General features: G+C 45.5%; 3 protein-coding genes across 4 annotated transcripts in view; 1 reads left to right on the forward strand and 2 right to left on the reverse strand.

Moving 5' to 3' along the window:
- The window catches only part of rps5 (ribosomal protein S5), a 13,747-nt gene extending 12,378 nt beyond the window's left edge, over nucleotides 1-1,369 (forward strand). Inside the window, exon 6 of the mRNA XM_063048149.1 lies at nucleotides 1,252-1,369. Within this exon, the coding sequence (XP_062904219.1) occupies nucleotides 1,252-1,320 (69 nt within the window). The 3' untranslated portion in view covers nucleotides 1,321-1,369. The remainder of the gene's footprint in view (nucleotides 1-1,251) is intronic.
- Nucleotides 1,370-32,848: 31,479 nt separating this feature from the next.
- LOC134346660 (RING finger protein 225-like) lies at nucleotides 32,849-58,832 on the reverse strand. The gene is made up of 2 exons (XM_063048150.1): nucleotides 58,461-58,832; nucleotides 32,849-36,777 (listed from the first exon to the last, which is right to left on the reverse strand). The coding sequence occupies exons 1-2, from the start codon at nucleotides 58,489-58,491 to the stop codon at nucleotides 36,128-36,130; spliced, it is 681 nt and encodes a 226-aa protein (XP_062904220.1). The 5' UTR covers nucleotides 58,492-58,832; the 3' UTR covers nucleotides 32,849-36,127.
- A 6,627-nt stretch (nucleotides 58,833-65,459) lies between these two features.
- nrm (nurim) lies at nucleotides 65,460-101,907 on the reverse strand. Of its 2 annotated transcripts, none has more exons than XM_063047450.1 (4): nucleotides 101,712-101,907; nucleotides 93,729-93,931; nucleotides 90,914-91,090; nucleotides 65,460-65,916 (listed from the first exon to the last, which is right to left on the reverse strand). In XM_063047450.1, exons 1-4 carry the CDS (start codon nucleotides 101,872-101,874, stop codon nucleotides 65,662-65,664), a joined length of 798 nt encoding a protein of 265 aa, XP_062903520.1. In that variant the 5' UTR covers nucleotides 101,875-101,907; the 3' UTR covers nucleotides 65,460-65,661. The 2 variants fall into 2 exon arrangements, with proteins under 2 accessions (XP_062903520.1, XP_062903518.1); XM_063047448.1 differs by lacking the exon at nucleotides 65,460-65,916 and adding an exon at nucleotides 83,969-86,334.
- Nucleotides 101,908-144,179: the final 42,272 nt, after the last annotated feature.

Below are 144,179 nucleotides of genomic sequence, written 5' to 3' on the forward strand. Positions count from 1 at the left end.
ACCACAGTGAAAGGCCTTGTTGACCCAGTAGAAGATCTTGCCTAAATCATCAGTGTTTGTTGAATGAGTTGCTGTGTCATTCTGAGTTTGTCGGGTTGAGGTTGTTTCCTGCCATAGTATTGAAAACTGCAATTCATTAGGCTTGGTGCATTTCTTCCTGTAACACAATGTGCGAAAGATACCGTAACAGTCAGTAAAAGGAGCCAGCTTGTTTGTTCAGGGAGGTAAGGAGGCTGGAAATAAATTATCCCTGGAGCCCTTCTAGCTTTTAAAAGGGGACTTTTGAACTTGAAGATGAGAGAGGTTGCTAGTGTGGGGTGAGGAAAGTTGGAGCAGAGTGGGACCAGTTTGCCACTGAGTGTGTCAATGTCTAAAGCCCAATTCCTTCTGTGGGCTCAAGACTTCAGAGTATGCGGGTGCAGAGCAAACTCGTTAATGTAAGATACACCAGGGTCCTTTGTATAATGCTTTCCAGGGTGGTCTGGATTCCTTCCCCTAGAAATCTGACTGGGCGGTAGCACAGATCTTTTGTTAAGGTTGTCATGTGTCCGGGCCTTGAGTATTTGATCTCTGCTCAAGTCCTTTCTGCAGCCCTAGGGGTATGTTTTTCCATGGCTGTTTGAGCAGGTGGGCTCTGCAGCCCTGAGGGGTTACTGCTTTGTCACGACTGGTAGGTAAACTAAACTAACTACAGGTGTTAAAAGATCCCCTGCTGCTCTCCAAGAGCAGCAGCCAGTTTATTTGTACCCTGTATAGCACCCCTCCTGTTTTATCTTGGAAAAACAGATCACCTACGCTTGTTTGCTAGTTGCAGTTTGTAACTGATGAGCTGCTTAATTTTGCATTTATGTAAGTGGGAAGTTGAGTGAGAGAAGGCCGCTCTGAAGTCCTGCCCTGATCTTTCCTGGTGGCAGGAGCTAGAGCTGATTAAAAACAGGAAATTTAAGGCTGTTTGGTTTCGGGCAAGTGTGTTGCCATTGGAAATGGTGACATCCTCGTTTCAACTCCACGAGTACTTGGTTTCCTTGCTGCCTTTAGCCTCCCACTGCTCAATCCTCCCCTTTCCTAGTTCCTTCCCTCACCCTATAAAATGTGAGTCCTCCTTGGTCCCCAGGCAGTGCAGATGACCTGAGAGTGCGGCCACAGCTCCTTAAGGAAGGGATGTTAGTAGAGTTGTGCAGAGACGGCATTAATAGGGTGCGTGGGCTGGGTCCGGGCGTGTGCTGATGTCATTTCTCTCGCCTTCCACAGGGCTCTTCGAACTCGTATGCCATTAAGAAGAAGGATGAGCTGGAACGTGTGGCGAAGTCCAACCGTTAATTTCGTCATGTCAGTTTTCATTGTCTAATAAAAGCACCCGAATGATAAATTTGTCTTCATCTCTGATAACATTGTGATGCAGCTTTTTGAGTAATGTGCTAAAACATGAACTTGGTTGTCTTTCAATGTGTAATGCCACCACAGCTAAACTGGTCTTTTACTGGCTCATGCACGCAACCCCTTGATGTGGAGCCAGTTCATTCTGTGAATGTCTCCTCTTTAAGGCAGCAGGTTGGAAATGTGGGTCTTGTATTTGCATAATAACTAGGCTGTCATCTAACTGCTTACAACAGTGACAAAGTCACTTTGATTATATAGAGTACAGCAGAGAGCTTTCAACCTAGGATGTTTGTGTTGAATATGTACACTTGGCAGTGCACTCCAGACACGTTCCCTGCACACCTTTGAACTTGGACCTTAAAGCTGTCCTTTAAATCAGCGGTCCCCAACCACCGGGCCGCAAAGCATGCGCTACCGGGCCGCGAGGAAGCGATATGATTTGGTCAGCTGCACCTTTCCTCATTCCCCGTCACGGCCACTGATCAGCCATTACGCATGCGAGGTCATGACCTGCGTGTCATCAGTGTCAGGGCGGGAAGGTGATCAACTCTTCGAGCTTGCAAATGACGACGGGCTGAAAAGTATGTTTGACATAACATGTCTTGGCATTTTGGATCAAAGTCAAGGCTAAATATCTTGAGATAGCCACGAAAGCACTGAAAACGTTGCTCCCATTTCCAACATTTTTCTGCTAAGCGGAGTTTTCTGCAATGAATGCAACGAAAACTAAACTGCGGAATGGACTGGACATAAGGAACCCCCCTTCGAGTATCGCTGTCTCCCGTCACCCCTCGATGGGACGGGCTCGTTGCGGGGAAACAAGCCCAGGGCTCCCACTGATTCAGCGATATTGGTGTGTTGCAATGATTTTATATATTCAATAGGGGGAAAATATGTGCTGTGCGTTCAATATCCAAATATTACTTAAAATGTTATGATGCTATTGACTTATAAGTGACCTATATAACCATATAACAATTACAGCATGGAAACAGGCCATCTCGGCCCTTCTCGTCCGTGCCGAATGCTACTCTCACCTAGTCCCGCCGACCTGCACTCAGCCCATAACCCTCCAGTCCTTTCCTGTCCATATACCTATCCAATTTTTCTTTAAATGATCATATCGAACCTGCTTCTGCCTCTCCTACTGGAAGTTCGTTCAACACTTCAAGCTCCCCTGATAATTGACTTATTATTATATCCATGCGAGGAAAATATGCGGTGTGTTTAATATTAAATTCGTTAGATAAACCCTTTTAGAAACAAAATTGAGTGTATTACCCACTTATCACCTATATTCCGGTAGTGATTAACCCCCCCCCCCCACCCTCCAGAACAGAATCGCTAAAAAGGATTTGCTTGGGGGTGGGGGGGGGGAATCGGCAAGGTCACGATGCGCATTGGTGCCCGCGCAAGGCTTCATGGTCATTGTAGTCTTTTGGGAAAACGACGCATTTGACTGCTACTCTTGTTCGTTGGTAACCCTACCCCCCACCCCCGGTCGGCCGGTCCGCAAGAATATTGTCAATATTAAACCGGTCCGCAGTGCAAAAAAGGTTGGGGACCCCTGCTTTAAATGTCTCAACCCTGGGTGGCTGGGTGGCGGGGTGGCGGGGTGGGGGGGGGGGCTGCTGCTTCTATCCACCTTATCTATTTTATAAACCTGTGATGCTCTGGACAAAGCAATCTATTCTTGTAGTTAATACTCTCTGATTCAGGCAACGTCCTGGTGATCCACTTATGCACCCTGACCGCATCCTTCCTATCATGGAAAATCAGAGCTGCACAGAATACTCCCAGGTGAAATTTTATACAGCTACAATATGACGACTCTTCAATGCCAGACTGATGAAGGTAGTGATTTAGTGTAATACTTTACGGTGCAGAGGTTGGGAGATTGAGATTCAATTTCTGCCACTGCAAGGTGTTTTACCTTCTCCTGGTGCTCTGGTTTCCACATCCCAAAGGCTATAAATTCGGGCAACATACATCAAAGTTGCTGGTGAACGCAGCAGGCCAGGCAGCATCTCTAGGAAGAGGTGCAGTCGACGTTTCAGGCCGAGACTCTTCGTCAGGACTAACTGAAGGAAGAGTGGGTAAGAGATTTGAATTAGGGACTTCTCTAACTTCCGCTAAGGCCCCACCTCCCCCTCGTACCCCATCTGTTACTCATTTTTATGCACACATTCTTTCTCTCACTCTCCTTTTTCTCCCTCTGTCCCTCTGAATATACCTCTTGCCCATCCTCTGGGTCACCCCCCCTTGTCTTTCTTCCTGGACCTCCTGTCCCATGATCCTCTCGTATCCCCGTTTGCCTATCACCTGTCCAGCTCTCGGCTCTATCCCTCCCCCTCCTGTCTTCTATCATTTTGCATCTCCCCCTCCCCCTCCAGCTTTCAAATCCCTTACTCACTCTTCCTTCAGTTAGTCCTGACGAAGGGTCTCGGCCTGAAACGTCGACTGCACCTCTTCCTATAGATGCTGCTTGGCCTGCTGCGTTCACCAGCAACTTTGATGTATGTTGCTTGAATTTACAGCATCTGCAGAATTCCTGTTGTTTGCTATAACTTCGGGCTAGTATTGGCCATGCTGTGTTGGCACCTGAAGCGTGGTGACCTCAGCACATCCTCCGACTGCTCGTTGTTCGTGCAAATGATGCATTTTGTTGTATGTTTCAATGTACATGTGACAAAGCTAATCTTTACCATCCTACTTTTGTGGATACTTATAGGGAGCTCCTGGCTTGGACCCCCAGATCCTCCTCTATATTGCTGTTGTTAACTGTATACTTGCTGTGGTTTGATCGCCCAAAGTTCACGACCCACACTTGACCTGTAACTAATCTATATGTAGGAAATGTGAAGTTAATTTTGACAACAGCAAGAGACCATAAACCATGCGATGATTTTTAAATGGTTATAGAATAAATATTGGCTGGGATACAAAAGGAGGCACGTCTGCCTGCGCCGCTCCCTCACTGAGTTTCAGCCTGGACTTTTGACCTAACGACTACAGAGATTTGAACCTACCCCTTTGTTTCAGTAATCTTTATGTAGAACTCTGTACTCAGCCCTTCCCCACAGATCCTTTGCAGTCCTTAGACTGGATGACCAAGTTTCAGACCAAATTTTGACTTTCACAAACTTGATCTTCCAGCAGTTTGTCCTTGGAGACAGCCTGTAGATCTCTCTGACCCACACCTTCCTCCTGAGCTGAAGCCTCTACAGTCATGGCAATCTGAAGAGGGGTGTTGTTCAATTGAATGCTACCTTCACTGGATACAGCAGTTGTGTCCAGTGCAATGGTTTAATGAGTATCTAATACCCCTAAGTGGGAAGCTATACAGATGAGATCGAGCAATTGAGTGGGACTAATCTAGGTTAGTCACTGGTGAGAGTTGATGCAATGGTCTAATGATCACAGTACGTTATAGTACCAGAGCACAAATTCTCCCACTTGCATATAGGCCAGTTTTTGAATCCATTCCCTCTGTTCACTCACAATTGGTCAGCAGGGATGTGAACTGGATGTAATTCTCGAGTTGCACTCAAACCAGGGATTTATGATAAATGAAGTAACCTGTGCTTCTACCGACTGAATACTGAACAGCCTAGATAGTGCAGACATGGAGTGGATGTTTCTAATAGAATTACAATAAGAAATATAAAATATAAGTAAATAGTCCAAAGAGAGCGAAATAGGGGGGTAGTATTCAAGGACCATTCAGGAATTTGATGGCAGAGGGGAAGAAGCTGTTCCTAAAATGTTGACTCTGTCTTCAGACTCCTGATGCAAGCAATGACAGGGGTGCATGTCCTGGATGGGAAATGATTAGAGGGAGAGGGAAGACACATGTTTCTATGCCTATAAATGATGATAATGGGGGGATTTCAGGAGAGGTGGTGCTGCTTGGGTTCAATGTTGAATACGCTGTTAAAGGAAAGGATGTGTGGGAATAGCTGCAAAAACTCCGGTCAATTGTTTACAAATCACTGATAGTTGCTTCTAGTGCTGAGTTATTCTGTAAAATGCAGTTTATCCAGAATTCAAAAAGCAAAGCATTAAGGTGCTTCCTGAAGTCTCTACAGGGCACACCCAGTTTGATCTATCAGGTTTTGTTTATAGTTTACCATGTGATCTTGAAGTTTTGGCCTCTGAGATTGACTGACCTTTCCATTGGCACACATTCCTCGATAGTGTTGCTCCATAGTGCAGTGCTGACGTCCTGCCAGATCAGTGTTGCTCATTCCAAAGTGTAGCAAAGAAGTGTGAAACAATGCGAGGAGGTTCTTGTTTTTACTGGTGAGATTTCTTTTTCCATGAGTGACCTGTGAAAGGGCAGTGGAAACGTGTGGTAACTTGTGGAAGACTGGATGACTACTTGGGTCTGAACTGGGACCTGATAGAGGAGGACAAAATAATAGAGACACGGATAGAGTGGGCAGTGAGAAATCTTCCCACCGAGAGAACGGAGAAGCAAGAAGGTTAGAGGATCTCTGCCTGAGTTCCCTCCCCACCGTCAAGCAACCCAATTTGTACATGCACATTGCACCACTGTCACTTAAGGCAGCGATGGAGGTCCTCCAGCTGTGACAGTGTATTGGGTCAGTAGCTCCCTCTCAGTTTTCTCTACTGTCAGTCGTGCCAGTCCCTTGTGGAGACTCAGGAATACTGCCACACCCTCATGTAGAAGGATTCTTCATTGCTGTTTCCGTAACAATTTTGCTTTACCAATCAAAACCTGAGGGACTGGTGGACCACTCTGGCTTCTACCTGTTGACCTGTTTGACATAGGTGACTCCCCAAGTATAAAGGCCTTACTCCGACCAACATAGCTCTCTGTGTCATTGAGGCACACAAGCCTCCCAACCCAATGACAAAGCTGTGGTCTTGGAGGACATGCTAAGCTTGACCCATTGGCAGGTCGGCCCATCTCTCGTGTGAGGAAAGAGCACGTGGAACATAGAATAGTTCAGGACATGGACAGGTCCTTCAGTCCATATCACTCCGTCTGTTGTATCTGCCCCCATCACCACACCTGTCACCCACCACTCTGCAAAAAAAAGACTTGCTCACACACCTTTGAACTCACCCTTTTTTATCTTAAATGCTTGCCTCCAGGGAAGAAGATGTCGACTGTCTACTCCCCCTATACCTCTCATTATCAGGCCCCCCCTCAGCCTCCTCTGAGTATGGGACAAGGGGCTCTTACTGTCTGATTCCAACGTCAAACAGGAACTGTGACATTGAGGTCAGGCACAGTGAAGAAAATTGCCTCAAGGACTGTGTCTTGGGGACAAGTTCCACAGAAAGAATTGCACTTCCTCTTAAAAAATTAGTGATCATCTGACCGAGACAATTAAGATGGGGTGGAAAACAAAAAACAATTTCATAAAGTAGATTTTTGAACTACTTCCTCTATGGTGAAGTTGGGAAATATCCAGGAAAAAAAGGATATACTCTTACGTCAGAGCAGGGCTGCATATGTTCCAGAGTGTTTACAAGTAGTGGAAATTTCCCTTCCCATTAGCAGAAAATTATTGCAACTGAAAATTATCTCAGTGATACACATTTTGAAACAATACAAAAGGAAGCCATTTGGCCCATCAATCCATGCTGGCTGTCAGAGCTTTCCCCATTGGTCCTATTCCCTCATTTGCTTCCCTGACACTTGTCCTCTCACATGTCCACCAATTCCTGGCTTTCTGGCCTTACCACCCCCCCCCCCCACCTCACTCAGGGATGGCCAGGTCACCCCTCAGCCAGCACATCTTTGCAAGAGAAACCACACGGACTCTCTCCGGCACCTGCAGCCAGAATTGAACTGGGGTCTCTGGAGCTTCCACCTCAACAACTCTCAGACTCTTAGGCAGTGGCAGGGGTCCATGTTAGAATCATGGACTCACACATTGCAGTAATAGCCCCTTCGGCCCACTTGCTTTATGCTGACCACGATGCTAATCTAAACTGTTCCCATTGGCCTAGGTTTTGTCCAATCCCTCTAAAGTTCCAAGAACCCCTTGTTTACTGGTATTGGTGCATGGCATAAAAAGGTTGGGAACCCCTGCTCTAAGCTTTTCCCATTATGTACCTGTCCAAGTGTCTTTTGAATGTTGTCCGTATGCCTGCCTCGACCACCACCTCTAGAAATTCATTCCAGATATGGGCCATCCTCATTTGCCCAAAAATTACCCCTTATTTCCTACCATTTCTATTCCTATTCTCTCTAGCTCTGGGTCTGCACTGTGCTATCTTTTCTGTTTTATATTCTAACCATGGGGGGAAAATGACTGCTTGCATTCATTCTCTCTATGCCCCTCATGATTTTATACCCCTCTGTAAGATCACCCCCTCAGTCTCCCACTCTCAAATGAATAAAGTCCCAGCCTGCCCAACCTATCTCTATAACTCATTCTCTCAAGACCTGGCAACATCCTTATAAGTCTGTTCTGCCCTCTTTCCAACTTTAATGGCATCTTTCCTACAGCAAGGTTTATTTTGGTAGGTTCAATTTGAAGACAAAACATAATATAAGTGGTAAGACTCTTGGCAGTGTGGAGGATCAGAGAGATCTTGGGGTCCTTGTCCATCACCATCATCATCAGGTGCCGTGCCCAGTTTGAGCTTTGACTGCTATGGGCCCACACACTCTTGTTTCGGGTCAAGTGGATCGATTCATTGGTATTCATTTCCAGTTCTCTGGCTGCTGTCTCCATCATCATTTGTCTTTGTCTTCCTCTTGCTTTCTTCCCTTCAATCTTTCCCTTAATTACCGTGCATTCTAACTCTTTCCAAATCACATGTCCAATGAAGTTACATTGCCTTTTCATGATCTCATACATTATTTCTCTTTCTGTGTTTGCTCTGTTCACGACATCCTCATTAGATATTCGTTCCGTCCATGATATTCTTTGCATCCTCCTCAAAAACCGAATCTCTGCTGCTACAATTCGTTTCCTCATGTTACTAGATATTGTCCAACATTCTGAGCCATATAACATAACTAGAAAAATGTAACATTTCAGTACTCTAAGGCGGGTTGTCATGCCTAGTTAGTGTTGGTCAGTATATTATTCATTCTTGTAAAGGTGTCTTTTGCCATCCCTATTCTTTTGATGTCCAAGTCGCACCTGCCATCTGATGTCACCCAGCTTCCTAAGTAGCAGAAGTTCTGTACTTGTTTTATGTCTTCCCCCGTTTATTCTCAGCCTGCAGATAGGATTCTCCTTTTTGGATATCACCATACAGTCTGTCTTTCTGCAATTGATAGATAGACCCAGTTTTGTAGTTCTTCCTCCGTACTTGCAATTAACACAGTGTCATCTGCATATCTGAAATTATTGATGTTTTCACCGCCAACTTTGATTCCATAGGACACTCAAAGCTGCTGTGCAGGTTGACAGTGTTATTAAGAATGTGTATGGTGTGTTGGCAGCCATCAACTGTGGGATTGAGTTCAAGAGCCGTGAAGTAATGTTACAGCAATATAAGACTTTAATTAGACCCCACTTGGAGCACTGTGTTCCGTTCTGGTCGCCTCACTACAGGAAGGATGTAGATACAATAGAGAGAGTGCAAAGAAGATTTACAAGGATGTTACCTGGATTGGAGGGCGTATCTTATGAGAATAAATTGAGTGAACTTGGCCTCTTCTTGGAGTGACGGAGGATGAGAGGTGACCTGATCGAGGTGCATAAGATGATGAGGGGCATTGATTGTGTGGGTAGCCAGAGGTTTTTACCCAGGGCTGAAATGGCTAACACAAGGGGGCATAGTTTTAAGGTGCTTGGAAATAGGTACCGAGGGGATGCCAGAGGTAAGTTTTTCACACAGAGAGTGGTGAGTGTGTGGAATGCACTGCTGGTGGCTGTGGTGGATCCAGATACGATAGGTCTTTTAAGAGCCTCTTAGGTAGGTACGTAGAGCTTAGGAAAATAGAGGGCTATGCACTAGTGAAATTCTAGGCAGGCAGTCTCTACAGTAGGTTACATGGTCGGCACAACATTGTGGGCCAAAGGACCTGTAATGTGCTGTAAATTTCTATGTTGTATGTTCTCTGTTCAAAACTGAACATAATATTCCAAATGCAGCCTCATTAACATCTTGTACAATTGCAACATATTATCCCAGCTTGCCTTGACCGATGAAGGCCAGCATGCCAAAAGCCTTCTTCACCACCCTCTCTACCTGTGGTGCCACTTTCAAGGAACCATATACGGTTACTCCTAGATCCCCCTCTCGATGCAGTATGTGGAGATGCACCGTAGATGAGCCGTGCTGAATGCATTGCCGAATGGGATGAATGCCTTTTCAAACCTATAACAACATACAATGACCCGTCAGGTCTCTCTGTAAAAGATGCTGGTCAGGCCGCATTTGGAACTCTTCCTGCAGTTCTGGTCGCTCTGATTTAATATCAGCCTCAGATTTAATATCACCGGCATATGTTGTGAGATTTGTTAACTTTACGGAAGCAGTACAATGATAAATAGAGAGGAAAAAAACTGAGTTAGATTAAGTATATTAAGTCTATTAAATAGTTAAGTTAAAGTAAATAGTGTAAAATAAATAAAAAAGAAGTGAGGTAGTGTTCATGGGTTCAATGTCCTTTAATTATCGTTAAATTGGAGAAGGTGCAAACAGATTTATGAGGATGTTACTAGGACTGGAAAACTTGGGTCATAAGGAGAAACTGAGTGGGCTGGGATTCTTTTTTCCTTGGAGCATAGGAGGCTGACGGTTGACCTTATAAAGGTGCATAAAATCACGAGGGCCATAAGTAAGGTGAATGGCCACACTTTTGCCCCCCCCCCCCCGGGGTAAGTAAGTCCCAAAACTAGAGGCATAGGTTTAAGGTGAGAAGGGAAAGAGCTGAGGGGCAACTTTTTCACACAGAGTTGAAGCTGAAGTTTAATGTGTCTTTTCACAATACATGAATATGGCCAAACACAACAATGTTACTCTGGGCCAAGGTACTAAACATAATACCAACAGTCATACACAGCACAAGGCACATATAGCAGATATAAGATAGAAAGCTGTTGTAAGGGATCAGAAAAATACAGTTACTCAAGTCCAAGACTCTGAGTCCATGAAAGCTGCAGAGATGTGCGGTTGACCACAATACAGTTTGCCTTCTGCCAAGGGAGTGGTGGGTGCATGGAACGAGCTGCCAGAGGCAGGTACAATTATGCCAACTGCAGGGCACTTGAGCAAGGTTTTGAAAGGAAGGGTTTAGAGAGGGACGTGGGCCAAACACAGGCAAATGGGATGAGCTTAGATGGACAAAGAAGGGCCTGTTTAATGTGGTACGGCTCCCTGGACACTGATCCCATTAACTCTCCCCCCCCCCACCCACACATTTCTCTGTCTCCACACAATTTATTCTCTCTCATGCATGCCCATCAGCTTTTTAAAAACATTCCTTCTGCTAAAATTAATCTACCAACCAACATATTTATTTTTGGAGGGACCTGGGATCCTGGGGAAATCTCCACACCAGCAGTGGCAGAGCCGGGATTGAACCTGGGTCTCCTGGAGCAGCAAGGCAGCAGAACCAACCTCCTGTGCCACCTGTTCCTGCGTAGCCAGGTGATCACTGGCTGAGGTCATCGGCCCACTGGGTCTCAGACCCTCGAAGCAAAGCTCTTGCTGTGAAGGAGAAGGAATTGCATTCACATAGTGCCCTCCACATCCCTTTCAGATGCCCCAAGGTGGGCAATCACTCTGGGAAACTGTGCAATGTAATAAAGATGAGATAATCTGCTTTAGTAGTGTAGAATGGCAGGTAAAGGCTGTCTGAGGAATCATTTTGGGCTCCACAGTGTCCCTGAAGTAGTGGCCATCGGAAATTCTACATTCATCTGAGAGACCCAGTTTAATGTCACACCCAGAAACTTTTCTTCTGACCGTGCGAGTTTGCTGTGGTTCAACGCTGAGCTTTGTCTCTGCCCAAGGCTTGAAACTTGGAGGCTATTCACTCAAACTGAAAAGGTGACAGACTGATGTTCTAAACCAGAACCTCTTTGAGAGCACGTGCACAACTTTTAATTACTTATTTTATTTCATTTAGAGCTTCTGGTCCAACAAGCTGCGCTGATCAACAACCCACCTATTTAACCCCAGCCTAACCAGGGGACAACTCACAATGACCAATTAACCTACTAACCAGTACATCTCTGGAAACTGGAGCATTCAGAAGAAATGCACGCGGTCACTGGGAGAACATGCATACTCCTTACAGAGGACACCATAACACCATAAGACACAGGAGCAGAATTTGGCCATTTGGCCCATCGAGTCTGCTCCGCCATTTAATCATGGCTGATCCTTTTTTCCCCTCCTCAGCCCAACTCCTTGGCCTTCTCCCCGTAACCTTTGATGCCTTGTCCGATCAAGAACCTATCAAGCTCTGCCTTAAATACACCCAACGACCTGGTCTCCACAGCTGCCTGTGCTAATAAATTCCACAAATTCACCGTCCTCTGGATAAAGAAATTTCTCCGCATCTCTGTTTTAAATGGATGCCCCTCTATCTTGAGGCTGTGCCCTCTTGTCCTAGACTCTCTCACCATGGGAAACATCCTTTCCACATCTACTCTGTCTAGGCCTTTCAATATTCAATGAGATCCACCCCCACATCCTTCTAAATTCCAGCAAGGACAGACCCAGAGCCATGCAATGTTTCTCGTTTGATTCCCAGAATCATCCTTGTGAACCTCCTGTGCACCCTCTCCAATGCCAGCACATCTTTTCATGGATGAGGAGCCCCAAACTGTTCACAATACTCAAGATGAGGCCTCACCATTGCCTTATAAAGCCTCAGCATCACATCCCATCCCTGCTCTTATATTCTTGACCTCTTGAAATGAATGCTAACATTGCATTTGGCTTCCTCCACCAAATCACCCTGCAAGTTAACCATTAGGGTGTTCTGCACAAGGATTCCCAATTCCCTTTGCATATCAGATTTTTGGATTTTCTTCCCGTTTAGAAAATAGTCCGCACATTTATTTCTACTACCAAAGTGCATGACCATACATTTTCCAACACTGTATTCCATTTGCCACTTTCTTGCCCATTCTCCTAATCTGTCTAATTCCTTCCGCAGCCTACCTGTTTCCTCAACACTACCTGCCCCTCCACCAATCTTTGTATTATTTTCAAGCTTGGCAACAAAGCCATCTATTCCATCATCAAAATTATTTGCATACAGCATACTAGTCACTGGCAACCAAGCAGAAAAGGATCCGGAATTCCAGAATTTGACACTGAACTCCGATGTCCTGAGCTGTAATAGTGTCACGTTAATCGTGACACTACCATGGCGCCCTATGTTCTAAAAAAATTCTCTGGCATGCCAAGGTAATCTTGAGCAGAGATGGTCATTAATTATGAACTAGCGACAGTAAATATGCAGTTGATCAAGGAAAAAGGGTGAGTTCTGTTGCTTACTTACATGCAACCGTTGGTTTACTACTGATGGAGGCACGACAGCGACAGATTGAAACAAATCATGGTGGGGGGCGCAGATTTTGTTCAAATAGAAAAAACTGTTTCAGATCAGTGGTACATAGAACACGACAGCAAGTACGGACCCCTCGGCCCACAGTGTCGTGCCAACCTCTTAATCTACTCCAAGATCAATCTACTCCTTCCCTGCTACGTACCCCTCCAAGTCCTTTTCTTAAAAGCTCCTAGTGCATCTGCCTGTACCACCACCTCTGGCAGAACGTTCCATGCAGCCACCAGTCTGTGTAAAGAATGTCCCTCTGACATCCTCCCTATACTTTCCTCCTTAACTTTATATCCCCTGGTATTATTCCCCTGGTAATATTCATCTTTTAACATGGAGAAGTATCAACAATTCTGAATAGTATTATTATTTTGCCTTAAAAATAACATATATGAATAATTTGTCAGTTAAAATAATTATGAATCTTTTTATTATGGGTTTTGTTTAAAATATTGAGGCCGGTGCTACCTGCCGTGTGCCATATGTGTCATGGTCCGGTCCGTGAAGTCTGCATTCCGGTTCACGGTCTGGTCCATTGACCCCTGTTCCAGGTTTTCCTGTTTGCCCCATTTCTGCTGAGCGCTCTAATTGAGCCACATGATTCTAGTTTAGGCAGACTCATAAGTACCTCCAGAGACCGGGGCTTGGTTGTGGGATTGTTCCTGTCTGAATCCCTTCCCTTCCTTCTGTTGCCTCGCCTCGCCCCGCCCTGCCTGAAGCCTTGCCTCGCCTGTGACCCTCGCTTGCGCCCTGTCAGTCCCCCTTGGAGCAACCTGCTGATGGAAGGTTAGTGAAGCCATTTGTGATAGGCCTGGTTGGAGGACCACTGCTTCATGGAGCCTTGTTGCCACTTGTTGGAGCAGTCTTTGCGGTATGGATTCGGCTGTTTCCTGGACCAGATGAGTGGCTGCCAGCCACTCCAAGCTAGGTAGGGATCCGGCTCTTTCCGTAGCCAGCTGAGGTTGCTGGCTGTAACTGCGACTCGGAGCTTCCCCGGAGCAGAGATGGAACTGTCTGTTGTTCTTTGGTGTTTGTCTCTTCTTGTCCTCGCCTCTGTGGGGTAAGTCAGGCCATTCTGCCATTGCCCTGCAGGTGGATCTGTCTTGTCTTGTTCTCGCCTCCATGGGGTAAGCCAGGACGTTTTACCGTTGCCCTGCGGAGGGTCCTGTCTTGTCTTGTCCTCGCCTCTGTTGGGTAAGTCTGGCCGTTCTGCCGTTACCTGACGGAAGGACCTGTCCCACTTTGGTGTGGAGATGAAGTTGAGTCCCAGCTTGTCAAAAGATAAGTCCCGGCTCTATGTTGATGTTCGGTTCCCAGTCTGTCTCTGAGCTCCAAGAACCCAAGCCTCGAAGATCCTGCAGCCAAGCTCCCAGAACCCAAGCTTTGAGGATCCCAAGCCAAGCTCGAAAACCCAAGACCCCAGCCTGCAGCCAAGCTCAAGAACCCAAGACCCCAGCCTGCAGCCAAGCTCAAGAACCCAAGACCCCAGCCTGCAGCCAAGCTCAAGAACCCAAGACCCCAGCCTGCAGCCAAGCTCAAGAACCCAAGACCCCAGCCTGCAGCCAAGCTCAAGAACCCAAGACCCCAGCCTGCAGCCAAGCTCAAGAACCCAAGACCCCAGCCTGCAGCCAAGCTCAAGAACCCAAGACCCCAGCCTGCAGCCAAGCTCAAGAACCCAAGACCCCAGCCTGCAGCCAAGCTCAAGAACCCAAGACCCCAGCCTGCAGCCAAGCTCAAGAACCCAAGACCCCAGCCTGCAGCCAAGCTCAAGAACCCAAGACCCCAGCCTGCAGCCAAGCTCAAGAACCCAAGACCCCAGCCTGCAGCCAAGCTCAAGAACCCAAGACCCCAGCCTGCAGCCAAGCTCAAGAACCCAAGACCCCAGCCTGCAGCCAAGCTCAAGACCCAAGACCCCAGCCTGCAGCCAAGCTCAAGACCCAAGATCCCATCCCTCAGCCAAGCTCAAGACCCAAGACCCCAGCCTCAAGCCCCAAGAGCAAAGACCGCAGCCTGTCTCCAAGCTCAGGCCTCTAGACCCCAGCCTTGTCCTGTCCTGAAGCCATGTCATGTCCTTGCCTGTTTCTGGGTCCTTGTCCAGTCTCGGGCTCGGAGTCCAAGCCTTGTCTCCTAGTCCTGGTCCCGCTTTCCCTAGCCCAAGTCTGCGTTCTTGTCCCCGCTACTGGTCTGAATCCTGTCACGTCCCTACTCCAGTTGAGTCCTGTTCCTTGTACTTCAGTGTCGGTGTCTTGCATTTGGGTCCGTTCCCAGCACCCCTTTGTGACAATAAGTTTGTCACCTCTGGCCCTCATGCTGGGCACTTCCCGCTGCCCGTACCTATCCATCTAGGTGGAAGGCCTCCTAACCAAAACTTGCCAAAAAACATCAAGATCTCGCTTGGCTGACAGTGAGAAGGGCCCCCCCTCCCATCCTCCTCTTGCTCCCAAAGCACCCTGGCCTCTGTGGATAATGTGTATACCAAGATGGTCTGGATGAGGATGCAAAGATCCTTTGTCAAGATTAATCCCCAGCACCTGCCGGCTACTCCAAGGTGTGCACAGACACAGACACACACACACACACACACACACACACACACACACACACACACACACTTAGATCACCTGGATGATACAAACTCCTATCTCAGGATGCTGTTTGTTAAGTACAGCTCAGTGTTTAACACCATCTGTCCCACAATCCTGACTGATAAGTTACAGAACCTGGGCCTCTGTACCTCCCTCTGCAATTGGATCCTCAACTTCTAACCGGAAGACCACAATATGGGCGGACTGGTGACAACATCTCCTCCTCGCTGATGATCAACACTGGCGCACCTCAGGAGTGTCTGTTAGCCCACTGCTCTACTCTATACCCATGACTGTGTGGCTAGGCATAGCTCAAACACCATCCATAAATTTGCTGATGATACAACCATTGTTGGTAGAATCTCAGGTGGTGACGAGAGGGTGTACAGGAGCGAGATATGCCAACTAGTGGAGTGGTGTCACAGCAATAGCCTGGCACTCAACGTCAGTAAGACGAAAGAGCTGATTGTGGACTTCAGGAAGGGTAAGACGAAAGAACACATACCAATCCTCATAGAGGGATCAGAAATAGAGAGAGTGAGCAGTTTCAAGTTCCTGATGTCAAGATCTCTGAGGACCTAACCTGGTCCCAACATATTAATGCAGCTATAAAGAAGACAAGACAACAGCTATATCTTATCAGTACTTTGAAGAGATTTGGTTTGTCAAAAACTTCTGTCGATGTACTATGGAGAGCATTCTGACAGGCTGCATCACTGTCTGGTATGGGGGGTGGGGGGCTACTGCATAGGACTGAAAGAAGCTACAGAAAATTGCCAGGCTCCATCTTGGGTATCAGCTTCTGCAGTACCCAAGATATCTTCAAGGAGCGGTGCCTTAAGAAGGCGGCATTAATTATTGAGGACCCCCATCACCCAGGGCATACCCTCTTCTCATTGTTACCGTCAGGAAGGAGGTACAGAAGCATGAAGGCACACACTCAGTGATTCAGGAACAACCTTTTCTCCTCTGCTATCCGATTCCTAAATGGATATTGAACCCATGAAGACTGCCTCACTATTTTTTTATATATATCTTATTTATGTTTTTGCATATATTGATTTGAATTGCTGCTGTAAGTTAACAAATTTCATGATGCATGCTGGTGATAATGAACCTGATTCTGATGCACTGCCTGTTTCCAGACTAACGACTCACTGATATTAACTATCCTCTTCCCCATAGCTTCTGTCGCTCTACTTGGCTGAGAAGGAATGTGGCTCGTTCGGTTTAGGATAGAGTAGAGGTGAATGGCAATCGTGGTTTGAAACGGGTCTTGTTGCATACCAGTGCAACTGGAGCATGATTGGATCTGCCATTGTGCTGGTCCAGCCCTGCCCTACATCACCCTGGTCTGTAGGTGTTCACAGGAAATGGAAAACTACTGGCTCCCGAGCCAGCAGGATCCAGCCCGCATACAGAGCCCTGGCAGAGTGGCAGCGAGCTGCGTCGTAACACGCCGCAAAATGCTGGGGGAGCTCAGCAGGTCAGGCAGCGTCGATGGAAATGAATAAACAGTCACCAGGACTTCCTGATGAAGGGTCTTGGCCCGAGGCGCCAATTGTTTATTCCTTTCCACAGGTGCCCTCTGGACCCTTGAGCTCCTCCAGCATTTTGTCTGGATTTCCTGCATCTGTTTATGTGGAGGTTCGAGTCAGGAGATACTGTTCCTAGTCGCGTCTTGTAGTTGTGGGTAGAGAAGTGGCGGATGGAGTTTAAAGTGAGATGTTACATTAAATTTAAGGGGTCAGTATACAGTTAATGACAGGAAACATAGGACCTGAGTCGTAGGGAAAGGTCAAGTACATTAGGACTTCATTCTCCAGAGTGTAGAGGGGAGATTTGATGGAGGTAGACGTAATTGTGAGGGGTATAGATAGGGTAAGTGCAAGCAGGCTTTTTGCTCTGAGGTTAGATGGGACTAGAACTCGAAGTCCCAAGTGTAGGGTGAGAGGTGACATACTTAAGGGAAACCTGAGGGAGATCTTCTTCATTTGGAGTGTGCTGCAGGTGTGGAATGAGCTGCCAGCAGAAGTGGTGGGCGTGGGTCTGATTGTGATAGTTTGGATAAGTGCATGGATGGGAGGGCCGTGGTTCAGGTGCGGGTCAGTGGGACTAGGCAGAACGACAGTTTGGCACAGAGAGATGGGCCGAAGGGCCTCTTTCTGTGCTGTAGTTCTCTATGAGTCTGTCACCCTTAGGAGCACTGATGTAGGGAGGGGCCCTGGGGTCCAAGTCCACACCCCCCCCCGTGAAAGTGGCCATGCAGGTGGATACAGACTGTGTGGCTTGCTGGCCTTCATTACCCATGGCGTAGAGTACAAGAGTCAGCAAGCAATGTTGCTGCTGTGTTGGACTTTGATTAGGTTGCACTTGGAGAATGTGTTACCCCACTACAGGAAGGATGTTAAGACTTTGGAGAACGTGAAGGGGAGGTTCACCAACATGCTGGTGGCTTCGAGGAACTTGAAGGAGAGGTTAGACCATCCCGGATTCTTTTCTCTGGAGTGTTGGAGGTGCAGGGGAGATGTGAGGACATTTAGAAAGCTTCTTTACAAGAGAGGGTAAACAGCCAGAATCTTTTCCGAGGGAAAATGTTGAAAACTGGAGGGCCCTGAAGGTGGGAGGGATGTTCAAAGGAGATGAGCGGGCCATTTTTCATACATAGTGATGGGTTCTTGGCATGGGCTGCTAGGGGTGAGGGTGGAAGTAGATAACATATGTTAGTGGTGTTCATAGTAAGCTGAATTAGACAGACACAGAAACACGCAGAGAATAGAGGGATATGAATCATGTAGTTGAAGGAATTATTTTAATGCGACCTTACACTTGGCTCAGTCTCCATAAACTCAGCCTGTTCCCATACTGTACTGGTCTAGGTTGCAAGAGGTCAGGAATCGGGTAACAAGTAACTTAAAGTTTATCACAAGGAGGGAGTGGGGGTGTGGAAGAAAATGAGAGAACAAAGAGAGAGAGAGATAGAGGGGAAGAGGGAGGGAGAGAGGGCGAGGGAAAGGGGAGAGGGTGAGAGGGAGGGAGAGAGAGTGTGGAGGAGAAAGAGAGAGAGAGACATTGGATAACAACACTGAGGGATGTGAGATAGTTTGTTGAAGGGAGTGAATGTTACTGAGTCAGTGTTCCAGTTAGTTCCCTGAGGCAGGGAAAACCTGTCTGCTCACGGATCTTCCGAATTTCCCAAGAGGTCACAGAACTCCCGACTTCCACGCTGACAGGTTTTGCGGATAAACTCCCAGTGCGTCTCAATCCTGGCTTCTGGGCCCTTGACAATCGGTGAGAAAATGCTGGGAGTTGCAGCTGGGAACGCCATCGGTGTTGAGTGGGACACGGGTTTTAATGAGCGCAAAGTTGCCTTGAGTTTAGATGTAAATACGGACCTGAGGCTGACTCTGTAGAGTGAGTGATAGGGAGGCAGGATAGACAGCACGGACCGGATGGGCCAAAGAACCTCTCTCTTTCGCTCTCTATCTCTATCTATCTATGCCTTTGGGGGAATGTCAGAGGTGCTCACAGAGAATGGTGAGTGCGTGGAACGTGCTGCCAGGAGTGGTGGTACATGAGGGACATTTAAGAGACTCTTAGAGAAGCACATGGGTAAAAGAAAAATGGACGGCTATGTGGGAGGGAAGGGTTAGATTGATATTGGAGCAGGTTAAAGGGTCAGCACAACATCTTGGGCTGAAGGGCCTGTACTCTGTTGTACTGTTCTATCTCCCCTAAACCAGATGTGCACTCTGTCTACACCTCATATAATCCTATCCCCCAGCTCTCATCCTCTTTTGCTCTCGAAGAGTCTCCACTGGACACTCCTTTCAGCAGTAGGTGTGGAGACAGAATTGCACTAAGTACTCTGGGTGTGGTTTCATGATGGATATTTATAAATCTATAAGACATTGTGACTCTTAAACACAAGTCCTTTTACTGAAAGACCAACATACCATTTTCCTGCAGCGCCTGATCGTTAATATTTAATGACTGTTGTACAAGGGCACTCCTTTAAGCATCAGCATTTCCTAATCTCACTAGTAAAACGAAATCCAGCGATTTCCCCCTCATTTGCTTGGCCCCGGTAGTTGCTCCCGGTGTAACGGTAACGGGGACGAGCTTGATGGGAGATGGGCTGGTCCCCAGATCGGTGTGTAGACTCTCAAGAGCAGTGCTGCGATTTTCCACGCTCCCGTACTGCTCTGCGGAGTCCTTCAGCCACCCAGGGGAAGAATCAAGCTGTCATTGATACTAGCACCGTGACTCGCTCCGTGACTTCAAAAGCATGAATAGAATCCAGTCGGACGACTAACTGTTCATTTTCTCCTCGTCCTGCACAACAGCTCCTGGCGTTTCCCAGCACACTGTGTTATTCCAGTCACAGCTTGCGATGACTTGACAGAACAGACCCAGGACAAGCTGTCTGAACCAGCCTAACCGAATGGTCTATTTACACCAACACAACATTCATTATCTGTAAACGCAAAAACTATTGTACGGTTATGTTGAATGCAGGTAATTGGTAAGCATTAGGAATAATCCACAGAATGCTGGCTTTAGAAAGGGAAGGAGTGGGCAAGTTATCCCCTCTTCCCTCCACCTCCTTTCAATAAGATCACAGTCAATTATTTAGCTCACTGCACTGACCTTAGCCCCACACTCATTATTTCCCTCAACACCTCAAAAGCCTCCTGTCCTCTGTCTTCAGTGTACTCAGTCACTGATCCCCCCCATAGCTGTCTTCAGTGCAGACTCAGTAGAAGTGTTCCCGTGCAGGTCTGGAACGGAGCTTGAAAAACCCAGCCTCCGTAAAAGAGAGGTACCGTCTAGCGGAGCGGTTATTGTCAGAGTGGTCTTAGTCAGAGCCGTAAGGCTTTGGCTCAACAGGCTTTGTCGAGAACAGGCGGTGGGGGGGGGGGTGAGGTAAGTAGGTAGGTCTGCAGAGCCAGCGTTCTGTTCTGGGTGTCAGATGTGGGATTTCCAAGAGACTCCCAGCCTCCTCGATGGCCACATCTGCTCCAGGTGCATCGAGATGCAGCTCCGTGTCAGGGAACTGGAGCTGCAGCTCGATGACCTTCAACTTGTTAGGGAAGGTGAGGAGGTAATAGATGGGAGGTAGTCACCCCAAGGCTACAGGAGACAGACAAATGGGTGACTATCAGGAGAGGGAAGGGAAAATATCAGACAGTGGAGAGCACCCCTGTGGCCATTCCACTCGACAATAAGTACTCCATTTTGAGTACTGTTGGGTGGAGGGGGGACATCCTACCTGGGGGAAGAAATAGCAACCACGCCTCTGGCACTGAATCCGGCCCCGTGGCTCAGAAGGGTAGGGAACAGAAGACGAGGGCAGCGGTAACAAGGGATTCTATAGTTAGGGAGATGGATAGACAATTCTGTGGACCTGAAAAAGAAACATGGATGCCCACGGGTTTCGTTTGTGATGTTTCTGAATGTGTCCATAATATTCTGAAAAGGGAGGGTAGCTGCCAGAAGTCGTGGTACATACTGGTACCAATGACAGAGGTACAAAAAGGGAGGAGGTCCTGAAAACAGAATACAGAGAGTTATGAAGGAAGTTGAGAAGCAGGACCTCAAGGTAGTAATCTCGGGATTGCTGCCTGTGCCATGTGACAGTGAGCATAGGAATAGAATGAGGTGGCAGATAAATGTGTGAAGAATTGGAGCAGGGGGCTGGGATTCAGGTTTCTGGATCATTGGGACCTCTTCTGGGGCAGGTGTAACCTGTGCAAAAGGGAGGGGTTGCACTTGAATCCGATGGGGACCAATATCCTTGTGGGCAGGTTTACTAGAGCTGTTGGGAGTGGTTTAAACTAATGTGGCAGGGGGTTGGGAACCAAGATGATAGAGCTGAGGATAAGCCAGCAGATTTACAAGTAGATGATGGTTGTAACTTGAATGTAAGGAAGGATGATGATTGGGTACAAATGCAGACAGCAAAGAGTTAAATTGTACCACAGAGGCAAAATTCAAAAGGGTGAAGAATGCAGGACTGCAGGTGCTATATTTAAATGCATGTAGTATACAGAGTAAGGTGGACAAACTCGTGGCACAATTAGAGATTGGTTGGTATGACATGGGCATCACTGAGTTGTGGCTGAAAGAAGGTCATAATTGGGAGCTTAATATCAAAGGATATACTTTATATTAAAAGGACAGGTAGGAAGGCATAGGCGGTGGTGTGGCTCTGTTGGTAAGAGATGGAATTATATCTTTAGAAAGAGGTGACAATGTAAATCTTTATGGGTGGAGTTAAGAAACTGAAGGGTAAAAAAAACATTATGGGAATTATATATAGGCCTCCAAATAGTATCAAAGATGTGGGGTTGAGGTTGCAAAGGGAGCTGGAAAGGGTATGTGATAAGAGTAATGTCACAATTGTAATGGGAGACTTCAATACGGAAGGGCATTGGGAAAATCAGGTTGGTGTCGGATCGCAAGAGAGGGAATTTGTTGAATGCCTACAAGTTGGCTTTTTAGAGCAGCTTGTGCTTGAGCCTCTACAGAGAAAGGTTACTTTAGATTCGGTGTTCTGTATTACTCCAGAAGTTATGAGGGAGATTTTAAGGTAAAGGAAGCCTTAGGAGGCAGTGATTGTAATATGATTGAATTCGTACTACAATTTGGGATGGAGAAGCATAAGTCACATGTATCAGTATCGGCAATGGAATAAAGGGAATTCAAGAGGTCTGAGAGAGGAGCTTGCTTAGGTAGATTGGAGGGGGATACTGGCAGGGATGATGGCAGAGCTGAGGTGGCTGAAGTTTCCGGGAATAGTTTAGAAGGCTCAGGATAGCTATGTCCCACAGAGGAAGAAGTTCTCAAACAGCAGGTGTAGGCAGCCGTGGCTGACAAGTGAAGTCAAGAACTGCATAAAAGCCAAGGAAAGGGCATATGTTACAAAAGTGAGTGGGAAGTTGGATGATTGGAAAGCTTTTAAAATCCAACAAAAGGTGACTAAAAAGCCATAAAAAGGGAGAAGATGGAGTATGAGGGCAAACTTACCAATAGTATAAAGCAGGATACTAAAAGTTTTTTCAGTTATGTAAAGAGTAAAAGGGAGGGAGGTGAGAGTTGGTATTGGACCACTGGAAAATGATGCTGGTGAGGTATTAATGGGGGACAAAGAAATGGCAGATGAACTTAATGAGTACTTTGCATCTGTCTTCACTGTGGAAGACACTAGCAGTGTGCCAGAGGTCTGTGAGTGTCAGGGAGCAGGAGTGAGTGCCATTGCTATTGCAAAGGAAAAAGTGCTAGGCAAAGTGAAAGGTCTTAAGGTCACCTGGACCAGATGGACTAAATCCCAGAGCTCAGAACTAAGTTGCTGAAGAGGTAGCAGATGCATTGGTTTTGATCTTTCAAGAATCACTTGATTCTGGCATGGTTCCTGAGGACAGGAAGGTTGCAAATGTCACTCCACTCTTTAAGAAGGGAGGAAGGCAAAAGGAAGGGAATTATAGGCCAACAACAGGAATTCTGCAGATGCTGGAAATTCAAGCAACACACATCAAAGTTGCTGGTGAACGCAGCAGGCCAGGCAGCATCTCTAGGAAGAGGCGCAGTCGACGTTTCAGGCTGAGACCCTTCGTCAGGAATTATAGGCCAGTTAGCCCAACCTCAGTGGTTGGGAAAGTGTTGAAGTCTATTACTAAGGCTGAGGTTTCAGGGTACTTGGAAACTAATGATAAAATAATTCAAGACAGCATGGTTTCTGTCAAGGGAAATCCTGCCTGACAAATCTGTTAAGAGTTCTTTGAGGAAGCAACAAGCAGAATGAACAAAGGAGAGACAGTGGATGTCACTTACTTGGATTTTCAGAAGGCTTTTGATAAGGTGTCACGTATGTGGCTGATAAACAAGATAAAATCCGATGGCATTACAGGATAGATACTGGCATGGACAGAGGAATGGCTGACAGGCAGGAGGCAGTGAGTGGGAATAAAAGGGACCTTTTCTGGTTGGCTGCTAGTGGTGATGCTCAGGGGTCAGTATTGGGACTGCTACTTCTCACATTGTTTGTTAGTGATTTAGATAATGGAATTGATGGCTTTATTGCAAAGTTTGCGGAAGATACAAAGATAGGAGGAGGGGTAAGTTGTGCTGAGGAAGCAATGAAGAGCAGACTCAATAGGCTGAATGGCCTAATTCTGCTTCGATGTCTTATGGGTGACAGATTCACCTCCTTCTGGGTGAAGATTAAGCACAAGAGATTCTGCAGATGCTGGAATTCCAGAGCAACACACGTGAAATTATGGAGGCACAGGCAGCATCTATGGAGGGAAATAAACAGTCGACATTTCTGACTGAGACAATTCGCCAGGACCTTGATGAATTGATGAAATGTGGACCATTTATTTCCCTCCATAGAAGCTGCCTGACCACAAGACACAGGAGCAGAATTAGGCCATTCAGCCCATCGAGTCTGTTTCACGACTTCATCATGGCTGATCACAAATCCCACTCAACCCAATGCACTTGCTTTCTCGCCACATCCTTTGCCACCCTGACTGATCAGGAAACAATCAACCTCTGCCTTAAATAACCCCATGGACTTGGCCGCCACCGCAGTCTGTGGCTGAGCATTCCACGGGTTCACTACTCTCTGGTTAAAAAAATTCCTCCTTACCTCTGTTCTAGAAGGTCTCCCCTCAATCTTGACGCTGTGCCCCCACATAGGAAACATCCTCTCCACATCCACCCTATCTAGTCCTTTCAACATTCGGTAGGTTTCAATGAGAACCCCACACATTCTTCTAAAATTCAGTGCGTACAGGCCCAAAGCGCCAAATACTCCTCACATGTTAACCCCTTCATTCCTGGAATCATCCTTGTGAAATCCCTCTGGACTCTCTGCAATGACAAGACAGCCTTTCTGAGATATGGGGCCCAAAGCTGTTAACAATACTGCAAGTGCAGCCTGAGTAGTGTCTTATAAAACCTCAGCATTATCTCCTTTCTTTTGTATTTGATTCCACTTAAAATAAATGCCAACATTGTATTTGCCTTCTTTACCACTGACTCAACCTGTAAATTAACCTTCTGGGAGTCTTGAACGAGAACTCCTAAGTACCTCTGCACCTCTGATGTTTGAACCTTCTCCACAATTTAGATAATAGTCTGCACCATTTTTCCTTTGACCAAAATGCGTTATCATACATTTCCCAACACTCCATTCCATCTGCCACATTTTTGCCTATTCTTCCAATTGTTGCAATTGCATTGCTTCCTCAGCACTACCTACCCCTCCACCTATCTTCGTATCATCCGCAAACTTTGCCACAAAGCTATCAATTCCATTATCCAAATCACTGACAAACAGTGTGAAAAGTAGCAGTCCCGATACTGACCCCTGAGGAACACAAATCATCATCACCATGGCTTGGCTTCGCGAATGAAGATTTAGGAAGGGGGCTGCCCACGTCTTCTGCAGGCTCGCTGGTGGCTGATGAGACCAGTATGGGGCAGACAGGCTGGGCTGCAACGGCTGCAAGGGAAATATCGGGGAGGGTGGTCGTGGACGTAAGCACGTCCTTTGGCCTGCACAATGGTTTTTTTTAGGTGGGAGGCAGTGTGCACAGTACTGGCCCCACCCTTTACACCTGGGGTTCATCTACCATAGCCTAGCAAGCTGGGACGGTGACAGCGAGGTCCTCGGGTCGTAGGAGTTATGTCGGAGTGTCCTTCTCCGAGGTGGATGGCCTGACAAGGCTGACGAGCCCCACCTGCCCGGGTTTGGATTCAGAGCTGTCCTTCTCTTAGGCTGGCTGCCAACCAAGGCTAACGAGCCCAGCCTACCCATCCAGTTATACTGCCCGACACTTGGTCGCACCATGATGTAGCAAGCTCGGTGAAACGGGGGGCACCAGCGAGAAGGTGTTGCTACTGTCGCAGTAATGTAGGAGAGGCCATTTGCAGTGGCCGCCTGCCTAGCAGGCCAGACAGTGACCATGTGGCGATCACTACACTGGGAAAGGAGAGGCGATGTATTGTGCGTTCACTTTCCCTGGGTGAGCGGGACATCAGGCCCAGACCTCACCCGCCCCCCCAACTACTAGAAACACAACTAGTCAACCAGAAAAGGCCCCTTTTATTCCCACTCACTGCCTCCTGCCTGTCAGCCATTCCTCTATCTATGCCAGTACCTTTCCTGTAATGCCATGGGATTTTGTCTTGTTAAGCAGCTTCATGTGTGGCACCTTATCAAATGCCTTCTGAAATTCCAAGTAAATGATATGTCCACCCTGCTTATTACTTACATGAAGAACTCTCAAAGATTTGTCAAGCAAGAAACTGGCTGACTTTGACTTATTTTATCATTACAGTATTCTCCAAGTACTGTACCCCGAAACCTCATCCTTAATAATAGACTCCAATACTTTACAGCCACCGAGTTTAGGCAAACTGGCCTATAATTTCCTTTAACCAACACACATCAAAGTTGCTGGTGAACGCAGCAGGCCAGGCAGCATCTATAGGAAGAGGTGCAGTTGACGTTTCAGGCCAAGACCCTTTGCCTTCCTTCCTTCTTAAAGAGTGGAGTGACATTTGCAATCCTCCAGTCCTCCGGGACCATGCCAGAATCAAGTGATTCTTGAAAGATCATGACCAATTCATCCATTATCTCTTCAGCAACCCCTCTCAGGACTCTGGGATGTAGTCCATCTGGCCCAGGTGACTTATCCACTTTAAAGTATTTGCATTTTCCTAGCACTTTTTCCTTTCTAATAGCAATGGCACTCACTCCTGCTCACTGACACTCACAGACCTCTGGTACACTGCGAGTGTCTTCCACAGTGAAGACAGGTGTAAAGTACCCATTAAGTTCATCTGTCATTTCTTTGTCCCCCATTACTACCTCACCAGCATCAGTTTCCGGTGGTTCAAAATCTACTCTCACCTCCCTTTTACTCTCTAAATATAACTGAAAAAGAAACTTTGAGTATCCTGCCTTATTATTGGCTAGTTTGCCCTCATATTTTATCTTTCCCCTTTCTATAGCATTTTTAGTTGCCTTTTGTTGGTTTTTAAAAGCATCCCAATTATCCAACTTCCCACTCACTTTTGCAACCATATATGCCCTTTCCTTGGCTTTTATGCAGTCCTTAACTTCCCTTGTCAGCCACAGTTGCCCACCCCTACCATTTGAGAACTTCTTCTTCTGTGGGACATATCAATTCTGTGCCTTTTGAACTATTCCTAGAAACCTCCGCCATCTCTGTTCTGCCGTCCTGTATCCCCACCAGTATCCTCCTCCAATCCACCTGGGAAAGCTCCTCTCTCATGCCTCTGGAATTCCCTTTATTTGACTGCGATACAGATGCATGTGACTTCTGCTTCTGCTGTGCTCGTCCAGATTTCGTGTGCGTGCGACAGGTGAAGACGTTTCTTTTTGTCTCAGTCTGAACCCTTCTTCTTGTCCATGATCCCAGGACAACAAAGCATAGGACAGTAGAGAACAAGAACAAGGCCTGCAACCCACACCACGAAAGAAGGTGGGAGCTGATAGGTGAAAGACATAAAGGGCTGAAGAAGAAGGAATCTAATTGGAGAGGACAGTGGACCTTGGAAGACAAAGAGAAATGTAGGGAACCAGACGGGAGTAAGAGAGGAGCCAGAATAGAAAAAGAGAGAAGAGGGAAGGGGAAGAAATTATTGGAAGGTAGAGAAATTCAATGTTCGTCTTTTCATCGGACTGATGGCTGAGCCTTTAATTTGAAACTGGTGTCCATGTCCAATACGGCCCTCTGAAGGTGCCACTGGGACTTTCTTCAGAGCGCTGTAGGTACAGTATTTGCTTTTAACGGCTGGCATTTTATGCCACTGCAACCTGACTGTTTCACTGAAGCATTTCCTCAGACTGGTCTACTTGAGACTCCAGTCTATAGATGATAAGAGGTTTTGATAGAGTGGACAGCCAACACCCTTTTCTCAGTGCAACAATGGCTAATACGAGGGGGTTGATTTTTAAGGTGAGTGAAGAAAAGTATGGACGGGGTGGTGAGAGGTAGGTTTTTTTTACACAGAGAGTGGTAGGTGCATGCAAAGCACAGCCAGGGGAAGGTTTAAACTAATTTGGCAGGGGATTAGGAACTGGAGTGATAGTGCAGTGTGTATTGAGGCTGTCAGGAAGGTCAGGCATATGACAGGGCAAAATTAGAGTCAGTGGGATGAGTTGCAGTGCAACACGGGGGCAAATTCGAAACTGGTGATGAATGGAGGGCTGAATGTGTTTGAATGCACGCGGTATACCGAACAAGGTAGATGACCTTGTAGTGCAGTTACAGATTGGCAGGTATGATGGTGTGGGCATCACTGAGTCACGGCTGAAAGAAGATCATAGATGGTAACTTAACATCCAAGGATACACATTGTATAAAAAGGACAGGCAGGTAGGCAGAGAGGGTAGGGATGTCTCTGTTGGTAAAAAATGAAATCAAATTCCTAGAAAGAGGTGACAGAGGATTGGAAGATGTAAAATCATTGTGAGTAGAGGTAAAAAACTGTAAGGGTTAAAAGACCCTATTGAGAGTTATATACAGGCCCCTGAACAATAACCAAGATGTGGTATACAAATTACAATGGGAGATAGAAAAGGCGTGTAGAAAGGGGCAATATTACAACAGTCATGGGGGATTTCAATATTCAGGTAGATTGGGAAAGTTAGGTTGGTGCTGGATCCCAAGTGAGAGAATTGTAGAAAGACTTCAAGGTGGCTTTTTAGAACACTAGAGAAAAGGTAATTCTGGATTGGGTGTGTGTCATGAGCCAGATTTGATCAGGGAACCTTTAGGAGGCAGTGATCATAATGTGATAGAATTCACCTTTGTGAGGGAGAGGATAAAGTCAGATGTATCAGTATGACAGTGAAGTAAAGGGAATTACAGAGGCATGAGAGAGGAGCTGGCCAAAGTTGATTAGAATTGGACACTAGTAGCTATGAAGACAACAGCAATGGATGAAGTTTCTGGGAGCAATTTGGAAGGAGCAGAAAAGATACATCCCAAAGATGAACAAGTATTCTAAAGAGAGGTTAAGGCAAAGGTGGCTGAGAAGGGAAGTCAAAGACAGCATAAAAGTAGAAATGAGGACAAATGAGCAAAAAATAAGTGGGAAGTTAGGATAACAAGCAGAATAGGCAAAGGAGAATCAGTTGATGTTCTGCACTTGGATTTTCAGAAAGTGCTTGACAAGGTGCTGTACATGAGGCTGCTTAAAAAGATAGCTCATGATATTACTGGAAGTAAACAAGCATGGATAGAGAATTGGCTGATTGGCAGGAGGCAACTCAGCAATTCGGGAACAGCTTCTTCCCCTCTGCCATTCGTTTCCTAAATGGACATTAGACCCATGAACACTACCTCACTTTTTAAATATGTATTACTTCTGTTTTTGCATGATTTTTAATCTATTCAATATACGTATACTTTTATTTATTTATTTATTATTTCTCCCATATTATGTATTGCATTGAGCTGCTGCTGCTAAGTTAACAAATTTCACGACACACGCTGGTGATAATAAACCTGATTTTGGTTGATTCTGAATGAAGGGGGCCTTTTCTGGTTGGCTGCCGGTGACTAGTAGTGTTCTGCACGGGAGGTTGTTGGGACTGCTTCTTTTCACGTTGCATGTCAATGATTTGGAAGACAGAATTGATGGCTTTGAGGCCGAGTTTGTGGATGAAACGAAGATAGATGGAGGGGCAGGTAATGTTGAGGAAGCAGAGAGGCTGCAGAAAGACTGAGACAGGTTAGGAGAGTGGGCATAGAAGTGGCAGATGGAATAGGATGTCAGGAAGTGTATGGTCATGCACTTTGGTAGAAAGAATAAAGGTAGAGACTATTTTCTAAAAGGGGAGAAAATTCAAAAATCAGAGGTTCAGAGAAACTTGGGAGTCCTTGTGCAGGATACCCTGAACGTTAACTTGTAGGTGGTAAGGTAGGCAAGTACATTAATTTCAAGAGGACTAGAATATAAGAGCAAGGAGATAATGTTGAAATTTTATAAGGCATTGGTCAGACAGCACTTGAAGTAGTTTGAGTAGTTTTAGGCCCTTTAAGAAAAGATGAGCCTGCGTTGGAGAGGGTCCAGAGGAGTTTCATGAGAATGATTCTCAGAATGAAAGGGTTAATGTATCAGGAACAATTGATGACTCTGGGCGTGTACCCAGTGGAGTTTAGAAGAATGGCGGGGGGCGCGGTGGGGGGGTCCTCACTGAAACCTGTTGAATATTGAAAGACCTAGATACAGCGGATGTGTAGAAGATTTTCCAAAAGTGGGAGAATTTATAACCAGAGGGCACAGCCTCAGAATAAAGGGACGTCCATTTGGAACAGAAATGTGGAGCCAGAGGGAAGTAAATCAGTGGAATTCATTGCCACAGATGGCTGTGGAGGCCAAGTCATTAAAGATGGGGTTAATAAGGGCATCAAAGGTTAGGGGGAGAAGGCAGGAGAATGGAGTTCGGAGGGTTAATAAATTAGCCATGATGGAAGGGTGGAGTAGAATCGATGGATGAGAAGGTCTATTCTGATCCTATGTCAGTATGGGTGGTGATAGAGGCAGATACAATACATTTAGGGCACTTAAGAGACTCCCACATGGGCACTTGGGTGAAGTCAATGGAGGGCTATGTGAGAGGGAAGCGTTAGATTGATCTTGGATTAGGTTAAATATTGTGGGCCGAAGGGCCTATACTGTGCTGAGCTGTCTGTTCCATCTTCTTGTCCCGGTCTCGTGCTGAGTAGTTATAGAACTGCGGGCAGCCATTTAGCATGGAAACACGCCTCTGGCCCAGCCTGTTCAAGATTCCCATCTAAGCTGGTCCCAGTTGCCCATATCCCTCTCTAAAACCTTTCCCACCCATTAACATGATCAAGTGCCTTTGTAAATGTTGTATATTTAACCATCTCCTCTGACAGCTCATTCCATATATAGACCACCCTCTGGCAAAGGCGTTCTCACTCAGGTTGCTATTAAATCTTTCCTTCTCTCACCTTAATCTAGTTCTTGATCCCTCCCCCCCCCCCGGTAAAAAGACTGACTGCATTCACCCCATCTATGCCTCTTGTAATTATATACTCCCCTACATAGGGGAGTATATAGGACTCCTCCTTCTCCTACTCTGCACTGAGTAAAGTCCTGGTCTGCCAGACCTCTCTCCGCTTCCCGGCAACGTCCTTGTAAATCTCTGCGGCGCTCTCTCTGCTGGCTCTCGGCCATCTTTTGAAGTCGCTCCTTTATATCAAGGACATCAAGCAGACGGAGTGTAAATGTTTGTCCTGAAACCCTAAGCCCTCACATGACTAAGCCAAGCCAGGCTGCCAAAAAATATTTCCGTAAGGACCCCCTTCCTCTCAAGGACTTCTGTCAAACTGTGGCGGACTTACGTACTGTAAGGAGAGACTGGGCAAGCTAGGGCTGCCTTCGCTGGAGCGGCCGAGACCTGACGGAAGTTTATAAAACTATGGGAGGCAGGGACAGAGGAGAGATGTTTAAGAAGATCTTAGGAAAGGCGCATGAATATGAAGACAGTGGAGGGATCTGGATGGTGTGTAGGCAGAAGGGATTCGGTCTCAGAAGCTTAATTATTCCGACAGAAGATCGCAGATGGAAGGGCTTGTTCCTGTGCTCGGTTCAATTCCCCATGTGGGTTAAGGGCCAAATGCTGGCAAAAGGGAATAGGTTGATGGGCTAGTACAACATGGGCCGAAGGGCCTGCTCCTGTGCTGTGTTCATTCCCCTTGTAGGATATGGGCCAAATGCTGGCAAAAGGGAGTAGGTTGATGGGCTAGTACAAAGTGGGCCGAATGCCCCGTTTTCCTGCAGTACTGTTCTACGTTCTATGTGGATAATCAACAGTCCTTTACTAATCCCAAACACGAGAATTAAACCATGTTTTTTTTATGCATTTACTTCAGACTTACCTCATATTCCTCCCCACCCCCTCAGGTTGTTGAAACGCCTGAAAAACCTAACGTTACCCCACCACCCAGGACATGCCCTCTTCGCATCACTACCATCGGTGAGGCGGTACAGTACACTCAATGTTTTTGGGACAGCTTCGTCCCCCTCCACCATCAGATTTCTGAACAGTTACAAAACATTTCATGATAATAAACCTGATTCTGATTCACCCTCACAACTCGCACTTAGGCTATGTTAATTTTGCCGCGTAGGTAATGTGTAATTCATGTTCAGTTTATCTTAACCTCCACCAAGAGGGCCACCACCTTGTCGTAGGGTTTGGAGGCTTGCGTGCCTCGATGACCTGGAGATCTATGTCGGCTGGAGTCAGGGCTTTCTGCTTTGAGCCTTGGTAGGGTCACCCATGCCAAACAGGTGAAAGGGTAGAGGCCAGACTAAGAATGGTCCACCGATCCTCTGGGTTCAGGGGTTCATCCCAGGGCTAGCAACCCCGCCCGGTCAAACAAAATTGTTACAGACACAGCAATGAAGAATCCTTCTACATCTGGGTGCGACGGTATTCCTGAGTCTCCACAAGGGACAGTAGTGAAAACCGGGAGGAAGCTACTGTCACAGTGAAGGAAGCCCTGAACACTGCCAGAGACAGAGGTCTATCGTTTCTGCCCTAAACACCAGCGGTGTGATAGGCAGTAAGTAAGTTACTTTAACTTATGATTAACACATGAGTGATGTACTGTGTAAAAAAAGTAAGTTTTCATGACGTTTGTACCCAGGATATGTATGCTGTGCGTGTGACAATAACCTTGAACTTGAACGCTTCCCTCAAACTGAATGGGCTAGCTAGCGCAACTTTAGGAATGTTTTCACACTCACCCTATTTGACTAGGGTTTGTAGGCTCCCATAGAACAGACTGGAGGAGGAGGACTGATTCTCTCTGGAGAGGATATGATTGGTTTCAATGGTGATGCAGTATGTTCACAATCAGCTTTGATTTTAATCCCACGTCGATAATTAACGGGTTTTGAATTCCCAATCTACCATGATGCAAGTGAACCTCACATTTCCAGAGCATTACTACAGTTCAGTGGAGGACGCAGGCACAGGAGATTCCGCAGATCCTGGATTTCCGGAGCAACACGCACAAAGCGCTGGAGGAAGTCAGCAGGTCAGAGAGTGGAGAGGGATAAACAGCCGATGTTTCAGGTCAAGACCTAGCCTGAAGCATCAACTGTTTACTTTCCTCCATGAGTTGCCGAGTTCCTCCAGCATTTTGTGCGTTTTGCTCAGTAAAAGAGGTGTCTGTTAATGCATCTTTGTCCATCCCTGAAGATACGCCCTTTAAAACAACTTCCATAAATTCAGAATAGATGTTCTGGGAACTTCACTGAACAAAGCAGGAACATATGCAGTTTTTTTTTCAGGGGAAGGGAATCAGGAACCGGAGGGTACAAGCTTCAGCTGAGGGGAAAGATTTAATGGGGGCTTGAGGGGGCTGGCTCTTCACACAGAGGATGCTGAGTATATTCAATGAGCTGCTAGAAGAAACGTTCGAACCAACAATGTTTAAAAGGCACTTGGATGAGTACACGGATAACAAACAAGAGAAAATCTGCAGATGCTGGAAATCTGAGTAACACACACAGAATGCCGGAGGAACTGGGCAGACCAGGCAGCATCTATGGAAAAGAGTACAGTCAACATTTTGGGCCGCAACCCTTCGGCAGGACTGAGGAGTAAAAGGTGGGGGGGGAGGGAGAGAGATCACCAGGTGACAGGTGAAACTTGGAGGGGGAGGGATGAAGTAAAGAGCTGGGAAGTAGATTGGCTGAAGAGACGGAAGGCCATGGAAGAACGAAAAGGAGGAAGGAGGTCTCCTGTGCGTTGGTGAGACCCGACATAGATTGGGAGACCACTTTGCCGAGCATCTATGCTCTGTCCGCTAGAACAAGTGGGATCTCCCAGTGGCCACCCATTTTAATTCCACTTCCCATTCCCATATGTCCATCAATGGCCTCCTCCACTGTCGTGATGAGGCCACACACAGGTTGGAGGAACACCACCTTATATTCCACTTGGGTAGCCTCCAACCTGATGGCATGAACATCGATTTCTCAAACTCCTGGTAATCCCCCCAGCCCCCTCTCCTTCTCCTTTTCCCTCTCTCACCTCATCTCCTTGCCTGCCCATCACCTCCCTCTGGTGCTCCTTCCCCCTTTGGAATTCATTGCCACAGGTGGCTGTGGAGGATAAGCCATTGGGTCTATTTAATGCAGAGGTTGATCGGTTCTTGATTAATGAGGACATCAAAGGTTACAGGGAGAAGGCTGGGGAATGGGGTTGAGGGAGATAATAAATCAGCTATGATGGGATGGTGGAGCAGACTCAATGGGCCAAATGGCCTAATTCTGCTCCCGTGTCTTATGGTCTTATTGTTGTATTTCACAATGGGTATATCCCATATTGCAAGCACCTTCCAGCTCATACTCCTTCCCCTCCCTCCATCTTCTTATTCTGCCTTCTTTCCCCCTTTCTTTCCAGCCCAAAATATTGGCTCTTTATTCCTTTCTATAGATGCTGCCTGTCCTGCTGAGTTCCTCCAGCACTTCGGGCATTTAACAAAGAAAAAGCAGCTCACCGTGGAGGACGAGCACTGGGCACTGGCATTTCAAACTTCATTTAATAGTTAAAACATCAATGACTCATGTTAGGGAGAACCTCAGTCCTGCCTGAAGGCTAATAGCAGAAAGTTTACAAATAACTCTGAGTTAACAGCAACCAAGAAATAATCATCGGGAAGTTATGTGTCATATGTAAAATACAATGTGTGCGTAACGACTAAATAATAACAAGTAAGGTGCTTGGTATGTGGTTGGAAGTGTTACATATAAATTGTTGGTGAACTTGTTCTGGGGTAGGTTGAATGCTGCGATTGGATTAGTTGCTTTGAGTAAAGGGCTGGATCAACCTTGTTAAGGTGTTGGGTGAACATTTTGTTTCTTATGTACAATCCATGAGACCAAACGTCATGAACATGCTCTGGGTTAGACGAGTATGTGCACTGTGTAAGAAGATGTTGCTTGTTGCTTGAGCTCAGACTTGTGCATCTGCCCAATCCCAAATGACTGATGCACAAGGTCCCAATGGAAATCAGTGTCTGGATGCAGTCCAGGAGTGAACTCGAACTGGGTCCACCCCAATCCAGATCCTATCACCTAGACCCCAATCAACAGGAAGTCATCTTGTCCAGAACCCATTGACAGATGGAGCGTTGATACAGAGAGTCTCCTGAGAATTGGCTGTGTCTGTTGGTAAAGTTCGAGAAGGCTCAGATTTCAACTCCCATGAGTGACAAGGAAGGGACGATACATCCAGAACGAGAAGGAATTCATGGTCTATGTCTTTCAACCAGTCCCTGTGTGGCAGGGTCTCAACTTTGTCCTTCCTTTTGGTAGTTTTTTTTAATTAAGAGCCCTGGTAGTCAGCAGAGTCACCAGAGTTCCTCAAGAGTTTGTTGATGTGAGTTGTTCTTCCCAAAAGTAAACGGTCCTCCATAAACAGTTGGAATCCATGCCTTTCTTTCGCCAAGATGGGCTGTTTCCATCGCTGTAACATGGGTTGTTTCCACCACACCACGTTCAGAGCCTGGCAAGCTCTCCAACTGTTCTTACGCTGGCTTCTGACTGGCATGTTTCACCATGTTCCCCTGTGATCTAAGCTGCCCTCATGCTCTCTGGACCAGGAGACCTCTTGGTCAGACACATTGATTCCAAAATTTTGCTTCTAATGCTTGGGCTTCTCCCACTCTGGGTCATCAGCCCTATGATCTTCTTCCTTGTTCTACTGAGACACCCCCTGCCTCATCCAGTCTCACACCTTACCCCATCAGATTCAGAGATCCCTGTCTCATCCAGTCTCACACCGTACCCCATCAGATTCAGAGATCCCTGCCTCATCCAGTCTCGCACCTTACCCCATCAGATTCAGAGATCCCTGTCTCATCCAGTCTACGTCCTATCAGACATGGAGGTCCCTGTCTGATCAGGCCTAGTGACCCTTGTGTTAACCAGTCTCACCCCTGTCTCTATGTTTATACCCTCTCACCAGATGCAGAGCCCCCTCCCCCCTTCACCCAGTCTCATTCCGTCTACCCCCCCCCATTCACTCGTCCCTGCATCTGCCACCCCATCGGGACCTCTGAGTAGCACCAGTTCTGCTTCTTCTAGCCTGGATTCACTCCACCACACGCGCCCGTGCCTTCAGCTCCCCATGCCCTGGGTCCAAAGCTCTGGAACTTCCTCCCCAGAACCTCTCTGTCGCCACCTGCTCTGTCGAAACCCTTCCAAGGGTGAGCAGTCCTTTGCCTGCCCGGGGCCTGGCACCTCCTTCCATGCCACCGCTCCCCTCTGACAGTTCATGGCACTGGCCCCGGGGTCCACACACACTTGGCAGTCCATGGATCCCTCTGCTCCGATAGCGGTCGATTCTCTCGGAGAGGTCCCAGTCGGGTGGAAGGGGTGTGGGGCTGCAGATTGGACTGAGGGCGTGGCTGGCACTTAGAAGGTCGGTAACTTGGCCGAGGTGGGCCGGAGGAGGAGGAGGGGGAAGGTGCGGTTGAGCTGGGGTTGAAGTCCTTGCCCCTGGTGGGGAATCGGGAGGTGGGGGCTGCCTCCGTTGAACGAGATGGGGGAAGGGTTAGGGGTCCGAGGAGCTGGATGGGAGGCCAGTATCGTTCCGTAGCACGGTCGAGCCTCCGCTGGTGAGGGAGGGAACGATGACGAAGATGAAGATGCCCGAGAAGACGAGGGCGACGGTGAGCAGCACGACGCAGACGATGGCCACGTAGTAGCACCAGCTGGAGCGGAAGGGCAGGCTGTGGCCCCCCCGGCCCCGCAGCATGGGCTGGCCCACGTCCAGGCTCAGACTGACGCTGCTGATGGGCTTGAGGAAGGAGCCGGGCTCCGGCGCCTTGGTGTACAGCCGGCCCTTGTCCCGGCTGAAGCGGATGGAGGGCACGGTCTGCATGCTGGAGGGCATGTGGGACAGGATGGAGCGGTCGTTGTCGAGGGCGGGCAGCCCCTTGCCGGGAGGAAGCGGAGTGGGGTGCCGGCAGAAGGGGCAGGCCACCGAGCTGACGTTCTCCGAGGACACGTTGATGCGGGCCAGGCATTCCAGGCAGAAGGTGTGGCCGCAGGCCAGCAACTTGGGCAGCTTGAAGACATTGTCGAAGGACGAGAAGCAGATGGCACACTCCAGGTCGGTGGGTCCCGAGGCCAAGGCAGCGTTGCTGGGGTCGGGGTCGGGGCCGGGGCCGGGGCTGGCGCTGGCCGGCGGGGCGCCGTCACCTGCAGGGGGACGGGGGAGAGCGAGAGCTTTAGGTAAACCCTGGAGAGTCACGTTCTGCACCCCACACCCCCTCCCCCCTTGAACAAATCCCGGCCACTGCTTTACTCTCGGCCCCTCGGCTCACCTACAGACAGAATAGGAGATGGAGGAGGCCGCTCAGCCCCGCGAGCCTCCCCCGCCGTTCGATACCATCCGCTGTCGGACTCGTCTCTTCGCTGTCTGTTCCCCAGCAGCCCCATGTCCCCAGGCTCCATCTACCTCGTCTTCCTCCTCCAAACTCTATGGGTGCACTCAGGACATCGAACAGTACAGCACAGCTCAGGCCCTTCGGCCCACAATGCTGTGCCAGCCCTTTAACTACTCCAGACCCAATCTAACACTTCCCTCCCTCATCACCCTTCAGGTTTCTATCATCCATGTACCCATCTAAAAGTCACTTAAATGCCTCTAGTATACAGTATCTTTCTCTTCCACCACCCCTGCCAGTGCATTCCATGCACCACCCACTCTGTGTGTAAAAAGAAACCTGCCTCTGACAATCCCATAGACTTTCCTCCCAACTCCTTAAAATTATGCCCCCTCATATCAGTTGTTTCCACCCTGAGCAAATGTCTCTGGCTGTCCAGTCGATCTGTGCCTCTTATCATCTTGTGCACCTCTAGCAAGTCATCTCTCATCTTCCTTCGCTCCGAAGAGAAAAGCCCCAGCTCACTCAACCTTTCCTCATAAGTCATGCTCTCTAATCCAGGCTGTGTCCTGGGGAATCTCCTCTGCATTCTCTCTAAAGCTTCCTCATCCTTCCTGTAATGAGGCGACCAGGATACAGTACTCCTGTGCACTAACACAAGACTCGCAGAAGATTGAATTCTGTTGGAAGAATCCTGGCTGGCTCCGTCATGGTCTGGTACAGGAATGATCAGGAACGGGAGAAGCTGCTGAGAATAGTGGATGCAGCCCAGCACATCACGGGGACATCCCTCCCCCACCATCTGTAGTATGGACAAGGGATGAGGCACCCAGAAGGCAGCAGCCATCATCAAAGTTCCCCACCACCCCGGACTGCACCATCTTCTCATAGATACCATCAGGCAGGAGGTGGTACAGAAACCTGAGGTCCCACGAGATCAGCTACTTCCTTTCAACTGTTCAGTCCTTGGACCAACCTGCACAACCTTAACCACCACCTTGGTACAGCTGCACCACAGTGGATTCTCTCAGTTCTTAACTTGTAAAAAGTTGCTTACCATTCTTGTGCAATTTATTTTTTGCTTATCTTGTGAATGCCATTTATATGATGTTCTGCGCAGTAATGCTCCTGTAAATAGGTTTTTTTTATTGCACCTGTGTCTACGTGCACTTGTGCAAATAACAATAAAGTCGACTTCGACTTTTAAAATTCTCCCAGTGATTTACCCTCCTCAGCCCACTGGGCGAGAGAAATTCAGAGCATCTGCCTACCAACCCCCCCCCAAACACCGCGAGAAGTTCCTACGCGAAGACACAAGAGACTGCGGACGATGGAATTCGGAGCCGTGCACAATCTGCTGTAGGAACGCAATGGGTTGAGCAGCATCCAAAATTAGGAAGGAAATTGTCAACGTGTAAAGGTTAAAACCACAGTGCAGGACAGTGCTGATGCAGGGTCTCGATGTGATAGGTCAGCAATTCCTTTGCTCCCTCAGATGCTGCTCGACCCATTAGGGTCCCCCGGCAGAGTGTGCATGGCTCAAAGATCCCACACACCTCGGTTTTAAAGAACCGGCCCCTAATTTACCCCCTAGCCAGAGGATGTCTTGACATCTACTCTGTCATACCCACTAGTCATATGATCGGTCCTCAGTCTCCTAAACTCAGCAGGACACAGAGGAGACAGGAGAGAGTGCAGATGCAGGAATCTGGAGGAGAACACAGACTGCCGGAACAACTCAGGGTCAGGCAGCATCTGTGGGGAAAAATGGACTGTCGATGTTTTAGGTAGGGATATTTTATTTGGACTGCTCAATGTCTAGATGAAGGGGTTTGACTTGAAACATCGACCGTCTATTTTCCCCACAGATGCTGCGGAGTTTCTCCAGCACTTTGTGAGTTGCTCCAAAGAATGCAGATATGATTTATTAAAAAACAGAATCACATTGCTTTCCTTAGTGGGTCTCAAAGCCACTTCTGCATTGTACATAGTTTCCAAAGTCTTCCCCAGAGTGGCCCTGAGTACAGCTGAGTCTGAGTAACCACAGCCCTGTCCCGCAGGGAGCTGCAATGACTCACAGCCTAGTCAGCAATCAAACCTTTTGAACAAATCTAGTTTGATGAACAGTGCTGGAGGGCATGCCAGGGAGCTGAACCGGGAGAGAGCGTGAACATGACCTCGTGGGTTTCCTCAGGGTGCTCTGCTTTCCTTGCACAGCGGCCCAAAGGCATCCCGACTGGTAGGTTAATCGGTCATTATAAATGATCCTATGGTCAGGCTAGGGTTAAACCAGGGGGTTGCTGGAAGGCCCTATTCTCCGTAAAGTAGTTACAGCACAGGATTGCTTGCACGCTGATCAACATAATCACGTCCAGCTCCACGTCCTGGCTCTCGGGCAGCTTATCCAGGGCTTCTGGTGCTCCCCGCTTCACTCTGATCAGAAAGCTCCTCAGTCCGTCAAACCTACGCTTGTGTTTCAGTTGAGCGAAAATGAAATGCAGGAGTGGTGTAACTGGGTGCGTTGGTGGCTACACAGGATGGGACCAGGCCTTTTGGCCTATCTCACCAATACTGACTGAGGCCTATCAAAGCCTGAATTTGGCCCATATCCCTCTAATTTTCACACACCTGTGCAAATGTCTTCTGAATGTTGTAATTTTACTCCAACACCTCCTCATACCATATATAGACTTTCTCCTTTAAATCTTTTCCCCCTCACCTTGAACCAGTGCCCTGTGGTTTCAGACTGCTCTACCCTGGGGGAAAAAAACTGCGATCAGCCACCTTATCTGCACTCTTCGTGATTTTATAGTCCTTTATAAGGGCACCTTCGCTCCAGGGAATCCAGTCTCTCATAACCCAGTCCCAGCAATATCCTTGGGGAATTTTCTCTGCACCCTCTCTAACTTCCCATCAGATCTGAGGCGGAAACAGGGAATCCTGAGCCAGGTGGTGTTCGGTCACCTGTCCGAGTGTTTGTTGATGTGAGCTGGCCATTCTTGTTTGCTGAGGATTGTCCGGGATGCTTTAGGTCAGCTATTTCATTTTCAGCTGTCTTTACCGATGATGCAATGAGATATTGCACTGCACTTTGGAAAAGTACAAAGCTATGATGACAGTAATCTTTGTGTGATTTTACAGGAACAGGGGGACTTGTAAATACCAGGTGTCAGGCCAAGGCTGTTACAACATATCTGTAGTTTTGCAGGGTTTATAGACCATAATTTTTATGAGCAGAATTAGACTATTTGGCCCATCGAGTCTGCCCTACCTTTCCATCATGAGTATAAAAGAGTACTTAAACTCGAAAATTTAGTTAAAGCTGATTAGATCCCTGAATGGTTAATTTTTCAGATCTGGGCACTACCCTCTTTATATCTTTATGACATGGACTGTTAGGATGGGAAACGGCTTCCTCTCCTCGAGGACATGAGGCTACTGACCTCCCTGCCACCACGTGGGTCTCATCACATATGAAGTGTCACCTCACTACAGGAAGGATGTGGAAACTATAGAAAGGGTGCAGCAGGGATTTACAAGGATGTTGCCTGGACTGGGGAGCATGCCTTACGAGAATGGGTTGAGTGAACTTGACCTTTTCTCCTTGGAGCGACGGAGGATAAGAGGTGACCTGATAGAGATGTATAAGATGATGAGAGGCATTTATCGTGTGGATAGTCGGAGGCTTTTTCCCAGGGCTGAAATGGCTAGCATGAGAGGGCACAGTTTTAAGGTGCTTGGAAGTAGGTACAGAGGAGATGTCAGGTGTAAGTTTTTACACAGAGAGTGGTGAGTGCATGGAATGGGCTGCCGGTGATGGTGGTGGAGGCGGATACGACAGTGTCTTTTAAGAGACTCCTGGATAGGTACATGGAGCTTAGTAAAATGGAGGGCTATGGATAACCCTAGGTAGTTTCTAAGGTAAGTATGTGTTTGGCACAGCATTGCGGGCCAAAGGGTCTGTATTATGCTATAGTTTTTCTATGTTTCTATTATACTGTTTACTTTTAAACTTAGGTTGTAATTGCACCTTACTATTTGTTAACTTACTTGTGGTAATATTACTTCACGTGTTGTGTGTGTGAGTTATATGTACTGCATCTTGGTGCAGAGGAATGTTGTTTCATTTAGCAGTATACATGTCACTCCACTCTTTAAGAAAGGAGGAAGGCATCAAAAAGGAAATTATAGACCAGTTAGCTTGACCTCAGTGGTTGGGAAAATGTTGGAGTCAATCGTTAAGGATGAGGTTATGGAGTACTTTGTGAACACGGGAGCATTTAGGATAAAGTCAGCATGGTTTCCTTAAGGGGAAATCTTCCCTGATTAACCCGTTGGAATTCTTTAAGGAGGTTACAAGTAGGATAGATAAAGAGGGTGTAGTGGACACTGTATACTTGGTCTTTCAGAAGGCCTTTGACAAGGTGCCACACAGGAGGTTGCCTACTAAGTTAAGAGCCCATGGCATTACAGGAAAGTTACTAACATGGTTAGAGCATTGTCTGATTGGTAGGAGGCAGTGAGTGTGAGTAAAAGGATCCTTGTCTGTTTGGCTGCCAGTGACTAGTGATGTTCTGCAGGGGTTGATGTTGGGACTGCTTCTTTTTATGCTGTATATCAATAACTTAGATGGTGGAATAGATAGCTTAGTTGCCAAGTTTGGAGATGCTACAAAGATTGGTGGAGGGGCAGGTAGTGTTGAGAAAACAGGTAGGATGCAGAAGGACTTAGGCAGATTATAAGAATGGGCAAGAAACTGGCAATTAAATACAATGTTGGAAAATACATGGTAATGCACCTTGGTAGTAGAAATAAATGTGCAATCCATAAATCTGAGATGCAAAGGGACTTAGTCATCCTTGTCCTTGTAGGTAGAGTCGGTGGTGAGGAAGGCAAATGCAATGTTAGCATTCAATTCAAGAGGCCTGGAATACAAGAGCAGGGATGCGATGCTGAGGCTTTGTAAGGCACTGGTGAGACCTCACCTCGAGTATTGTGAACAGTTTTGGCCTTCTCATCTAAGAAAAGATGTGCTGGCGTTGGAGAAGGTTTAGAAGGGTTTCACAAGGATGATTCCAGGAATGAAAGGAATATCATACAAGGAACATTTGATAGCTTTGGGTCTGTACTCATTGGAATTTAGAAGAATGAGGGGGAAGTTTAATTGAAACCTTTCAAGTGTTGAAGACAGAGTAGGTATGGCAAGGATGTTTCCCATGGTGGGAGAGTCTAGAACAAGAGGGCACAGCCTCAGGATAGAGGGTGTCCATTTAAAACTGAGATGCAGAGAAATTTCTTTAGATAGAAGATGGTGAATTAGTGGAATTGTTACCATAGGCAACTGCGGAGGTCAGGTCGTTGGGTGTGTTTAAGGCAGAGATTGATAGGTTCTTGATTGGATGCGGCTACTGTGCGATCGAGAATCTCCGGAGGGGAAGGCCCCAAATCCTCGACCTTGCCTATTGCCTGTTGCCGGGGCCGGGGTCGAAGCGCTCGGCAGAGATAGTGTTCGGTGCTCGGTGTCAGAGAGCTGGTCGGAGGCTCGGAGTTTTCGGATGGACCTGGAGTCGGACTGTGGTCGGATGCTTCCGGGATGCTGCATCGACAGGTTTGCAGGGCTGGAGGTTCACCGTCTGCATGAGATGATGGGACTTTCGAGAAACTTTGAGACTTTACCGTGCCCATGGTCTGTTCTTATCAAATTACGGTATTGCTTTGCACTGTTGTAACTATATGTTATAATTATGTGATTTTTGTCAGTTTTTCAGTCTTGGTTTGTCATGTGTTTCTGTGATATCATTCCAGAAAAACATTGTATCATCTTTTAATGCATGCATTACTAAATTACAATAAAAGAGGACTGTGTGTCCTCATAATCTAATCAAAGAGAATGGAGAGAATGCTGGGGAGTGGGGCTGAGGAGGGGAAAATAAAAGGGATCAGCCATGATCGGATAGCAGAGCAGACTCGATGGGCCAAATAGCCTAATTCTGCTCGTACATTTTATGGTCTTATAAAGCCGCTGAAATGACAACAAACTTGAACTTGATCTTCCACATCTTGGAGAAGTTGCAGAGGGTTTAGGATTTACTAGAGTACATCGGGGGACCCTGGTGTAACCCGCTGGACTGAATGAGTGAGTGGGTCTGCTCAGTGCTCCCAGCTCTGCTCTGCCGACTTCATTGTTGCTGCTCATGATGGTGGCTGGCGGGGGTGTGGTGATCAGCGGTGTCGTTGATGAGAATCCTGAGCAATCAACAAACCCATCCCCATCCATCCTGTTGGTCTCCCTAATGCCTGAAGGGAAAGGGTGAAGAGCTTCAAGCTTCTGGGTGTCAACATCCTGAAGGTCTACTCTAGGTCCAACATTCTGATGCAACTCACGAAGAAAACAATGGCAGTGACTATACTTCATTAGTTTAAGGTGATTTGGTGTGTCACCAAGGACTAGCAGATTTCTACAGCTGTACGGCGGAGAGCATTCTGACTGGCTGCATCACCGTCTGTTTCGGAGGCTCCAATACACAGGATCGGAAGAAACATAAATGTGTTGTAAGCAACACACACAAAATGCTGGAGGAACTCAGCAGGCCAGGCAGTGATGGTAGAGAAACGTACAGTCGATGTTTCGGGCTGAAACATTAACTGTACTCTTTTCCATAGATGCTGCCTGGCCTTCTGAGTTCCCGCAGCATTTTGTGCACATTGCTTGGATTTCCAGCGCCTGCTGATTTTCTCTCGTTTGTAAATGTGTTGTAAGCACAGCCAGCTCTATCATGGTCACTTTGTACACTTTGGAAGGACAAACTCCAAGGCAGAGTACAAAGTAAATGGCAGGATACTTGGTAGTGTGGAGGAGCAGAGGGATCTAGGGGTACATGTCCACAGATCCCGAAAGTTGCCTCACAGGTGGATAGAGTAGTTAAGAAAGCTTATGGGGTGTTAGCATTCATAAGTTGAGGGATAGAGGTTAAGAGTCGCGATGTAATGATGCAGCTCTATAAAACTCTGGTTAGGCCACACTTGGAGTACTGTGTCCAGTTCTGGTCACCTCACTACAGGAAGGATGTGGAAGCATTGGAAAGGGTACAGAGGAGATTTACCAGGGTGCTGCCTGGTTTAGAGAGTATGGATTTTGATCAGAGATTAAGGGAGCTAGGGCTTTACTCTTTGGAGAGAAGGAGGATGAGAGGAGACATGATAGAGGTGTACAAGATAATAAGAGGAATAGATAGAGTGGATAGCCAGCGCTTCTTCCCCAGGGCACCACTGCTCAATACAAGAGGACATGGCTTTAAGGTAAGGGGTGGGAAGTTCAAGGGGGATATTAGAGGAAGGTTTTTTACTCAGAGTGGTTGGTGCGTGGAATGCACTGCCTGTGTCAGTGGTGGAGGCAGATACACTCGTGAAGTTTAAGAGACTACTAGACAGGTATATGGAGGAATTTAAGGTGGGGGCTTATATGGGAGGCACGGTTTGAGGGTCGGCACAACATTGTGGGCCTAAGGGCCTGTAATGTGCTGTACTATTCTATGTTCTATGTCACTAGACTCCCCATCATCAAGGATATCTTCAACGGACAATGCCTCAGGAATCCATCATTACAGACCCTCACCATCCGGGACATCCCCTCTTCTCACTGTTACCATCAGGGAGGAGGTACAGGAGCCTGAAGACACACACTCAACATTTTAGGAACAGCTTCTTCCCCTTTTCCATCAGATTTCCAAATGGTCCTTGAACACCGCCTCACTATTCCTGTTTCACTTTTTATATTGATTTGTTTATCTGTCTATCTATTTAAGTATCTTTCATATCTATCTATCTTTCTATCTATCATATCTGTGTTCTATCTTTCTATCAATCATATCTGTATTTCTATCTATCTATCGCATTTATCTATTTACTATAAGTTATGATAATTGTTTATGCCTTGCACTGTACTGCAGCAGCAAAACATCTCGGCAGTTCTGGTTCTGTTTGTGTGGACAGGGTGCCCATTAGTCGGGTGTTCAATATCCAGGGTTTACAATGTTCATTCGATGTTGCAGAATCATTTTATGTGGCGAGGTACAACCTGGAAAGCACAGATCGAAAGGGCAATGGAAAGATCTTCAGATGAATCTTTCAAGAGCAGTTGGACGAATGACTTAGGGAGCTCTACAGAGCCATGGGAAAAGGGCAGGGGAAGGGAGACGGTTTCAATGAAAAACGATCAGATCTACACAGGAGATTCTGCAAATTGAGAGCAACACACAACCAAATGCTGGAGCAACTCAGCATCTATGGAGGGAGGTAAACAGTCGATGTTCTTCAGGGTCTTGGCCAGAAACGTGGACTGGTTATTCCCTTGAGAGATGCCTGGCCTGGGGAGTTCCTCCAGCACCTTGTGCCTGTTGCTCTGTTCGAACTAACCTGGTGGGGGGGATCAAACTCACCTCATGGAGTGATTTCGCTGGCGCCAAGATAGTGAAGGGAACAAGGCAGACAGCCGGCTTAAAAAAAGTCCTTTGTTTTGCAACATCTCTTGACGTTATTGCAGAAATATTAGCACTGGGATGAGCTGCTCTGACTCTCGGACTTTCTGAGCAGAATCCAGGGTGTGAAATGGGGCAGAGTGGCTGGTGCTTAACAGTTAACCACAGTAAGGACAGTAAGTGTCGACTGAGCGGTGTCAATGGTGGAGTGGAAGTGGATAGATTCCTTTGCCTGTAGGATATTTGCAGGTTTTGGGCTCTTAGATCTAACATTGAATTTTCTAACTTTAGACAGCAAGCTCTTTCTCCCTGTCCATTTAAGACCAATTTCTACCCGCTGTCCTTTCAGTTAGATTGATCTCAGAGTAGACTAAAAGGCTGGCACAACATCGTGGGCTGAATGGCCTGCACTGTGCTGAAGTGTTTTGCACTCAGTGGCCACTTTACCAGGTGCTCGTTAATGCAATTATCTAATCAGCCAATCACGTGGCAGCAACTCAATGCATAAAAGCATGCAGACATGGTCAAGAGGTTCAGTTGTTGTTCAGATCAAACATCAAAGTGGGGAAGAAGTGTGCTCAAAGTGACTTTGACCATCGACTGATTGTTAGTGCCTGATGGGGTGGTTTGAGTATCTCAGAAACGGCTGATCTCCTGGGATTTTCACACACAGCTGTCCATAGAGCTTACAGAGAATGGTGAAAAAAAAACATTCTGTGGGTGAAAATGCCTTGTTAACAAGAAAGGTCAGAGGAGAATGGCCAGACTGTTTCAAGCTGACAGGAGGGTGACAGTCATATTTATGTGTTACAACAGTGGTGCGCAGAAGAGCATCTCTGAACGCACAACACGTCAAACCTTAAAGTTGATGGGCTACAGCAGCAGAAGACCATGAACATACAGAAATACACTCAGTGTATATCCTACATTCTATCTTTTCCTCTCTCTGAATAGACAGGCCCTCTGGGCAAGTCCCTGTACACCACAAATTACACGGCCGTCATACCTTACCCCATGTATCCTTACTCTGTCAGGAACATTCCCGTGGTCTCACCCACATTTCCCTGGCACCCACGCCATCTCTCTCTCTCTCTCTCTCAGTTCTGATGGAGCATCCCTCATATGAAACACTAACTGTTTCCCTTTCCACAGATGCTGCCTTCCCAGTCCTGCAGTGGGTCTTCCACCTGAAATGATGACGCTGCTTTCCTTCCCACAGATATGGCCTGGCCTGCTGAGTGTTTCTGTCATTTCCTGTTGTTATTTTAGATTTCCGGTGGCCGTGGTTTTGTTGACTTTAACCATGTTTCTACCTAACTTTACGCCATTAACAAATGCGGGTAGCACCAACCTCATCATTATCGGGTCGCTGAAATGTACGTTGAACATCTGAAGTTCCAAGGTGAACCCTTCATAGTCCTGCGCTGCCAAGCTGTATCTGGCTTCATCATCTTCACTCATTCTGTTGCACTCTGAACTTCCTGCTCTGGCTAATAATTCACATTCAACTGGTTGGCACTCTTTTATATGGGGGTGTAGTCAAAGCCTCAGGAAGCCAAAGTTAATAACATCTGTGGATACATCCTGTCTGTAATAACTTCTAACCTTTCATAGAGCGGTACAGAAAGGAAACAGTGCTGACCCCCAACCACCCAATAACTCTAATCCCGCATAGAGTGCAGAAATAGGCCATTCAGCCCATCTAACCTATATAACCATATAACAACTACAGCACAGAAACAGGCCATCTCGGCCCTTCTAGTCCGTGCCGAACTCTTACTCTCACCTAGTCCCACCAACCTGCACTCAGCCCGTAACCCTCCATTCCTTTCCTGTCCATATATCTATCCAATTTAACTTTAAACGACAACATCGAACCTGCCTCAACCACTTCTGCTGGAAGCTCGTTCCACACAGCTACCACTCTCTGAGTAAAGAAGTTCCCCCTCATGTTACCCCTAAACTTTTGCCCTTTAACTCTGAACTCATGTCCTCTTGTTTGAATCTCCCCCACTCTCAATGGAAAAAGCCTATCCACGTCAACTCTATCTATCCCCCTCATAATTTTAAATACCTCTATCAAGTCCCCCCTCAACCTTCTATGTTCAAAAGAATAAAGACCTTTGCCAACCCAACCCTCTACCTCGTCCCATCTACCTGCACCTGGCCTATCTCCCTCTGTATCCATGTACCTATGCAAACTTCTCTTAAGCATGCCAATTGAACCTGGCAGCTCATTCCACACGCACCAGACTCTAAGTGAAGAAGTCACCCCTCAGATTCTCCTTGAATATGTCACCTTTTACCCTTAACCTATGACCTCTAGTTCTAGTCTCACCCAATCGGAAGGGCAAAAGCTCTTTGCCTTCACCCCATCTATACCCCTCATTGTTTTGTATACCTCTATGAGATTTTTTTTTCTAGTTACAGCACAGTGGTTTTTGTTTGTTTTTCTGCCCCAACGAGCCTATGCAGCCCAATTACACCCCTGTGACTAATTAACCTACAAACCCCGTATGTCTTGAGTTTAGGAGCTGAAAGGTAATGTTGCAGCTATATAGGACCCTGGTCAGAACCCACTTGGAGTACTGTGCTCAGTTCTGGTCGCCTCACTACAGGAAGCCTGTGGAAACTATAGAAAGGGTGCAGAGGAGATTTACGAGGAGGTTGCCTGGATTGGGGAGCATGCCTTGTGAAAACAGGTTGAGTGAACCTGGCCTTTTCTCCTTGGAGCGATGGAGGATGAGGGGTGACCTGATAGAGGTGTACAAGATAATGAGAGGCATTGATCGTGTGGATAGTCAGAGGCTTTTTCCCAGGGCTGAAATGGCTGTCACGAGAGGGCACAGTTTTAAGGTGCTTGGAAGTAGGTACAGAGGAGATGTCAGGGGTAAGTTGTTTTACGCAGAGAGTGGTGAGTGCATGGAATGGGCTGCTGGCGACGGTTGTGGAGGGCGATATGTAGGGTCTTTTAAGAGACTCCGGAACAGGTACATGGAGCTTAGAAAAATAGAGGGCTATGGGTAACCTTAGGTAATTTCTAAGGTTAAGTACATGTTTGGCACAGCATTGTAGGCCAAAGGGCCTATATTGTGCTGTCGGTTTTCTATGTTTCTATGTCTTTGGAAGGTGGCAGGGAACTGGAGAGCCCGGAGGAATCCCACACGGTCACAGGAAGAACGTAGAAACTCCTTACAGACAAGCAGCAGGACCTGAACTTGGTTCACTGGCACTGTAATAACATTATGCCAACCACTGCTCTACCCTGATGCGTGGCTCCAGGAAATAAAATCTTAACCTATTCATGCTGTCCCTATAACTCAAGTCCTCAAGTTCCAGCAACACCCTTCTACGTTAATCCCAGTTTTTTTTTACCTCCTCCCCAAATTCTTAGCAACATCTACCACACCCACACACGAGGGGCAATTTGCCTACCGAGCTGCAAAATTTTGGGATGGCGAGGCACATGGTCACAGGGGGACACACGGAAACTCCACAAGGACAGCACCCAAGGTTAGGGTCAAACCTGGGTCTCTGGGACTGCAAGGCAGTCCCTGTGGAACTGCTCTGCTCTTGCCCTGTACTATAAAGATTACCCTTTGCTCTAGAACTTAGAACTTTACAGTCCCTGTGACCCATAATGTTGTGCTGGCCTTTCAGCCCACTCTAACATCAATCTAACCCTTCCCTGCTGCATAACCACCCACACACCCATTTCTCTACCATCTGCGTGACTATCTGAGAGTTTCTTAAATGCCCCTAATGTATCTGCCTCTATCACCCCTGACAGAGCATTCCAAACACTGACCGCTCTCTGTCCAAAAAAATACTTGCCCCTGACATCACCTCTATACTTTCCTCCAATCACCTTAATATTATTTCCCCTTGCATTAGCGATTTCTGCCCTTGGGAAAAAGTCTCTGGCTGTCCACTCGATCCAAGCCTCCTATCATCTCGTACACTTCTATCAAAGTCACTTCTCCGTTGCAATTTTCTCCATTTCATCCTGGACTCCACCAATACCTCCCGGTCTCATGAAGTTGGTGTTTCACTGGTTAAGAAGTTCCACTGCTCTTTTCCCATCTTCATTGCCAATGCAAACATTGTGTTACAATGACCACTCTTTCCATGTCGCCCTTGCAGAACCAAGCCTCGGAAAGCCTCCTTCCTCAGAGGACCAACGGCATCCTGGTTAACAGAAAATTCTCATGACTGCACCTCAGAAAGTGCCCCCACCCCCATCTCATCCCTACTTTGACGTTTTCTGGATGTAGAAATAGAACAAGGGGACATGGCTTTAAGAATTGGGGGAATAGACAGGATGGAGATGAGGAGAAACTGCTTTCCCCAGAGAGTAGTGAATCTATGGAATTCTCTGCTTGGAGGAGCGGTAGAGGCTACCTCATTAAGACGGATAGATTTTTGCGTATCAGGGGAGTTGAGGGTTACAGAGAAAAGGTAGGTAGGTGAGCTGAGTCCATGGACAGATCATCCAAATGGTCTACTCCCGCTCCTGCTTCTTATGTTCTTATGACTTGTTCTACACTACTAGGGAAATAGAAGCCTCTTTTGGAGATCTCCCTTTGGATTTGGTCCTGTCAGATCCCCTCATTGTTTGGCAGTGTGTAGTATGCTCCCAGTAGCTCTTCAAGGACATCATCTCTATCTCTGTCTCTATCTTCATCTGTCTGTCCCTCCCCCTCTCTCTCTCTATCTATCTGTCTCTTTGTTTCTCTCTCTCTCTCTCATTGTGTGTCTCTCTTTCCCTCTCTCTGTCTGTCTCTCCCTCTGTCTCTTGCTCTATATAGACAATAGACAATAGGTGCAGGAGTAGGCCATTCGGCCCTTTGAGCCAGCACCGCCATTCACTGTGATCATGGCTGATCATCCACAATCAGTATCCAGTTCCTGCCTTATCCCCATAACCTTTGATTCCACTATCTTTAAGAGCTCTATCCATCTCTTTCCTGAAAGCATCCAGAGACTTGGCCTCCACAGCCTTTTGGGGCAGATATCAACAACTCTCTGGGTGAAAATGTTTTTCCTCAACTCCGTTCTAAATGGCCTACCCCTTATTCTTAAACTGTGGTCCCTGGTTCTGGACTCACCCAACAGCAGGAACATGCTTCCTGCCTCCAGCGTGTCCAATCCCTTAATAATTTTACATGTTTCAGTAAGATACCCTCTCAGCCTTCTAAATTCCAGAGTATACAAGCCCAGTCGCTCCAATCTTTCGACATATGACAGTCCCGCCATCCCGGGAATTAACCTTGTGAACCTACGCTGCACTCCCTCAATAGCAAGAATGTCCTTCCTCAAATTTGGAGACCAAAACTGCACACAGTACTCCAGGTATATCTGTCTGTCTGTCTCATTCTGTGTCTCTCTATTTTTCTCTCTCACTGGTTCCATCTCTCTCTCTCTCTTTGTTTCTCCGTGTCTATCTGTCTTGCTCTCAATGTCTCTATTTTTTCTCTGTCTGTCTGTCCATCTCCTTCTCCACCTCCACTACATCTCTATGATCAGGAAGGCTTGGATTTCAGTGTTTTCGTGGCTCTGCACTGAAGATGTTATAGATGTTTCTGTCGTACACAACAATTAAAACTTTTTTGACTTTGGTCGAGAGGAACGGATGGTTAATGCTCCAGGGTTTCAATGTTTTAGGAAAGATAGAGAGGGAGGTAAAAGACATGTCAGTGGGGGTTGGAGTTGCACCACTAATTAGGGCCAACATCAGAGCCGCACTCAGAGGGAACATAATGGGAGGCTCGTCCACTGAGTCTGTACAGGTAGGACTCACTAATAGGAAGCATGCAATCACTCTGATGGGATTGTACTCCAGACACTAGGATGTTGAGGAACAGATATGCAGAAATACTAAGGAAAGGTGTAAGGTTGTTGGCATGGGGGACTTCAACTTCCCCAATATAGACTTCCTTAGTGCTAGAGGTTAAGATAGGAGGAATTTGTCAGGTGCATCCAGGAGGATTTGTTAACCCAATAGTCCAACAAGAGGAGGAGCTGCATGAACTGGGCCTGGCCAGGTGACCAACCTTTCAGTGGGTGAGCGTTTAGGGAACAGTGACCACAACTCCTTAAGTTTTAAGATAGCTGTAGATGAGGATAATTATGGGCCTTGTGTGAGAATATTATGGTATATTGGAGCAGGGAAAATTATGAGAACATTAGACAGGAACTAGGGAGAGTAAATTGGGAACAACCATTTTTGGGCAGGTCTACATCTAACATGTGGAGAGTGCTTAAAGAACAACAGTAAAGAGTACAGGACAGGTATGTTCCAGTCAGAAAGGATAAGGATGGCAAAGTAAAAGACCTTGGATGTCGAGAGGTGATTAATTTATTCAAGAAGAAAAATGAAAAGTATGTGAAGCTGAGGAAGAAAGAATCAAACAGAGCCCTGGAGGATTATAAAGAAAGTAGAAAAGAACTCAAGAAGGGAATTAGAAAAGTCAGGAGGAGCCTGGAAAAGTCTTGGCAAGTAGGATTAAAGAGAATCCCAAGGCTATCTATATATATATATACTGTATGTATCAAGAGCAGGAGGATAACTAGGGAGCGGGTAGGACCACACAAGGATAAAGAAGGATGGAACAGTTACTTGGATGTGAAGGGTGCGGGTGAGGGCCGTAATGAGTACTTTACATCGGTATTTACCAAGGAGAAGGATATGGAGACTGGGAGATCAGTGTTGAGCATATTAGGGTATTTGAGGACAAAGAAGAATGTAATGTTAGGTCTCTTAAAAAAACATTAAGGTGGGTAGGTCCCAAGGGCCTAATGGGATATACTCCAGGTTATTGAGAGACAAGAAAAGAGATTGCTGGGTCTTGACCAACATCCTCATGTCTTCTCTAGCCACAGGCCGGGTCCCGGAGGACAGGCAAGTAGCTAATGTTGTTCCCTTATTCAAGAAGGGAAACCAGGAAACTAGAGACCGTGAGAAGTCACTACGGAGAATTCTTAGAAATAGGATTTATGAGCATTTGGAAAATGATGGCCTGATTAGGGAGAACCAGTATGGCTTTGTGCAGGGCAAGTCAAGTCTTATTAACTTGATTGAGTTTTTAATGAGGTGATGGGGGTGATTGATGAAGGCTGTGGATGTTGTCTATAAGACTTTCAGTAAGGTGTTTGACAAGATCCCTCATGGGAAGCTCATCCAGAAGATGAACATGCATGGGATCCATGGTGAATTGGTCGTTTGCATTCAAAACTGGCTTGCTCACAGAAGACAGAAGGTTGCGGTGAAAGGGGTCTATTCGAGCTGGAGGTCTGTGATGTATATAAGTGACCTGGATGAAAATGTAGATGGGTGAGGTTAGTAAGTGTACTGATGCTATGCGATTGGTGGTGTTTTGCATGGCATATAAAACTGGTAAAGAAATACAATGGGATATAGAACAGTTGCAGATATGGGCAAAGAAGTGGCAGATGGAGTTTAAAAGTCTAACCTGGCCAAAAGGGAAGTGTTTCACTTTGACAGGTCAGATGTAAAGGGCATGAAACTTTACATGTTGATTAGCAGAGGGATAAGACCATACGATATAGGAATGGAATTAGGTCATCCAGCCTATCGAGTTTCCTCCATCATTCCATTATGGTTGTTTTTTTTTAGCCAGAGAGTAGTAAATATGTGGAATGCTCTGCGGTAGAGGCCAAGTTCGTGGGTATATATAAGGCAGAAGTTGATCATTTCCTGATCGGTCAGGGCATCAAAGGGTATGGCAAGAAGGCAGGTGTATGGGGTTGAGTGGGATCCGGGATCAGCCATGATGAAATGGCGTAGAAGACTCGATAAGCTGAATGGCCTAAGTCTGCTCCTATGTCTTATGATCTTATTTATTGTCCCTCTCAATCCCATTTTCCTGCTTTCTCCCACAACCTTTGACCCCCTGACTAATCAAGAAACTATCAACTTCTACTTTAAACATACTCATTGACTTGGCCTCCACAGCCATCTGTGGCAATGAATTCCACAGATTCACCGCCCTCTGGCTAAAGAAATTCCTTCTCATGCCTGATCAAAATGGATGTCTCTCTCTCTCTCTTAAGACTGTGCCTCTGCACCTGGTCCCACTCACTATAAGAAACATCCACTCTATCTAGGTCTTTCAATATTCAATAGGTTTCGATGAGATCCCCTTTATTCTTCTAAACTCCAGTGAGAACAAGCCCAGGGCTATCAAATGCTCTCATATATTAACCCTTTCGTTCCCAGAATCATTATCGTAAACCTCCTCTGGACCATCTCCAATGCCAGCACACCTTTTCTTAGATAACATCTTGGTTCTTGGGGCCTAAATTCATAACTCCTTGAAAGCACTTTTTGATTGATAGGGTAGTTAAGAAAGGACTTTATTAGTTGAGTTATTGAGTTCAGAAGTCAGGAGGTGATGTTGCAGCTTTATAAAACTCTAGCTTGGCTGCATCTGGAGTATTGATCACCTCATTATAGGAAGGATGTCGAGGCTCTGGAGAAGATACAGAAGAGATTTACTAGGATTCTGCCTGGATTAGAGGGCATGTGCTCAAACGAGAGGTTGGACAAACTTGGGTTGTTTTCTCTGGAGTGTCGGAGGCTGAGGGGAGATCTGATAGAGGTTTATAAGATTATGAGAGGCATAGATAGAGAATGCATTAGACATTTCAATCCCGGGAAAAATGTGCCGTATTTCTACTCTATAAAAGGGCACGCATTTTAGGTAAATGGGCAAGTTTTTTTAATGCACAGAGAGGGTGCCTGGAACGCGCTGCCTGTGGTAGAGGCAGATACATTAGGGACTTTTAACAGACATTTAGATAGGCACATGAATGTGGAAAATGGATATCTATGAATATTGTGTAGGGAGAAAAGATTAGTTTAGTTGGCTATTTGATGACTAATTTGTGGGCTGAAGAGCCTCTTCCTGGTTCTGGGCTGTTCTATGTTCTATGCTCCAAGATTTCATGATAAGTTTGTTTACTGCAATTGCACTCAACGACCTTAAAGAAATAGGCCTGTTAAGATCACCTTGGCACGTATCAAATGTGCTGGAAACTCTCCACTCATCTGCAAGGGTGAAGTGCCAATAAAATTTGCAAACCTGAACTGTATCAGCCTACCCTAATCATTCACTCCGCCCAACACTGGCTGCAGTGTGCACTGTCTACAAAATACTCTGTAGTTAAATCAAGCAGTTGTAAATCAAGGCAACTGGGTGTGTTGTCCAGAAGACGTTTCGCCACTCATCTGAGAGGCTTCTTCAGTTCTGATCCATGGTGGGTAAGATTCTAGCTTATAAACTCTGTGAGTTGTTTAAAGGTATAACAATCACATGAGGGTCATTAAGAGTCATAGAAATTATGAGAGGTAATTCATCTTATCTTTGCATGAATGGAGGTGTGAACTGTTGTAGAGATGTCAGGACTGCATTGTAAGTAGCTGATAGATGGTGTTGTACTCCAACCCCTCTGTTCAGGGATGGGTTTCCCATTTTGACAAAGATGGCTTCCTTAACCCGTCTTTCAAACCACCCGTCCTCCCTGGCAAAAATGTGCACATTGTTATCATCGAAGGAGTGTCCCTTGTCCTTTAGCTGTAGATATACAGTCGAGTCTTGACTTGAGGTGTAAGCTGTCCTTTGTCGCAGTGGGTGGGGTACGACACTACTTATCAGCTACTTGCGTGGCACTGAGTGAGTGTCTTCAACACAAGCTCTGTACCAGTTCAAGGCAGCAGCTCGGCACCATTTCCAAGGAATGAGCCGTCCCTAGATCACATCCACCTGACTCAGTGACACCGCACATAGGAATGAGCTCCCATCATATTACTAAATTCAGAAGTCTGGCTTACTGGAGTAAACTTGTTCCTACAAATGGCAAAACTGGTTTCACCTCTCTCTCTCCTCACTCTTGGTTACCATTTTCTTATCAGCCATGTGCTTTAGATGTCACCCATTACAGGTCTTGTTACCATATCACGGGATCTTTTGTGGTCTGAAGGCCTATCTACCCAATGGTACAGAATAAGTTTGCTCCTCTACTCAGTGGGTTGGACAAGACATAGATTCTGAGAGGGATGGACAAGGGAGGCTGTTTCCTCTGGCAGGAGAATATAGAGCCAAGGGCAACCATCTGCAAATGGTGGTCCACCCATCTAGAAGTGAGCTGGGTAGGAGTTTCTTTGTATTTTATAAAACACTGGAATTCTTTACCTCAGGGGTTCTGATTCAGAGTCAAAGAACATACACCATGGCCCCTCACCTAGCTTGTCTCTGCCTGTCCAGGTTCCCATTACCATCTGCCTGCCTTTTGTTCATGGTCCCTCTAAATCTTTTCCATCCATATACCTGTCCAAGTGCTCTTTAGGTGTTGTTAATGCACCTGCCTCAAACATTCTCTGTCAGTGGATGCCCTTGAGGATGTGATCGGCAAAGGAAATAATGGGATAGGGGGCTTGGGAGGGAAACTGGATGGAATAGACCTTGATGAATGCTTCAATAGGCAGGCAGATACCATTATAGTTCTACAGGGTGGCACCTGGAATACAGCACCGAGTTTTGGTGCCCTCACCTAAGAAAGGATCTAGGAGCACTGGAGACAGTCCAAAGGAAATCTATCAGGCTAAATCCTGGGATGAGAGGGTTGTCCCATCAAGAGAGACTAGACAGGTTGGGTCTGTGTTCCTTGGAGTTTAGAAGAATGAGGGGCATTCTTACTGAGACACAATATCCAGAGGGTAACATAAAGCAGATATTGAGATATTCTCACAAGTGGGAAAATCTTGCACAAATGGCCAAAGTTACAAAATGAAGAATTAACATAGAGGCACTGGAGTTGTATCCTGTTCACCAGCACATACCCCCCCCCAATAAACCCTCCACAATTTTCAACCCCCATCAGAGTGATACAGCACAGATGCAGGCCATTTGGCCTAAACTGCCCATGCTGACCAATGTGTAAATGCACATTCATCCCATTTGTCTGCATTTGACCCGTGACCCTCTCAACCCTTCCTATCCATGTACCTAGACCGTAAAGCCATAAGACCTAGGCCATTCAGCCCATCGAGTATGCCCCACCATTCCATCATGGCTGATCCCAGCTCCCACTCAATCATAAAATGATAAACTTCCACCTTAAGTAGACACTCGGACTTGGCCTCCACCGCAGTCTGTGGCAGAGCATTCCACAGACTCACTACTCTCTGGCTAAAAACAATCCTCCTTACCTCTGTTCTAAAGAGTTGCCCTTCAATTTTGAGTTCTGGATACCCCCACCATAGGAAACATCCTCTCCGCATGCACCCTATCCAGTCCTACCTGTCCAAGTGTATTTTAAATGCTGTATTTGTAGCCAATCCCACAGCTTCCTCAGTCAGCTCTTACCACATATACGGCACAGCATTGTGGGCCAAAGGGCCTGTATTGTGTTGTAGGCTTTCTATGTTTCTATTCTTCTTTTTCATCCCCGTGTGAAAAAAGTTGTCCCTCAAATCCCTTTTACGTTTGTCCATCTCAGTTTAAAAGCCATTAGCTCTAGTTTTAGACTCCCTTACCCTAGGGAAAAAAGACCTGACTTTCACGTAATCTATGATGTTCACCCCTCATGATTTTTTATAAACCTCTATAAGGTCACCTCTCAGCCTCCTGTGCTCCAGGGAAGAGTATGGTAGCCTCCCAGTCTACCTAGCCTCTGCTTATTACCGAATTCTTTCCCGTCCCGGCAACGACCTCGTGCATCTTCTCTGCGCCCTCTCCAGCGGAATCAAATCCTTCCTATAGCTGGGCGGCCAGAAGTGCACCGAATACTCCAAGCGTGGCCTCTTCAACGATTTATGGCGCTGTAAAATTAGGTCCCAGCTCCGGCATTCATTCCCCAGACCGACGAAGGCGAGAAGGCCACGCGCCTTCTTCACCGCCCTGACTAATCTGTCGCCTCTGCCAGGCACCTGTACCCGAGATCTCTCTGTTCGACAGCGCTGTCCGGAGCCCTACCATTTGCGGCACGGTCCTGCCCCAGTTTAACGCTCCAAGATGCAAGAGCTCCCGATCTCCAGGGACACACGCGGTACCTTGACCTGGGCACTCCCCGTCCTTAACCCCGGTCACTCTAACCTCGTCCCGGACATCCGATGTGCGCAGCGGCGCTGTTAAGGGCAGTGTATCTGGGATCACCGCTCGCTCTCTCCGTCTTCTTTCTCCTCACCTCGAATCACTTTTAAATTAAGCGTCCAAATGGTGGAATATGGGGGCACTTGATGGAAATGTGGGGAGAATTTAAAATACGGAATTAATGTAAGATTCGTGTCAATGGTTGATAGTCGGCACGGGCTCGACGGGCCGAAAGGTCAGTTTCGGCGCGGGTTGACTCTCTAATTTTCAGCCCCGCCAGTTTCTCTCTCCACATTCCACACTGAGGCAAACTCTGGGACAATTGCTGGAGAGCAGTACTAACGCGTCCAACTGCATTGAGTCCTCGCAGTTCTGGGTGCTCATGAGGTAGCGGACGGAGATCCGGTATTTGCCGGGTGGGGTGAGCAGGAGGGGGTTACATGTGACCACAGCTTCTCACCCACCAGCCACCCCCACCCTCCCGGACTCAGACTGGGTCGCGAGGACGCTTGTGGGACCTGGATGCCGGATTCCGTCTGGCTGCCTCGCTTCCTGGATCGGCTCCCAGCCAAAGCCGCCAGTAACCTAACGAGGGCACTTGTCCCCCCGAAGCCGCGAGTAACTTTACGAGAATACTTTAACGTTGTCCGGAGACCGCCCTTCGCGAGCCGGCAGTTAACCCTTTAAGGCCAGGATCTGAGTATCAAGGACCTCTCCCATTTGCTCTGAATGTAGGCTTTTCCCCTTCTCCCCACTGGAAGAGGCCAGTCGGTCCATCGTACCTATCCCATTGCCTCATTCCCTCTCACCCTCTTCCCCGAATCGCTTCTTCTCTGCTTCCCCCGCCACCCACCCGTACCGGCGGTGATTTGCAGTCGCCGATTAACCCCTGCCGCTGCTCTCACCTGAGCTTTCGGCTGTGGAAACAGCTTGCATCGTTCCTGCTGTTGCTTCGTCTGTGGCTCGTTGTGACTCCGTACCGGGCGCTCGATCACCTGTCAGTGACAGGCATTTCCCTCCGGTCGCTCCCTGGTCCCTCAGTAGCTAGTGCGCGGACTCGCTGTGCCTCTGAAGATTTTAAACACCGCTCGCTTGAAAGCCGCTGTCTAGTCTGAGTTTGCAGGCTGCTGTTTATTACGTGCTCCGCTCTGGTTTGGCCCGGGGACTTGCGTCTGCACTGCCCTTACCCCACATTCTGTACTGGCGTGGAGCCCTTCAACTTGGTCATCCGCCCGCTTGCCACCGGCTGCAGCGCTGAACTGACAGCCTGGGCTAGCGGGTCTCTTCCTGGTTCCCATGGTGCCGCGGGCTCGCCCGGCCTGTTCTACCTGCTGCGAACCTCACACAGGGCAGTGCCTGGACAATTGCCAATAGACTTGGCAGGCTCGGTCCAGCCCACACTGGGGGATGGTCAGACAGCAGATAGGTTTCGCGCAGGTGCCGAGAATGGGTCCATTTGTAGCGAGTACCCCTGACTGGGTGCCCGAGGTAGGTTAGGGAGTACCTGTATCACTGAGTGAGTGTAGGAGGGAAGTGAGGGAGTATCACTGAGTGAGTGCGGGAGGGAGGTTAGGCAGGTGAGGGAGTATCACTGAGTGAGTGCGGGAGGGAGGTTAGGCAGGTGAGGGAGTATCACTGAGTGAGTGCGGGAGGGAGGTTAGGCAGGTGAGGGAGTATCACTGAGTGAGTGCGGGAGGGAGGTTAGGCAGGTGAGGGAGTATCACTGAGTGAGTGCAGGAGGGAGGTTAGGGTTACACAGGTATAAAGAAGAGCGAGGGGGTTATGGTGGTTAGAATAGAGCCAACCTGAGTGGTATTACTGGGGGGAGGGGGTAAATATAAACAAGCTGAAGGTATCCAATTGTCTGAGGGGCTATTAATGGCTGTAGACATATTATTAAGAGGGGTTGAGGGGGTATTACTTGGCAGGGCATATTATTGGAGGTCGTTATAATACAGAGGGGCTATTACTAAAAAAAATGGGTGAATGAGGGAGATTGTCAATGTTGGGAGGGGGTGGGTATACAACAGGCCCAGACTGGCATCATTACGGAACATAGTGCAGTATTACTGAAGTTTGGGTAAAGTAACAGTGAGGGCAGGTTCCTACTGATTTGTAAAACAGGCCGAGAGCGGAAACCTTTCCGAGGTTTGCTTATATCGTTAGAGACCGTGGGTTGGTCGGGGCCCACAATGGATATTGTGTCTGTGCCGTCAGTAAACCAGGGTAGTAAGATCTGGAGAGCCCGTGCAGCAGGCTTGCCCTCCACGCTGCCGATCCATTCAAAGGAATGGCAAAGATCGATACAGTTCGGCAAAGATCGATACAGTTCGGCAAAGACCGATACAGTTCGACAAAGACCGATACAGTTTGACAAAGACAGATACAGTTTGACAAAGACAGATACAGTTTGGCACCAGCGGCGTCGCAGGATTTGCAAGTCAGCGTCGCCCTGAACCTGGGTCTGTCTTAGACTCCGGATTTTTCCCCCCGGGGTTTACTCCCGAAGTCTTCCCCAGGAGTGGGTATAGCCGCAAGGCAGCGAAGGTTTGAGATCAGAGTTCTCCTTCCTTGCACGGCTGACGAGTCCCGTTTGCCCGAAGCGGCTGGTTTGAAGGCGCCAGAAACCCGCTTCTCCATTGGTAGCATTTAATAGGCAGTGAGTTATCCCCGCCTTCCTCCCCATGCCCTTCTCGGCTATGGCAACCTTAGCGAACCGCGTGTATCGTGGCTGAGGAGATATCACACAATCAAGGACCACTCTCTCCCCCCTCTCCCGTAGGGCAAAACATACAAAAACTCTCTCCCCCCTCTCCCGTGGGACAAAACATACAAAAACTCTCTCCCCCCTCCCGTAGGGCAAAACATACAAAAAGTCTCCCCCCCCCACGTAGGGCAAAACAAACAAAAACTCTCTCCCCCCTCTCCCGTACAAAAACTCTCCCCCCTCCCGTAGGGCAAAACATACAAAAACTCTCTCCCCCCTCCCGTAGGGCAAAACAAACAAAAACTCTCTCCCGTGGGGCAAAATATACAAAAACTCTCCCCCCTCCCGTAGGGCAAAACATACAAAAACTCTCTCCCCCCTCTCCCGTGGGGCAAAATATACAAAAACTCTCCCCCCTCCCGTAGGGCAAAACATACAAAAACCTGAGCGCATGAACGGCCAGGCTGAGGGAGACCTTCTGTCCCGTTATTATCAGACTCCTGATAGCACCTCCCAGGCGCTAAGTATGAACTCTTGATCTCTGTTTGCCTCGCCGTGGCCCCTGAACGTTACCTGTCTACCTGCATTGCACTTTCTCTGTGACTGCAACACCTTTTACTAACCCCATGTACTTGTATATGACCCGATCTGTCAGGATCTTACACAGACAAAAGCTTTCGAGTGCGACTCGGTACAGGTGACGGTAATAAACCATTTTCCAGTTCCAGTGGTGTGTGTGTGTGAGTGTGTGTGTGTGTGTGTGTGTGTGTGTGAGAGAGAGAGAGAGAGAGAGAGAAAACGTGTGTATGTGTGTAACAGGCCGAGCAGTATCGCTAAGGAATGGATGTGTCACTGTGACTGAGGCTGTATGACGGTGACTGTGATGGGGAGGGAATATAACCGGGCGGGGGGGGGAGGGGGGTGCTATGAGTGAGAGGGGAGGGCCGAGAGTGCGGGGGGGGGTGGGGGAAGAGAGATGGAGGGTGTTGAGTGAGAGACGGAGGGGGTTTAGAGACGGAGTGGGGAGAGGGAGAGAGGGTTGAGAGTGAGGGAGGGGGAGAGAGGGGGAGAGAAGGGAGTGGGAGAGGAGGGGGAGGGGGAGAGTTGGGGTGAGAGAGACGGGTGTGAGAGGGGTGAGAGAGGAGGAGGGGGTGAGAAAGGGGGAGGGAGAAGGGGTGAGAGGGGTGTATGAGAGAGATGGGGTGTGAGAGAGTGAGGGGTCAGAGAGAGAGGGTGTTGAGTGAGAGACAGAGGGAGTGGGGAGAGTGAGAGAAGGGGGAGAGAGAGACACGGGATAGAGAGAGGGGAGAGGGGGAGAGAGAAGGGGGAGTGAGAAGAGGATTAGAGAGAGGGGAATGAGAGAGATGGAGGTGAGAGAAAGGGAGGTGAGGGAGAGGGGTGGTGAGAGAAGGGGAGGGACGGGGGCAGGGGGAGAGAGGGGGTTGGGGTGAGGGGGGTGTGAGAGAGTTATAGTGAGAGAGAGTTGGGGCAAGAGAGAGAGGGAGGGCGTTAAGTGAGAGGTGGAGGGTGTTGAGTGAGAGACAGAGGGGGTGGGAGAGTGAGAGAGGGGCGGAGAGAGTAGGGGAGAGAGAAACAGGGGATAGAGAGACGGGGAGAAGGAGAGAGAGGGGTGTGAGAGAGGGTGAGGGGGTGAAAGAGGGAGTGAGAGAGAGGGGAGTGAGAAGTGGGGGAGGGGGAGGGCAAGAGGCGAGTGAGAGAGGGGGTGTGTGAGAGAGATGGAGTGTTGGGTGAGAGATGGAAGGTGTTGAGTGAGAGAAGGAGGAAGTAGGGAGAGTGACAGAAGGGCTGAGGGGGAGAGAGAGTAGGGGAGTGAGGGAGAGAGGGGTAGAGAGAGGGGGAACGGGCGAAGATGGGAGTTAGAGAGAGGGGCTTAGAGAGAGTGGGGGTTAGAGTGACGGGGAGAGAGGGGGAGAGGGAGAGGGGGATTCAGAGAGGGGGACGGAGAGGGTGAGTTGGAGAGGGAGAAGGTAAGGGAGACGGGGAAGAGAGGGAGGGGGCGAGTGGGGGTAGAGTGAGGGTGAGGGGGAGAGAGGGGGGTTAGAGAGGGGGTGAGGGGGAGAGGGTGAGTTGGAGAGGGAGAGGGTAAGGGGAGAGGGGGAAGAGAGGGAGGGGGAGAGGGGGGCGAGTGGGGGTAGAGAGAGGGTGAGGAGGAGAGGGGAGAGGGAGGGGGAGAGAGGGGGTAGAGAGGGGGTGGGTAGAGGGGAGGGGGAGAGGGGTACTTGGAGAGGGTGAGTTGGAGAGGGAGAGGGTCTGTTGTAGAGGGAGAGGGTAAGGGGAGAGAGGGGGAGGGGGTAGAGAGAGAGGGATGGTAGAGAGGGGGAGAAGGGGGAGAGAGGAGGGAGAAGGGGGTGAATGGGGGTAGAGAGAGGGTTGTAGAGAGAGTGGGGTAGAGAGAGGGGGAGCGTGGTGAGGGGAGGGGGAGAGGTGGAGAGGGGGATGGGTCTGAGAGAGAGAGATCGGGCTTTAACAGGGATGGAGAAGTGTGGGTGGATATCCCAGGCTGACACCCAGGCAGCAGGGTGAACCGGACGATGCAAATAGACGGGGCGGGTATTTCGACTGGATTGGAACTGGTCTTACTGGATTGTGTAAACATAGAGAACAACAAAGGCGACGCTTCGGCCCATCACGCAGCACCCCGTTCCTTTCGCCCATGTCCAGTTGGCCGCAGAGTGATGGAACGGGTAGTGCAGTGCGAGACTGTGGTCGGTCACTGCCGGAGACCAGGACCTTCCCAGGACATTGAAAGGCTTACTCGGGACGCACAGTCATGGTCGCCCGGTCTGAGTAGGAATGAAAGACGAACGCATGGTGGCATTTGCTGACTTAGTTTGTTGGTAAATAATAAAGATCCAAGGTAACATTTGAGCAATACAGATGAATATTCCCTGCAGTCACAGGGTTATTTGCTCCCCTCTCCCCACCGTCTCACGCCTGTTTGTGGAATCTTGCACCAACTCTCATCCTTCCGCCACAGTGCCATTCTCCCACCCAGAGCCGCCGCCGGCGGTTTACTGGTAAACTTTAAAAAGTTCGGAAACGGGAACTCTTTGGGATATGTCGTGAATTGCAGCGTGCAACATTCATCGGTCCTTTGCTGCCATTCTTCTATCAAGAAAATTATTATACTTTATTTTCATCTTTCTCAGCGGATAGAGCCACAGCCGCACAACGCCAGAGAACCTGGTTCGATCCTGGCATCGGGGGCTGTCCTTGTGGAGTTTGCGCGTTCTCCCCGCGTCGGGTTGCCCAGGTTATACACACAGAATGCTGGAGGAGCTCAGCAGGCCAGGCAGCCTCCGTGGGCAAGGAATGAAGAGCCAAGGCTCAACAGGGTTCCCTCGCGCGCTCCGATTTCCTCTTTGGGAACATGGAATAGTCATATCGAAAGTATTTCAGCTGTAGGACTGTAAGCATTTTCAATACTTACAGTCATCACAACTGCACCTCGCAGGGTTATTATTCAATAATTAAAGGGTTGCTGTTGAAAATTGAACGTATTCGGACTTGACGCGCATTATGCGTGAGCCTGCCAGTGTTCATTAGGGCCAGGTTGGCCCCGGGAGAGTGGGGACGGTGGGTGAAGGGTGCCCGAGTCCTCTTGTATGCCATGCGCTTGGTTCAGAACAAGAACTGCCTGTCGTGTTACCGAAGCAGTAGGTAATGAACTGGCCTCGGACTCCGGCCTTCAGGCGGAATGTCTTGGGCGGTTGAACCGAAAAATGGGCGGGGAGGTACTGCATCTTACCAACTGGCCAAGTTCGACACCTTACCAAAGCTAAAAATAAGCTTGACTATCGGAGCTCAGCGGCTCTGGCAGCATGGCTGCGGGTGGGTGGGGAAGTATCCATCAAGTCCCTGTCCCACAGTGTCTGCAGGATGTCAGACACACCATAGTGTCAGGCTCATCCTCCTCAACACCGGGCTCAGGTAGGACCTCAGCGCGCAGTGAACCATGGTGCCCGCGTACTTTGGGTCCACACACACATATGTGGCGATCTGCATGAGAGCGACATTGGGCGCACTTTCATCCCTGTTCTCTCAGGACAGAATGGTCCTAATTTGAATCTCAAGATGAACTGGGTGACTTCCAAGCTGGAGAAGCAGGAGACAGGCCACACTTATGCCAAACACCGTGATATGGTGCGCTACAGCAGTGGCGCATACAAGCGTTGTTTCAGGGAACAGGTAGACATTATTCGCTGAGTGATTGAACAGGATCCACAAGCACCTCCAAGTAATTTTAGACGGTTGAAAAGATGCAAACTTTCCAACGTTAGGCTTCAGATTTGAATTGCAAATGAGCAAGGCTTAATGTGCCACGTCAGTCACCCAAATATTATACGCTGCCTTTTCTGTTCCTACTTAGTAAACCAAAAAGTGGAAAACCAAAGAACAGCGAGAAAGCTGGTGTCAGACCCGGGCTCCTATGGCAGAGAAATCATTCAATAGATGCAGGATTTACAGGGCAAATGTACTCAATCAAATATCCTATGTGCAGACTTGGAGGCAGAAATCCAAGTCGTTGTATGAACTGTATGCATGGCCATTGCAATTAACAGCTGTAAAGGTTAGCTCCTTCTTCAACCCACTGCATAACACAGGCCCACAGGTAAAAAGTGGTCCTGGAAAACATGGATCAGATTTATTTTAAATCCTTCTTTCTTAATTACACAAAATGTTGGAGGAACACAGCAGGCTAGACAGCATCTATGAACCTAAGAAATGGGAGCAGGAGTCGGACATCTGGCCCATCGCTCCTATTCTGCCATTCAATAAGATCATGGCTGATCTGGCCATGGACTCACCTCTACCTACCTGCCTTTTCCCCATAACCCTTAATTCCCCTACTATGCAAAAATATATCTAACCTTGTCTTAAAGATATTTACTGAGGTAGCCTCCACTGCTTCATTGGGCAGAGAATTCCACAGATTCACCACTCTCCGGGAAAAGCAGTTCCTCCTCAAAAGAGTAAACAGTTGACATTTTGGGCCGAGACCCTTCATCAGGACTGGAAAAAAGAGATGAGAAGTCTTGCAGAATTTCTGATGTTCTTACTTGGTTAATTTGCTACATCTCAGAGCTGAAATATTGATGACAAAACCCACCCCCAGCTACGAAAAACAATATTTGAATATCATAGACAAAATCAAATTCAGTTTTATTGTCAGATACACAATTACATTTGTGCACAGGTGCAATGAAAAACTCTCCTACAGAAGTATCTCAGGCACATAGCATCTTATAAGCAGCTTAAACAAGATAACTAAATTAAATAAAGAGTATGTATATTTTTTACAAGCAAGAACAATAAAAAACAAAATCCACTTTAGTGCAATGTGATCAGTGTTGTGAAATGGTAGAGATAAGGATTTTTCAGGTTGGTTCCAGTGGAAGCTGTTCTTCATCCTGATGGCGTGGAACCTGTAGGGTTGTGCATCTCCTGCCCGATGGGAACTGCGAGAAGGTGGGATGGCCCAGATGATGGAGATCCTTTAAGATGGATGTTCCCTTCGCAACGCAGCTCCTCCTGTAGGTTTTACGGATGGAGGGTAGGGATGTGTCTGTGTTGTATTGAGCTGAATCCACTACCATCTGCAGCTTGATTCCTTTGTGTTTAAATTTCCGTACCTGACCATGACAAAACCAATCAGGATGATTTCAACAGTATATTTATTGGAGTTTGTTCGAGTGTTCGGCGACAAGCTAAACACCCTTAACCCAAGAAAGTAAAGAGACTTCTTCTGCAACTTCTTAGAAGTTTAGTTGAACTTGGATGTACATTTATATCACTAAGTACTACCCCGAGATTCATTTTCTTGCAGGCATTGTCAGTAGAACAAAGAAATACAATAGCATCATTGAAACATAACAAGCATCTTGAAACAAACATAACAAGATGGCAGCGCGCAGAGATGCAGCGACCACTGCTGCTCCAACCAACGGTGAAGCTTCTTGCCCTGTTTGTCTTTTATATGACCGAAAAACACTGCTGAACATTAAGAAGACGAAAATCTGCAAGTCTACTTCGCTAGTGAGCGGAATAAGGAAGGCGCTGCGCAGTTACAGACGAAAGTGGGGATCACTCCAAGTGGGGATCACTCATAGCTACTTGGGACGTGTTGTGCTCAAACGCAGAAGCACGGTCCCCGGAAGCCCGTGTTCCTGTTGAATCGACTGGTTAACGCTTGATCGCTAGGAAAAAAACAGGATTAGCTGCGTCTACGTCAGAACCAGCGGGAGATGAGACACTGTTGTGCACTCGTCCTGACAGAAACGTGACTTCAATCCACCATTTCAGACTCGGTCATCCAGCTAGAAGTGTTAATCTCCTTTCCGGAGGACTGAAATACTGTGACCTCCGCAAGTCGTGGAGGAGGTCTGTATGTCTACATCCACAAGAACTGGCATGTAAACGCCTCTCAGTAGTAATGTCGAAATGTTCACTGCAGGTAGTTTTTAATGGTGAAATGCAGTGCCATTGTGATTATTGCTGTTTACACACACCCACCCATGGTAGTGCTGGGGAAGCCACACTCAAGCTCTATGGCACAATCTGCAGCCTCTAAGCCGCTCACCCCAACGGTGACTTCATTGTTAATGGTGACCTCAACCATGCCAACTTAAAAAGTCTTGCCCTAGTTCTACCAGCATGTTAACTTCACAACCAGAGGAGAGAATAGATTAAAGCTGGTTTATACCTATGTTCGTGGAGTCTACAAGGCTATCCCCTGCCCTCATCTCAGGTACTTAGACCACAATCCATTTTGCTAATCCCTGTTTACAGACCACTGGTTAAACAAGTCATCTCAGTTCCCATGGAGATCAGGTGCCACCTCAGCGTTGTACGGCTGCTTTGAAAGCACAGCCTGGAGCATATTCAGGGTGATGGCTACCTGTGGTCGTCATGTCAATACGTGGGATCGGTGACTGGCTATATAGGAAAGGGCATTGAGGACGTTACCGTGATTAAACACTACACTGCCAGGACAAACCAGAAACCACGGCTGACTGCAGAGGTTCATGCACGGCTTAAGGATCGGGACGCTGTCTTCAGATCGAGTGACAGGGCAAATGGAAGGTCAGCAAGAGCCACACTCTCCCATGACACCAGAAAGGCAAAGCATGAGGACAAACAGAAAGTTCACGTGCACCTTTGCAACACCAGGGACCATGTGGTGAGATATACAAACCATAATTGGTTACAAGTCCACCCTGCCTGTCAATAACGGCAACTCCTTCCTCCCTGATAGGCTGAAAGCTTTCAATGCACGATTTGACCAATTGAATGATGTGACATCGAGGAAAGCCCCCTCTCTTCCTGAGGAACAGGCACCCACTCTGGTCTCAGCCAAGGTGAGGGTGACCCGAGCCATGTAAAGCTGCAGGGCCGGATGCCATACCTGGTCAGGTGCTGAGGGGCTATGTGGCCCAGCTAACAGAGGATTTAATGGACATCTTTAATGTCTCTCTGAAATAGTCCACTGTCCCTGCAGACTTTAAGGCAGCCACCATAATTCAGTGCCCAAGAGAGCGATGGTAACTGGTATAAATGATCACAGCCCAGTGGCACTGACTTCAACAATCATGAAGTGCTTTGAGTGGCTGGTATTGGATTGTATAAAATCCCATCTTCCAGGTGCAATAGACCCTTTCTAGTTTGCCTACAGCTCAAATCAGTCCACTGATGGTGCCATATCCTCAGCCCTCCACTCCTTCCTTTCCCACCTAGGAAATGATGCCTTGTACACCAGGATGTTGTTAATCCAACATTATCTTAGCGTTTAGCTCAATCATCCTTCAGAGGAAGGTGACTAGACTGTCCTTAGTGGGACTCAACACCCCTCTCTGTAACTGGATCTTGGACTTCTTGACAGCAAAACCTCAGTTACTCCAAATTGGCAGCAACATCTCAGGCTCTATCATGCTAAGTACTGGTGCTCCCCAGGGCTGTGAGCTCAGCCTGCTGCTGTTTGCACTGCTGACTCATGACGACACTGCCACATCAAGCTGAAACCACACCATCAAGTTCTCTGATGATACTACGGTGGCTGGCCTCATCAGCAACAAAGACGAGCCGGTAGACAGAGAGGAGGTAGAGAGGTTAGTCAAATGGTGCGAGAATAACAATCTGAGTGTCAATGAGGACAAGACAAAAGAGATGATTGTGGACTTCAGGTAGACCACTTTCCATTTCGATCTGCCACGGAGAGAGTGAAGAGCACAAAGATCCTTGATGTGCACATAGCGGACAGTCTAACCTGGACCAACATCTCCTCACTGGTCAAGAAGGCACAGCAGCATCCACACTTCCTGAAGGGACTGAGGCATACACGGCTCCCTGCCCTCATTCCAATAACTCTCTGCAGGAGCACCATTGAGAGTGTCCTGTCTGGCTGCATCATTGTGTGGTATGGAAGCAGGGAGGCATCAGACCACCAGACCCTACAGAGGATAGTAAAAACTGCTGAGACGACCACTGGGGTCTCCCTCCACCCCCCACCCCGTGTATGGCATTTACCAGGAGTGTTGCAGATGATGGGAGCCAAGCATTGGTGAAGATCCCAACCACCCATCCTACAATCTCTTTGACCCACGGCCATCAGCAAGGAGGCACTAAAGCACCAGGACTAGGACTGTTAGACTGGGTAGCAGCTTCTTCCATCAGGCTGAGAGACTAATGATTACCCTGCCACCACTGAGGTCTCGTCACTAGGACAGCCAACTGTTTACTGTTTACCTGTGCTGTGCATTACTACATGCATTTTGAATTATATTTTATTAACTTATTTATAGCATAATACTTGCGGTTTATGTGGTGTGCGTGATATATGTTGTGTGTGTGGACCATGGTCCAGAGGAACTTTGTTTCATTTGGTTGTATATACGTCTGTATGGTCAGATGACAAAAACTTCAACCTGAAGGAGTGAAGTCTGCTTGTCTGGTCCATGTGCGAGCAGTGATAATGCTTCTCTTCCTGCAGCCACGCAAATGACAAAATATAGAACACCACACCGTAGCAGACACTTTGTGCCAGCCTTTTAACCTGCTGTAAGATCAAAAGTATGATTCTCTCCCACATAGCCCTCCATTCTTCTGTCATTCAGGTGCTTATCTAGAAGTTTCTTAGATAGTCCATAATGTATCCACTTCTACCACCACCCCTGGCAGAAAGTTCCACACACTTACCACTCTCTGTGTGAAAAAACTACCCTGAATTCCCCTGCTATGCTTTCCCTTCAATCACCTTGAAATTATGCCCCCTGGTATTAGCCATTTCGGTCCTGGAGAGAAAATCTCTGTCTGTCTACGTAATTTATGCCTAATCATCTTGTACACCTCTACAAGTCACCTCCTTCGTCCAAAGAGAAAAGCCCTAGCTTGCTCAACTTATCCTCATAAGACCTGCTCTCTAATTCCAGGCAGCATCCTAGTAAATCTCCTCTGCACCCTCTCTAAAGCTTTCACACCCTCCCTATAATGAGGCAACCAGAACTGAGCACAGTTTTCCAAGTCTTGTCTAACCAGAGCTTTTTAGAGCTGCAGCATTATCTTGCAGCTCTGGAACTCAGTCCCCTGACCAATGCTGTCCCCTGACAGCATACACCTGCTTAACAACCCTGTCAACCTGTGTGGCAGCTCCGAGGGATCTATGGATGCGAACCCCAAGTTCCCTCTGTTCCTCCACACTGCTGAGAATCCTGCCATTAACCCTGCCACTCTGCCTTCAGGTTCGGCCTTCCAAAGTGAACCCCTTCAGACTTCTCCAGGCTGAACTGCATCTGCCGCTTCTCAGCCTGGCTGCCACCTCTCGCTGTTAATTCTTCCACTGAAATGCCCCAGCTGAAGCAACACCCACTGTTCTAACTGCATAAAAGAGGTGATTGCATGGCCAAATCGTAGCCTTGGGGGTCAGGAATATAGGGTTTCAAATTCTTTGGTAACCGTGAGCACAAACTCTAGGCTTAGACAGTGCCTCATTGTTGTTAAACAATCTGACTCGTCGGGTGTATGTAAATTGTCCGGTATTATCCTTCAAGGTATAGCATTGCTGACTTATGACTTCATTGTTTCATTTAATTTATCTTGATGTCTGAGGACAATGCACACACTGCATTAATGCAAATCATGCTTTCTTTTACATTTTGCATTATCGAGGCCAATGTTAATAATTTCAGGAAAAAATACGTGTAACTGTAGGTATTCTGCTTCATCACCTCTATCAGCTACTGAGCAGCCACTTTACCTCCTTCCTATATCTTATAAAGTGGCCTCTGAGTGTACGTTTGTGGTCTTCTGCTGTTGTAGCCAAGGTTCGAAGTGTTGTGTGTTCAGAGATGTTCTCCTGCACAATACTGTTGCAACACATTTGAGTTGCTGTCGCCTTCCTGCCAGCTTGAAGCAGTCTGGCCATTGGCCTCTGACCTCACTCATTAAAATGGTCTCCAAGGAGCTGCAGCTTGACGCTCTTCATGCAGACGTAGTTATCAGAGAGACCGATCACTCATTGGTGAAGCAGCATGGGTTTTATTAAACAGCTGGCGTGCTTTCAGGACTTTTTGGTGGGCTGCAATCATAATCATCTATTAGACATGGCAGGGGCCAATAAAAATCAGTGGGATGATGACAGAAGCATATAAACATAGAAAACCGACAGCACAATACAGGCCCTTCGGCCCACAAAGCTGTGTTGAACATGTCCTTACCTGAGAACTACCTAGGCTTACCTGTAGCCCTCTATTTTTCTAAGCTTCATGTAATCATCCACGAGTCTCTTAAAAGACCCGATTGTTTCCACCTCCACCACCGCCGCTGGCAGCCCATTCCACGCACTCACCACTCTCTGAGTAAAAAACTTACCCCTGACATCTCCTCTGTACCTACTTCCAAGCACCTTAAAAATATGCCCTCTCGTACTAGTCATTTGAGCCCTGGGAAAAAGCCTCTGACTATCCACATGATCAATGCCTCTCATTATCTTGTACACCTCTATCAGGTCACCTCTCATCCTCCATCACTCCAAGGAGAAAAGGTCGAGTTCACTCAACCTATTCTCATAAGGCATGCTCCCCAATCCAGGCAACACCCTTGTAAGTCTCCTCTGCACCCTTTCTATGGTTTCCACTGTGGCCACTGCGTGACTGGACGGTGTTAGAGTGGTCAGGTTTGGACAAGCACAGGTGGAGGCTCTAAGTAAAGTTTTTTTTCTCTGTTAGTACATTGCTAGTGGGCTGAGAATGGCTGCAGAGTATGTTCCTTGCGTGAGTCGTGGGAACTTCAGGAGACCTCCAGTCTCCCTTATAGCACCATCAGCATAAAATGCATCGAGCTGCAGATCCTTAGAAACCATCAAGGAAATGGAGCTGCAGCTGAATGTCCTTTGGCTCATACTGGAGAATGAGGAGGTGATAGACAGGAGCTATAGGGAGCCAGGTACCTTGGTGACTATCAAGAGAGAGAAAAGGAATAGGCAGACAGTCCAGAGTACCCCTTTAGCTATTCCCATTAATAACAAGTATACCACTTTGGATACTGTTGAGGGGGATGACCTGCCAGGGGGATGCGACAGTGACTGGCCTCTGGCACTGAGTCTGTCTCTGTGATCAGACTGGAAGAGGGAAGAAGTGTAGCGCAGTTGTGATAGGGGTTCCATAATTAGAGGAGCAAACAGCAGATTCTGTGCACATGAAAGGGATACCCAGATGGGCTGTTTCCTTCCAGATGCTGGGGTCGGGATGTCTCGGATCGGGTCCGCAGCATTCTAAGGGGGAGGGTGAACAGCTGGAAGTCACGGTACATATTGGTTTCAATGACGTAGATAGAAAAAGGAAGGAGGCCCTGAAAAGAGACTATTGGGAATTAGATATAAAGCTGAATAGCAGGACTTCCAGGGTAGTAATCTCTGGATTGCAAAACCCGGTGCCACACACCAGTGAGGGTGAGAATAGGATGATTTGGCAGATGACTGCGTGGCTGAGGAACTGGTGCAGGCTTTCAGATTTCTAGATCATTGGAATCTCTTCTGGAAAAAGAGTGACCTGTACAAAGAGGACGGGCTACACCCGAAGCCAATATCCTTACGGGCAGGTTGGCTCGGGATGTTGGAGAGGGTTTAAACTAATTTGGTCAGGGTATGGAAACCGGAGATACAGGGCAGAGAATGGGGCAATTCGTATACAACTAGATGCAATGTGTAGTGCAACTGTGAGGTAGGACAGACAAATGATAGGGCAAAATTCCAGTCAGTGGGATGAGTTAAACTGTAACAGGGGCCCAAACCTGAAAAGGGCAATGAATACAGGTTTTGTACTGGAATGCACATAGCCTATGGACTAAAGTAGGTGATCTCGTAGTGTGGTTAGAGATTGGCAGGTATGATGTTGTGGGCATCACTGAGTCGTGGCTGAAAGAAGATTATAATTGTGAGTTTAGCATTCTAGGATAAACATTGTATTGAAAGAACAGATAGATAGGCAGAGGGGGTAGATTGGCTCTGTTAGTAACCAATTGAAATCAAATCTTTAAAAAGAGGCGACGAAGGATCAGAAGATGTAGAAACCTTGTGGGCAGAGTTAAGAAACTGTGAGGCTAAAAAGTCCCTGATGAGAGTTATATATGGGCCCCCGTACAGTAGCTAGGATGTGGGATACAAATTAGAACAGGAGATAGAAAAGGGCAATGTTACGATAGTCATGGGGGATTCCAATGTGACTGGAGAAATCAAGTTGGAGCTGGGTCCCAAGTGAGGGAATTTGTAGAATTCCTTTGAGATGACTTTTTACAGCAGCTTGTAGTTGAGCCCACCAGGGGAAAGGCAATTCTGGACTGGGTGTTATGTAATGTGCCGGAATTTGTTAGTGAGCTTAAGATAAAGGAACCCTTAGGAAACAGTGATTATAATATAATAGAATTATATATCAGGACCCTTCACTGGTCTTGAAGAAGAGTCTTGGCCTGAAACGTCGACTGTTCATTCTTTTCCCTAGATGCTGCCTGCCCTGCTGAGTTCCTCCAGCAACTTGTGTGTGTTGCTTGGATTTCCAGCCCTTGTGGAATTTCTGTTGTTTGTTCTGAAAGAGGTAGCTGAAGAGATGTGGAGGTATTAGTAATAATCTTTCAAGAATCACTGCATTCTGGAGGACTGGAAATTGCAAATGTTACTCCACTCTTTAAGAAAGGAGAGAGGCAAAAGAAAGGAAATTCTAGGCCAGTTGGCCTGACTTCAGTGGTTGGAACGATACTGGAGTCTATTGATAAGGATGAGATTTTGGATTACTTGGATGCACATGACAAAAATAGGCCAAAATCAGCATGATTTCCTTCAGGGAAATTCTTGTCTGACAATTCTGTTGGAATTTTTTTCTGGAAATAACAGGCAGGATAGACCCAGGAGAGTCAGTGGATGTTGTTTATTTGGATTTTCCAAAGCCCTTTGACGAGGCTGCTTAACAAGATAAGAGGCAATGGTCTTACAGGAAAGATACTAGCATGGATAGAATTCCCTCTGCTGTCCGTAAGGAGTTTGTACCTTCTCCCTGTGACAGCGTAGTTTCCTCCTGGAGCTCTGGTTTCCTCCCACTGTCCAAAGATGTACTGTTGGTAGGTTAATTGGTGAAAAAGGATTTCGTGCTTTCCCAGTGTGTATGATGCATAAACTTTTCTTGGGCTTCCAGCCGAGTCCAAGTGTCGATTTTGATGATAAACACCAGCATCTTCATCAGGGATGATGGCTAGGCATGTCTAGTCCAGTGGATCATATACTCAACTCCCGTCATCCGTCACTCCTGATTGGTTAGTCCTCAAATGCGACTTGTGATTTTTCCTGTGATTGAGGGGTTGTTGGGCAGGGTGGCTCAGAGGGCGAGAAGGTCGTATTCCCCACTGTATTTCAATAAATAAACACAAAGTTTGGCTGACTGGGAAGAGGCAGAGAGGAGTAATAAAGGGGGACCTTTTCTGGTTGATTGCCAGTGACTAGTGCTGTGCCGGAGAGGTGTTGGTGTTGGGGCGGCTTCTTTTTACGTTATATGCCAGTGATTTGGATGAAGGGATTGATGGGCTGGTGGCCATGTTTGTGGGCGATACAAGGATAGGTGGAGGGGCAGGTAGTGTTAAGGAAGCAGAATATCCACAGAAAGCATTGGATAGAGTGAGAGAACAGACAAAGAACTGACAAATACATAGAAACATAGAAAACCTACAGCATAATACAGGCCCTTCAGCCCACAATGCTGTGCCGACATGTAATTACTTTAGAAATTACTTAGGGTTACCCATAGCCCTCTATTTTTCTAAGCTCCATGTACCTATTTAAAAGACCCTATTGTATCTGCCTCTACCACCATCGCTGGCAGCCCCTTCCACACACTCACCACTCTCTGCGTAAAAAACTTACTGCTGACCCCTCCTCTGTTCCTATTTCCAAGCACCTTAAAACTGTGCCCTCTCGTGTTAGCATCAAATGTAGGGAAGTGTATGAAATATCTCCCCATTTAGAAAACAGTCCACAAATCAAGGCGTGGACTATTTTCCAAATGAGGAGAAATTTCAAAGATCAAAGGTGCACATCCAGACTCTCTGCCATCCGGGCCATGACATCCTCTCACAGCTACCATTGGGCAGGAGGTACAAAAGCCTAAAGTGTGAAGGTGAGGATGAGGGGAGGGGAGACGGTGGACGGGGGAGAAGGGGTGGAAGGAGAGGGTGAGGAGGGGAGGGGTCAAGAACAGCTGCTTCCCTTCAACCATTCGTACTTGAGCCAATCTGAACAAGCCCTACCACCACCTCTGTACTTTGCACTACAATGGACCTTCTTGCATAATTTTGCATTATTTAACCTTTTCAATGTTGTACCTCTGATACTTTGGGCCTGTGATGCTGCTGCATGTAAGATTTTCATTGCACCTGTGCATACGAGTCCTCGTGCATATGACAGTAAACTCGGCTCATTGAGTTGCTTGTGAGGTTGTATTGTTCGCTCTGCCCTTGTCCCAGAGGACAGAGGTACTCAAAACCCTCCTGGATACAAGTACACACTGGAGTTCCTTGGAAGTGCCAACAGAGGTGGGCAGAGTAGTGAAGATAGGTGTTTGGCATCCATGATTTCAGTGGGGGCACTGGGCACGAGAGCTGGCCTGCCATGTTGTAGGTGAGACCACACTTGGAGCTCTGTGCATAGTTCTTGTTGCTGAGTTCTCTGAAGAAAGGCTGGGACTGTTTTCTCTGGAGTGAAGGACCTTGAGGGCTGACCTGATACAGGTTTATAAAATCGCAAGGGCTAGAGAACCCCTGAGGTTGAGAATCCGATTTTGTTATTTTTTAGCTGTCTTTTAGGTTTGTAGGGATAGTTTTGGAAACAAAGAGGGGAGTTACGAGTCAGGTTAGGTGTTAGGGGCTGGGATGTTGGGGGTGGGGAAGGAAAGGTCAATGTCTAACTCTAAGCCTAAGCCTCTGCTCCACATTCGTAGCCCAGCAGTGTGGGCCAACCGGAGTTCGAGGCTAGTTTTCGGGATCCTGTCATCAGCGAGGCCTGGAGCTTGGAGCCTCACCCAGGGTCATTATCTATGAGTCTTGGGTTCAGAATCAGGTTTGTTATCACCGGCATGTGATGTGAAATTTGTTAACTTCGCAGCAGCAGCAGTTGAATTCGATATGTAATATAGAGGAGAAGAAATAAATAATAATGATAATAATAAATGAACAAGTAAATCAATTACATGTTGATTTAAATTACGGGCTGATACTAAAGATCAAAATTCGAAAGTCAATCGGATGTGAGGACAGGAGACGTGGATAGGAAAGGTTTAATGGGAATAAGGGCCAAAAGCAGGCAAATGTGACCAGCACTTTGGTCGGCCATGGATGAGTTGGGTCAAAGGGCCTGTTTCTGTAAAGTCAATAAATCTACACCCTTTTCCAAGTCATCCCGGGCCAGGGATTCCCATGAGCAGGTGAAGGCTGTAACATACTCACAGGAAAGGTTGGCACAGACTGGTTGGGGTGAAGGTGCTCTATTGCCCTACAACTCTAAGGAGACCTAGAGAATCTCCTTGTAGCTGTTACACCCTCAGTCGCCTTCCCTCGCTCTTCCCCCCACCCCCCACAGGCTTCCTTGAGAGAAAACTGAAAGTACTTTTTGGAATACTCTGAACAGTCAGTCACAGAAAGAAGTTACAGGTGATCAAAGGGCATGTGGATTTAAGGAGGGCAGGGGGTGGATGTTGCTTTATAATGGAATTCTTGGGCCCTGGGCTGCTGAAATGAGGGTGGGGTAAAGGAAAATGAGAACGTGGAAGGGAGTCACAATTGGAACGGCAGGATTAGAAGCTATGGTGAAGCGGGAAGGGCAAAGGTCTTTAAGGTATTTAATCCAGTGATCTCAGAATTTTGTACTGAGGGAGGGGACCATCTTTTCATATCCTGAATCCTCTGAACAAACCATACCGAGATCAAGTTCCCTGAGCTGTGAAACTTGATTCATTAGTAGGATTGTTAGGCTGGGTTACAGCTTCTTCCCCCAGGCTGTGAGACTTCTGAACACCTGCTACCGTCCAGTACGCATTATTTATGAAAGCGCCAGTAGCATTAGACCGTTGTAAATTTAACTACATGTCAGATATATACTTTATGTTGACTTGTACATCTACACAATATATACTTTTTTATTAACTGTTAGTATTACTGGGTTAATATTATTCGATGTGCTGTTTGTGATATACTTACTGTGTTTTGGACCATGGTCTCAGAGGAATTTAGCTGTATACGTGTGTATGGGTAAATTACAATAAACAAATAATCACTTGAGTCGAATACGATGTACTCCAAAGTGGCATTGGTAGGTCCCCTGGTGGCTGTAGATACCAGGGTGGATTCCCTTAATTGGAAAAATGCCAGTATGTGACCTTAACATGAGGAAACATAGAAACATAGAAACATAGAAAATAGGTGCAGGAGTAGGCCATTCGGCCCTTCGAGCCTGCACCGCCATTTATTATGATCATGGCTGATCATCCAACTCAGAACCTCGCCCCAGCCTTCCCTCCATACCCCCTGATCGCCGTAGCCACAAGGGCCATATCTAACTCCCTCTTAAATATAGCCAATGAACTGGCCTCAACTGCTTCCTGTGGCAGAGAATTCCACAGATTCACCACTCTCTGTGTGAAGAAGTTTTTCCTAATCTCGGTCCTAAAAGGCTTCCCCTTTATCCTCAAACTGTGACCCCTTGTTCTGGACTTCCCCAACATCGGGAACAATCTTCCTGCATCTAGCCTGTCCAATCCCTTTAGGATTTTATACGTTTCAATCAGATCCCCCCTCAATCTTCTAAATTCCAACGAGTACAAGCCCAGTTCATCCAGTCTTTCTTCATATGAAAGTCCTGCCATCCCAGGAATCAATCTGGTGAACCTTCTTTGTACTCCCTCTATGGCAAGGATGTCTTTCCTCAGATTAGGGGACCAAAACTGCACACAATACTCCAGGTGTGGTCTCACCAAGGCCTTGTACAACTGCAGTAGTACCTCCCTGCTCCTGTACTCGAATCCTCTCGCTATAAATGCCAGCATACCATTCGCCTTTTTCACCGCCTGCTGTACCTGCATGCCCACTTTCAATGACTGGTGTATAATGACACCCAGGTCTCGTTGCACCTCCCCTTTTCCTAATCGGCCACCATTCAAATAATAATCTGTTTTCCTATTTTTGCCACCAAAGTGGATAACTTCACATTTATCCTTATTAAATTGCATCTGCCATGAATTTTCCCACTCACCCAACCTATCCAAGTCACTCTGCATCCTCTTAGCATCCTCCTCACAGCTAACACTGCCGCCCAGCTTCGTGTCATCCGCAAACTTGGAGATGCTGCATTTAATTCCCTCATCCAAGTCATTAATATATATTGTAAACAACTGGGGTCCCAGCACTGAGCCTTGCGGTACCCCACTAGTCACCGCCTGCCATTCTGAAAAGGTCCCGTTTATTCCCACTCTTTGCTTCCTGTCTGCTAACCAATTCTCCATCCACATCAATACCTTACCCCCAATACCGTGTGCTTTAAGTTTGCACACTAATCTCCTGTGTGGGACCTTGTCAAAAGCCTTTTGAAAATCCAAATATACCACACTTGGGCAGCCTCATCGACAGAATGGGGTCAGGGTTCCAGCAGCATGGAGTGCAAGACAACTGGGAACACCTCACTGTTGCTGCGTTTTCCCATCTCCGCCGCCATCATCTTCCATAGCTCCACTGCTGAGCTCTTGATTGGTTTGCTCTTTGTCTGGAGCCTCCCCCTTGACCCCTTGGGTGAATAAGGGTGTTGAGATTCACCTGTGTTTAAAGGGTTAATACAAAGGAAGAAGGAGGCACAAGAGATGGCATATGCTGGAATATGGAGCAACGAACAGCAGCCGAAGCAGAGTGGGAAGACAGCCAGTATAAAGAGAGTTTGAACTAGAATTACTGGGGGGTGGGAACCAAACTGAAGAAACTGGGGAAGATGTGGTTGGCTCACAAATAGAGAAAGCTTCGAGACAGTGTAAGAGGTCGGATAGGGAGGTGACTGAGAAAGGACGCGCTCAGACCGATAGTTTGAGATGTGTCTATTTTAACGCAGGGAGTATTGTGAACAAAGCGGATGAGCTTAGAGCGTGGATCAGTATGGAGCTATGATGTGGTGGCCATTACAGAGACTTGGATGGCTCAGGGACAGGAATGGTTACTTCAAGTGCCAGGTTTTAGATGTTTCAAAAAGGACAGGGAGGGAGGCAAAAGAGATGGGGGCATGGCACTGCTGATCAGAGATAGTGTCACGGCTGCAGAAAAGGTGGACACAATGGGAGGGATTGTATACAGAGTCTCTGTGGGTGGAGGTTAGGAACAGGAAGGGGTCAATAACTCTACTGGGTGTTTTTTATAGGCTGTTCGATAGTAACAGGGATATCGAGGAGCAGATAGGGAAAGAGATCCTGGAAAGGTGTAATGATAACAGAGTTGTCGTGGTGGGAGATTTTAATTTCCCAAATATCGATTGGCATCTCCCTGGAGCAAGGGGTTTAGATGGGGTGGAGTTTGTTAGGTGTGTTCAGGAAGGTTTCTTGACAGAATATGTAGATAAGCCTACAAGAGGAGAGGCTGTACTTGATTTGGTATTGGGAAATGAACCTGTTCAGGTGTCAGATCTCTCAGTGGGAGAGTATTTTGGAGATAGTGATCATAATTCTACCTCCTTTACAATAGCATTGGCGAGAGATAGGAACAGACAAGTTAGAAAAGTGTTTAATTGGAGTAAGGGGTATTATGAAGCTATCAGGCAGGAACTTGGAAGCTTAAATTGGGAACAGATGGTCTCAGGGAAAGGTACAGAAGAAATGTGGCAAATGTTCAGGGAATATTTGTGTGGAGGTCTGCAGAGGTACGTTCCAATGAGACAGGGAAGTTATGGTAGGGTACAGGAACCGTGGTGTACAAAGACTGTAGTAAATCTGGTCAAGAGGAAAAGAACAGCTTATGAAAGGTTCAGAGAGCTAGGTAATGTTAGAGATCTAGAAGATTACAAGGCTAACAGGAAGGAGCTTAAGAAGGAAATTAAGAGAGCCAGAAGGGGCCATGGCCAAGAGAAGGCCTTAGCGGGCAGGATTAAGGAAAACCCCAAGGCATTCTACAAGTATATGAAGAGCAAGAGGATAAGGCATGAAAGAATAGGGCCTATCAAGTGTGACAGTGGGAAAGTGTGTATGGAACTGGACGAAATGGCAGAGGTACTTAATGAATACTTAACTTCAGTATTCACTATGGAAAAGGATCTTGGAGATTGTAGTGATGACTTGCAGCAGACTGAAAAGCTTGAGCATGTAGATATTACGAAAAAAGAGGATGTGCTGGAGCTTTTGGAAAGCATCAAGTTGGATAAGTCACTGGGACTGGATGAGATGTACCCCAGGCTACTGTGGGAGGTGAGGGAGGAGATTGCTGAGCCTCTGGCGATGATCTTTGCATCATCAATGGGGACAGGAGAGGTTCTGGAGGATTGGAAGGTTGCGGATGTTGTTCCTTTATTCAAGAAAGGGAGTAGAGATAGGAAATTATAGACCAGTGAGTCTTACTTCAGTGGTTGGTAAGTTGATGGAGGAGATCCTGAGAGACAGGATTTATGAACATTTGGAGAGGTATAATATGGTTAGGAATAGTCAGCATGGCTTTGTCAATTGCAGGTTGTGCCTTACAAGCCTGATTGAATTTTTTGAGGATGTGACTAAACACGTTGATGAAGGAAGAGCAGTAGATGTAATGTATCTGGATTTCAGCAAGACATTTGATAAGGTACCCCATGCAAGGCGTATTGAGAGAGTAAGGAGGCATGGAATCCAAGGGGACATTGCTTTGTGGATCCAGAACTGGCGTGCCCACAGAAGGCAAAGAATGGTTGTAGACTGGTCATATTCTCCATGAAGGTTGGTGACCAGAGGTGTGCCTCAGGGATCTGTTCTGGGACTCTTACTCCTTGTGATTTTTATAAATGACCTGGATGAGGAAGTGGAGGGATGGGTTAGTAAGTTTGCTGATGACACAAAGGTTGGAGGTGTTGTAGATAGTGTGGATGGCTGTCAGGGGTTACAGCGGGACATTGATAGAATGCAAAACTGGGCTGAGAAGTGGCAGATGGAGTTCAACCCAGATAAGTGTGAAGTGGTTCATTCTGGTAGGTCAAATATGATGGCAGAACATAGTATTAACGTTAAGACTCTTGGCAGTGTGGAGGATCAGAGGGATCTTGGGGTCCGAGTCCATAGGAAGCTCAAAGCAGCTGCGCAGGTTGACTCTGTGGTTAAGAAGGCGTACGGTGTATTGGCCTTCATCAATCATGGAATTGAATTAAGGAGCCGAGAGGTAATATTGCAGCTATATTGGACTCTGGTCAGACCCCACTTGGAGTACTGTGCTCAGTTCTGGTCGCCTCACTACAGGAAGGATGTGGAAACCATAGAAAGGGTGCGGAGGAGATTTACAGGGATGTTGCCTGGATTGGGAAGCATGCCTTATGAAAACAAGTTGAGTGAACTCAGCCTTTTCTCCTTGGAGCAATGGAGGATGAGAGGTGTCCGGATAGAAGTGTGTAAGATGATGAGAGGCATTGATCTTGTGGATAGTCAGAGGCTTTTTCCCAGGGCTGAAATGGCTGCCACAAGAGGGCACAGGTTTAAGGTGCTTGGGAATAGGTACAGAGGAGATGTCAGGGGCAAGTTTTTTAACGCAGAGAGTGGTGAGTGCGGGGAATGGGCTGCCGGCAACGGTGGTGGAGGCAGAAACGATGGGGTGTTTTAAGAGACTTTTGGATAGGTACATGGAGCTTAGAAAAATAGAGGGCTATGGGTAACCCTAGTAATTTCTAAGGTAGGGACATGTTCAGCGCAACTTTATGGGCCGAAGGGCCTGTATTGTGCTGTAGGTTTTCAATGTTTCTATAAAGGGGAGAGGAGCAGTGGTGAGACAGGGGCTGAGGGGTCACAGGTAGAAGACGGAGAGGTGAGGGATGATGGACAGCAGAGAGAGATGGAACTGGAGATAAGAAGCAGGTGGGCCATAGCTGGAAGAAAACATGGAAGAGAAAAGGAGGAGAGGGTGAAGGTGGAGGCAAGGCTTGCATTGCAAAAAGCGGGGACATAAAGCCTATAAGTGGAAAGTGATAAGCAAGGAAGGTTATATGAGGGAAGTTCGGTACTGGAATATCACTCAAATTTAAATTGGACTGATGTGGATCATTCACAGTCGAAAAGACTAATGATGGGCAACTAATAGGTTCGGCTGTTTAAACCAATAACAAAAGATTCGGGAAATGAAATGAGTCCGTCAGAACAACAAACAAGGTGAGAGAAGGTGGATAGAAAGCTGGAGAAACCATGGGCATCAGAGCAGAGAGGGGAAGACTGTTGGGCAGAGTGTCTAAATCAAATCAAAGTGCTGCAATTGATCAATCGATTATCAGTCCAGGATCCAAGCACAGTGACAATCCGCAGGTGACCGCTGGAAGGATTTCCTTCGCTGTCTACTGCTCAGTGTGGTCCCATGGGGACTGACAGTGTGTTTATGTTTTTCTCAATATTTGGATCCTGCATTCAGAACATAGATCACCACGGGACCTTTAGCTCATGATGTCAAATCCAGCCCAACCCATCTGCCTGCATGAGATTCGTATCACTCCATTTCCCCGATGTGGATGTGTCAAAATGCCTCTATCGTGTGTGTGGGAGGGTGAGTGATGCTATCATGTCTTCTTGCACCACCTCCCACTTCAGGAACCTAATACTCTGCGTAAAAGGTTTGCCTGGCACGTCCCCAAATAAGGTCACCTTGCACCTTGTTTGTCCACCTGCTCTGCACTTCCTCAGCAACTGTAACACTATGTTCTGGGTTCCCTTGTTGCTTTTCCCTTTTCACTACCTGGACCGATGGCATGACCTATCCGGTTGGCATGCAGAACAAAAACTTTCCACTGTATCTTTGTGCCTGTGACAATAATAAAACAAACTAAAATGTTGTGGTATAAAGGGATCGAAGAGTCCAAGTACAACCATGCAAGTAGAAGCCTAATGGAACGTTGACCTTTATTTAAGAGGCGTGGAGTATAAGCAGGGAGGGTTTGATGCAACGTTAGAAGCTGCTGGTAAGACTACACCCAGAATACTCTGTGCATTTTTGAAGGAAGGTATGATTACGTGATAGACTTCGTGGAAAGGTTCACAGGGTTTTTCCCTGGGGTGAAGGGCCTGACATGCCAAGCAGGTTGGGCCTGCACTCTTTGGAATTTAGAAGAACCAGAGAGGATCCTACTGGATTGTACAGATTTCTGAGGGGGACTGAAAAACTTGGTGCTGGACCGGAGGGGCACCAGGAACTAGGGAGCATACTTTAAGAATAAGGGGTCGTGAGGTAGAAGAGGAATTCCTTCTCTGTGGGTTGTGACTCCTTGGAATTCTCTATCCCAGGCAACTGAGGAGGAGGAGCCATTGAACACAATCAAGTTGGAGACTGACTGACATGAACTCCTCACGCAGGTCACCGGGGAGAGAGAGAGAGAGAGAGAAAAAAAGCTGGAAGGTGGTGCTGATACCAAGACCGGATCTGCTATGCTCTCAGCAACTGCTGCAGGAGGAGGGTCGAGGGGCTGATTGGCCTCTTTTGTTCTGCTGGTCCATCTGGGTAGGTGTGGAGACGATGTGCAGAATCCAAAATGGTGGGGGGGGGTGCAGAGGGCACAGTTTAAACACAACAGGTGTCCCTCAGCACAGGGCCAAGTTATTTTCTCTCAATAGGGTTGGGTTCCCTTCCCTTAAACATCAGAGGTGGGGGAATTCTTGCTCAGTGAGGGAGTGAAAAGTTACTACATGGGTGGGAACGATGAGGTTGTAATCAGAGTCAGATAAGCCACATTGTTATGAATTTGTGGAGCAACTTCAGATGTTTAGCTGATCCACCCATTTGCTTCCCCCTGCCTGAGAGGACTTGGCTGGTGCCCCAAGCTCTCCGTCCACACCAGGGGTTCTTAACCTTTCTTACGGCATGCACCCCTTTGGCAGTCTGGTGAAGCCTATGGACCCCTTCTCAGAATAATGTGTTTAAATATATAAAACAAAATAGATAGGATTACAAAAAAAAACAATTACGTTGAAATAGTCATCAAAATATTTAAAAACAAATTTCTGATACAGTAACATTTATGTGCTTCTTTATTAATGCATTTAAATAACTACCGTAACTTTGAAGTAGCGATGAGTGATGATTATTTTGCCATATTATAATGTGATATGAAAATACCTGTGATTTCTACTGGTGACAAAGCCACAGATACTGCTGAAACCACAGTGGTTTGTTGCCCACATGCATAATTGAAAAAGAAGAGAAATTTTTGTTGGAGGTTATTGACTTAAAGATGTAAATTTTATCCCATTAAAATCCATGGACGCCAGGTTAAGAACTCCTGCTCTGTACCAAGACAGAGAAGAGTGTAGCTATTCTCACTGGTGCAGAACTATGGCTAAGAGCCAGTGCAGTTTAAAAAAAAATGCCTGTACACACAGACTTGGTCAAAGTTCCGAACTCTCGGCTGATGCTGGTTCAAATGTGAAATGCTGAACGGTCGTTGAGATATTTCTGCTGGATAGCACGGTACTGTAGTGGTTAGCTCAATGTTACTGTAGCACCAGTAACCCGGGTTCAATTCCGCTGCTGTCTGTTAGTTTGTCCGTTCTCCCCGTGACCACGCAGGCCTCTTTCAGGTGCTCCCGTTCTCAGGCACATTCCAAGGACGTACGGGTTAGTAGGTTAGTGGGCCACAAGGGTGTAATTGGGTGGTGTGTGCTTTCTGGGCTGGGAGGGCCTGTTAGTATGCTATATCTCTAAATAAACAAACAAACACATTGTGGTGGTTGATCTGGAAGACAGGTTGATGGAGTTAGGTCACCGTTTAGCTAGGACCAACCAAACAGTCTGCCTAGAATGACTCACCTCTTGTTCTCAAATGGCTTAAATGACAACACCTGCTGAGCAAACTCAGTGATCACCACGTACTGTAAATGATGACAAATGTGGACTGGATTACAGATATTACAATTTTTTAATGGATTTGTATCCTTTCCAATAAAACTCAGAATATTCCTCAAGTTCCACAACTCAGTATCCAAAGCAAATGCAGATTTTTCAGCATGATGGGCATATCTTTTTCTAAGGATATGAATCTTTCTCATATAAAAATTCCTATAAAAATATCAAGCTTCTCAACGGTGTTTTTTGCTGCAGTGGGTAAGACAGACATTACAGAGGTTTTCAGAGGCAGGGAGCCCACAAAACCACAGTAGATCCAGGAATTGCTGTAGGCGGGAGACTTTGGCTCACTCTTCCCAGTTGAAGACAAGTCCCTAGCTGGACTGCGCCAGTCTTGAACCAGCAGGAATCAGTGGTCACGGGTCTGAAACAAGTGGAAAGGTTTGAGGGAAAGCTGAGGAGGACTGATTTCATGTAGAAGGCAGTGGGCATTCTGAATGTCACTGGCTGGACAGTGCGGAGAGGCAGGAATTCTCACTGTGTTTACAAAGACCCTCAGTGGGTACTTGAAGAGCCAGGACATGCAAGGCCACAGATCCCAGGCTGGAAGGCGAGATCAGGCTGGCTGGTTCCTGTGGGACTGTCACCAATCACAATGGGCCAAACGTCATGGGTTACACCTTCCACTGGAGGCGCAAGAGGCTGCGGATGCTGGTACCTGGGGCACAGAACAATCTGCTGTGGCAGCACCGTGACCACTCCCTCCAGCAGGTCGCCTGCTGCACCTTTCACTGGCTCTTTGTGTCTGAGCCCGTTAGTGCTGATGGGAGTCCGCCAGCTGCAGGGAAGTCAGCGATAAGGCACAGGGAGGCAGAAATGAGTGCGGGGGAAGGGGTGTAGGCGGAGGAGTGGGAGGAGGGTTAAAGGCACATCACCGAGGCAAGATAAGCGCAGTTTTACTCCACGGCAGGAAGGGACCAGGGCGACACATTGGAAGAGGAAGAGAAATAGCTAAGGAAACCCTCACCGGGCCACTTTTCTCATCGTTTGCACAGCGGAGACCCGCCTGTCTGCTGTCGGGCCTTACGAGTGGTGGCTGAGAAGGTGGGGTGGGGGAGAGAGAGCGAGATGGCAACAAGGCAGAGGCAGTCACTACGATGAACCTTGGGCAGGCTTGCCGGCTAATCCTGGTGCTGTCCGGCTCTGTCGCGTTCAGGCGGGCAGACGCTCGTGCCTCCCGCCTCCTCCTCCCGGGAGAAGATCTCGAACTTCTTGCGGAGCTGCGACCGCAGGTAGCGGTAATCCTGCTGGTCCAGGCCGTGGCCGCAGGTCAGGTAGAGGGTGAGGGTGGCGGAGAGCAGCAGGCGGTCCAGCGGCAGGCTTGGCACCAGCCACAGGATGACCAGGAACTCCAGGAAGACCGGGTGCCGCAGGTGGCTGTAGAGGCGCTGGGCCCTCTGCGACTTCAGCTCCATCGGGTGCCCGAGGGCGAGGCAGTGATAGTAAACCTGTGGGAGGGACGAGAGGGCAAAGCACTGACCACACTGCAGGAAGGGGTGTCGCTTTGACCAAACCCTTTCAAACTCTGGAGGGGAGCACTGAGCAGGGTGTTACCAGCAACAGTTAACACAGGTTTGTTCATCCTCCCCATCGATTTCCTCTGGGTTTCCTCAGTTTCCTCCCACTGTCCACAGATTTACCTGTTACTAGGTCAATTGCTCATTGAAAATTGTCCCCTACTTTGGGCCAAATTGGTGGAAGGGTTTGTTTCATGCTGTATCGCTAAATTATCGACTTTTCAGACCGAGAACATTTGTCAGGACTGGGAAGGAAGAGGGGAGAAACCAGAATAAGGTGGTGGGGTGAGGGGAAGGGGTACAAGCTGGCAGGTGAGACCGCCTGATCCTGATCTGGTGAGTACTGTGTGGCCGCTACTCTGGATCTTCAGCATTCCTTGTGATTCCCTCTCTTGTGCCAGTTCCTCATTGTCCTCAACCTTTCAACTACTTACCTACCTCCACCTCAAATGTATCCAACAATCGGACACTGTACCTTGGTGTGCACCATTGAGGAAATCTTCGAAAGGTGGCAGCCCTCGTGAATCATCCAGAACACACTCTCTTCTCACTACGACCATCAGGAAGCTGCTAGAGGAGCCTGAAGGTCCACACTCAACGTTTTAGGAATGGGTCCTCCCCCTCCACCATCGGATTTCTGAACAGACAATGAAACCACGTATGGCTGCACACTACACTGCTTTCTTCTTCACTCCTTAACCATTTAAAATATTTATTATTCCAACAGTTTTTTAAAAACATACTACTGCCACAAAACAACAAATTCCATGACATATGTCAGCGATCATAAACCCAATTCTGATTCAATACAATATAAAAGCACAATTTATCATCCTCAGGGACAGAGAATTCCAAGGATTCATTACCTTCTGAGAGAAGAAATTGTAGTTTTAGATGACCAGACCCCTCTCTCTTTTAACTCTGTCCTTATGCATGTGTCTCTCCCACCAGTGGAAACACCTTAACACCTGGCCTGAAAGACCAGATGGGTTGGGATTGTTTTATTTACAACAGAGGAACTTCTTACTACAATCCCCCCAAACCCCACCCAGTCACCTTCCACCTCAGCCGGTCTCACCAGCTTGCACTCCTTCCCCTCACCAACCGTATTCTGGCCTCTGCCCCCTTCCTTTCCTGTCCTGATGAAGGGTCTTGGCCCAAAACGTTGACTGTACATTCCCCTCAACAGATGCTGCCTGCCTGGCTGAGTTCCTCCAGCATTTTCTGTGTGTTGTAAAGAAAGGCAGTTAAGGTGTGGAAAATACTGGGGGGGGGGGGCAAGATTGAGCTCACCTGCCTTTGTTGAGGCGTCAAAACTACAGCTGTCGATTGTAATAAAGATTAAAGAGGAGATGAGAACCTGGGTGTCCTTACACACACGTCGCTGAAAGCCAGAATGCAGAAATGATTTATTGCGTTTATTGGCCAATGGTCTATCGGCTGGGTGGTGAGATGGAGGTACATCTCCCAAAGGAGGTGCAAGGTGAGCCTTCTCTCCCCTAGCCTGCAGGTCACCACTGGGCCAGGTGTAGCACCTGCTTGGCTCCTCCACCCCGATCAGGGGCAGGTGAAGCCATGGGCGCCGGTGATGGGTGATTGTGAGTCGCTAGTCCCGGTTACGTGACCACTGACACCAGGCAGACAGTCTCCGAAGAGTATTGATAACGGCCGGTCCTGATGACGGGTCTCTGCCCGAAACGTCGACTGCGCTCTTTTCCATAGATGCTGCCTGGCCTGCTGAGTAGTGGGCATGTGTTGCTTGGATTTTCCAGCATCTGCAGGTTTGTGACTGCGTGCAGCTTTGGTCTCCTTTTGAGGAAGGATCTCGTTTCTTTATTTTTTTTTCCATTTACAGATCCAGCACGGTGACAGACCCTTCTGACCCAATGAGCCTAATTAAACCCAGGAGAGCAATTAATCTGATAGCCCGTACGTCGTTGGAACGTGGGAGGAAACCCACGCGGTCACGGGGAGAACGTACAAGCTCCTTACAGACAGTGGCGGGAAGTAAACCTGGGTCGCTGGCGTTGCAACGGTGTTACGCGAACCACCGTGATACTGTGCGGCTGTTGCTTGAAGGATGCTCACCAAGGTTCATCAGATTGAGTGTCGGGAGATTGGGTTAACTTGGCTTTTATTTGCCAGACTTTAGCAGAAGGGCAGGTTGGTTTATTATTGTCACAGGTACTTTGTTTTGCATTCCATCCACACAAATCATTTCATCACATCTGTACCTCGAGGTAGTACAAGGGGTAAACAATAACAGAAAGCAGATTACAGAGGAAGTGCAGTGAATGAGAGAGAATTTTATCGAAACCTCTTCCTTTGTCAGATCAGGGCACTCAGGAGGTTGGAGGATATGGGGTTGGGTACGTAGGACTGCAATGTGGGAAAGTCTTTTCCCCCCAGGCAGTGGTGATTTTGTGGAAATCTTTACTGTAGAAAGCAGCTGCAGCAAGAATCAATGAACGTATTCATGAAGGAATCAGACTAATTTTTTTAAGGGTAAAGGGGTGAAGAGGTATGGACAAAAAGCAGGAAGTGCTTACTGAATTTGGAAGATCAGGGCTCAACTTTAGTCACCATAACTCGTATGAGGGATTTGTCGTGGTGCATTGGCCAGGGCACAACATGCAACAACATAAAAACCAACATCCAAAAGAAATAAGGCTAAAGTATCGATATGGAATAAAATGTGAATAAATACATAAACGAATATTTATAATGTAAACAGCAGTAGGGGAATTGCAATGGGGAAAAGGTAGACAGGTGGAGATGAGTCTATGGTCAGATCAGCCGCCATCTGATTGGATGGCGGAGCAGGCTCAATGGGCCAGATGGCCCACTCCTGACCCTACTGAGATTAGCCATGATTGCATTGAAGGGAAGAACAGACTCAAAGGGCTGAAGGGCCTTATTCCTCTTCCTACCTTCTCATGTGGAGGGTGGTCAGGATCTGGAATTCAGAGCCTGCAAGGGCAGTGGAGGCAGAGATCCTCATCTCTGCCTGCATGTGTCCCTGAAGAGCTGCCACCTGCAGGCTTTGGGCCCAGTACCGGTGGGGGATGAAGCTCGGCAGCACCTAATGAACAGGAACCAATATGATGGGCCAAATGGCCTCCTTCTGTGCTTTAAACCTCCTGATTTGGGAATGTCTGTATGCTGTCAATCCACCCAGCTCCAGCAAGCTGGGTTAAACATTATCTCCACTCCCACTGACATCCACTGCTCCCTATTTACTCTCTGCTAATTTTACTGTCTCAGTGGCAAAGAGAATGATTCAGAAAGGATACAAGGGATCCTTCCTGTTGGAAAGTGGAGAAGATCTGAGTGGAACACTCGAAGTGTTGTAAGAGTTTTGAGACATTCATTTAAACATCTTATTTCTAACAGAACCAGAATCAGGTTTATTTGTTAACTTTGTGGTAGCAGTACAATGCAATGCACGGTAGTATGGAAAACAAAACTGAATTACAAAACGCACATATATGGAAAGCTGAGAAGTGTTTAACTCATCATAAAAACTGGGAAAGCACGAGATCCTTTCCCATGTATGTCATATAGTTACATTTAATAGGTAGTGCAAAACAGAAATGAAAAGTAGTGGGGTGGTGTTCATGATTTAACTGTCCATTCAGAAACTGGATGGCAGACAGGAAGAAACTGCTCCCCAATCATTGAGTGTGTGCCTTCAGGCTTCTGTACTTCCTTCCTGATGGTAACAGTGAGAAGAGGGCATTCTCTGGGTGGTGGTACAGTCAGTGACTTGTAACTCAAGGCTAGGTGTGAGTGACTGGCAGACGGAGTGGAATCAATGGGCACCTTTACTCACAGGTTTGATAAAAGGACTGATTTGGAACTTTTTGTTCCTTGTAACGTCTGTTTCTCTTTGGTGGCCCAGTGTAAACCATGTTCTCATAGACAGGTACAACATGAAAAAGGCCCTTCGGCCCACTGGGCCCATGCTGACCATCAAGCACCCATTTACCCTAACCCTACTCTGGCTGATTTTGTTCTCATCAACTCCCCCTCCACCCCCCAAACCAGGTTCCACTGCTCACCTACGCACTAGGGGCACTTTACAGTGGCCAGTTAAACCATCTGCTTGTATATCTTTGTGACGTGCGAGGAAATCAGAGCACCTGGGAGAAACTCGCTCGGTCACAAGGAGAATGAGTAAACCTAGAGAGGCCGGGATCGAACCCGGATTTGTTTTAGTGCCGCTGTCCATAGATGTGCCACGCCCATACCAATGCCATAGAGACCCACTAGTCCTGTCGCATACTACACTGCGCCAGAACTGGATGCCTTCTGGGATTCTGTTGGTTACGTACAATTTAACCCTCCCAAACGGGAGAGACATTTTCCTGCATAGATCGGGTTACTTTTCACGGCAGACGCACACAGCAGACTCTCAGTACGATCGGTCTCCTGTTACACCGAGCATCTATAACCAATACTGGGGCATTATAACCGGGCCCTGCGGACTTATCGACAGCCTGCCACCCACCTGCTTGAGGCCCATCAGCTCAGCGTAGTCGAAGATGAGGACAATGCTGAAGATGATCAGCCAGGCGATGGTGTGAACAATGAAACAGATGAGTGGGAACCAGGTAGCCCAGGGCTCCCTGCAGACGTCCCACAGGAAGGGAGCATTCTGGATCGGCTTCCAGTACCCCATCAGCAGCTGTGGGAGAACAGAGACGATTAGACTGGGGAGGTAGAGCAGGCAAATGCCTGGACACTCATAGTAATCTGATGTTGTAGGATCTGAGATTTCCTTTACAGTGAGTGGAGAAATGTACAGGGGGACGTCGGGGGCAGTTCTCCCCCCGCCCACCCCTCTCTATACCAAGAGTGGTAAATGCACTGCCAGGACTGGATACGTTAAGGGGTATTTGAAAGACTCTCAGATAGGCACACGGAGGAAGGAAAAATGGAAGGCTATGTGGGACAGAAGGTTTTGATCTCAGAGTAGGTTAAGAGATTGGCACAACATTGTGGGCCGAATAGCCTATACTACTCTATGTTATAATTGGAGATTCTGTATAATATTAATATGGAACAATACTCCATTACAATAACTGTACATAGAACAGTACAGGCCCTTCAGCCCACATTGTTGGGCTGACCTATACAAACCTACTCCACAATCAATCTAACCCTTCCCTCCTACACAGCTGATAACCCTCCATTTTTCTTTCAGCCTTGTGTCTATCTAGGAAGTTTTCAAATGTCCCCCTCAGTGCCACGAGCAGCTGTGGAGGTCAAGTCATTGGGTGTATTTAAAGCAGAGATAGATAGATTCTTGATTAGCCAGGGCATCAAAGGGTCTGGGGAGAAAGCAGGGGAGCGGGGAAGACTGGAGGAATTGGATCAGCCCACGATTGAATGGCAGAGCAGATTTGACGGGCTGAATGGCCTACTTCTGCTACTATATCTTACGGTCTTATGTTATAATATGCAAATACCCATTACACTGAATGTATAGTATTGTTCTGTCAGAATACAAACAAAATCCTGCTATTTTGCAATATAATATTATAAACATAATACAGTGGATTCTGGTTAATTGGAGCAGCAATTTATTTGAGACAACTCAGAACAAAGTTTCATAGTACGATAATAGTACTGGTAGTATTCTAATTTGTTTGGTATTTCATTTGAATATACAATTTGATACACAGATTGATTAAAAAAAACCTTTTTAACCATTTCCATGAAACTTCGGCTAATTGAGGCAGCCACATAATTTGAACCAAAATGTACCAGTGTTGATGTGTCCCAATTAACTGGAATCCACAGTATGGAGACAACCTAACAACATCTGTAAATATGCTAACATACACAATTGCAATATTACAGCAACTCCAGAGCATATTTTGTGCTGTCAGAATAATGTTGGTGGAACATTCTCAAATTGGACAGTGTGTATTATAGTGACTTTAAATGTTGTAATTTGGTTAATTTATTTAATATTTGACCGGAGTGACATATCTGATATGGAGTGGTGTTACTGTGACAGTTAGACACAGGCTGAACACCCCTTATCCAAAATCTAAAAACCTCTGAAACATGATTTTTTTTAAAGTGAGTGACAACACAAATGGAAAATTCCATAAGATGCTGGGAAAGCTCTCTACACATCAGACAGTTCTGAGAAGTGAACAGGAGTTAATGAAAAATAGAAAAACACTGTATAAAGTGTAAAATAAAGATCTCGAGCATATATTGAAAGAGTGGATTCCTTAGCGTTGGGACCGAAAAAAATTGGATTTCTGTTGGCAGAAATTTAAGAAAAGGCAGAACGGTACATTTTTAAAGATTTGTGGTGATAAGGCATCTGCCGATCAGGAAGTAGCAGAGAAATTCATTGACAGATTTCCCAAGATTGACGCTGCTGAAAATCTAACACGCTGAGTGTTTGCATCTGTACACAGGCATGGTGAACAAATGTAAGACAGAGACCGGTTACTGACAGCACGTAATCGCACGGTCAGGAATGATGGCGATGCTAAACAGTCATGGACTGCTGAGGTAGAGGTAGCTTACCTTTCTGATGGTTCAACATACACATTATAGTTTCGTGCACAAAATTATTAAAATATTTCACAAAACTACCTTTAGGGTGTATGCATAAGCTCTATATGTAATGTAATGCAAAGGGATTTTGTGTGTAGACTTGGATCCCATCCCAAAGGTATCTCATTATACAGCGGCAAATATTCCAATATCCAAGCGTTTTGGTTAAGGATAACCTAATCTTTATGGTTAATGTGATTTACTGTGCCACACTGTAACATGAGAAGGTTGGTGGAATAAAATCACTGACGATCTGTGATGCAGGTGAAGGCCACATAATGGTACGGCAGTATCCAGACAGCCAGCTCTGCACAACAAGCAGTGAGGTGTTTCACTGTCTCTTTAACAGCCTGGGCTCTGGGTGAGGTTTTTGTTGTAGGAGAAGACACAGGAGATTGAAAGCCCAGACCTCCACAATCTAGAACAGCTTCAGCCCCACTGATGTCAGACTTTTGAACCGATTTCCTCGTTCACACCCACTTTCCGGTGATGCTGCCACATTCTCAGGCTCTCAATTCTACCTTTCTCGATTATTTTGTTATCGCCCCTGCAGTGCAGGACGTAGTGTGGGCTCTGTGACCAGCCAATGCTGCCCCCTGCAGTGCAGGAGGTACACTGTGGACAAACTGCCCCCTACAACATCGGAGGTACAGAGTGGGCACTGGGACCACCCAGTGCAGGAGCCTCAGTGTGGACCCGCTGACCATCTACTGCTGACAGGACGAAAAGGTGAGTCACTTTACCCGCAGAGAGGCGGCTGTACAGAAGACGTACAGCGATCGCTGGAGCACTCCGAATGCGGCCAGTGTCCAGTTCTTCACGGTCTCCATTGCCATGAGGCTGTGCTGCAGAATGAAGATGAAGAGGAGTGCCAGGTTGAAGAGGAGGGTCAGGAGAACGTTCCGGTCTGTGAGGGCAGACCCCCAATCCGCATGTTCACGAGCATCTAGGAGAGTGATCACAGTGGGTCAGGCAGTATCAGACTGGCTGTCTTATTACGCAAAACTTTGCTCAAGTCAAGTCCATTGTCATACGCACAATTACAACGAGCTACACATACAAAGAAAATCTTTCTTGCTCAGCATCATTGGCAGACAGGTATAGTAAACAATTGTCTGTCTTATCTGGTTCCACGTCCAATACAGCTTCTATCCTGCTGTCGCAGGAAAGCAGCATCCATTATTAATGACGTCCACCATGTCTTCTTATTGCTGCCATAAGGATCTACAGGAGCCTCAAGTCCCACACCACCAGGTTCAGGAACAGTTATTACAATACAACCACCAGGCTCCTGAACCAGAGGGGATAAACTTCACTCACCTCAACACTGAACTGATTCCCCAACCCACAGGCTCACTCTTAAGGATTCTACAGCTCATGTCTCAATATTTACTGCTTATTTATTATTATTACTATTTATTTTTTCATATTTGCACTGTTTGCAGTCTTTAGCACATTGGTTGTTAGTCTGTCTTTGTCATGTGCGATTATTCACTGATTCTACTGTGTTTCTTTATACCTACTGTGAATGCCCACAAGAAAATGAATCTCAGGGTAGTATAGTGACATATCTGCACTTTGATAATAAATTGGCATTGAACTTTGAAATATTAAGCAGCTCCCTAGTACAATACGTTGGACTCTTAACCTCACCATCGTTAACATTCTGACACTTTACTGTTTTCCTGCACTGCACTTTCTCAATGACTTACACTTTATTCTGCATTCTGTTATTGTTTAATCTTATTCTGCCCTAATGCACATATTTGATCTGTACGAGCAGTATGCAAGACAAGTTTTTCAATGTATCTCTGAACATTCTCCACCTCGGTTCCATCGACTCTACAGACACGAGGCAACACAGTAGGGTGGTGGGGAACGCAGTGTTTTACAGCGTCACCTATTCGGATCGGGGTTCTATTGCGGACTGTGAGGAGTTTGCATGTTCTCCCGTGACTGCGTGGGCTTTCTCCCACAGTCCAGCTGCACGGGGTCGGGGTCAGGGTCAGTGAGTTATGGACACGCTGTGCTGGCACCAGAAACATGGTGATACTTGAGGGCTGATCAGCATGCTCCTCGCTGATTGGATTTGGTTGGACGCAGATACGCATTTTCACTGTGTGTTTCGACTTGCATTCAAGATGCAGGAACTTAATGTTACTTCCAGTACACAAGTGTGAGAGAGAACGAAATAATTGCTACTTTGCATATGATGCAACACACAAAAAAAACCACTAAGATAAAGAACACAATTAAAAAAACACAATAAAGATAAATACATAAGATACAGTAGCTTACATACATAGATTGATTGTACGTCCATAAAGTGACGCATGGCACAGGACTGTCTGACAGGAAACAATGAAGTAGTGGTGTTTGGGGTGTGAAGGGGTGGGCTAGCGGGGAGAGGTTACTGCTTGGAGAAAGTAACTGCCTTTCAGTCTGGTGGTCCTACATAGCCTCGTCCCAGATGGAAGAGGGACAGACGGTCTGCGGTGGGTGTTACTGGCCTTTTCCCAGCATTTTTCTGTTATATTTCCTTGATGGGGGCTGGGCTGGTGCCAGAGATGCATTGGGCAGTTTTGACTACCCATTGTAGAGTCTTCTTGTCCGCCGTCGTGCAGTTTCTGTACCATGTAGTTGGTTAGGATGCTCTCTGCTAGATGTCTGTAGATAGCTGCGAGTATAGATGCCACTGGTTCTCATCATCTGCCACTGCTGTCTCGCTCTCTCTCTGGAAGAGGTGACCGAGTGTTGTGTATCTAAGTTTGCTGATAATACTAAATTGAGTCAAAAAGCAAATTGTGCAGAGGATACAGAGAGTCTGCAGAGAGATATAGATAGGTTAAGTGAGTGGGTAAGGGTCTGGTATATGGAGTATAATGTTAGTAAATGCGAGGTCACCCACTTTGGAAAGAAAAATGCAAGTTAATTACTGCTGCTGACACCCTTCAACAGGACCTTGGACCGAAACGTCGACTGCACTCCTTTTCACAAATGCTGCCTGGCCTGCTGAGTTCCTCCAGCGCTGTGTGTGTGTGTGTGTGTGTGTGTGTGTGTGTATATATACCTAGTGCTGCCCCCTGCAGCCCAGGAGGTACATCGTAGACCCAGTGCTGCCCCTGCAGTACAGGAGGTTCAGTGTGGACCTTGTGACCGATCAGTGCTGCCCCATGCAGGGCAGGAGGTTCACTGTGGACCCCGTAACCATTCGTGGTAATTCATGATTAGAGTCCGGTCTGTGTTTGACTCCAGCTCAGGAGGACCAAAGCGAGGACTGAGTAAGTCTGCTGCTCCTCTACTGCTGGAGGATGGGTGTAGAGTTTGTGCAGATAGAAAGCCAATGAATCAGGGCCTGGTATTTCTCTGGTTCTGCCAGTCCTTGAACAGTGCCTCGAGCACCAGAGGGATTATCTGGAGTGTTTAATTGCCCACTACTGATCTCCAGTGGTGTTGGCAATACATCACATTCTGCAATGGTTGCTTTTTGCTGGATGGGCAAGTTGAAGTAAGGCCAGCACCTGCCCACTCTACCCCATCTAGAGTCATAGTATTAAACAAGATGGATACAGGCACTTCAACTCAACTTCTCCATTCTAACCAACCTGTCTACCTGAACTAGTTCACCGGCCCACGTTTGACTTGTATCTTTCTAAACCTTTCCTATCCATGTACGTACATATACAAAAGTTCTAATTGTGCCCACCTCTAACACTTCCTCTGCCACCTTGTTCCACATACCCACCACTCTCTGTGTGAAAAAGTTATCCAACAGAACCCAGCTTTCCCTTTGCACCTTAATCTATACCCTCCAGTCTTCTCTCGGGGGCAAAGGCTGTGACCATCTTCCTGATCTACATCACTCATGGTCTAATACACTTGTACTATAATGTTCTACGTTACAGGCCCTTTGGCTCACAATACTGCATCAACATTTTAACCTTCTCTAAGATCAGTCTAACCCATCCCTCCCACATAGTCCTCCATTTTTCTATCATCCATGTGCCTATCTAAGAGTTTCTTAAATATCTCCAATGTATCTATCTCCACTACCACTCCTGGCAAAGCATTCCACACACTCACTACGCTGTGTTTAAAAAAAAAATACCTCTGACATCCCCCCTATATTTTCCTCTAATCACCTTAAAATTTTCAAGGAACACACTCAAACTGCTGGAGGAACTCAGCAGGCCAGGCAGCATCTGTGGAAAAGAGTAAACAGTTGACATTTTGGACAAAGACCCTTCATCAGGACTGGAAAGGAAGGGTGGGGAGGTTGCAGAATAAAAAGGTGGGGGGAAGAGGAAAGGGGGCAGCTGAACGATGACAGGTGAAGCCAGGTGAGTGGGAAAGGTCAAGGTCTGGAGAAGAAAGAATCTGACAGGCAAGGAGAGTGGACAATAGGAGAAAGTGAAGGAGGAGAAACCTTGAAATTTTGCCCCCTTGTATTAGCAATTTCCACCCTGGGACAAAGTCTCTAGCTGTCCACTCGACCTACATCTCTTACCGTCTTGTATACCTCTATCCCCTCAGCAACCCATAGTCCAGGGGAAAGGCCCCTGCCTACCCAGAATCACCTTACAACTTAAGCCCTGCAGTCGTAGGAATATCCTTCTGAACTTTCTGGCCTGGTGACTCCCTTCCTACAGCTGTATAAGTCATCGCTGAGCATCGTGTGCAGTTCTGGGCGACCAACATCTTATACAGTTCCAATAACAAGTCCTAAGTTTTGAACTCTGGTTTAGGAATGATATTGTGAGGCTCACTTTTGGCCAGCTTTGTATCAATCCAATGTTTGATATCACCTCGTTGGTAACTCCAAACAGAAATAGTGCAAGTTTACTGGGAGGTTAGTGCTTACTGAATGCTGGAGGGTTACGAGCAACCGCACTGCCTAGCACTGTCTTGGTGATTCTGAAGGTCAGCTTCAGGCTGGAAGTGCTTGCTGTGGTCCAAAAGCCCAGGGTCAGTATTTGCCCACTGCTGCACTCCACAGTGGCAGAGGAGGAGCATTGACTCTCTACTTGCCCCTGTTGCTCAATGGAAGTTAAGAGTAGTTTTTGTGCTAATTGAGAAGTTGGCATCCAGCATGAAGGACTGTCTCCACTCAGGACATGGCCGGTTCTCATTACTACCATCGGGGAGGAGGTACAGGAGCCTGAAGACATACAAACAACTTTTTAGGAACAGCTTCTTCCCCTCCATGGATTCCCCATCAGACTTCTGAATGGTCCAAGAACACTACCTCAATATTTAGTTGTCATTTTTCACTTTTTAAATAGATATCCTTATTGTAACATACAGTTTTTTTTGTACTGTACTGTTGCTGCAAAGCAACAAACTGCACAACTTACAGAACTGTGCAAAAGTCTTGGGCATGTATATACAGTCAATGTGAAGCAGAGCATTTGTAAATCTGGGAGCAAAGGACGTTGGGAACGGCGAGGGTGGTGCGGGTGCTGACACATCCAGCCCCGAGACACCAGCCAAGGTCATTTCATTCCAAACAATTGCTTTATTGATCATTACAGAATGTCTCTCTGGTGCTCCCCGCTCCCTCCCCTCTTCTCAACCATGATTCCCCTCTCCCTGCCCCCTTCCCACTCTCAGTCTACAATAGAGACCCAAATCAGAATCAGGTTTATCATCAATCATCAATGCCATGAATCTGTGTTTCAGTTTGTGGAAGCTAACTGTACGATACATAAAATTACTACAGCACAAACGTCTTCAGCACTCTCACTGTGTACGTGCGTCCAAGACTTCTGCACAGTACTGTGTGTCACTGATAACAAACCCAATTCTGACTAATTTTTGTAAGAATCATTACTGTTTTTTTTTAAAGAGTACTGTTTATCTGATGCTCTGAGCCTGTGTCACTGCCGTAAGATTTTCATTGCACTGTGCAGACACGTAGTTGTGCAGATGACAATTCACCTGAGAAAGGTGAGCAGATTCAGGTTCCTGGGTGTCAGCAGCTCAGACGGCCGAGGTTTGCCCAACACACAGGTGACTCAGCATGTCACTGAAGGCTCTCGACAAACCTCCGCAGGTGTACAGTGACTGGCTGTGTGGTATTGCAACACTAACACACAGGAACCCGAGCGGGTGGGCACAGACAGTTCTATCCCAGCTACAGCTCTCCCTACCACCAGGGGCAACTATCAGAGTCGATGTCTCAGGAAGCAGCAGCTGAAATCAGAATCAGGTTTATTATCACCGGCATGTGTCTTGCAGTTTGTTAACTGAGCAGCAGCAGTTCAATGCAAGATATAGAAGAGGAGAAAAAACAACAATAAATCAATTACAGTATACGTATATTGAATGGATTAAAAACCAGAAATAATATATACTGAAAAAGTGAGGTAGTGTTCACGGGTTCAATGTCCATTTAGGAATTGGATGGCAGAGGGGAAGAAGCTGTTTGTGAATTACTGAGTGTGTGCCTTCAGGCTTCTGTCCCTCCTACGTGATTTAACAGGGCATCCCCTGGGTGGTGCTGGAGTCAGAGACCCCCACCATCCAGGCGTGCCCTCTCTTCAATGCTGCCATTAGGCGGGAGGTACAGAAGCCTGAAGACCTACAAGGTTCAACAATAGCTTCTTCGTCACTGCCATCAGGTCTTGATAAACCTGAACAAGACGACAGACAAAATATTTTCTCTCTCCCTCAATCTTGCAAAACTGTCTTTTTTAAAAAAAATTATTTTGCATGCATGTACAAGTTGTGTTAACTTTATCTCAATTGCCCTTGTCTTGCAATGTACTGTGCTGTTGCTGCAAAAATGCAAATTTTCATGGCATTTATCCAGCAGGCCTGTGTTCCCATGGCAACAATAAACTTTGAACCAATGCCGTGGAGGCATTTTTCTAACTTTGGCCAGCACTGCCCCCTGCTGTACTGGGGTGGTAGTGTCCACAGAGGGTTGTAGACAGCAGTCACCCCACCACTCTTCAAAAAGCAATGCTTCAACAAGGAAACACCTACCATTAACGACCCCCATCACCTTGGACATGCCCTCTTCTCACTGCTACCATCAGGGAGGAGGTACGGGAGCCTGAAGACCCACACTCAGCATCTCAGGAAGTCTTTTCCCCCTCCACCACCAGATCTCTGAACAGTCCATGAACACTACCTCACTATCTCTCTGTCTTTCTGCACAGTTTATTTTTAAATATTGCTTATTGTAAGTGATAGCAATTTTATGTTATACATTGAAATGTACAGCTGCCACTGACAACACATGTCAGTGATTTGCCCCATTAGGGCTCGAGTGCTGGAGCTCACCTGCCTGCGGCTGTCTCCACACTGCTGAAGGTTCAGCTTTGAGGGAGATCGGCCTTCGGCAGCACCGGACTGACAAGGTTTGGTTATGTGCCAGTTGCTGCCTTGTACAGCATTGAAAGGGCTTCATCTGTATCTGCACCTGCCCTCTGACAGCCAGAACCACATCTAGCAACTGCTCTCCGTCGCACGACAGGACACGTGCTTTGTGACCTTCACTCTTGGCTGCTCAGTGAAGGGGCCATATCTGGTATCTCCCCTTGCTGTTCCCAGTGTGGATCCCTGGTATCTGACATCTGTCTTCAGAAGATCCAGGAGCAGAGTCAGGCCACTCGGCCCATCAAGCCTGCTCTGCCATTTCATCATGGCTGATCCATTTCCCTCTCAACCCCAAACTCCTGCCTTCTCCCCGTATCCCTTCATGCCTTGACCAATCAATAAAGTATCGACCTCTGCCTTAAATACCCATAAAGATTTGGCCACTGCAGCTGCCTGTGGCAAAGAATTCCACAGATTCACACCTCTTGCTAAAGAATTTCCTCCTCATCTCCGTTCTAAAAGGATGCCCCTCTATCCTGAGGCTGCGTCCTCTGGTCCTAGACTCCTCCACCACTGGAAACATCCTTTCCGCCTCCACTCTATCGAGGCCTTTCACCATTCGATAGGATTCAGTGAGGTCACCCCTCATTCTTCTGAATTCTAGCGTGTAGAGGGCCAGAGCCTTCTACATGCTCCTTGTATGACAGGCCTTTAAATCGCAGAATCATTTTCATGAACCTCTTTTGAACCCTCTCCAATGTCAGCACATCTTTCCTTTGGTAAGGAACCCAAAAAATGCTCATATTACTCGCCAGTGCTTTATAAAATCTCAACATTACACCTTTCTTTTTATATTCCAGTTTTGGAATGAATGTTATCATTGCTTTTGCCTTCCTCACCACAGACTCAACTTGCAAATTAGGGAATCCTGCACGAGGACTCCCAGGTCCCTTTGCACCTCAACTTTTCAGCTTCCATTGCCTTTTATTTCTTCATGACTCAAGCCTGATGGGCTGATGGGCACGCTCCCTGCCCCGCTGCCGCCCCCTGCAGGTGTGGTGGAGCAGATCACGCTCCCTTGCTCACAGCTGCCTCCTGCACTGCTAGACGACCACCACCGTCCACTCCCGTTCTTCTGTCGCTCCCTGCAAGACGGGAGAAGCAGCACTAAGTCTCACCCCTCTCCTACTCCTTGGAGGGAGGGCTGGATGACCACCTCCCACTCCCGGCCCCTGCAGGGCCGGAGAAGCAGTGTGCACCATCTCCCTGCGCTGTGCTCTCTCACAAGATCTATGCCACAAAAACAGATCAGCTCCATTGATTCCAACTCCTGGTCACCGGTCCGGAGCCGCCTTCTCCCGCCCGCCAACCATTGCCTCCCAGTTAGTTCCCGCCTCTCCCACCTGTTTCCGAATTTACTTCAGCTGCTGTCGCTCCCGGACTCCCACTCTCCCGGTAAATCTGCCGCAGGGAAATGAAAATCATGAACTCCACCGTACTCCAAGATACGAAAATAAAATTAGCTAGCGACACACAGACAAGAAAAGCAGACTGGAGCACAGCCATAGCAACGCCTGAAACCTTTCCGGGTTATAGGGAGGTTTCCCGCCTTCTTCAGAAGCACCCGAGCCTGCGCAGTAGTACACAACTGTAGTGAATAACACACATTCTGAGGCGCAGGGCAGTTTGGGAATAGATAGTGGCCATTGCGGCATCCGCTTGACGATATCTGAAACTTTTAGGTGGTTTTCCCCCCTACAATTAAAGAGTTTCAAATTCAAGCTACTACAAATGGAACACATTTTAGAAAGAGGATAGTGTGGCTTTCATAAGGTGATGTAAAATGATTCCAGAGTAAGAGACAACAGCCATAAAATTAGAATTACGAATTAGGGAATGATTATGGAAATACTTCAGAATGAAAGGATGCCTAAAATCAGGGAAACAACTGTTGAATTTGACGGGAGATTGTTTAAGGATAGCGATGAGTCAACTTAGTCCTTCTAACCGGAATGTTTTCTGTTGCTGTTGAGTAATGTAATTACGCTCTACGATAGAATTATTTATCGAGCACAGAGAAAGGATTTTACTTTATTGTATCTTGTCTTTTCTATGTTCGTTCATCATGTGCCATGTCGTATGATGTAGCCGATCATGGTCTTTTCATGATTGTAAGTATTCTTGGCAAATTTTTCTACAGAAGAGGTTTGCCATCGCCTTCTTCTGGGCAGCGTCTTTACAGGACAGGTGACCCCAACTATTATCAACACTCTTCAGAGATTCACAAACAAGAGAAAGTATGCAGATGTTGGAAATCCAATCAAATCACGCACACAATGCTGGAGGGACTCAGCAGGCCAGGCAGCATCTATGGAAAAAAGCACGGTCGATGTTCTGGGTCGAGACCCTTCGACAGGATTAGAGGAAAAAAAATGAGGAGTAGATTTAAAAGGTGGGGGAGGGGAGAGAGAAGCACAACGTGATAGGTGAAACCAGGAGTGGGAGGGCTGAAGTAAAGAGCTGGGAAGTTGATTGGTGAAAGAGATACAGGACTGGAGAAGGAGGCGTCTGATAGGAAAGGACAGAAGGCCATGGAAGAAAGAAAAAGGGGGAGGAGTACCAGAGGGAGGCAATGGGCAATCAGCGGGATAAGGTGAGAGAGGGCAAAGGGATGGGGAATGGTGAAGGAGAGGTGGGGGAGGGGCTGGAGACATCACCGGAAGTAGAAATCGATGTTCATACCATCAAGTTGGAGGTTACCCAGATGGAATACCAGGTTGCTTCGTTGAGCACCTACGCTCCATCCACCAGAAGAAGCAGGATCTCTCAGTGGCCACCCATTTTACTTCCACTTCCTGTTCTCATTCTGATATGTCAATCCATGGCCTCCTCTAGTGTCGCGATGAGGCCACACTCCGGTTGGAGGAACAACACCTTATATTCTGTCTGGGTAGCCTCCAAACTGACGGCATGAACATCGACTTCTCAAACTTCCGGTAAATATCCCTCCCCCACCCCGCCCCCCATCCCCACCACTTTCCTTCAACATTCCCCATCCCCTTTTCCCTCTCTCAACTTATTTCCTTGCCCACCATCGCCTCCCTCTGGAAAAGAGTAAACAGTCGAGATTTCAGGCTGAGGCCCTTCATCAGGTCTTGGCAAATGGTCATAAATGCTGCCTGGCCTACTGAGTTCCTCCAGCATTTTGAGTGTGTTGTTTTGTCTTGAGAATCGAGTCCCTGGTTGCACCAAGCTGGAGATATCAGACAGACAAATGTTTTCTGCATGCCTGACGCCTCCTGCCTGAAACAGGTGTTGAACTTGGAACTTTAAGATGGTAAGTGATTACCAAAGAGTCAAGGAAGAGGATTGATGGTCACTCTGGAAAGATGCAATATTCCCATCTCTTCCCAACTGGAAGAGATATTGCATCTCTTGCAGCATGTCCAGGAATCCTCTTCCTTGAGAATCTCTGCCCCAGGCCACTCAGAGAGGGGAAGAAGCATTCAGGATGGCATGGGGAAACTCGAGATCAAACACTGTTAATACAGGGCAGCTTTCTATTAATGGTGCATGGACCAAGTGACATCACAGCGCATCCACCCACCCGCCCCATGAGGCCCCTCTTGTCACACCTGTGGAAAACTCTGCACTTCCAATGTTGGCTTTATCGGGCACCTGCGAACTCACAAACTCAGAGTGGAAGCAAGTTACCCTCCAGCTTGACAGTTGAAAGCAGGGACAGGCCATTCATCATGTCTACTTGCGATTTGCTAAACTCAGAGCTGATTTTTTATCTTAATTTCCTTTTCTTGCTCAAATTTCATATCCTTTAATTGCCCGAACATCTAAAATCTATCGATACCTGTTGTTGACAAATTGATCCACCGGGCCTCCACAGCTCTCTTGTGTGAACTTTTAACTACCTTCTAAGAGCATTTCTTCTTATCTTTGTCCTAAATGGTTGAAACCTAATTTTGAGAAAGTGATTTATGGTTCTATACATCCCAGCCAGTGGAAACATCAAACCCAAAGTGTAAACTTTATTAGGGTCACTTGTCATTCTTCTAAACTCAAAAGGTTTACTTAATCTGCTGTCTCAGGAGTTGATCTAGTTAATGTTCACTGCAGTCCCTCTTTGGAAGTAGATCATTCCTCAGGTAGTCATAGTCATAGTCATACTTTATTGATCCCGGGGGAAATTGGTTTTCGTTACAGTTGCACCATAAATAATTATAGAGTAATAAAATTATAAATAATTAAATAGTAATATGTAAATTATGCCAGGCAGCATCCTGGTAAATCTCCTCTGTACCCTTTCCAATGCTTCCACATCCCTCCTATAGTGAGGCGACCAGAACTGGACACAGTACTTCAAGTGTGGCCTAACCAGAGTTTCATAGAGCTGCATCATTAACTCGCGACTCTTAAACTCTATCCCTCAATTTAACTACCCTATCTACCTCTGAGGCAACTTTCAGGGATCTGTGGACATGTACCCCCAGATCCCTCTGCTCCTCCACACTACCAAGTATCCTGCCATTTACTTTGTACTCTGCCTTGGAGTTTGTCCTTCCAATGTGTACCACCTCACACTTCTCCGGGTTGAACTCCATCTGCCACTTCTCAGCCCACTTCTGCATCCTATCAATGCCTCTCTGCAATCTTCAACAATCCTCTACACTATCCACAACACCACCAACCTTCGTGTCATCTGCAAACTTTCCAACCCACGTTTCCACCCCCACATCCAGGTCATTAATGAAAATCACGAAAAGTAGAGGTCCCAGAACTTATACTTGTGGGACACCACTAGTTACAGCTCTCCAATCCGAATATATTCCCTCCACCACGACTCTGCAGGCAAGCCAATTCTGAATCCACCTGGCCAAACTTCTCTGGATCCCATGCCTTCTGACTTTCTGAATAGGCCTACTGTGTGGAACCTTGTGAAATGCCTTACTAAAATCCATATGGATCACATCCACTGCACTACTCTCATCTATATGCCTGGTCACCTCCTCAAAGAACTGTATCAGGCTTCTTAGACACAATCTTCCCTTCACAAAGCCATGCTGACTGTCCCTAATCAGAGCATGATTCTCTAAATGCCCAGAGATCCTATCTCTAAGAATCTTTTCCAACAGCTTTCCCACCACAGATGTAAGGCTCACTGGTCTGTAATTACCCGGACTATCCCTACTACCTTTTTTGAACAAGGGAACAACATTCGCCTCCTTCCAATTCTCCGGTACCATTTCTGTGGACAACGAGGACATAAAGATCCTAGCCAGAGGCTCAGCAATCTCTTCCCTCACCTCATGGAGCAGCCTGGGGAATATTCCGTCAGGCCCCGGGGACTTATCAGTCCTAATGTATTCTAACAACTCCAACACCTCCTCTCCCTTAATATCAACATGCTCCATGACATCAACCTCACTCATTTTGTCCTCACCATCATCAAGTTCCCTCTCATTGGTGAATACCGAAGAGAAGTATTCATTGAGGACCTCGCTCACTTCCACAGCCTCCAGGCACATCTTCCCACCTTTATCTCTAATCGGTCCTTCCATCACTCATGTCATCCTTTGGTTCTTCACATAATTGAAGAATGCCTTGGGGTTTTCCTTTACCCTACTCACCAATGCCTTCTCATGCCCCCTTCTTGCTCTCCTCAGCCCCTTCTTAAAGCTCCTTTCTTGCTACACTATATTCCTCAATAGACCCATCTGATCCTTGCTTCCTAAACCTCATGTATGCTGCCTTCTTCCACCTGACTAGATTTTCCACCTCACTTGTCACCCATGGTTCCTTCACCCTACCATTCTTTATCTTCCTCACTGGGACAAACTTATCCCTAAAATCCTGCAAAAGATCTCTAAACATCGACCACATGTCCTTAATACACTTCCCTGCAAAAACATCATCCCAATTCACACCCGCAAGTTCTAGCCCTATAGCCTCATAATTTGCCCTTCCCCAATTAAAAATTTTCCTGTCCTCTCTGATTCTATCCTTTTCCATGATAATGCTAAAGGCCAGGGAGTGGTGGTCACTGTCCCCCAGATGCTCACCCACTGAGAGATCTGTGACTTGACCCGGTTCGTTACCTAATACTAGATCTAGTATGGCATTCCCCCAGTAGGCCTGCCAACATACTGTGACAGGAATGTGTCGTGGACACACTTAACAAACTCTGCCCCGTCTAAACTATTGGAACTAATCAGGTGCCAATCAATATTAGGGAAGTTAAAGTCACCCATGATAACAACCCTGTTATTTTTGCACCTTTCCAAAATCTGCCTCCCAATCTGCTCCTTGTATCTCTGCTGCTACCAGGGGGCCTATAGAATACTTCTCCCTTCCTGTTCCTGACTTCCACCCATACTGAGTCAAAAGAGGATCCTGCTACATTACCCACCATTTCCATAGCTGTAATCATATCCCTGACCAGTAATGCCACCTCTCCTTCCCTTTTCCCCCCTTCTCTATCCCTTTTAAAGCACTGAAATCCAGGAATATTGAGAATCCATTCCTGCCCTGGTGACAGCCAAGTCTCTGTAATGGTCACTACATCATAATTCCATGTATGTATCCAAGCTCTCAGTTCATCACCTTTGTTCCTGATGCTTCTTGCATTGAGGTACACACATTTCAGCCCTTCTACCTTACTGTCTTTACACCGCTTATTCTGCTTCTCTTTCCTCAAAGCCTCTCTGTATGTTAGATCTGGCTTTACTCCATACACTATACTTGCAGTTCTCGCATGACCTTTATGCTCCTCAACCTCACTATCTGCTCTAACATAGTGCGTATACTGTGTAAGTAGTGGCTTCTTGCAATTAGCCGTCAGCAAGAAATAACAGATTGTGCAATGCACACAGTTATAAAGAAAGTGTATTTACAAATGTCTGCTTTATCAAAGAATTAGTTAGAAAATGAAAGGAAAAAAATTAAAAAGGTTCCATCACAGTTAACCCAGTCCAAATGTGCACAGAAGTTAGAGCTCATCTTGAAGTTATCTTTAACTTATGCGCTGGACCCATGGTCTGTGTGAAAGCACTCACCACCTTCCGAATGTCGCTCAAAATCCATCTCGAACAAATGGGCTCCTCCACGGGAGCACAAGGAATTCTGCAGATGCTGGAAATTCAAGCAACACATATCAAAGTTGCTGGTGAACGCAGCAGGCCAGGCAGCATCTCTAGGAAGAGGTACAGTCGACGTTTCGGGCCGAGACCCTTCGTCAGGACTAACTGAAGGAAGAGTGAGTAAGAGATTTGAAAGTGGGAGGGGGAGGGGGAGATCCAAAATGATAGGAGAAGACAGGAGGGGGGAGGGATGGAGCCAAGAGCTGGACAGGTGATAGGCAAAAGGGATATGAGAGGATCATGGGACAGGAGGCCCAGGGAGAAGGAAAAGGGGGAGGGGGGAAAACCCCAGAGGATGGGCAAGGGGTATAGTCAGAGGGACAGAGGGAGAAAAAGGAGAGTGAGAGAAAGAATGTGTGTATATAAATAAAAAATGGATGGGGTATGAGGGGGAGGTGGGGCATGAACGGAAGTTTGAGAAGTCAATGTTTATGCCATCAGGTTGGAGGCTACCCAGACGGAATATAAGGTGTTGTTCCTCCAGCCTGAGTGTGGCTTCATCTTTACAGCAGAGGAGGCCGTGGATAGACATATCAGAATTGGAATGGGATGTGGAATTAAAATGTGTGGCCACTGGGAGATCCTGCTTTCTCTGGCGGACAGAGCGTAGGTGTTCAGCAAAGCGGTCTCCCAGTCTGCGTCGGGTCTCACCAATATATAGAAGGCCACATCGGGAGCACCGGACGCAGTATATCACCCCAGCCGACTCACAGGTGAAGTGTCGCCTCACCTGGAAGGACTGTCTGGAGCCCTGAATGGTGGTGAGGGAGGAAGTGTAAGGGCATGTGTAGCAGTGGAACTCATCGGGTACCAATTACATTTTTTTTGTCTGTAAGGCTTACTCCTTAAATCTCCTTTCAATCTTTCCCTTTCCCTGAAACCTATGCTTCCTAGCTTTAGATACGGGAAGTCTGCCTGAGCTTATTAAATCTTCCTAAGATTTTTTCACGCAGAATTCCTTACATTTCTGTATATACCTTTCCCCCTCCCGTTGATTATTCATTTTAATTTCAGACAAACCTAAAGAAAGGCTGTGGCACACCTATTGTTCTGCATCCTTTGTATTCATTAAGAGATGATTTTGCATTTATTTCATACCTTACTTGATTTCTTTCCTGAGTATCAGTGGTTTTCTGTTATAAAATGGCAGGCTACTTTATTGTAACACACACAAGATGCTGGAGGAACTCATCAGGCAGAACCCATGGAAAGAGTCGATGTTTCTGGCCGAGACAGTTCCTCAGGACTGCAAAGGCAGGGGTGGGGGAAAACGTTTGAATAAAAATGTTGGGGGGGGGGAGGTATTGAGGGAAAGGGTAACTCGAAGGTGATAGGTAAAGCCAGGTTGGGGGGACAGGCTGGATATGAAGGAATCTGATAGGAGAGGAGAGTGGATCAAAGGAGGAGTGGACCCGGTGGAATGGGTAAGCAGGTGAGAGGCCAGAGTGCAGAATAGAAGAAGAGGGGAGAAGGAGGGGAAATGACTGGAAGGAGGAATTGATGTTCACGCCATCAAGTTGGAGGCTGGCTACCCGGATAGAATATAAGGCATTGTTCCTCCACGACGAGGGTGGCCTCATTGTGGCACAAGTTGAGGTTCTGGACTGACGTGTTGGAACGGGAATGGGAATGGGAATTGAAATGTTTGGCCACAGGGAAGTTTTGTATTTTTCCCTGCTCTACTAAGTTACTTCCGTTTCCTATACCGGCACAAAGCAGCAAGAAGAAAATCCAAACCGTCAGCCGGCGACATATCAGTTACCCTCATTTTTTAATGTCAACAGGTTCGCTGTGGTAAAAGAAAAACACAGAAATGTCTCGATGTTGGACAAAAAGGGGTGCACAATGTGGCATCAAACACTTATCGACCAGTTAGAATCGTTTCCAAAATTTGATTCCAACCCTGTAAAGATCAACGGAAAATCAAACAAAAGACATGCACACTTTGAGAATCTGAAACAAGAGCCAATGCTAGAAATACTCAATAGGTCACCAGCCTCTGTGTAGAAAGAATCTGATTTAATGTTTTGCTGGGAGAGGAGCTTGAAACCAAAGGAATCAGTCCAATTCCTCGACTATTTCAGACTGCTTGGTGGAAGGTATCCCACCTAAAATATTAGCCGTTTCTTTTTCTATGTACTGTATATCATGTTACGAATATTTAATATTTAAAAAACGAGTACGCACTGAAGATTTTTCTCTTACCTAGATCATCCCTAATGGCCATCAATATCTCTAGTTCTGAAGGAAGCACATATACTTTATTTCTACGCTATGTTAATTGTGTTATTTTAATATTTTTGCAGTTTTCAAATATTATTTTAATATTTTTGAAATATTTTACTTTAATTATACAACATTTCCAATCTAGTTTAGTTCCCAGAGGCTTATCACCCTTGGAAGATATTTTTACATATCATAAACACAAGGGGTTCTACAGACACTGGAAATCCAGAGCAACATGCACAGAATGCTGGATGAACTCAGCAGGTCAGGTAGCATCTATGAAAACATAAAAAAAACCAGTCAACCCTTTCAGAGATCTCCTCCCGAAATGTCGATTGTTTTTTAATTTTCATAGATGCAGCCCTGTGCCTCCAGCATCTTGATGGTATATATTATCTGATAATACACACAAAATGTTGGAGGAACTCAGCAGGTCGGATAGTATCTATAGAAAGGAGCACCAACTGGAATATTGACTGCTTACTTTTTTCCATGGATGCTGCCTGGCCTGCTGAGTTCCTCCAGCATTGCGCGTGCTATTTTGATTTCCAGCATCTGCAGATTTTCTCTTGTATATTATCTGATATTTTGTTTTCATAGGATATACATAATAATGCAAGCTATCAAACTGTTTTGTTAATATATTTTGGAGCAATAGGTTGCAAGATAAAAGCATGACAACACTGATTACCAGATCTAGTTTCCTTCATCCTTATATCTACATGGATTTAAAAGGGAAAAATATCAGTATATTTAAAAAATATCTTAATAGTAGCTGATTTCAGAATCATAGCCAGCTTCTGAAATTTATTATCACTATTAGTGGTTTATTATCACTATTTTATGAAGTGAAATGTGTTGTTTTGCAGCAGTTGTACAGGGCAAAGACTTGAAGATAAAGATTGTTCAGCAAATTGGTGGTGGTGGGTCGAAGCTGTTCCTGAATCGTTGAGTGATTGTTAACTATGTTAAGATGATTACATTTTCTTACTTTCTGGTAAAATGGTCCCAAGTTTAGACTCAGTGGCCTCCCGGGGACCAACCAATGGTGTTTTTTTCCCCCTTTGTTAAATGTGTTTTTTGTGACCGCAAGACAATGATGGACTCCAAGAACTTTGGGTAAAGTAGGTCTACCCCATCAGAGAGCAGCTCATTGATCAGAGTAGCTGGACTGTGTGTCCAAGGAGCGGGGGAGTGGGCTGGCGTGTCAGAGGAGTCAGATTGGGTTTGGAGGAGCTGGCCAAGGTGAAGACAATGTTGATGCCTGCTACTTGAAGGCATCAGACTTGGTGCACGATGACAGCTTGCAGTATAACCGTGGGTGATTGCCTTGGACGTTTCTGTTGCGATCACAAGACCCTGTTGGACATTGATAATATAAGATGCTGCAGGCCTGTTTCCCTTGTTTGGTGCGGCGACAGGCAGCGAGGAAGCTGTGTAGTCTTGGCTGTAAAGAGAACTAGGCCTCAAGCCACAGGCTTGCCTGGTTTTGCAGTCCAGGAGAGGAGACGCAGGAGGTGGTGCAGCATGGAATCCGTGCTCCGTTACGGGCTGGCCTCTCATATCGGTTTTGCCCTCCAGTGTTTGATCGGTAGAATGACAGCCTGGATTGTGTGCGTATACGCATTGCTGGGAACTGTACCATCAATTTGTGGGACATGTTGCTCAGGATGCTGGGCTATATATGTGTTTTTTTGCGTGACTATGTTTTTTGTACGCTATTTTGAATGTGCTGTGTATGTTTTGCACCTTAGCCCGAGAGGAGCAGGATTTCGTTTGGCCGTATCCATGCATGGTTGAATGATAATTAAACTTGATTTGATTTGATTTGCGTGATCGAAACTTTGCTTGATATGAAGATGAAAATTACCAATTACTGCAATTTTCCTGACTTTATAATCACTTTTTCCAAATTAGGACGATCCTTATTTAATTATTTAATTTAACTTTATTTTCACATGGTTTAATTATTTTTGGTTAAGAGGTTTCTGGCAGGATCAAGCTGTCACATTATCGGGCAATTCGGGGCAGGATTACTGAGTCCGCCACCTGTAACAGAGTCTTTGCCTGAGGATTGCTCTATTTCAAACCCTGTGGACGCGGGAGCCGGGAATAGAAAGTTGCGGATGAACTCATCCTGTTCCGATACCTCAAGGCTTATCAGAGTTACTTTGCAGATCCTTGCCTTGGTTTAACAGTTAATAAAAAAGAAAGCAAGATTGAATGCGGCCAGATAGTAGATCTGCCCGATTTACACTTCTTACCACATTACAGAAAAATAGCCTTTGACGAGGTGTAGAATGTGTGTGTTCTGGGTGTAAAGACATGTTTATACTGCATCTTTTTAATTAGAAAATCGTCAGAGAAAAGAAAATATAGCTTGCAATATTTTGTTTATAGCTAAGCGCATTGCCACGTGCCCATGTACGATTGGCCCATGAGTGCCATGCTTGGTTGAAGCTGAATCACAGACATGGACAACGCAGAATATAAATTATAAATAATTAATTTAAATAATTTTGTAATTGGTGCACAATTCCTATTTCTTTCTGCCGAAGACGTTGGTAATAATGCTACTTAGCAAAATGATTAATGTTTGGTGTATATTATGATATTTAGACTTTGATTCACATCTGAAGGAAGATGGTGAGTAACAGGGAACTGCAAAATGGATCCTGTTATTATTGGTGGAATCGAATCGAATCGTATGATTGTTAGCTATATTTTTAAAAATCTATGCATGGAATGGGCCCTCCCAGCCCTTTGAGCTGTGCCACCCGGCATACCTAGTCTAATCATAAGACAATTTACAATGACCAATTAACCAACCAACTGGCGGGTCTTTGGACTGTGGGAGGAAACCAGAGCACCAGAAGGAATTTTGTTCGCTTATTTTTTCCTTTCTTTCATATTGTCCAGTCAGAGCAGCAGGATGCCAGCCAGGATAGTGGAATGCCCCTCTTACGGGATGTGGGAAGGCAGAGACCTGCGGTGTCCTTGACGAATGCACCTGCTAGAAGCGTATCCAGCTACTCTTTCTAACAGATCACATTAAGGAATTTGAGCTAGAGCTGGATGAACTCCGTGAAGCTGAGGAATTGATGGACAGAGCATACAGAGAAGTAGTTACACCCAAGGTGCCGGACACAAGTAACTGAATGACTGTCAGGAGAGAGAAAGAGGATAGATAGCCAGTGCAGGGAACCTCTGTGACCATTCCCTTCAACAACGGGTATACTGGTTTGGATACAGTACTTTTGGGGGTATGAACTATCTGTCAGGTCCCTGGCACTGAGTATGACTGTCTCAGAACGGATGTATGAAGAAGTGGCGAGCTGTAGAGATCATTGCGTTAATGGGAATACATTATTGATCACCAAACAGTCTCCTGTAGCCATGGGGTGACTACTTCCTATAGCTTCACTTTCCTTAACAAGCCGAAGGTCATCGAGCTGCAGCTCCAGTTCTCTAACACGGTCCCTAAGGAGCTGCATCTCGATGCGTCTTGCGTAAAGTTGGCGCTCGGGGAGGCTGGGAGTCTCCTGGAAATCCCACATCTGACACCCAGAGCAGAAAACTGGCTCTGTAGACATACCCCTATTCTCTCTGGAGTTAAATAAAAAATAAGGAATGAACGAACCGTCTGTTCTCGCTGAAGCTTTGTTGAGCCAAAGCCTTACCACTCTGACTGAAGCCTACTCCGACGATGACCGCTCCCACGATGACCGTTGCGCTGGGCGATACCTCTCTTTTATAGAGACTGTTTTGTTTTAAAGCCCTGCACCGGACCTGCGCGGGAACGCTCCTGTTGCGTCTGCGCAGTACTCCAATCAACAGCGCAGTACTCCAATCAACAGCGCAGTACTCCAATCAACAGCGCAGTACTCCGTTCAACAGCGCAGTACTCCAATCAACAGCGCAGTACTCCAATCAACAGCGCAGTACTCCAATCAACAGCGCAGTACTCCGTTCAACAGCGCAGTACTCCAATCAACAGCGCAGTACTCCAATCAACAGCGCAGTACTCCAATCAACAGCGCAGTACTCCAATGAACAGCGCAGTACTACCGTTCAATTCACGCATTATAATGAACTTAATTGAATGAACAGTATGCGAGAAAAGTTTCTCGCTGGACCTCCGTACATGTGACAATAAAAAACCGAATGACCATTTTTCACAACCTAATTTATCCTGCATCCTGTTGTAAAAATCTATTTTGAGTCAGGTTTATTTACTTATTTAGCGATGCAGCGCGGAGTAAACCTTTCTTGCCCTTCGAGCAGCGCCGGCCCAGCGCACCCCCGACACCGCGATTTAGCCCGAATCTAATCACGGGACAGTTCACAATGACGAATGAGCCTACCTGGTACGTCTTTGGATTGTGGTCCGAAAACCCACGCATTCCACGGGTGGATGTACAGAGACTCCCTACAGATGATATTGGGACTGAACTCCGAACTCCGACGCCCTGAGCTGTAATAGCATCGCGCTAACTGCTACACGAAGAGCAAAACTGAAATCGCTAAATACCACCCAGAATGAACTTGAGATGCTCATTCCACCGGATTGAAATGAAACATCCAAGACTTCCCACCTTTTTATTCTAAGACGTCTGCGTGGCTAAACTTACATTTCCACGAATCGAAGATTTTATCCATTGTTGCGAGGACATTTTTATCAAACTCAGTTGTTTGCTTGAAGATTTTATTTATTGAACAGAGAAAAATGTTGGTTGTCAAATTTTTGCTTATGTGGATTGTTCTATATTTTTTTTCTTTTTTTTTCCATCATCACCGAACCGTTCAATGATGGCATGCCCGCATCAATAAACAGATTGGCACCACAGTAGCGTAGTGGTCAGTGCGATGCTATTACAGCTCGGTAGGTCGGAGCTGGAGTTCAATTCTGTGTCTTCCGTAAAGGAATTTTTGTATGTCCTCCCAGTGGAATGCGTCGGTTTTCCCCGGGTTCTCTGGTTTCCTCCCACATTCCAAAGACCTACCAGTTAGGTTAATTTGTCCCTGTAATTGTCGCGTGATTAGATTAGGGTTAAATCGGCGTTTCAGGCTTTGCTGGCTGGTGCGTCTCGAAGGGTCGGAAGGGCATATAACACCTTATATCTCTAAATCAAAAAAATCTGGGTCAGATTTACCTTTTCACATCAATCAGATTACTCATGTTGTTCTAGATTAACGGTACTTGGCTCTCAGGAATTAGTCATGTAGAGGAAGAAGATGATTAACAAAGCCAACGATCGGGAAGACGACACAACGGCCAATGTTTTGTGACCTTATTTCGGTGCTTCTTGTGAGATGTTTGATTTATTTCTCCGACCTTTCTCTTCCAAAGCCAGCCTGAGATTTCCAAGTTCTAGGGAAAGCAAAAACAAAGGTTCTTTTTTAAATGAAACGTCACCGAAATCAATCTGAATGCGTACTGTATATGTCACAATTCTGATTACATGTAAATAGCACCTTGAGCAGATAGTAAAATGTCATAAATATGAAGGGAATTTAAATGCATCAGTGATGTACCACTGTGTTTTAATAACAAGAAGGGAAGGATGAAGTATGGAAATATTCTAAAACAGAGTTAGAATATTGGGTATGAAATAAAGAAACCAAAATAGGGGTTGATATACCCAGATGAGCATGGTAATGATGCAATCCACTTGGGGATGGAATTCCATAGAAGTAATGAGAGGGCCCCATTTAGGAGCCGCTCAGTTTGCAGGAAACAAAATTGGAACGATAAGGAATAGCATAGATTGCTAAAGAAGAAATAGTGCTACTAATGAAGAAAACACGAACTACGCTATTCTGGCGTCAACATAGCAAGGCCAAAATGCTCGACATTGGAAGTGTACTGGTAGATATAAAGTGGGAAGTGGGAAGTACTTGGAATAGCTGATTATACAGCACAGAATCAAGCTCTTTGTCCCATCATGTGTGTGCCGATAATCAGCTATCTATCTATATTAAGCTTATTTTCCAGTGTTTGAACCGTCGCCCCCAGGGCCTTGGAGAAAGTACATTCAAAATACGCAGTAACCTGTGCTACACCTAATACCGAAAGCGGAATTAGAAGTCAGTTGCACCAAGCGGATTTGATCAATGTTTCTCCTAGTTCTAGCCATATTTGGATGGAAAACAAATCTTGCAGTAAGTGATGATTGACAGACGGCAAAAGATAGTGGCCAGAGGCGGTGTTCGCAACTGTAGAACAATTGGCTGGACTGGAAAACAAGCATATCATTCCGTAATGCCGCTTCTAACTTTAATATAATAGAAAACCGAATAGGTTATACAATCAGAAATTCATTAGATTCAGCCAGGCAGACCAATTTAGGGTGGCCCCAAATATGAAAATATATACAGTATTTTTCATTGCTATCGATGTCTTTATTACTAACCATCTGCTCTGATGTATTTATTAAGCCCTAAAACAACCTAGTTTTGTTATTATCAACTATTAATTTGGTGCTGTATCGGTTCTTAAACTGGTCATACACATCAAAACATTTTAAATAATCGCAGTTATTGTAATATAAAACATTTCATTTCTAATGATTTTACCTTTTTCTTTGTTTTGGAGATCAATATCTGTTGGAAAGCGGACAATACTAAACATCTGGTCGAAGTTTAACTCTTTGAGTTGATTGGCACTGGCTTAGCAAGCCCATAGACTACAACCTTCTTCAATGAACTACAGTAATTGGTGCAAGAAGCGACTAGTTAGAGCAAGTGGACTAGTTGTGGTTTGTTTTCTATTTACATAGCTCAATACCTACTGGATTTTCAAAGTACATGCAATGAGCCTTATTCCAGCGGGTGTTCAACCCCTTAAAGCGACAGAAAGTGGTAACACGAAATGAAAATTGGAAGCAGAAAGTTTTAGAACTTTAAGCATTTCTATCAAGTCATTGGCGCTGCTCATTAGTTGCAGCATTCTTAATATTATCTTACTTTCGTCCGATATTGCTCGAGGTAGAAAGTGATAACGGAAATTCTGGAGGGTTGCCGTCAATAAATACCCACGCAATGCACTTATGGCATTCCTCCTGCAGTTTAAATTGTTTGTTACCTTGAACTTCTTGGAGACAGAGGCAGACTTTGCTTTCTGCGTCCATCGGGAATGGATTCATATGGCCAGCCAGAATGTCAGGACATGTTGCATTCAGATCGCTAACCACAAGTAGTTTTCAGATGCGAGTGTACAAAAATTATGCAAATGGAAATATTGACACTTAGAACATTCGACTTGTTTAACCACAATGCAGATTAAACGAAGATTGAATAGAGGTAAAACAGTTTTCACATTAGGCCGTCCCCAACAAATGAAAAAGAAAATACAACGTATTCAATCACTATCTTACCTGCGTCACCTAAAGGTTTTCTCAGACTGCGCAAGTCTAAAAATTAAAACAGAAGATGATTTCCTGATTGCAGCTTCCCTGTACCCGGGTTGCAATTGATTAGAGACGTCTTTGCTTGCTCAACCAGTATCAATCTTAGCGGAAAGAACAGAGATGGCTCCCGTCTAACTGGAAATATTGAATCCTAGTATACCTAAAAACAACATCGCACAAAATGATTGGCGAGTTGCACCAAAAACAATTTTCACAATATTGATGTAAGTTTATTGCCTTCTTTTATTTGTTACCACAATTTCTTGGAAACCATGTGTTTCATTTATTGTCCATTTACCTCCGCATAAAACAGACAAAAATCCTATCAGTGGAGGTTTTTAAGGCCTTTTGTAAAAGTATAAGCCAGAAATCATCCAGTTTTTGGTCAAATAGGGGTAAATAATTATCTTAAAACCCAACAATATAAAACATGTCCCTTAAAGAGGGAACCAATTCACCGCGGCAGTTATGACGTTCTTAAGTGCATCCAACGATTTCTGCCTTTAAGAATAGTTTAGTTCAAATGCATGAGAATGCTTGGAAGACCGAGCTTAAGTAATAATAAAAATGCCTTTGTGGATAACCTATCCAAACTCCAACATGCAGACTCTCTACTTTGTTCCTGGATGGCAGTTCTTTTAAAATAAGTGAGGAAGATTGCTTAGATAGGATACATCTTCATTGTTATCTAATGACACCGTTTATTAGAGGTTATCTCCATATCATTAAATTTGTTAACGCCTTATATGTTACCTATATGATTTTATGGTTACATGCCTGCCTTGCTTAGATCCAGCTGTTTACATGCCAAAAGGCAAAAAAAAAATCAACAAAATATTAACGATTATCAAATAGCAAAAGATAGAGTTAATATGCCATTTTTAGTTTGCCTAACTATCCTAATATAGAATATTTTACTACATCCCCGAGACGACTTCACTGAAAGCGGAAACTAATAAACAATTAATCGGAAAATTCAAACGTGTACAATACCTGGCTTTAAGACCGGTCTTTATTTTATTAGTACAGGTATGCTGTTGGATATTTTATTTTCTGTAAATTTTCTTAAAATCCAATTTGTGTTCTTTTAATTACATCACACAATCGGGTCTTTTAATTTTTTTGCAGTTTAAAATAAAAATTCAGTTGATTTAGAAGTTTGGCTTGTTGAATTAGCCAATAGTATCTGTCCTGGGAACACTCTAGAGCGAGCAGGGGAAAAAGAGCAGGAAGCCATTTTCTGCAGAGCGATCGAAGAGTTTTGGAGGAAAGTAGAAAGTTGGAGAGTGGGAGGGGGCATCAAATATAGCTGAAGAAGACTGTGAAACGCTGGTAGAACCCATCTGGTAGGACAGACACCGATGTCAGAAAATCCTCGTGGAAACTATGGTTTCACGGAAAATGTGCGAATACTTTCAGCACACGATATTGCAGAATATATATATTGGAGATTATGGACCCTTCTTTATTTTGCTTGTTATAGCTTAAAATGCTTTGTCAATACAATTTTAATCCAAGTTTATACTGGTGTGAGCTAATCATTGCTTCCAGGCGAACGGGAAAATTGTTTGAGTGCGTCAGTATTCATGCAAGTAATAGTCTTATTTTCCCTAAAGGAACATTCAAACTATTATGTTTTGTGTTTACCTGATCCTAGATCTGTTTATGTACTGGAAATGACGCTTTCATCGTATTTCCCATGCACTGTAGGATTTTGTTACTGTTAGCTTGTATTTACATTAATAGTTAACCCATTATGAGCCGACGGAGAGAGAGTTACGCGTGTAATATATCAATCTTCACCTCGCTTCGCCAAAGCGCATTTTTCGCCTCATCTTCCTCATATTTTTACCATCACTTAACTGAACTATTATAGACTTTATGGCTATTGTATCAACTAGCCTTGAATTTATCTTTCATTTCACAATCACTGAGGTAAGCTAATAAGAAATAAAAACAGACTTTGACAGATGCTGAATTTGGAAAATAGAATTGGAACTATCTATCTCAAATCGTTCTTTAAAAAATTATTAACGACCATAATGACCATTCTGTTAAGATGCTAAACCTTAATCTGTTTTTTTTTCTTTAATTCTTACTTCAACAACTGAAATGAATCAGAGAAGAATAAATGCTCCGAGCGGTAAAGATTACCCTCAATAAATGAAAACTAATATTGACTTTTGCCATTTCAAATGGAAGGTTGACTATCCAGTCGAACATCACAATTCAGAACAGTTAAAAATCTTCTTATTATCACCGGCGCGAAGCTCTTCAAGTTCTAAAAAGTATATTTCAAGACGGTAAAATTAGGAAATTGCACTTTCATTCAAGTACAGTTGCGAAGGTTTATTTGATAAAAGCTGGAAATGGTTGATTGTGCGCCTGTACTATTTGGAGGTTAGAAGAATGTGGGAGTCGAATATTGAAAGGCCTAGACAGAGTGGACATGCAAAGGATATTTCCAATAGTGTGAGAGTCTAGGAACAGAGGGCACAGCCTCAGAACAGCCGGGCATCTAAGAAAAGATGTGATGGCATTGGAGTGGGTCCCGAGGAGGTTCAGCAGAATGATTCCGGGAAGAAAATGTTAACACAAGAGAAGCGTTTAGAAGCTCGGGCCTTTACTCGCTGGAGTTTAGAAGAATTAGGGAGCGGGAATCTTTTTGTAACCTATAGAATATTGAAAGGACAAGAGAGCGCGTTTGTGGATAGGACGTTTCCTATTGTCGGGGAGTCTTGGACTAGAAGGCAAATCCTCAGAATAAAGGTCCTTCCATTTAAAACAGAGATCAGGAGGAATTTCTTTAGCCAGTGGGTGGTGAATCAGTGTCATTCATTGCTCTGGACGGGTGCGGAGGCCAAGCCTCTGGGTGTATTTAAAGTAGAGATTGACAGGCTCTTAATTAGGAAGGGCATCAGAGGTTGCGGGAGAAGGACGTGGAAGGGGGATGAAAGGGATAATAAATCAGCCACGAGCAGGCTTGATGGGGTGTATTGCCTAATTCTGCTCCTATGTCCTATGGTCTTATGGTCTTATAAGTCTAGTACCAATGAGTGAGTATAGCGATTATATGTGAGAAGGAGAATGCCAGTTACGATTGTAGCAGCAGATTTCATGATAACTTCAAGTTACTAGACAGCAGAAGTCAGAAGTCCAGCCTTCCTATATCTGACTGTAGAATAAATTGCCGAGATGCTTTCTGGGTCAATGTTTGGAAGAGCAACGAATCTCCAAAGTTCTACGTTAAAAGTTTAAAGTAAATGTATTATTAAAGTACGCAAATGACACCATATATCACACAAGGTTCATTTATTGCAGTCATTCACAACAGAACCGAGCATAGAATCAATGAAAAACTACTTAAAGACAAAGACTGACAGCCACCCAATGTGCTAAAGAAGATAAACCGTGCAAATCATAACCAACCAACCAAACACTCAAATAAGTAAACAAATAGCCAGATAAATAAATAGATGGTTGGACGGTTAACTGAATGAATAATCAGTTAATTAATAAATACTGAGAACATTAGTTGTAGGTCTTTGAAAGTGATTCCAGAATGAGTTCAGAACGAGGTAACTGAAGTTATCCACAGTGGTTCAGGAGCCTGATGGTTGAGAGTATGAACTTTTCCTGAACCTTGTGGCTTGGGACCTAAGACTCCTGTACTTCCTTCCCAATGTCAGCAGCGAGAAGCAAGCATGGACTTGATAGTGGAGGGCTCTGATGATGGATGCTGCTGTTCTGTGGCATCGCTCTTTGTATATGTAATCAATGGTGCCTCTGATGGACTGGGCTGCATCCACCACTTTCTGTAGGCATTTACATTCTTTGACATTGCTGTTTCCATACAAGGCTGTGGTGCAGCCGCTAGATCTTGCGATATTACAAACAGATTTGTGCCTTTAAACCAAATTCAGGACCTTGTCGGACGTGGCTGCTGTATCATTTGACCTGTCACGAATTTCATTTAGGTGATGAAGATTTCAAACTAGATGGAGTGTCGCATACATTCTACTCTAGCCAGTCACGATAAATCTCTTCCTCACCCTTTTCACACGGAACGGAAGCGTTTCCAAAGCCCCAAGAATCTAAAACTCTCCCTTTTGCCCAATTTTCTCAGCCACACCTTCACCCGTTCGGTGTTTCTGTTCCTGCCCTGACTAGCACGTGGCACCTGGAATAATCCAGAAATTACAACACTTGAGATCTTGCGATCAGCGTCTATACTCACTGAGCAGAACGTCTCCTCATTTCTAACCTATCATTGTTTCTCTGCCGGACTTTAATCTTCTCTCTTGAGCGTCAGAGCTGGCCACAGTGCTACTGAGCTGGCTGCTGTTGATGTGCCCTGATAGATCGTCCCCACAGGATTATCCAAAGAGAGGAATGGCTCCTGGGCAACCCTGTACCGACTGCCTGCTTGATCTACCTTTCATGGTTATCACCCAACTATCTGTTGCCTGCACATTAAGCTTGAGAACCTTAATGGTCTATGATGTTCTAGGCACCACGGATGATCCTACATACATTAGCTACATCTGCACGCACTTTCCATTTCCCGGGGTCATCCTCAGTCTCCCTGATCTCCCATATCCTGCAGGAAGAGTACGCCACTGCCCCGACTACCATCCCGGCTACTCTAAGCTGCAAAACAATTCCAAGAAAAAGCCTACCTGCTCCGCCTGCTCTCGCTGCAGCCCCCTGAACAAACTGTCAGCAGCTTTATTCAACAGTGGTTCATACACCTGAAACACGAACACTCCTGAAATGGCTGCTCTGTTATATACAGTAGCTTTAAGATAAGATTATCTTTATTATATTTATGTGCTGCCATCATTGCTAATGGCCCAGTCTTCACCACCTTGCTTCAGAGCAAATTTCATTGCAATAGCATATGGCATACGTGCAGTATACAAATGTACCTTTCACTTTCATTCGGAGCAGTTCCACTATGGGCAAAAATCAGCACGTTTTCAGCAGTGAGGTTGCAAGGAATAAAGATGATCGTTTAGTCTTTTAAATACACTCTATAGGAATAAGTATTTTCACGAAGAATCCTTGGCTGGAGTTAAATATAAAAAGTTCAAATTGTGCTTATCGCCAGTCAAAAATAGGACAAAGTGATCTCACCGAGGATTCTAATTGTTCTTGGTCTGAAAAAAAAAGGCAGGATTAGGGAAAACTCCAACGCATTCTACAAGTATGTGAAGAGCAAGAGAATGAATCATGTGAGAATAGGACCAATCAGGTGCGATAGTGGAAACGTGTATGGAGTCGGAGGAGGTAGCAGAGGTACTTAATAAATACTTTGTTTCAGTATTCACCAGGGAAAAATACACTGATAATTGTGGGGATGACACAGCGGACTGAAACGTTTGATATATAGACATGAAGAAAGCGGATGTGCCGGGGCTTTTGTAAAGCATTAAAGCTAGATAAGTAACCGGGACCGGACGAGATATACTCCAGGCTACTGCAGAAAGCGAGGGAGGAGATTGCTGAGCCTCTGGTGATGATCTTTACATCATCAATAGGGACGGGAGAAGTACCAGAGGGTTGAAGGGTTGCAAATGTTGTTCCCCTGATCAAGAAAGGGAGTAGGGATAACCCAGGAAATTATACACCGGCGAGCCTTACTGCAGTGGTGGGCAAGTTGTTGGGGAAGATTTCTGAGAGGCAGGCTTTATGAGCATTTGGATTTATGGTCTATCCGGATTAGGGATAGTCAGCATGGTTTTGTCAAGGGCAGGTCGTGCCTTACGAGCCTGACTGAATTCTTTGAGGATGTAACAAAACACATTGATGAAAGCAGTACAGTGGATTCAATGTATATGGATTTCAGTCAGGCAAATATTAGCTTTATCCACAATGATTCAACACATTCCGACCCTATGTCGCCTCTTTCTAATTATTTGAAATAATTTTTTACCAACAGAGCAACACCACCCGCTCTCCCTGCCTGCCTGTCCTTTCGATACAATGTGTATCCTTGGACATTAAGCCCCCAGCTATGGTTTTCTTTCAGCCATGATTCAGTGATGCCTACAACATCATACCTGCCAATCTGTAACTGTGCTGCAAGTTCATCTACCTTATTCCGTATACTGCGCACATTCAAATATAACACTTCCAGTCCTGTATTCACCCTTTTCGATTTTCCCCACTTTTTACGTTGCAACTCATCCAGTTGACTGTAAGTTTGCCCTGTCATCGGCTTCTCCTTGCTAGGAGTCTCACCACACATTTTCGCTGTTTGTAAACCATCTACTTCATCTACAGCACTATCACTCCAATACCCAACCCCCTGCCAACTTAGTTTAAACACACCCAGATAACTCTTGTCAATCTTCCCACAAGGATATTGGACCTCCTTGGGTTCAGGTGTAACCTGTCCCTTTCGAACTGGTCATACCTTTCCCAGAAGAGATCCCAATGATCCATAAATCCGAACCTCTGCCCCTGCACCAGATCCACAGCCACGCATTCACCTGTCAAATGTTACCTTCTATTCTTACCTTCATTGGCACGTGGCACAGGAAGCAATCCAGAGATTACTACGCTGGAGGTCCTGTTTCTCTTGTTGCAATAGAACAGATGCTAATTGTCCATGGACACCCTCGTTCCCACTTCCTGTTCATGCACTATATTTTCTGTTGAGATTCTCTGCCTGGTGCCTATGGTCCATAACCAATTTCTTATTTTGAGGTCTCTCAATGATTGTTCAGTGGAGGTTGCAAAACTTTTTTCTAATGTTTGTAATGAAATGATATATTTATAATTTTGTGGAAATGAATCTTCACGTGTTCAAACTTTTCTACCAAGAATCCATAGTTTTCGATACAGAAAAAGCTTATTTCTCTACTCGGTAATTTGAGAAACGGTGCAGTTTTGGCGTACTTCGTTAGCATTCGTTTCTATGCCTGGAGAAAGTAGCGAATGGAACAGGAATTTTTCATTTTAATTCAGCTGACTGAGGCATTGAACAAACCTGCTAATCCCAGCACAGCGTATCCACCGATCTGCGAATTTTCTTATCACCTCTCTGAATGGGATTGGTCAGAGATTTAAAGAGCCATTGCATTACTCACCATCTGATTTGTTTTCTGTAACGGTAACATTATACAATACTTCAACAGATTTCAACTTAAATCAGCCCAGCAGCAAAACTCTGCACGTAATAGCCTTCCGACGGAGAACCAAAGATTATTTTTCTGCCGTCTACTTAAGGAACGGACCATTAAAATGGTCTCTGATATATGCAGACAGATGAGTGCCACGACACTTGTTTGAAATGTATTTCCGAAAGTAATGGTTAGATTGTGCTGAAATCTTTTATAAACTAACTTAGAGTGATGAAATCCATTGTCATCTACTGTAGGAGTGCAGGCTTTAATGGCGGCACAGTGACCGGAGACGCCGGAGGAATTCAGCGGGTCAGGCAGCATTTGCGGAGGCAAAGAGATAGTTGACATTTCCAGTGCAGCCTACAATCCGCTGAATTTCTTTAGCAGCTTTAAAAAAATTTGCTCGATTTTAATAGCGTCTCCTTTTCCCTAAATTATACAGGATTTAATTGGAAACTTAAACTTGTTTTGGTGATCTGTTGCGTTAACCATATTGAAGCACTCTGTGTTTCTAAGTTTTTTTTAATGGCCTTTGTGTATTTTTATTGCTACTTCTTGTTAATTGATCAGTAATGATCAGCGTCACGGAACAAGGCGAGAGATTCCACCCACAACCTGCATCCACTAGGGGGAGGTATAACGCAGCTGTCACTTTAGAAAGCTCATAGCCGTAGATGAGGAGTTTACCAAATAGACAACGTATCAATTAACTCTAACTTATCGAGCATTTAAACCTTAGCCACACTTCAGTAATCTAAATGGACCTTTATTATTTTATCCTGCGTTGAAGGTAACACTAGTCGGCAGGCAAATAGTTGTTCTTCACCTGGAACCTACCAGCCTTCTCCTTCCCACCCTCCCCCCACCTTCTTTATAGGGCCTCTGCCCCTTCCCCCTACAGTCCTGACGAAGGGTTCCGGCCTGAAACGTCGACCCATCGTTTCCACGGATGCTGCCCGACCTGCTGAGTTCCTCCAGCGTGTTGTGAGAGTTGTTTTCCCTTATTATCAGAAATTTGTCTGTCGGAAAGGTCGGGTCGGGTAAAATTATCTTGTGTTTGTGTTTTCTCACTGAGTTTTACCTCTCATCTACGTCTCTTTCTTGACGCAAGAAATGTCTATTCTGCGTCCTATATTTGTTGGTATATATCATTATGGCTTCTGATGCCACTAAAACTAATCAGATAACACCATATGTTAAAATAGCGCTTCAGAGTAACAAATAGTAAACTCCAGCTTTATTATACTTAAAAGGTAATCTCGCAGTTTACACCTAACCCTTTATACTGTTCCTCTTGAGAGAGACCAGCTTCCATTCTACAGTTTCAGCAAAACGTATTAAACTGAGAACTGTTTTATATTATTTTTACTGAATTTTAATGCTAATTGTTGTGATTGCCATTTAGACAGATTTGTATCAGATAAATTTTATACTTTGACTAAAAGTTAGAACATTTAAGAAAGGACGTTTTTAACGTGTCATTAAAATTGCATTCTTATGTAACGCTGAAGCCATAGGATCTAATTCCACCCAGGAACGAAATGGAGTCAGTTCCCTTCTCTCCAATGTTCTCTTAAAAGGACAAGCGGACAGACATTTCACACTGATTTCTCACCGAGTTCATCAAGGCGATTTTTCAGTGAAGATATTTCTACTTGCAAAAACGAACAATAAACTTAGCGAGTAACTATGATATTAAAATCAAGGTTCATTTATTATCAAAGAATGTGTAAGTTATACAACCTTGAGGTTTGCTTGCTCACAGGTAGCCACAAAGCAAGAAATCCGAAAGAACCCAATCAAAGGAAAAATGAATAGAAAATAAAAAGGCGCCAAAGAACAAAATACAAATCATGCAAACAATTGAAGCGAACAACAGCATTCCGAACCAAAATTGAGTCCTCAGATCTGAACCCCGGAGCAGCCTGGAGCAGGCCGAAAGTCTCGTTTATCAGTTCAGCACATCAGCGGGCACGGGACACAGCAGGCGAGGTAGTCTTCATAGCCTCAGCGCCATGGAGTTGACAATTTCAGAGAGCGAGCGCTATCGGCTCTCGTCCCGACCGACACCTTGTCTTTTCAGTTTATCTGGGCCGGCGTTTAAATTGACCCGACTTCGGAACAGCGAAAGGCCCCGCGTCCTGCAGAGCGGAGTGAAGATCACGGAGAAGCAGCGAAATCAGGGAAGGGGTAGAGGCCCTATAAAGAAGGTGGGGAGAGGGTGGGAAGGAGAAGGCTGGTAGGTTCCAGGTGAAAAAAACAGTAAAAGGAAAGATAAAGGGGTGGGAGAGGGGAAGCAGGGAGGTGACAGGCAGGAAAGGTGAAGAAGGAATGGGGGAAAACACAATGGGTAGTAGAAGGAAGCAGAACCATGAGGGAGGTGATAGGCAGCTGGGGGAGAGGGCAGAGTGAAATAGGGATAGAGGAAGGGAGGGGGAGGGTATTACTGGAAGTTGGAAAATTCTGTGTTCATACCAAGGGTCCCGGTGACCACGCACTTCAACTCTGCTTCCCACTCCCATTCAGATATGTCCATACATGGCCTCATCTACTGCCATAATGAGGCTAAACTCAGGTTGGAGGACCAACACCTCATATACCGTCTAGGTAGTCTCCAGCCCCTGGTTGAGCAACTAGTTGAGGCTGGCTTTTTCTTATGAATGAAAAGGGAATGTGAATGAGTGCTGGCTTTAAATAAGCTTCAGGTGATGAGTTGGAATCGAGTTGCAGGTGACTCATTTTAGCTGGGGGAAGATTGGGAGGCGCCTGTCTGTGCAGGCGTGATAATAGAGGTATCAGAAAAACTAACTTCTGCTCGGAAATATACTTCTACTAGGAAACACACAGAAGATAAAATGTCTTACCGCCTACAAGAAAAGCCAATCGCCAACAATAGCATATCAGCAGAAACAGTGGAATTTAGAGAGAAAAAGGGCAAAAGGTTTTATGTTTCACATTTTACCTGTTGTTTTATCTTTGCCGTTGCCGACCTACAAAATATATTGTATAATTTGCAAGCTAGTGGATTAATACATCCAGGATTTGATTTCCTTCTTTCTTTAGTTTATGTAACCTTAATTTCGAAAGTTTACTGTTTTTGCTATTTTACTGTTGGGAAATAGAGGGGCAGGGTCCATCTAATTACCTAGTGCTAATCCGGAAACGACCCAATTATGGAAAACTCTCTGGACACAGAGGAGAAGCGCTGGAATTCGAAGAAGCAAGCAACCTGCCGGAGGAACTCAGCCAGTGAGGTGGTATCTGTTGGATGAAAGGAATTGTCAACGTTTTCGATCGGAACCCTGGATCAGAACGAAGAGTGGAGAGTTGGTTTGGCCAGTATAACCCATTCTACTCCTATTCCTCTCTTCACTCTGCACATCTCGCCCGATGCAGGGCTTCAACACGAAACGTCGACATTTCCTTCCGTCCCACAGATGCTACCTGATCCGTTGAGTTCCTTCGGCATGTCGTTTGTTGCATTCTAACCCCCTATATGCTGTCGGCTATCCACCATCTTATCTTCGTATGTTTGCTACCCCAACCTCCTTAAGTACAAGATGCTGGAAACGCAAAGCAACACAAGTAAAATACTGGAGGAACTCAGCATCCACGGAAATGAATAAGCGGTCGACGTTTCGTGCCGAGACCCTTCTTCTGGACGTTGCCTTTGTTTGCTATAAGCCAGCCACTGCTTTTCCGATGCATTATATGTAGCAAATGTCATTCAATAGCGCAGGCCACTTTTGTTTTCTCTTCATCTTTATTACTAACCAGTCCTCTGTCGGACTTTTTTAGGCGCTGGAAATACTGGAAGAAATAATTACTATCTGCAAAGCCGGCAAGTGAACCAAAATCTGACACTTCTTGAAGATTAACCCACGACGCGACACCAAGGAAGCAGTCCAATTATTATAGTTAATCCCCCCCTTACAACATTTATTCGTCTCTCCTTTTTTAAGAATAACATTTATGTAGCATCCACACATTTTGAGAACTACAGCCAAGTTTCCTACTGAAGCCCATGAGCTCCTGAGATGATGTTCCGAGTCTGGGAAGATTGACTTCCATTTACAGAGATTCACTCGCCTTTTGATTCCCTACGAGGCATATCGACTTCAGTTTTATCAAAGTGTTTGATGGCACTCTGGGTAAAATGTTTAAGACAGAATTCAGCTCCCTCATCTATTTTTGGAAAAAGACTCCAACGAAGCATGGGACAGAGTGGTCCTGACGACATGCGAACTGGATACCAGGGAAATGACGGCGATAGCACTGGCGACGGTGCCTTCCCTCACCTTGCAATTCAGAGTATGCCGATTGGGCAGCAAATTGATGATTTGGATTTGCCCCGCTTTTTGTGGTTAGTGGTCCACACTCTCTGATACATGTACAAATAACAACTGGGGTCGTGGCGCAGATAGAATTAAGGCTTGTGTCTGTGTGGGTGTGTGTATATCTGTTTGTGTCTATGTGTGTGTGTGTGTATTTTGAAGAGGAGAGTAGGGGCTCTGTGCTCCAGGAGTCGTTGTTGTATCCATCACTCTACTGTCACTTGATATCACGCAGGGAATCAAATGCGCTGGAGATGGGCTTTTGTGGTAGGAGCAATCTCAGATTCAAGCTGAGGTGAATAATCTATTTGACCTTTAAAGACCAACGAGATCAAACAGTTCAAACAGTGTTGAAGTATATAGAGATGGCGCCAAAGCCACGGAGTATAGATATGTCAGGAAGAAATCTACGTGCCAAATTTCCTGGAAAATAATAATAACAAATCTCAGGAGTGTGTATGGTGACATATATGTACTTCGATAATAAATTTACTTTGAACGTTGAACTTTCAAAGTTCGTGCTCGGTAAATCCACAGGGATTTTTAAGCAACTCGCCGTTAACACGAGCAGTTGGTTTTGTCTTCATAAAGGATGTCAAGAATTTTCAGTGGATCTGATTATGTGTCGCATGACAGTTGATGCAAAAATAATAACGGGAAAACAAGGTGAAAAAGAAAAGCAAAATTAGAGAAAATTTGTATTTCCTGGGTGTTTCCTGCATCACTTCTGCATCGCATTTTCAACATTTCTTGAACGAACGAACGTATTTATCTTTTTTGTTACAAGAAAGGGAAAAAGCGCAGGAAAGACAGGAAACGCCACACTGACGAATGGTAAATACAGAGGATTTCGGTTAATTCGGCAATCGGTTAATCGGTGCAGCCGCTGATTTTGGACAAAGAACAAAAAATAATAGGGAAAATAGCCGGGATTCCCTTCGTTTTTAAATAGTGCCGGTTGTATGTGCTTGTGTGCACGGTAGTGTAGACTTGATGAGTTCCTCCGTCGATAACTATTATGAACTAATATACGATTTAGTAGTACTGTAGTAGTATTGGTTGTGTTCTAATTTGTTCTGTAATTCACTTAAATTTGCGACTCGTTTAAACGTCAGTTTGTCTTTTTAATATACCTTTTAAAGTATTTCCATAAAACTTCAGATATTTGGCAGTCGTTTAAATTAGCAAAATATGCTGGTCCAGATGTGTCCTAATTAACCGGAAGCAATTAGGGAATGATTAGAAACTATGAAGTCGCCAACAGCTTTGTAATTATAATTTTTAAAATCATTTCACAGCTTAGATAACTTAGTGGATTCATACAAATTAATTGGAAAGTGGAGGAGTAAAATACAAAGCAAAAAGCGTTACCTTCAGCTTTTGAACGCAGTGCCTTTTCTGCATAGAAAAAAAGGCGAGTTACAATGGTAATGACGATAGTCAATGGGGTACTCTCCACCTTAGCATTTTACTCGTGATTTGGAAAATGAGGCATGATATTGTACAGAAATATTCTTATATTTATTGATCTAAATACCTTTAATGTAAAGAGTTAGTAGATACTAGCCCAACACGAGGAAAGGCTCAATGACTCTTTATCAGCCGTTCAGGAAAGTAAATCTGCTAATTCCTCTCCCTATATTTAAATCCACTGGTTTCCCCTTGTCAAAAGATTTATGCAAACTCCAGCTGGATGTTGTTCTTGGACACCTTGGATCCATAGAAACAAGGGGAACAGAAGCAATAATAAGCCTTTTAGCCCTTCTAGCTGGCTCCACCACTCACTAACCACCCAGTACTTTGCATGGCTTTGTTAAATGGAAAAGATCAGCCGTATGGCTTTACCTTTAGGGTCTTGAAAAGACAGTTTTCCCTGATCTACTCTCGGGAATCATGTAAATCTGCCAAGTGTTTTCCATATCTAGAGTTTCAGATACTAAACCACCAGGCTTGGTGACGATTGCGCGTGGATGAAAACCGTCGAAGAAGGGGAGAATATTTTACATTGAGGAATATCATTACTCGGACCTGAGCACTGCAGATTGGATTATTTGCTACTGATCAGGGTTGAAACTGATGAGCATTACATTCGAGGCAGCAGAATGGGAACTAGTCCACGAGGCGTAGCGAACTGAAGTAACAAAGGTTTATTCCTTGCACACTGCTGCGCCGTTGGGGCTCTGCTTGTTGGAGACGCACTGGATTGATAAGCAGAAGCGAAGCTTCTTCGATGTCTTGAAGCAGCAGGATTTCAAGACACTAAGAACATCAGATCAAATTCACGTTTAATTTTCATTCAACGATACATATCGATCGTAACAGAGAGAGAGAGAGAGAGAGGGAGAGAGAGAGAGAGAGAGAGAGAGAGAGAGAGAGAGAGAGAGAGAGAGAAAGAAAGGAAAACAAGTTGGAGTGCCACTTGCAGATCCGGATGTCGATAGAACCCCAACCAACTTGAAAAGGAAAACAAAGAGACATTACAGAGAGGAATTTAAGCTGTTTTCGCAGATGAGCTCGAAGGGGCAGCCACTTGGGGCCATCTCAACTCTGTCTCACGAGATATTAAACCTAATAATTGAGAAACACGTCAAAATTCATATCAACTTAATTTGATCTCAACTTAATTACCACTGAATTATTAATAGTGTAGTTATACTCTGCTGTTATCAACACTTTGTTGTTCATGCCTTCAGTGTAACTACCACCCAAATCTGCTCCCCTTTCGGCTTTCTTCTCTTGAATGCCCAAATCTGCATTTCCCCTTTATGTCAAGATGTAAATTTTGGGCCACAATTCACGTTGGACGCATTTGGAAATATTGTTTAATAACAGTTATGAGTAGCAATTGCCATTATATAACGAACCAAACGCAAACCGCACATTGTTCATGTTACAATCCGGGTAAAACGGACACGTTCTGTTTAAAAAGACAGGAAAGGCCCAATGAAAGGCCAGATGATGCGCGGCAAAGAGCTGCACTGAAGAGTCTGAGTTTTATTTCTTGTTAAATAATTTGTTTTCGTAAAATACTTACTAATATCTATGTGAATACTGTTCAACTGATGTAAATGCATTCATGTTGATTATGGATAATTCTCAGAAAACGTTTTCAGCATCTTTGCATTGGATCATCAATGCTAGGAAATATCGTTTTTGTCTGCTGGTGCATTCAATCTGGAGTGAGGTGACTGAACTTTTCTTTTTTTAAAAAATCTTTTTATTAATTATTATTGAAAATCAACAACAGAGAAAAATACATCAAAATAATCAAGACAACATATCCATATGTAGAATAAGAGTTAAACGATCAACCAGGCTGAACAGTATATCAATAATAATAAAAAAACAAAGTGTTAAAGCTTTTTTTTAATGGAAAAGCGAAAGAAAGAAAAAATGAACCCCTACTAACTAAAACAGAAAAAACCCCCTAATAACTAAAAAAAAAATGGAAAAAAAGAATACCCATTTCGAGCACAAACCCGGAGCTATACGTCATACAAGCTTCCATAAAAAAAAAGACATCAAATTGCCAACCAAATCCATAAACCGAAGCATCAGAAAAGTACCATCTTTATTAATTCAAATCAAATGATAATAACGGGCAAAAGAAGCCCACCTTTTCTCGAAGTCAAATCTAGGATCAAAAGTTCGACTTCTAATTTTTTCCAAACTAAGACATAACATCACCTGAGAGAGCCATTGTATCAAAGTGGGAGCAGAGGCATCGTTCTATTTTAATAAAATAGCCCTTCTAGCCAATAATGTGACAAATGCAATTACATATTGATCAGATATAGAAATACCGTGAATATGTTGAGGAATTATACCAAACAAAACTGTCAATTTATTAGGTTGTAAATTGATTTTCAAAGTTTTAGAAATTGCAGAAAAAATAGATTTCCAAAATTGTTTCAATACAGATCACGGCCAAAACATATGTGTCAGTGTAGCTATCTCAGTTTTGCATCTATCACACTGACTATTTACATTAGGAAATATTTTAGACAATCTCTCCTTTGTCAAATAATAACGATGTACAATTTTAAATTGAATTAGAGAATGACTGGCACAAATGGAAGAAGAGTTAACCAGCTTCAAAATTCACAACCAATCCTCTGTTATCAAGGTTATTAAGCTCTCTTTCCCAATCTTGCTTAATCTTAAGTAAAGGATAATTATCCTGTGGCAATAGTAAATTATAAATTTTCCCTATAAAACCTTTCACTAAAGGGTTCATTTTTAAAATAACGTCTAACAGGTCAGAGTCTTGTATATTTGGATAATTACTTAAATATTCTTGTAAGAAATGTCTGACCTGCAGATATTGCAAAAAAATGTGAATATGAGAGAGAGCATTTAGTTACTAATTTCTCAAAAGACATCAATCGACCTTCTTGAAACAAGTCCATAAAGGAAAAAATTCCTTTATTTATCCAAAGAGAAAAAGTAGGATCACTAAGTGAAGGTTTAAATAAATAGTTTCAATAAATTAAACTAAAAAGGTCAATTTTTTTAAGATTAAAAAACTTACGAAACTGGTACCAGATTCGTAATGATTGGCTAATCATAGGATTTATATTTAGAATATAAATTTTGGCTAATTGTACAGGTAAAGGAGCTCCTAATAACGAAGTTAAATGAAATTGTTTCACAATTTTCAATTCCAAATCAACTCAAGATGGTCGTTCCTTTTTATCGGTCCAATATAACCAAGAACACGCATAACGTATATTAACCGCCCAATAATACATTCGTAAATTAGGCAAAGTAAGACCTCCATCCTTTTTAAATTTTTGTAAATGACATTTTCCAATTCTTGGTCTTTTATTATTCCAAACAAAAGATGAAATAATAGAGTCAACCTGATTAAAAAACTTCTTAGTTAAAAAAAAAGGAATATTTTGAAATACGTATAAAAATTTTGGTAAAATCATCATTTTAACTGCATGAATTCGACCTGCTAACGAAAGTGTAAGTGGATCTCATCTAGAAAAAAATTGCTTCATAAAATCCACTAAGGGAGCTAAATTAGCTCTATAAAGGTCTCCATAATTTTTAGTGATGATAATACCTAAATATTTAAAAGAATCCGTAACTTTTAGAGGAATGTCATCATATATAGAAGCAGAATCATTTAAAGGAAATAATTCACTTTTATGCAGGTTTAAATTATATCCTGAAAACAATCTAAATTCATTTAATAATTTCAATAAGCCAGGAATAGATTCTTCGGGATTCGAAACATAAACCAAAAGATCATCCGCATAAAGGGAGATCTTATGAATAATCCCATTTATAGAAATTCCTCGAATATTTTTAGCTTCACGAAGTGCAATAGCCAAGGGTTCCAACATCAAGTTAAATAACAGAGAACTTAACGGACATCCTTGTCTTGTACCCTGGGAAAGTTGGAAAAAGGGGGATCTACAGTTATTAGTGATAACAGTGGCATTAGGGCTTTTATATATCAATCTAATCCATTTATTAAAATTAGTACCAATGCTAAATTTCTCTAAAACTTTAAATAGATATTTCCATTCAACTCTATCAAATGCCTTTTCAGCATCTAGAGAAACAACACATTGTGGAGTCGTAGAGGGGGATGAGTATATAATATTTAACAATCTCCGAGTGTTAGAAAAAGAGTAACGGCCTTTTATAAAATCCGTTTGATTCCCGAGAAATAATTTTAGCTAGAATATTCTCCATCCGATTAGCCATTATTTTTGAAAGAATTTTGGCATCCACATTTAATAATGAAATAGGTCTATATGAAGCAAATCAGTAGGGTCTTTATTTTTCTTAAGCATTAAAGAAATAGAAGCTTCATAAAATGTGGAAGATAACTCTCCTGACAGAAAAGAATCTTTAAGCATTTCCACCATATAAAGAGTAAGCAAATGTTCAATTTTTTTGTAAAATCCTACAGTAAAACCATCCAATCCAGGAGCTTTACCAGATTGCATTGAAAGAATAGCTTTCTGAATTTCTCTTTCAGTAAAAGGAGCAACAAGAATTTGCTGATCTTCAACAGATATTCTAGGAAAATCAATCTTTTGTAAAAAGGCATACATATTAGAAGTGTCAGCTGGAAACTGAGATTTATAGAGTTCACTGTAATAGTCTTGAAAAATTTTATTAATATATTCATAATTACTAGCTAAACTACCATTTCCCTTACGAATTTTAAAAATTTGTCTTTTAGCTCTAACTGCTTTAAATTGAGATGCTAATAGCTTTTTCTTTTTATCTCCAAACATATAAAATTGACTTTTTAACTTAAGCAAATTTCTTTCAATAGGATAAGATAATGGTAAATTATATTGTGATTGAAGTTCAACCCTTTGTTTAAATAAATTAACATTAGGAGAAACTGCATAAGAATTATCCAGATCTTTAATTAGTTTAAAAATTCTATCTAACTCTATTTTTGTCTGTTTCTTGAGTTTAGCCAAATAAGATATTTTCTGACCTCGCAAATATGCTTTAAATGGATCCCATACAATCAATTTCGAGACATCTCCCGTATTATTAAAAAGAAAAAAATCTTTTATCTGAATCTCTATAAATTTAACAAAGTCCGAACTTTGTAATCAATTTTTTGGAAAGCGCCAAGGCATGTTTACATTACTAACATCTCAAAAGTTAAGCTTAAAGGCACATGATCCGAGACAGCAATAGCATCATATTCACATTTCTGGACTTTGGACAAAAATCAGAAATCAACTATAAAATGATCAATTCTCGAATATTTATTATGAACGTGTGAATAAAAAGAATAATCTCTGTCATTAGGATGTAAATTTCTCCAGATTTCTATCAAACCATAATCAATTAAAAAGGAATTAATAAGTGTTGCCGAACGACTGGGAAGCTGCTGATTAGTTGAACTCTTGACAATCAAAGGGTTTAAACAACAGTTGAAGCAACAGCATATATGCATTTAAGTCTAGTAATAAACCAAATACATTTTTTTAAAAAAGAAGGATCATCTACATTAACCAGGACAATTTTTCTATTACAAATTATTATCTGAGGCAATGTCTTCTTGAATAAATAAAATATTAGATTTAATAAAAATAGATACTCCCTTTGTTTTATTTTGACAAGTAGCGTGGTATTGAAGGCCCTTCCATGTTTTAAAAAATCTATTTTGATTGCCCGTTCTGATATGCGTTTCTTGAGCAAAAATTGTATCGGGCTGGAATGGATTAATAACTTTAAAAGTCTTCCTTCGCTTAATAGGGTGATTCCAGCCACGTACATTCCAACTAATAACGTTTATCTGTTAAGTACCATTGAATATTATTCTTAAACACGACAATACACGCATACCATCGCTGGCTAATCAAAGATGGCGGTGATGAATATAACCAAATAGAAAACGCGCATGCTCCGGAACTCCGTAATGGGAAAAAATACCGAAAGTGTGTGTGAAAAAAAATCCCACAATGAACCCCAAAATACAAAAATACCCCCAAACCTCCCACCATCCCCAAAGAAGAAAATCCGGCAAAAGAGAGAAAAAGCCGGAACACATCCCCAAGAAGAGAAAGATAAGAGCGGAATTGCGCGTGCCGCTCAATTTAAATAATGATTAAGTTTTTTTCTCTCAATTCCCCCCTCCCCGTTACAAAGAAAATACGTAACCTTAAGATAAGAAATCTCAGCAAAGAAAAAAATGCTTATACGTAATCATTGAAAATAAACTAAGGGAATGGGGAGACAGTCTCCAAAGACGCCAAAACAATATTATTAACCCAAACAGTTTAATCTCTAACGAGAAAAAAGCCGCGCCATTATTCTTTAACTTACTACCTTATTTAAAAAAAATAAAGCTAATTATCTATTACTAAACACTCCATAATATAAGAAAATTGTCTATATAAACTGTAAGCAAACTATCACTTAATTAATAAAGAAAAAGAAAAATAGAAACAGCTAATCAAACCAGTTTACAATCTATCCGCTGTAATAATTCACTCCGTATACTAAACAGTCTTCAAGAAAAGGTTATTCTTTAGTCAAACCAAGAAGGTCACCTCTTCTTTAAGTAATCCATCGTTCAGAGGATATCTGCAGCATACCGAAATCTTTAAAACCTGCTTTCTTTCAGAACATTATTCAAAAACTCTAATATCCTTCATACAGGCGATTTCACAATAGAATTGACAACATCCAATGCCGCTTGGGGATCCAAGAAGACACGAGGGGTAGGATCTTTAGGCAATAACTTTAGTCTCGCTGGATATCTCAGGGATGGAAAAAGTCTTCTTTCGTGAGCGATCTTCATGACCGATATGAATTTGATCCGTTGTTCCATAATTTCCCGTGGATAATCTTCATAAAAACGGATCTCGGAACCATTAAATTTAAAAACTTTCTGTTTTCTTGCACATTTTATGATTTGGTCTTTAACTTTAAAGCGAAGAAGGTTGACTAAAGTTGGTCGAGCTTTATCTGACGAAGTGAAAATTCTGTGAGCTCTTTCAATATCGGGAGGCTGAGACAGAGTATCCGGGAACAGAGATTGAAACAGATTTGCAAAAGAATCCAATAAATTCCCATTTTCGGAGCCTTCCTGAAGACCCACAATACGAATGTTATTCTGACGAGACTTTGCCTCTAAATCGACAATTTTGCGTTGAGCCTGTTCCAATCGGGTTGAAATATCCACAATCTGACGTTTCGATTCTTTAAACTCGGTATTCAAGGAAACAATATATGCAACTGTGAGGGTTTAAGGAGAGTGTCATACACGGACCGCAAGAGGAAAGAAATGCGGAAGGGCTCCAGTCTCCAAGGCTCTGCCCATGTGATCTTGCGCTTGGGAAGATCCCATTTCGTCCAGGCGCTCTGGGACTCCCAACTCCACTGCCTTCGATAGCCGCCTTTCGTCCTCACGATTCCGTACCTCTGCCTGGCTCTTGCACTTGCACTCCCCCATCGTTGGAACGGTGCAAAGCCGTCGTCTAAGGCATGGGCTGCCGATGATGTCTCCCAATTGCAGAGAGCTCACTGCTTGGTCTATGGCCGAGTTGGTGGCCCACTTTCGTCCTGATGTTGTTGTGGTTTATTAGCTTTTCATCGGAGCCCCTGTTAACACAACTCTACACTTTGCCACCTTGAAAGCCACTACAGATGACAACGGCAGTTGTCATTTTCATTTCAAATTTACAGCATAGCTGAATGCATGTTTCCTCCATGGTCGCCTGTGTAGATCTTAAAAGGAAGTGTTGAGCAGATTGCTTGCTGCGCCCACTAATGCTTGTCTTTACATTATATTAGGAAAAAGATTAACCAGATGTACGAGCCGGAATAAAAAGTTAGCTAAATATGCAGACACTGCAATGAAGCAACCAAAACTTTCTTTATTTTCATATCAAGTTCTTATGGTCAGTGTGCATAAAACAGAGAAAAGACATTGTTCAGAGAGATATTGCACTTTTAATTTACCGAAGCATGGAACAAATAAATACGTTCGATACATCACATTTTAGTCACAAGGAAGCTACAAATGAGCTTTTTTTTTGCTAACTAAATTGTAACGTGATTAGATTGGGACGAAACAGCAATTTCCGGGCATTTATGGTAGAAAAATACAATGGCGGCTGAAGTTAGAATCAGGCCTAGTTGCCTTAAAAAAATTGACAGTACAGAATGTGTGAACAGTCAAAAACATTTTCAGCTCATGCGTCAAGATCTCCAAATCCAAAATTAATTTAAAATATACTCGAGAATCAAGTCGATGGTACAATTTAGGAAGCAAGGATCAGATGGGTCTATTGAGGAATATATGGTAGCAAGAAAGGAGCTCAAGAAAGGGCCGAGAAGAGCAAGAAGGGGGCATGAGAAGGCCTTGGCGAGTAGGGTAAAGGAAAACCCCAAGGCATTCTTCAATTATGTGAAGAACAAAAGGATGACAGGAGTGAAGGTAGGACCGATTAGAGATAAAAGTGGGAAGATATGCCTGGAGGCTGTGGAAGTGAGCGAGGTCTTCAATGAATACTTTTCTTCTGTATTCACCAGTGAGAGGGAGCTTGATGACGGTGAGGACAATATGAGTGAGGTTGATGTTCTGGAGCATTAAAGGAGAGGAAGTGTTGGAGTTGTTAAAATACATTAGGACGGATAAGTCCCCGGGGCCTGACGGAATATTCCCCAGGCTGCTCCACGAGGTGAGGGAAGAGATTGCTGAGCCTCTGGCTGGGATCTTTATGTCCTCGTTGTCCACGGGAATGGTACCAGAGGATTGGAGGGAGGCGAATGTTGTTCCCTTGTTCAAAAAAGGTAGTAAGGATAGTCCGGGTAATTATAGACCAGTGAGCCTTACGTCTGTGGTGGGAAAGCTGTTGGAAAAGATTCTTAGAGATAGGATCTATGGGCATTTAATGAATCATGGTCTGATCAGGGATAGTCAGCATGGCTTTGTGAAGGGCAGATCGTGTCTATCAAGCCTGATAGAGTTCTTTGAGGAGGTGACCAGACATATAGATGAGAGTGGTGCAGTGGATGTGATCTACATGGATTTTAGTAAGGCATTTGACAAGGTTCCACACGGTAGGCTTACTCAGAAACTCAGAAGGCATGGGATCCAGGGAAGTTTGGCCAGGTGGATTCAGAATTGGCTTGCCTGCAGAAGGCAGAGGGTAGTGGTGGAGGGAGTACATTCGGATTGGAGGGATGTGACTAGTGGTGTCCCACGAGGATCTGTTCTGGGACCTCTACTCCTCGTGATTTGTATTAACAACCTGGATGTCGGGGTAGAAGGATGGGTTGGCAAGTTTGCAGACGACAGAAAGGTTGGCGGTTTTGTAGATAGTGTAGAGGATTGTAACAAAACCAATTTCCCCGGGGATCAAAAAAGTATGACTATGACTATGACTATGACTATGACTATGACTAAGATTGCAGAGAGACATTGATAGGATGCAGAAGTGGGCTGAAAAGTGGCAGATGGAATTCAACCCGGAGAAATATGAGGTGGTACACTTTGGAAGGACAAACTCCAAAGCAGAGTATAAAGTAAATGGCAGGATACTTGGTAGTGTGGAGGAGCAGAGGGATCTGGGGGTACATGTCCACAGATCACTGAAAGTTGTCTCATGGGTAGATAGGGTAGTTAAGAAAGCTTATGGTGTGTTAGCTTTCATAAGTCGAGGGACAGAGTTTAAGAGTCGCGATGTAATGATGCAGCTCTATAAAACTCTGTTTAGGCCACACTTGGAGTACTGTGTCCAGTTCTGGTCGCCTCACTATAGGAAGGATGTGGAAGCATTGGAAAGCGTACAGAGGAGATTTACCAGCATGTTGCCTGGTTTAGAGAGTATGGATTTTGATCAGAGATTAAGGGAGCCGGGGCTTTACTCTTTGGAAAGAAGGAGGATGAAAGGAGACGTGATAGAGGTGTACAAGATATTAAGAGGAATAGATAGAGTGGATAGCCAGCGGAGGTTAGAGGAAGGTTTTTTACTCAGAGAGTGGTTGGTGCGTGGAATGCATTGCCTGAGTCAGTGGCGGAGGCAGATACACTCGTGAAGTTTAAGAGACTACTAGACAGGTATATGGAGGAATTTAAGGTGGGGAGGTGTTATATGGGAGTCAGAGTTTGAGGGTCGGCACAACATGGTGGGCCGAAGGGCCTGTAATGTGCTGTACATTACTACGTTCTAATTGTATAAACAGGAAAATGCGGTCTTGGCAGCGGGAACAATTTAATTTGATTTCAGACACCATGGAGATTCGTGGCATCAGAATCTCTAAGGGCGAGGAAACCTAAACTATTTTGGCAGGTGAATACCTGTTTCAATTGTTGAATCATTGAAATAACTGACAGCAGAAACCAAACAAAATGCAGTCGATTTTATCACTGCCTTGAGCTCTGTCGTCGCACTTTTGGCAAAGCAGGCCAAAATCTCAAAGGAAAACGGCAAGAGATACAATGTAACACACATAAAAAATGCTGGTGAACGCAGCAGGCCGGACAGCATCTATAGGGAGAGGTACAGTCGACGTTTCGGGCCGAGACCCTTCGTCAGGACTAACTGAAAGAAGAGATAGTAAGAGATTTGAAAGTGAGATGGGGAGAGGGAGATCCGAAATGATAGGAGAAGACGGGGGGTGGGGGGGGGGAGGGATGGAGCTAAGAGCTGGAAAGTTCATTGGCAAAAGAGATACGAGGAGAATGAAAAGCCTCAGCCTGAGAGCAGATGCCGCGGAGACGGAGGAATTGCGAGAAGGGGATGGCATTTTTGCAAGAGACAGGGTGGGAAGAGCAATAGTCTAAGTAGCTGTGAGAGTCCGTAAGCTTATAGTAGACATCAGTAGATCTCCCTCCCGGCAATTATCCTTGTAAGCGGAACAAGTGCTACACATGCCCTTACACTTCCTCCTTCACCACCATTCAGGGCTCCAGACAGTCCTTCCAGGTGAGGCGACACTTCACCTGTGAGTCGGCTGGGGTGATATACTGCGTCCGGTGCTCCCGATGTGGCTTTTTATATATTGGCGAGACCCGACGCAGGCTGGGAGACCGTTTCGCTGAACCTCTGCGCTCTGTCCGCCAGAGAAAGCAGGATCTCCCAGTGGCCACACATTTTAATTCCACGTCCAATTCCCATTCTGATACGTCTATCCACGGCCTCCTCTACTGTAAAGATGAAGCCACACTCAGATTGGAGGAACAACACCTTATATTCCGTCTGGGTTTCCTTCAACCCGATGGCATGAACATTGACTTCTCTAACTTCCGTTAATGCCCCACCTCCCCTTCGTACCCCACCTGTTATTTATTTATTTATTTATTATTATTATTATTATTATTATTATTATTTTCTCTCTCTTTTTTTCTCCCTCTGTCCCTCTCACTATAACTCCTTGCCCATCCTCTGGGCTTCCCTCCCCTCCCCCTTTCTTTCTGCCTAGGCCTCCCGTCCCATGATTCTCTCCCTTCTCCAGCTTCGTATCCCTTTTGCCAAAGAACTTTCCAGCTCTGAGCTCCACCGCTCCCACTGCTGTTTTCTCTAATCATTTCGGATCTCTCCCTCCCCATCCCACTTTCAGATCTCTTACTATCTCTTCTTTCAGTTAGTCCTGACGAAGGGTCTCGGCCCGAAACGTCGACAGTACCTCTTCCTATCGATGCTGCCTGGCCTGCTGCGTTCACCAGCAACTTTGATGTGTGTTGCTTGAATTTCCAGCATCTGCAGATTTCCTCATGTTTGAGAGATGCTACTCTGTTGGATGCTACTCTGAATATTTTAGAATTCCAGATGGCGACATTCATGAAATCATTTGATATGTATCTACACTAATTAAGGGTAATATTTCTAAAACATGATGCTTTGCAATCTGGAGTGTTGCTAGGGCTTGTAAGCGATTTTTTTTCTAACGTCTGCCCTTATGGCGTGCATTATAAGTTCAGGCGAGGTTGGCAAAGAGTCCTTAGAAAGAATAAGCAAAAATCATTTACTAGGTCATTTATCAGTCCTTAGGAAGTAATTTCGTGAATGGCATAGATTGACATTTGGGAAGCGGTGGTAATGGTGTGGGGGTGTAATATTTAGAGTGATAATTTCTCTGACCAGTATCAACATTGCTGTCTAATTAATGTTATTGATATAAGGAGTGGAAAGGTTCCAGCACTTTCCCCTGTTATCGTACATCTGGATGTGGAAGGTGCAATACCGTTGGGACGTGGTTGCTCCAATCGAGGCGGCGAGGCCCAGGCTCGAGAGCGCGGAATACGCCAACGTGTGCCATTCCTGGAGCGCAATTGGAGGCGATTAGATGCGGTAGAATCGAGTTTAGGCCGAGTCCATGCGGAGTCCGGGCCGGAGAGCGAGGAAAGTCCCGAAGATTAATAGATTTAAGTGATTGGCCGAATTGGAAATGTCGGCTGCAGGCGGAAACGAGGCGGCGGAGCACCAGCTTGAGAGCGTCTCGAGGCGGCTTGGTCCAGGTTTGAGAGCAAGGAACGACCTGAGGATTGGCCGATGTAAGCACCGGGCTGGATTCTAAATGTTAAGGCGTCAGGGCCGGAGGCGAGGGTCTGGCCGGTTCAGTTCGCCGCTCCGCGCAGTTTATTCGGCTCTGCTCTGAATTAAGGTTGGGGCCTGCAATTAATGGGCTACTGAACCGGCTGTGGTGATACCTGGCTCCGTGACTGTGGACTCACGTTCCTAAATTTCAGTTTTAAATGCTGTTTGCTTTCTTGTATAGTTCGCATTATAGTTTTTTGTCTCTCTGAATATGCATACTGGGTGTTTGACAGTCGTATTTTCAATGGGCTTATTGGGTTTCTTCGTTTTGTGGCTGCCTGTAAGGAGATGAATCTACATGTTGTAAAAGGAATGCTTTGATAATACATGTACTTTGATGTTTGAACTTTAATAATATCCCGATTAAAGGCAACTGACAGATTTTGGCTAAGCATAGTAGTGTCTTTAATGTTTACCGTAGATAGAAATTAAAAACAAATCGGAGATGGCCTGGTTTTCATGCAGTAATTAATGATGCTCAGAATTTCCATTTTCCAGTCTGAGTGTCTCAGTATCAAGTGAATGTCGAACGAAACTACACGATCTCTAATTGCAAGTCATTTTCTTAACTTTTGAAGTCAGTAATGAAAGAAATGTAGATTCATGTGCCCGTGGATTTATTCTGACAAGGTGATGCACGGATGTCCCACGTCTGAGTCGAATGGTCTGCAAACCCGAATGTAAACTCCTTAAACATTGTTACGATTTCAAGTATTAACGTTGTCTGTTTAGTTAAATGGCAATGTAGTAAGCTTCCGTGTTTGTATAAATACATATTTATTGTTTTGTCAAATAATTTCTCAAACTTGCCCTAAACACTTCTGTGCTGCTGGCCCAAATCATCATATTTTAAAGATGGGAACGTTCAGAATTTTAGTATATACCGCTGTTTATTCAATGTAAGCAATGACATCTTTGAAAGGTATATTAAATCGCCATAACAGATTACCAAGTGAATTAAATTCTTTTACTTTATTTTCAATAAACAGGAAAGCCAAAAATCAGTAATGACCGAGGAGCCTTTTAAATATCTAAAATTTGTGAATATATATTAATGACACAGAAAGTCGGGCTGTCAAAGCAGAGTAAAAATATTCAGCTTAGCAAAGGAAGACACGTCTGCACTGAGGTTCCTTATTTGCTGTAGTTAGTTCGAAGCTTAATTAATTAAATTTTCCTCCAGAAATTAACGGATAATGCACACAATGCCTTACGTAATGCATTTGATATTTGTTCATCATCTTGCTATTGAAGTTATTGCAATTAGGTACATCGGAGCAACAAGCCAAAAATTAAAAAAGCGAACAGAAAGCAATTTTATTAAAATGAAAATTATATAAAGTGAAAGGATAAGGAATATTATCTTAGCGCTCTTCAAGAGAATCAATTCATTGCTAAATCGTTTCAAGTAAATCTGGACGCAATACTTACCAATTGAATGTGTTGCTACTGGAAAGACCATAATGACTTGAAATATATTGTGTAAAGGATGTGGATAGTAATGAAGGCGCAAGTTTTGAACGGCAAAAGAAAACCAATGGGACTGAAGGCCTGAAGATTCAGAGCGTCATCCAAATATTGC

This window comes from Mobula hypostoma, chromosome 5 (genome assembly GCF_963921235.1).
Source record: "Mobula hypostoma chromosome 5, sMobHyp1.1, whole genome shotgun sequence".
Lineage (NCBI taxonomy): Eukaryota > Metazoa > Chordata > Chondrichthyes > Myliobatiformes > Myliobatidae > Mobula > Mobula hypostoma.

Bases quoted from the DNA above. Each gene is read 5' to 3' on its own strand.
- nrm (XM_063047448.1), bottom strand. From the start codon at position 101,874: ATGGCTGTGCTCCAGTCTGCTTTTCTTGTCTGTGTGTCGCTAGCTAAT. The intron at 93,932-101,711 runs GTGGGAGAGGCG...TCACTCTCCTAG, and splicing joins TGAAGTAAATTCGGAAACAG to ATGCTCGTGAACATGCGGAT. The intron at 91,091-93,728 runs GTAAAGTGACTC...GTTCTCCCACAG, and splicing joins GTACAGCCGCCTCTCTGCGG to CTGCTGATGGGGTACTGGAA.
- LOC134346660 (XM_063048150.1), bottom strand. From the start codon at position 58,491: ATGCAAGCTGTTTCCACAGCCGAAAGCTCAG. The intron at 36,778-58,460 runs GTGAGAGCAGCG...GTCCCCCTGCAG, and splicing joins TTCCACAGCCGAAAGCTCAG to GTGACGGCGCCCCGCCGGCC.